Raw genomic sequence first — 127,057 nt, 5'->3', positions numbered from 1 at the left:
ACACGTGTAAATCTGAGTTTGGGTTAAACCACACTTTTGTGTTTGTGTCTGTAGAGTATGTGCAGTATGTGTACTGTATATGGATATCTGTGTGTGTGCCTGTGTATTTTCCCCAGAGCAAACGAAAATAGAGAAGTTCTTGTTTCCCATCACAAGACCAGCTCTTTTATTGAAGGGGAAAAGAAAGACCCACAGAAGGGAAGTTCTCCCAAGCAAAAAAACTCTGAGGTTTCAGCTGGAGAGAAAGGAATGAGGAAAGGGAAGGACGGAACAGAGACAGATACATGAAGATAAAGAAAAGAAACAAAGACAAAGATGTGGAGAAAGAGAAAACTGGAAGGATGTAGGGACAGCAGAAAAAAGATCAACAGAGAGAGCGAGAGAGATAGAGAGGGACTGTTGTGTCACTGTGTCTGAATGTGCTTATTGAAAGGGATGAGTCAGTGGAAAGAGTAACAATGAAAATGCAGAGTCACTGCACCCCTTTCATTCAAATCTCTTATTCTGCTGCTCTGACTTTCTCTTCCTCTGTTTTTTTTCTGTCTTTTCTGTTGGTTAAAGGCTTCATTCATATTTCAGCTGAATGTTTCCTTATTTGGATTATTTATCTTTTTTCTATTATATATTTCTGAGGTCTGGTTTATTAGTCTGTGTGAAAAAACAATGCAGAGTCATCCGTTCCTATTTCTGGATCTGACTCAGTTAGATATGTTAAACAAAAAAATCTACGGACGCGTGGTCAAGACCCCTTGGCGTAGCTTTTTAAGCCCTGGGTACCTCTAACCCTTTAGTGTCGTTTTTGGACATGTAAGGCTCCGCTGTCAAGTTAGCAATAAATATGCAATGTCCTGTTAGACTTTCAGAATAAAACTGCTTGTTACGTTGTGATACAGAACTTTGTCTACGTTCTAAAACATTGTGAAACGTAGCAATTTGGTTAGGTTTAGGCACCAAAATGTACTTGGTTAGGCTTAGGAGAAGATTATGGTATGGCTTAAAATAACAGCTTTACTAATGTGATTTCACTTATGTAAGTTAAGTAACGTACATAACTTTCATAACAACAAATTAAAACACTCACTGTTGACTTTTTCTTTACAAGGTTGAAAGTCCAGTTTCTGACAACCCATCTACCCCAACCACCTCCTTACTCAGACTTTACTGTTACATATAATATACCTACCTTAAGCTATTCAGGCCACTGAGATCATGTCCCAAGGATGTTCAGTTTTTAGCAATTTCTTACCATCGTCTGCCAACATAATCTGATGCAACCATTGACATACATCCAATTAAATCAGACATGAGCAGCAATAGTAGGCATGAAGGTCTGCAGAGCTTTTGACCATTTTACACTTTCTTCATCAGTGGACGGAGAAAGTGAAACGGAGCAGATGCTCTCTGTGACTGGTTTACTATCTCAAGCAAGTTTCAAGTTGATTTTCATCTGCCTGTAAAGTGGGACATCAACCTAAAACAAATACCATGCTGAATCCATTGATTTAGCAATGCACTCCTAGAACATTGTCAGACTCACGTTTTAGTTTAGGATCAAAATCAGAACAAGAGATATTTCATGCATCCATTTTGTTAAAATCTGGTAGCCACATTACCCACAATGCAACTAAATCACAGACGGTTTGCTCGGATATTTGGGTTATGCTATAGCTGCTATGTAGTATAGCCTCAAACCGAGATGAGGAGCGTCTATAGATGTCTGGTTAGCTCACTTCTTTTTAACTCCACAACCCCAGATTTTCAGCTCAAGAAGACTGGTGGTGGAGTTCCCTGTTAGGGAAATGCAGTGATATAAATAAAATAGTGATATAAAGTAGTGTTAATAATGGCTTAAAACATGCAACACCATCAGTTGGCACTCATTTTGTCAGACAGTGTACTGCATCCTTCTCTTAGCCTGCTTCTTCTTCTTTGTCTTCTAGGGGGTGACTTTTGTCATTTCTCATTCTGCCATCTCACCTGCCTGCAGTCATCACTCACTGCCTGTCTGTGCCTTTTAATCCTCCCACGTTTTTCCCCTTACATGCTCAAACTTGGAAGGTGTCCGCCAGTATTTTCATCTATTTTCTTCGTCATCTTTCCTGTTCTCATCTTTCACTTTCCTTCCACATGATGACGCTGACTCTGCAGCTAAAATAAAAGGCCGAGCTCTAATCACCAACAGCACTAAGTGCAGGCCAGCAGCTCAGGGCATCAGACGCCATTATAAACACAGAGGTAATTATAATCCGCACAAAGCAGACGGTTGATAACAGAGAGACAACCCTGCCCTCCCTTGTTAAACCATGACACCAGTTAATGCTTTTTGTGTAGCTTGCTTCTGCGATTAAATATTAAAAGTAAAAGCACTATTATGCCTTTGAACAATATGAAAAATTATAGTGATTATTATGCCCTTTTAAATTACATTACTGTGCCTGTTCCCAATTACCAGTCAACAGGTGTGAACTTGATGCTTTGAGCTCAGGGCTTTTCATGTGAATAGAGTGTTGCTCGCTCGATTTAAAGCTGCAGTAGAGAATTCTTTTTGTCACATTTGCAAAAACTGTCGCTATATCCTGACAGTAGTGTAGATGAGCCAGATAATCTGCGAAAAAAGTCAGGTTCCTCCTGCAGCTCTTAATGCGATTTGAAAGAACCCACCTCTCCCTAAACAAAACTGCCTATCAGAGCCAGGAGGAGTCTCTAACGCAGTGTCAATCACGCTGGCTGCGCAGCCCCCCTCCTCGCTCTCACATAAGATCAATATCTTTAGCTCAAATTAGAAGTTTTGCAAACGCAATGCTTGAGAAACAACCACCATGAAAGAAATGCCCATCCCTTCTTTGCCAACAACAGCGTATAGTATAAGATAACATGATATGATAACAAACAATGGGGAATCACTTGGGGACAGTGATGTACTAGCCTCTCGTCCTCCTGTTAGATGTTGTTGCAGCTGATTCTGAAGCCCAGAGAAGACAAGTTCTGGCGAGAGGGGCAGGGGAGCAAGCTCTACACGGGCAGAGGTTTTACAGGGCAACCGGCTCCTGCTTGTGGGTTTGGTGGGAGGGGCTTAGTGGAGTGATACTAGCAGCAGAGAGAGACACAGAAGGTTTTACATTGTATGTTCAATTGTTACCAAGTGCCGCTTTAAGGATAATTTGGCCCTTTGGCCATTTTGATAACATAGAGCATTTCAGTGATAACTAACTGCTATCCTACTTTTTAATAAAGCCTGATAAGATGAGTGAATTTGGAGAAAAAAATAATAGTCACGAGTCAAAATCCCAATCTTCTCGGGGTGACTTGAGTCATTCAGGCCTTTGTTTGCCCTCTCCTAAAATACTAAAGCCTCCTTTAAATGTGTCAGCCGGTCGTGACTCCTCACCATGGTTTGTTAATTGCGTCCCAGTGACGTTGCCTGGTGCTGTGATGAGTAATGACTGAATAAATGAAAGGATTTTTATTTTTGTACCATGTCATAACATGGGCTCATCAGGCATGACTTACACTATGTGACACATTTTGTTAACATGAAAATAAGAATTGTTCTGGGGTTTCTCTTTCATTGTCATCAGGCAAATCACTGGCCAATCATCCCCAGCTGGAAGACACACTCCTAGAGTCTATATCCATCTTCCATCTTTGTGTTATTTTATTTCTGAATTGCGCTCCATCTGTTGGATATGTCAAATACGTCATAAAGAGCCTACGAATTTGCAAAGACAAACTCATTTAGACAAAGAGAAAGACAATGGATGTCAGATTTGATGAATTCTCCTGCTGTGCAGATTCACATTACTTGTCGCAACACTTCTCCTTTAGTAATTTTCGTATTTATGATTTATGTCTCTGCTCCCACTTTTTCCTTGCTGTCAGACTGCATTAGGCCAGTTCTGGGTTAGACATCCATACAATGATAACCGGTCTCCATTACCAGCAGTTACCTAATTACACCATCCTCACAAGGCCTGTTAGCCAGGGCACAATTACAATTTGCAATTACGGCCTAAAAGGGATGTCACATTAGGTGTTACTCAGAAACCTGCAGAGGTATTGATTACAGCTCATTAATCACAACACAAAACTACTGCTGCATTTTGTAGCTGTGTGCAGAAAAAGAGTTGCAGTTGGAAAAATGATGTGCACTTATAATTTGTTCTTAAAAAGATGAAAGGCTTGAAAGTGGGGTTGGCTCGTCAGGATGTGTATGGTTTGAGGGTATTTCTACAGGGAAAAGAGTCTCAATGTGAATATGAGAGATAATGAGAAAAGATTATTGTAAATCTAGGACACTAAGCAAGGGCAGGCTTCACCAGAGATCCTACAATCTAAAAATTATCCAGGCAAACTTAGTAAAATTAAAGAATCTTGCAAAAACAAGTTACAAAAAAGTTTCATATGTAAAAGCACGTTAATTCGTTAACATGTTAATTCTCAAACATGTCTAACACTGATCGCTCTTCTGGGTCTTAAGGATGATGAAAACCAAAACACAGAAGAAAGAGCTAAAGTGAAATTCAATTTTCTAAATTAGCGCCCACAGTACAGGGATTAGAGGCACAAAACAAGAGTTTACCCCAAATTACATATGTATACGTTAACAAACAAAGCCTCCTGGAGGCTGTAGGAATTATGATGGGAGCAAAGGAGGGAGGGAGTTACCAGTGTTATTAAGTGATTAAGTCCTTGTACTCTAGCAAAGTAGTTATTTGAACCCAAACATGATGTTTTCCTAAACCTAATCAAGTGGGTTTTGTGCCTAAACCCAACCAAACATTAACCATGTCACATCATGATACTGATTTGTTTTTAACAGTAATTTTCATGGGAGACTCTTTCCTGTATTTCTCTTTATGTGTTTTTCATTGCCTTTATTACTATTTCTGGCACTGTAGATCGTGTTTAAGCTCTACAACTCTACCCGGAAAACTAGCATGCATGTGACACAGAAAAGAGCTTAGCAGGCATGGTGATATGCAACATTTTTTATTTGGAGTACTTGTTGCACAAACATGTTTTGGAATGGCAGTTACGCAACAGGTTTCCAGCTTGGTGCTATTCCTCGGACTAGAACACATCCCGGCATGCAATTGGTGAAATATATCTGGGCAGGTCGCTAATTTTATGTGTTTTTATGAACCATAACAATCCAATCTTAAAAGACACAAGGAGGTGGGTTAGTGGTTGTTGCTTCAGGTACCAATTTAAGGTTCTTTAGGGTACAGTTCATGCACCAGACAAAGAGGTGATATTGGAAAATTCTGCAAATCCCATGTACAATGTTGCTTTTCTTTTCTTTTTTCATTCAGACATTATCAATGTGTATGTGCTTCCCTGACTTTCCCATGCCATCATTTTTGTCATACTATGTTCTGATTAGGGGTGTGCCAAAAAATCAATACAGATATCGATATTCAATATTCCAGCCCATCATATCGATACATTAAAAAATTACGGTTAGCTCAATGCTAACATATAATAATAACATTAACACATTTTTATGTGTCTTTTATAAAGAAATTTATTGTAATAATTTTTAATAGTTGCTCTATAGTTGTATATAGTATAATTTTAATTTACAGACTGAAAAACGTGTGCTGCAGAATTGAGCTGTTTTCTAACAGTTTGGATTTGCAGTGAATAAAGGCATTTCGTATCCATAGTTACACAGCTATCGTGATGGATCATTTTAGGAGTGTCTAGCAATACACTGGTTATCACAGGATTGCTGTATCGTGATATTATTGGTATCGTGAGCCATGTATCATGCATTGTATTGTATCGTGCGGTGATTCCCACCCCTAGTTCTGATGTGACACCAACATCTTTTCTAAAAAGAGAGTTAAAAGACAGGCTCTGGCTTCCTGATTGAACGACCATCTGCTTCAGTCTCTTGATTGTAGGCATCCTGATAGTAAACAGATTAAACCCCTGACCCTGACCTTGCCTTTTCCCTCAATGTCTCTTGTCACATTCACATTCACAGATTTACACAGCTCCACATACACATATGAACACTTACTACCACACATATACCCATCCTACACACACCAACTGTTTGGTCTGAAGCTTGATCAGTCAGTCTGTCAGGTTTTGGGTTACTAAGCAACATCTCATCCTCCAGTCACCAGCCAACTGTCAAATAGTCTCTGTATATTGACATCTCTTGACAGAGACAAAATGGTCTCACAATGCTGGCAGGAGAATAGATGCTCGTCAGAATTAACTTCTGCTCCAGGCACAGTCAAATGTTCATAAAATGAGCAGTAAAGGCCTCAAAGTGTCTCTGATTAAGGGTGTGCTTTATTTGCATTTTACTGTGGTCACAATGTATTCACTGACTCCAAATTTTCATGGAGGATGCAAATGCCATCCCCTGAGGGCCAACGTGGGTGATGTGTGACTGGGGGGATCCTGTCCACTGCATTCTGCGTGAGAAAAATAAAGTGGTAGAAAACCAAGTGTGCAGCCTGAAGCAGTTGGCAATGTTGGCAGCACACACCCAGCAGTACTGAGCAAAAACCACTGCGTCAACAAAAATACAAGGCAACTGTAAACATGATGCTTTTGGCCCATATCTCAGCAATAAAGTCAATTTCTTTCATTTATTCTTTTTCTCTTTTATATTTTTTAAAGTATCTTATAAACTAATAATCCAGCACAAAACTACAAAGTGAAAGAGAAAAAAGATTAGGCTAAAAGCTTAAAAGTTATACCCTCTGTTAAAAGTGAGATAAATGGGGGAAAATGTGTCAGCCATTTCTGGTTTTAATGGATCCTTTCCACAAAAAATTCAGTTAACCTATTCTGAAATATTGGGACTGCCTATTTATTTCAGAACTTTAGATGTATAGGCCTTATTTTAAGACTTATTTTAATGAATGTTTTTTTGTTAGTAATGAATATGCTATCTTCATAATTTTGCAAATAATCAATTGAATTCTACATAAATATTAGTTGGAGTGTAGAATGAGTGCAGCTTCATTACAGCAACAGTTTATTCAAAATTACCTTAGTTTGCAAGCTAATGTTAGCTAGTTTTGAAGTAGCTATATGTATAAAGTGGCTAAAGTAGCAGTAAAATAGCGTTTACTCTCTTACATAACAGTCAATGTGTAAATGTTAAGTAAATGTGTAAATAGCTTGGAGGCAGAGGATATAAGTTGGAACACAGTATTGCCATATCACTATATTATCATTCATTTGGAGACGTGTTTCTGGCCACCTGATGAATATATGTCCAACATTCACTTTCTTTTGGTTCTTGTTTTGGTAACTACTAACTCCTGAGGGAATATCTGGCTCTTTAGCTGCTAACTGCTGCACTATGTTCACTAGCTAGTCGCTAGCTTTGTCTTTTCCATTGATTAAAAAAATAAATAAATTGAAAATAACATTTACATTTTAAATAATTGTAAAATTGAAGTTACTTCTTACCCTGCAGCATGTTATATTTCATTGTGTCTGCTACTCTGTTTTTGTGTGCACTGAGGCAAATTTAGACCTTGAGTCTTACTTGACATTGCAGCGAGGTATTGAATCTTGAATAAAGTGCAACTGCACTGCCCTTTTGTTCACAGCTGAGTGCTATCCTGGAAGACAGTTGAAGTCTGACAGCTATTCAAAGTGTCTCACCTGAAAGACTGGGACTCTTGAACATATGGCTCACTCACAGCCACTGAACAAGCCCTTTCCTTTATTCTTCTGGAAATGTCAAGGCCTTAACTGCTAATAATATAAAATTGTAAGTCAAAGAATCTCTTTGTATATCTGTTCTGCTGTTGTGTGTGTGCATTTGTTTGTGTGAGCCAGAGAAGAGTACACTCTTTTTGCCCTATAGTTGCTTGGACACCAGTATTGAGAGGACAACCGGTGTTCACACTGAGTGCCAACCCACCAAGAGAGATATACATGAGAGTTTCGAGGTGTTTATTTATGTAAGTTTTTATGTTTATCTGTGCAAAATGTGTTTTTTCTAACCTTCTTTTGCGACAGCCTGCTTTTTACATGCATCTTATTCTATAATATTTCTAAACTTTTGGGCACGTTAGTGTGTGTCTGTGTCAGAGTAGGAGATAGTGTTGTTTGCATGTGGAGACGCTTAGCAACATTTATGCCAGCATACGGGACCGTGGGTGTGGGACAGGGAGGGAGCGGGCACCAGGAGCAGACTGGTCCTGGTGGGAGGTAAAAATGTGTGTGTGTGGGGTTGTGACTTCTGTCTGATTTGGCAGATTACTCAGATTTTCTAAACTACTAGTCAAACAAATCATTATTGAACATGTTAAATCTCAAATCTGGTCAGCTGCAGTATGCTGATATTATTCAGAAGAGGGGAAATGTTGTACGCCCACTGCTGTGCTCTGATTGCCTGCAGGATACTTGTGTCAGCATGGATATACCAGCCAGCATGGATGCTAAAGCAAGTGTAGAAGTGCCTCAAGGCTGAAATACATTATGCTTTCTTATAAATGAAGATTTTATTCTTGTGTGTGTATCATATTTAGCCAACACATTTTTCTGCCTGCAATCCTTTGAGCAGTTTGCTGTTCTTTAAATATTCTGACCTATTATTGCTCAACACACCACCTCCCCATCACCACCGTGATCTCCAGGATGTCCAGGAAGATTCAACTGAAAGTTTCCATCAACCATCAGCTGCTGGTTTTACTCTACCTCCAACACTGTAAACTCTGGGGGATGCTGTCCCTACTACCTTTACATGGGCTTAATGATAATGCTTCATACTGTTGCCAACCTCAATATACTATATTATTCACTTCAAATTAATCTCTCCGTCTTTAACTGATGTTCAGTTTTATAGATCTTGTTTTGTTTTATTCCTCATAGTTTGTTTATTTTTTATTGTATTTTCTTTTGCTTGACTGATGGGTATCTCAGTTGCACATTTGCTGCAATGCTTATGCTTGTATCGTTTCACTTCGATTATGTGCCACAACTAAAAACTGTTTAAAATCACATATCATAAAGAAAGAAGAAATTCTTTGGTCCCATCATCTCCACAGAGTGATTATGCTGCACTTATTATGCACATTAATCACTGTATAGTTATTAGTCAGACAAGCATATTTTCTTTTTTTCTACTGCCTTATTTAATTTCTCCCCTCATCTTCATCGTGTTGATTGTTGTTCCTTCATTTCCTCTTCTTCTAATGACTTTCCCTCTCTTCTCGATCTTTCATCTCTCACCTAATTTTCTCTTTTCCCATTACATATTGCACCTCCCTCCTCTCCCCGACTCTGTCTCCCTGCGATAGAGCCTTTAGATCTCATTAACACCTCAACTCAGACATGTCACATTCTCACCCTCTGCCATGGGTGGTGGAGGAGGTGACGCACAACATGCAGGCCTTTTGTCACCCTGCGGAGACACACTGCAGGTCGCCAGTCTCCAACCAAAACCAATTCAATCATTGCTGTAAGAGGACAGCTTTTTTTAAACTCGATGCATTTGCATTTATTTTACATCTGTGTGATACAGTTCAAGGGCTCTTTTACTAAACAAAACTTAAAAATGTTTTAGCATTGACTGGGACTGATGGATGGACTATTCATTTAATTTCACCTCATGAAATCGTCTATATGAGACATCTTTTTTGATGAAGCGAGCTGTCGACCTTCAAGTCGCTGTAGCAACTGCACACACATCCCCCCCACACACACGCACAGTTTAATAACTCGACACAAACCATACAGATGCTTGTTATTACTCATCTTGCTTGAGTCGATTTGAAAAGAGGGTAAAGGGGGGATGAGGGGGAGAACATGGACTTGAGTAATAATGTACAAGTGGTGAGGTTTATTAGTGCAACTGCCAGAGGAGGGTGCTGTTTACATAGGAGGTACAACAGTTAGGGGGTCACTCGGCCACATACATGCACCACACTGACACAGACATAGATATGTGTATTTATATGGAGACAGTATCAGCTTTTGCTTTGGGAAATGTCAGCTCTCAGTGGCAGTGAAAGTTTTAAAGCTTATTCTCCATGATGATAGATTTTAGACTTGGTGTGTGACATCTGCATGTATCTCTGTGTCAAGTCTTTTCCACTCTCTGTCAGCATGAACTCTGGTGAGTCTTTGAAAAAATGTCTAATCCTGCAGTGGTCTGCCATTGTTTCAGCACTTCTCATAATATTTGATACAGAGTTGATAAGTAAGTAACCCAAAGCCTTTCAGTCAGCTTGTCACAAGACTATTCTTGCACTTTCTGACATCTGAAAAAGGAAAGGAATTCTTTGTTTAAGGCATACAAGCATGCAGCACCAATGAAACAAGCATGATGTATTATGTGATATTATGTGAGGTGTCTATTTTCCTTTAATTAGCTTAAATGTTGGTACTTATTCTACACTGTCTGGTGGTACTTATTTCACACTGACACTCAGTTTGTTCCAGCTGTTTATTGAGGCCATGATGTATAAGCAAAGGCAAAGCAAAGCAAGTGCAAGTATTTAAGTTCAAGTTTAATTGTATTGTTAATTAAACGAGCTGAGATTGTTCTTGTTTCTTTAGGATGAAGGCACAAAGAACACACACCAATTCACTCAATGCAAATTAACACTGAGTGAAATATTCAAACCCAAGACTATATTTTTCCATGTCTTGTGAATCATCTTATACACATTTCCCCAAGATTCACCCAGACATATGTGGTGTCTTTGAAAAGTCTGGGATATCCTCTAAATATAAATATATTCCCTGTGAAAATATGAATATGTGGGCTCAGTTTTTTCATTTGACAGGCTGAGCAGTATGCTGGATCTGGAGAGGCTCTGCCAGGTCTCGGCTTGGAGACACAACAAAAAAAGACAAAAAATTAAAAACAAACAAAAAATTAAAAACTGAAGAAAAAAAATTAAATTGTTGAAAATGTGAAAAAATTTGTTGTAGAGTAATAAAATAAAGAAACATTTAGATTCAGATTCTTGTTACCTTATTGTCATTGCACGGAAATTGAATGCAATCCTGACGGCGCATTAAATCCACAATATAATAAAACAACATGAACAGAATTAGAGTTTTAAACTAAGAAAAGAAACTATATAAATAAATATGAAAATGTGATATTTTTGCATGTTATTTAATGTGACTAAATAGGAGCATTAATTTATACAACTAAATCAGTCACACTACACCATTACCTCTAGTTAAGTAAGGCAGTTCAACAATATCAACACATCAATGCTCAATTCTACAAACCACACACTAGGAGAGAAATATTTTAAAATCTGAAAGCTCACACTATAATGATGCCCCGTCTGTGTAGTAGAGACCCTCGACCAGTGCCCAACACCCCCCACACACCCTCACTGGCATCTAAATAGGCACACACACTGTATGACCCACCATGCTGGCAGGAGAAGGCTGATTATATTACACACTGTTATTAATAGCCACCCTCTCCCCTTTCTCATTGTAACTAATAGCTGAAATGATCTCAGACTGTCTCTGAGTCGCTTTGCTTACATCTCTCTTACCCTCTCATTCCATGTTTCCACCTCTTTTCTCCACTGAGATCAGGTCTTCCAAAACACACTCCACATGCACGCCTGACATGTGCAGAAATTTGACTTACTGTTGTTCCACATGACAGTCACCATCTACGAAAAACACACCTCTTTCTTCAACCAAACACAGCAAACTGGCATGAATGTTGTCAAGTTATTTATGACAGACCAGAAATTACTGTGTCCAAACAACAATAATCTTATGACAGTATTGCTCATGACAATCTGTTTTTGTAATGAGACAGTAGTTTTCTGATGCGTGATTTAGGTTAAAAAATGTTTGTGATTGACAGTTGTGTCAGGTTGATACACTGTGTATTTTTAAGCTAATAGCAGTCAATTAGAGTACAGTAAACATGAGGTAACGTTGTCATTTTAACAACAGAAAATGGCAAATATTTCCAGTATTCTTTCAAATCCTGATATCAATTTGTATGAAGGCATATTAGGGCCCCTGCAGGTAAAACAAAATGGGATTATATTCGGAATTGAAGGCTTTATTCCATGTTTTTTTCTCCCATTCATATGTTGAGAAGTAAACCATCTCCATGAAAACTGAGTAAACTGTATGGGTTTCTATAAAGAATGTTTTTACAAGTGGGTCCCCATTTTGTTTGTACCGTGCTTTTGTTTGTTTTCAGTTAACTCCAAACGGCACCTTTAACCTTCAAGCTCATCAATGATTTTATTATATAGATACACCGACTGGTATAGCAAAGTGTTTTTTTGGAGTGTGTGGATAATAATACAAAAAGTAGACATATGGTAAAGTAATTTCTTTTTTAACTTCATTCAAATATGCACCACAATACTCAATTGTCTTTGATTATGGCTTGTAAAAAAGTGAAAAGTTTGTAGTGAAAGTCATTTTTCATTGAACTGTGACTTTACCAAGACAAACATGATGCTTGTATTTTCTTTAGATGTTCAAACAAGTGAGTGCAAGACTTTTCATTTCTCTCTGTCCATACGTGCCTGCAGAGCACATCGACACTCTGCGTGGATGCCATGTTGTTCACAGTGTTGTTCCACAGAGGCCTTATTTTTAGCAAGAGTCCGACTCCTCTGCAAAACTTAATATGGAAATGGCATCTTGGAGCTCTTCTTTCCTCAAGCTCTCATCGTACATCCACCCATACCTTATGTCCTCCAAGACACTGAGCTGGTATCTGTAGCTCTCTAAACACCCAACACAACCGCTGTCCCTTTTCATAGCCACAGCTTCAGACAGGTGGTCGTATGTCCTAAGCATGGCCCCTCCCATGTTACCCCCACTACTTTTTTGGCAACCCCTCTGGCTTGTGCATGGCTCTTGGACAAGTGGGATCAGCGTCTGGCCTACTCACATAGTGATTTGCGTCCCCAAAAGGGCCCCACCCCCTTGCCTTGGCCAGTGGCGTCAGCAAAACCACGTGTATCTCTTTTTTAAAGGGAGGGTTTCACTCTCAGACCCGCTCTTCTCTAGCCGGTGGGGAAAGGAAGCTGACTTTGTTCCTAACTCTCCCTGCTTGACACCAACTTGCATTGGGGACAAACCTCTCAAGTGTATTTTCCCCCCTTCAACCATACATCAACAATTAAGTTTCTGAGAAGAGGTGTTCTTGCGACCACCAGGTGACAATAGCCATGAAGTGGGGCTGGGTGTTTTTGGCGGTCTTCCTATCCTTGGGGACCCTGTCCTGGGGAGAGAAAGGCCTGGAAGTCCCCGAGTATGATGGCAGAGACCGCGTCCATGAACTCAACGCCAAGAACTACAAGTCTGTCATGAAGAAGTACGATGTGATGGTGATCTACTACCACAAAAATGTGGATGGGAACCGCAGTGCCATGAAGCAGTTTCAGATAGAGGAGCTGGCTTTGGAGGTGGGTCTCCGCCAAAGCATGACAGTGGATGGATATGTGGCCCATGTGGGGGAAGGGTCACAGTGTGAAGAGGGAAGGGAAGGGTTTCACATGGGGCATTTGGCTACAGTTGGGGATTCCGAGATACAGTCTTTGCTTTCACACTTAGGGTTTCAGATGAGTGGGATGGCGGCTGTTGACAGGTGAGGAGGAAGGCAAACAGAACAAATGGAAATCATGGGGTGAGATCAAATTGAGGGATCATGGACCCTTCAAATATGGCATCCTGCCCAATGTGACTAGAAAGATACTGACCTGAAGGAGGCAGGTTGGTGAATGTGGGGACAGGAGGAACAGGATGTACTGATAGGAAACTATACACAAGAAAGTTGTATATGGCAATTCATGGAAGAACACATATTGTTCCTGCTGCCTGATTATCAATCAAGTTGTGATTGGGTCAGCTTGTCTTGACCCAATGGATCTAAAGAATACAACAGCATCTGAAAAAAAGAAAAATGAAGGGATTTTTAGTAGAATTAATAATAATTGGACCATGCTTGCTCCTCCAACACCTTTACCATGTCATGCCAGGATTGGGGCGACAATTTTTGCAACTCTGAAACAGACAATGAACGCATTTGTGGAGATAGTGTCTGAAATAACGTCTCGCCTGTCTTTAGGATGGTAATCTTTTCATCCTTTTCACAATCCTACATTTGTCACATCATATCTTGTTAACAACAAAATAACATAATATTCTGTCATGTGGACATAACAGAATATTTTCAAATGGTCCATTGATGTGCTGTGACACTGGGGCAAGCAAACAAGTCTTTTGTCCTTAAACAGCTATTGCTGGGGTGCCTTTGAGCCAGGCACTTACACTTCAATCGCCCCAGTGGTGCTGCTAATCAGTTGGCCGTAGAAAAAGAGTACCGTAGAACTTTGATTAATATCTCGGGCTTTTATTTGCTAAAATCACTGAATTGACCATGCCTATATTTTGGACAGGCGTCCATATGCGACAGGCCTTTATTTCCTCTTGCACAAAGCTGAAATAGGCTACTATGAAACAGTTTATTTATTTCAAGCAGTACAAATATTACTTGTATAAAAATGATAAAATAATATCAAATACACATCATTCATTTGATCTAGCTCCGACAGATATTGTAGGCAGCAACTTAACAAAAACAAACACACCTGACGACACAGTGCAGGAGGAGAAAAGTGTTGCAGAAGTTAGAAGACAGAGAGCGATGGACTTCACATGACAGGATTCATAAGTTGGATGAATTTTTATGAAAAGCTGTTTTGATTCTTTTGATCGGTGGACCCTTCCAGACTAAAGGAACTTAATAGGCTAATCAAAGAACTTCCATAAAAACCAGACCAGGTGTTTAATGGAGACTGCGTTTATTTGTCAAAATGTGTTCCCACACACCAGGCCAGTAAATGGGGTAGGCATACAGTATGCATGTTCTGGGAATTCTTACCGGATAAATAAATCTAGAAGACCTTTTGCCAGCCCGGCTCACAGCTGATGCACCTGGGCTCCACTGTCAGGCAGTGTATTCACCTCACCAAGCCCCTGCATGTCAGAGCAGCAGTGTCTTCTTACAGAGACACAGTGTACCTTACACTAGCCTCCATAAGTCACCTCTGTAAATAGCCCAGGAGAGCCCTGCATGCTTAGCAAGAGGCTAAACAGATATAGACAGAGAGTTTAGGGCCATATCTCACCTCAGCTACTGCTCGTTCAGCTCTCTCAGGCAACACTGTTTTGTTTTGTATTACTACACACCCCTCTGGGTGTAGGTTGAAGTCCTAAACCATCATTTACACACGTAAGTCATTGGATCTGATCAATTTCCTATCGGTGCTGCCAAGTTGTTCTTCTTGGCTTTAGAAAGCGATGCCTACTGGAGCAGGTCCCTGCTGGACTGTTACTCTGTTACTGACTTCCTGCCAGTTGTAACCATTCAGCCAATTGGGAAAGAGCACAAGAGGTGTTCAGAGGGGATGCTTAAAATAGCTGGCCATTACCACCTATGAATCAGGAAGTATGAATTATTAAAGTGCAGAGCTTCGGGAAACAAAGCTTAACTGCCCTTGATTAATGTTTGGACCATAGAATGTGTCATTTATCTATGCTTCTAGTGGAGACACCATACTGTACATTTAAGTTATTTATAAAAACACAATGTCAGAACGTTTATTAAATTTATTTGGCCGTATCTTAATTTGAGCAAAATCAGTTTTAGTTTTCAGTCGACTATACTAAATTTATATTTTGCTATGACATGCTTGAGGTGACAATTTTAAGATTTTCACCCATAGTGGTTTCTTTGTATTTTTACTTCACTTCACATAGGAAAATAAATGGTCTTTCTTCATTTTCAAACCACAGCTTCCTCTTTGATACACTGCATATGAATAGAAACAAAATTAGTTAAATTTAGCAAATTAGTCTAGAGAAAAATCCTGTAGGCGTTACCACAAATAGAACATGAGATAGAGATATAATAGAGAAGTGTTTGATTTATGTGTACAGCCTGAAAATAGGTATTATAAAGTATCACAGGATCATTACATGTATTATATCCTGTAAAATACTCACACATGACCAAGCATAATATATTTAGTAGTACAGCTCCAATTTGTATTGGCGGCCTGTCCAGGGTGTACCCCGCCTTTCGCCCGACGGCAGCTGGGATGGGCTCCAGCCCCCTGTGACCCTGTACGCAGGATAAGCGGTTGACGATGGATGGATAGAAAACTTCTTAAATCTATTATATATTCAAAACTATACTGCTGTCAATTTAGTTTTATTTGTTTCTGAGAAGTTGACCTTATGGTGATATGATGATAGCAGCAACATGCTAGGTTATGTTGGCATTGTGTAAATTCTGGTACTGTCTCCAGCGTGCTGCAAAGCTGCACAAAAGCTTATGTTAACATGTAACCACGTCATGACAGTGAGCTTATGTTAAAAGTAACACTGTTCATCCCCTGAAAATTAGGTGGGTATCCTTTAGCGTTGTTTTGGACTTGCAGTCGTTTAGGTTAAAATAAGTTACAAAGATGTAAGTTACATAAGTTAACTTAGTTATGTTATGCAAGATATGTAGCTCAAGTTAAAAAGAAGTCAACACTGACTGTTGGATTCACAAGGTCTCCTGGGTGTAAGTCCAGTGTTTGACCAATCCAACCACCCCGCCCAACCCCACCCCCTTTCCTGCCTGGAAAAAGTGATGTCAAGGGATCTTGACCAAGTGTCCATATGTGACGGCTTGGAAGTGAGGCCGGGTTGACATGACCACATTAGTGACACATCAGCGAAATAGTCACCCTGTCAGCCCTAAAATATATCCAACATCTCACCTTTGACTCTGGCTGGAGTTATATTTCTGTGAAAAAGAATCCAGTGTATCCTCACTGCTGTAATATTTTAACTCCCCTGTGGTGACCGTGAGTTGTGACTGGGCAATACGTTAACGTTAAAATGGTGTTGCTTGTTTGTAATAGTCAATGAAAGAGGTACATGTAGTGTCACAAAACCTGCAATTGCTGAAGGTGAATGGTGACACTGGTTTGCATGCAGGCCAGAACAGATAATAGTTCAGGTATTTTGGCTTTGTATGGGAATGTCTTGTACAAAAATATGGATAGGTGAAGAGCTTCTCTGGAAGAATGAATAAAAACATTTCAGTCAGAAACACAAAGTGAATGAATAAATAAATCTTAGTTAAATCTACAAAACAAAAAATTCAGCACACAAGGAGGTGGTTTGAATGATCGAGGGAGCAAACAGCGAATGTGTCAGAAGAGTAAAGATAGTGGTAGGTTATAATGGCCAATCTGAACATCTGAATAAATAGGATTGGATGTTACTAGTCAGCTGACAGCCACACAGCTGGTGATTGTGAAGCTGGTGAACACTATGCTTCATTTCATGAGACAAACTTGAATTGGGGGAGCAAACACATAAAGGTTGTTATCATTATTATTTTCTTCATTTACAACTTAACCTCTAGGGCTGCTAATGAAATCCCCCCAAATTTTTTTAAAACAGTGAGAAATGCCTAATTGTTTTTTAGAATAGTTGCTGATTAATGTTCTGTCAGTAAATCGACTGATTGTTGCAGCTCTAAACCATATTACATCCCTTTTACTACCAAGTAATTTCCATGATGTCATCAAACCTGTGTTGTTATTTTTTTTGGCTTCACCAACTTAAGTGTATTTTCATTCAAAAACATAATTTCTCCCTCCAGAGCAACTGTGTAATCAGGAAAGTTGCTACAGTAATCCAGTATGTGTGCTTGAACTTTACCTGAAAAATAAGGCTTTTTTTCCCTTCAACATTTGTTGATATGGAGGTGGCATAGTGATAATTTCATGTATAGCAACAGGGTTTAATACAGCTCTCACCATGCAATTCCATTTATTATCCAGGAGAGTAATAACAGGTGTCTCACATTCAATCAGCGCAAAGTGACAATCTGTTTAATGAACTGGAAGCACATTCAGGAGGCATGAAATAGATTTGACAGTCCTGATGCGTTGGTCTTGAAATAAGTCCACCTCACCTGCAGCACTTTAGCCAAAAATATCTCTCATTATTATGACTCACACCAAATATTATGAAGCAGAAGTCGTCCGAAGATATGACTAAAGACTAACAGGCAGGGTCCAAAATTAGCAACCATACACCAAAGGCTGTGACGGAATGAATAAGGGGTACATGTTGCACTAGTTAAATGGATTAAAATCATTAAATTTGAAATATGAAAAGTGTATATCCACATCTAATTTTAGAATACATTATACACACCCCTGCGATGGATTGGCGACCTGTCTAGGGTGTACCCTGCCTTTCGCCCGATGTCAGCTGGGATTAGCTCCAGCCCCCCCCCCGACCCTGTACGTAGGATAAGCGGTTGACGATGGACGGATTACACACACCTGGATGGCCGAGTGGTTAATTAAGGTGTTGGATTTAATATGTCCTTGTGGGTTTGAATCCCAAAATATCTCTCTCTCTCTCTCTCTCGGCTTGTCTGCTGTCTGCATGTTCATTCTCTCTCTCTGGATGCTGACCTTTGGCATACTACATACTGTAAATGCCCATACTGTATCACTGCACAGAGCTCAGATTGCAGTGATCTTTCACTTGCCACTGTCGTTACCAGCACACCACCTAGCACCCCTCTCCCCTCTCCCCTCTACACACACACACACACGCACACACACACACACACACACACACACACTTCCCATAGACTATTCAGTAAAGTGTATGAACAGATAGCAGTAGCCACGCCTTACACCCTTTCCTTAATGCCATACTACACTATCTGCAACAGCCAGAGGGACAAGAAATACAATTTCTAGAAAATAATTTTGGGTTGCAGCTTTATTTTACCATTATTATTATTATTATTATTGAAATCATTATCAGATAATGCACATTTAATGCCGTTATTATGATGTACAAAGGGCAAATTTAGTTGTAATTTTTAAATGCACTCTTTTGGCAAGTTATGTACAAGTTCAATTTAATTATACAAGATAAAAAATTAACTAGAATCTCCCTGCTGTTGCATGCCTCTACCAACCACTCAAGTTACATTTGTGGTGCTTTTGTTTTTTATCCTGGCATATTTAGATGTGAATCATCTCCATGGACTGTAGGCATAACTCACTCAGTCACAGGATGACGATTAGCACTAATTTATAGGAGTTACGGTTTTCAGTAATGGCCAAAAGTGTTTTTTCAAGACATTATGATGTTACAGGGAATAGGACAGACATAGGGTTGTCTGGACATAGGACAGAAAACCCAAAAACATAATGCCTCCAGACATGGCTTAGCAAAAATGGCAGAGAACATAAAAGCACATAACCTACAGAATGATACAGCTAAATAAAATATATACCACTGCATAACTGTTCAGTGATGACAGAACTTGGCAAAGCCATGATCATTACATACTGTAATTGTCAAGACTGCATCTGACATACATAGAAATAGAAAACCCATTTACCTACACTGCAGGGTTTCACCTTTATGTAAATGCCACCAGAGAACTTACTTTGGCAGTTTGGAGATAGTTTCTGTATGAGCAGCCATAAATATAGTGGAGAATAGGAATTTTTGTGATCCCTTGACTTTTCCTCTTGCACCACCATGAGGTTGGCAGTCTTGCTTTTTAAGCAAAATAGGTAACTCAACAACTATTGGATAGATTTGCCATGGAATTTGATAAACACAGTCATCTCATCCTCAGGATTAATTGTTATCACTTTGGTAAATAAAAGCTTTTAGACACCATCAAACCTGTCCAATCAAAATATACAGTAGGCTATCAGATATTGGCCAAGCTAATGATCCCATCAGTCCCAGCTGTACTTTGTGTTTAGCGCTGATTAACAAATGTCAGCACAATTACAAGCTGATGGAAAAAATGGTAAACATTATACCAGCTCAACATCAACATGTTAGCATTGTTGTGTACAAGCTAGCCATATTAGAATTTAGCTCGAAGCACTGCTGTTCCTCTCTACAGGCAGCAAAATAAGCCTTAATACTTTGATTATTATATTGCTACAAAAGACCCCATAGTACAGAAAGAAACAGTTAGTTACAGGGCCTTAAAGTATTCCTATAAGAGAAGAGCTAAAGGATTAGACTGCTCGAGGCAAGCCCCCAGGAAGTAATGCTTTGAAACCAATTTACCATCACACGGTACACACTGGCCCAAAATAAATTTTTCCCATAAACTTACATTGTGAAAGCAGTGGCTGTAAGACAGTGGATTCCCAGTACCAGCGGAGCTGGGAACCCTATTGTAATCGTTCTTGTTTTTATTTTTATTTTTTTCTTCTGTATGCAAAACTCATACTGCAGCCTAGACGGTAAGGGCTACGGACACAAAACTCATAGTAGGTCCAACTCTTGTCAATGACCTCAGGCACAAAAATCCGCACACTTCTACCTCTAGGGGCGCTATAAGCAAGGTCAACGCGTTTGGGCTTGGAACTCCTACCTACGAAGGCGTATATTATAAACCTTATATCCACATGTTTGGGGGATCGACCTGAATCTCGTGGTATATGGGCCACGCCCATTTCCGCCTACACTTTTTTCACGCTACATCATGAAAACTGAAAAATCTGCGGCGGAGGTCTCTAGTGTGCTTTGTCTATGGACTACAACATGTAGAAGCTATGCAAAAGATCAAGTTAATTTTCTACAACAGAAGTCAAACTGTTTTTGCTTCATGCCCCACTGGGCAGCTTTCATATGTGATCCCTCCTGATACCTTGTCTCCAGCTCTCTTTACACATCCATGGCTCAAGGGCTGGTTTTTGTCCTCTTTTATCCCCCCACATTGCAAAAATGATGCTAATAAATGAGAAAGGTGACAGGTGCACACAAGGCAAATCCACAATAGCCTTATACAGTAATGTGCAGAGGTTTGAAAGAGGCTTCTGCTTTGTCTTTTCTTATCTCCTTATATCTATTGAGAGATCTGGGAAAAGGTCAGACTGTCGCTGTGGAAACCATTATCCAAACGAACGGTTGGAGCCCTCCTCCTTTCACCGTCACAATACATTTCGTTCTTACATTTTTAATGGTAGTGGATAATATTGATGGTGAGAGAGAAAGAGTGGGGCTAATATTATATGTGCTATCTTAGCCAACATGCCTTTATCCTGCTGAACCACCTCAATTACTCAATGCTATGGCCACAGCTTGACGTTCCACTAGCATTTAAATAAAACGTAAAAACTTTTTAATTTAACTTGATTAAATGTAAAGTCCAAAGTCTAATTTGGGATTATAAACATTTTGTCTGTTTAATATTTAGAAATCACAGATAACTCCATATGAAATATTGGTTTAAAATATCACTATAGGTAAAGTGAAGGACTCCAGCAACCAGCTCCTTAAGTCATTACAAATTTTATAAAATTTATAATGGTATAATTTGCTACTTGACATTTCCCTCTATTAAGTGACACTTCTGTCAGGTTGTGTGCAAGCAACATCGCATTTTGATAGATCTCCTCTTACCCTCCTTGCACTACATCTCGATCCCCCAATTAACAGTATGAAAGAGGCGCTACATTAAGAACTAATTCAGATGTGATGTCATTAAATGTGACAGGATTTATCTCTTTATCTAGATATGTCTTCAGTGTTATTTTCTAGGATTATGGCTGATCCAGTTTATTCTATGTCAAAAGCCACCTGTTGTTTGTTTCTCATTGAAATTATATAGTTTGTTGCTTGATGCGCGTCACAATATGGATCACCTAAGAAGTATTAAAAGTTTTTATTCAATAGTGCTAAACTATCCCCAATATCTCCATTTTTTCAAAATATTTAATTTTATTATATATTTATATAATTTTTCAATCAAAATAGAAAGAGATCCATCTAATCAATCACAGGCATGACTGTGCCTATGTGTGTCAAGTAATGTATATGACCTGAGCATATACAGTAAAATATGATACTTTGATATTGCTTTTTCTTTTTGTCCATTTAGGAAGGTTTTTGTACAAACTGAATATGATGAACTGCAGTTTTAATTTTGATTTATTGTGCCCAAACTCTACCAGGCATGGAATGATCTCTTCATCCTTTCTGAGATATATGAATTGAGATATTTTGTAAGATTTAGAATAATGTTTTTTAGAATACAATCATGGAATAAAACCATAGACTGTATATAAAAAAAAACCATCTCTGCATATGAATAGTGTTTTGAAATTTCATAAGCAGCCTCTGCACATCTCATCTAGTAAAGACTTAATGGCTTTATCGTTACTAGTGCTCCATGAAGCAGCTATTGTACTGCACCTGGATCTGACATGTGGCAGCAATAATCAACTAACTCCCAAAAAATATGCTTCTCATCAGTATAGATAGATAGATAGATTTTTGTAGTGTCCTCGGAGAGTGAAAGACTTTTAAAATCCTATCAACGTTTAGACATCATGGTCAACAAGAACATAGTTTGTACAGCTCACTGAAGTCATCTGGACATATTTATAGGGAACTATTATTTAATGTCATCTGTCATCATTTGTCATCTATTGCTGCCAAAAACATATATAACCCAAGGGAGGTAGTACACTTTTTGCTACATGGGCAAGGCAAGTGAAAGATTGCCCACTTTACCATAGTTAAACTTAATTGTTTTTGTTTTCATAGCACATGATGTACCTGATGTATTTTTCAGAGCCATGAACTCCTTAAACAACTCGTGACAAAATCTTATAACCCCAAGGAAATTGGCCATTGCAGGAGGAGATATATAAGAGGATATATCTGTGTACAATATAATATAAATGGAATAAATTAATTGGAAGCAAACACAACAAAACAAAATTATCTCAAACAAATTTCAAGATGATAGCAAAATGAAAAAAGGTAAATAATATATAGTATTTAATGTATACCATTTAGTATTGCACTACACAAAGTTGGGGTTCTCTAAAGAGAAGAATGGTAAAATTTGAAGCAGCAGGTGTTACATTCAGGCTCCTGGCTGAACGCTGGTGAACAGAAGTTAGGACCCAAATGCAGACATTGAGACGGAAACTGGAGTGTTGCAAAAAACATAGAAACTTACAGCTGGTTAGGTGCCAGCAGTCCAAAAGCACTAAGCACTCAAATCCAAAGGTCCAACAAAAGTATATATCCACAAGGGCACGAGAAACACTGGAGATACTAGAGACAAACACAAAATCCACAGATACATCCAAAGGAACATCTACAATGAACTGGCAACAAGTGAAAGATAGACAACCACTTAAATACACAGGTGAGGCAGAAACTAATTACAAACAGTTGAGACCACTAAGACAATCAAGGACAAGCACAGGAAGTAACGAACATAGAAACAAATACAAAACACAGCCAACCAACCCAAACCCATGACAAGAGGCTGAGATATCAAGCTACAAGCTATGAACACAGGATCCTACATTTCCCATAATCCAACACATTAGTATTTTTCATTATACACCCTCTGTCCCCGTTAATGCCCACTTGTTTCAAACCTCACTGCTCAAGTTTTTAATGCAGGTTTTCTGTTATGAAAAGGTATCAAGGCCAAGCTGAGATAACCCTGATGATGTCACTATGACATCATCAGGGTTACTTTATTTACTTTGGAAAACTCCCTTCAGCATAATAGCGATATGTACCTGAAATCAAAATTTCATTTATTCTGTATTAGCAGAGGAGTCTCCTGTGTCCATAGACTTCGCAGCTCAATGAGAGACCTGTCAGAAGCTCCCAACAACAGGCCAACATTGTTCCTGTGGTGCATGGCAGAGAGCCTGTGTGCTGTTTCTGTCATGCTAATTTTATCCCAGCGACCTTCCCACTCGCCTCCACCACTCCTACCACAGTGATGACTGACAAACTGTGAAAACTGTATGGCTAAATATAAGTAGGAATAATGGGTTATTTTTTGGTGTAAATTTGGCATTTAAAAATTTATGCCAACAAGTCCTTCTAATTAAAAATGACAAAATACATCATAGAAGCATTTTCTGATCTGATGCCCCAGGACGATATCAATTGTCTTTGCCTTCCAAAACTGTTAAAAATAACCGAAAAAGTAAAGTTTTATAATGAGACAACGCTATGGTTAGGACTTGGTTAGGGACATCTCTGTGGTTTGGGTAATATGAGTACATTGGTAAGGGTAGAGGTCCTTCGTCGTCAATAATAAATCCATGGCAAAGGTAAAGGAACGATCATGGCTATGCTTAAAAAACAACAATCTTGGCCCACGATAGGAAATTAAAAATGAACAGTAATCTACTGTGTGTGCCATGGGGCGGCTGTCAGGAGGTAGAGCGGGTTGGCCGTTAATCGGAAGGTCGGCGGTTCAATCGCGGCTCCCCCAGGTTGCATGTCGAAGTGTCCTTGGGCAAGATACTGAACCCCGATTTGCCCCTGGCGGCTGTTCCGCCAGTGTATGAATGTGTGTGAATGTTAGTTTCTGTTTGAGCACTTAGGCTCAGTGTGTGAATGCAGATGTAATGTAAAAGCGCTTTGAGTGGTCGAAAAGACTAGAAAGGCGCTATACAAGTATGGAGCATTTACGTGTTTTGTTGAATGAATGTACTCTTGTGAAGGTACCATCTTGTGAGAATGCATTGATATAGCCTAAAATTTAGGATTTTAGATGTGAAAAGGTCAGCTGAAAATGGAAAAGATTATTACTAGAAGTTATTGGGAGTCACAAATACAGTCGTAGGAAACACGCAGTGTGTGGACACTTTCTTGCTGTACATAATTTTTTATGAATGACCCTGCTGTGCTCACTATATCCCTAACATAACATACTGGTACTTTTTTCGGTGCTTTTTTCCACTGAATGTTGTTTTGTGCTTTCCCACTCCTCCAATATCTGTATCAGTGGAAGTTTTCACATCACTTATTCATCGCAGAAAAATGTCAAGGAAATGCTGTAGATCAAGGTGCAACATAAAAAATTTAAATGGGAATTTTATGATATTGAAAACTTGTCTTAGATATTATAAAGACAGCACTGAGAGTGACTGAAACATACTAAAACATTACATTATATACTGAACAAGACAACAAGAAAGGTCTCTTTTGTCCCGGATTGAATGTGCCCCTCAAAACAACTGGTCAAAAAAAAAAATGGTCTAAAACCGCCACTGAAATTTCACTTGTTTTTTTTTTCTAGCACCAGTGGCTCACTGAGATAAAAACCATCCTATGAATACCGACGCTCAGTTGACTGTTTTCTCTCATCAAATTTAAATAACGTCAATCAAATAACACATTTGCTTGTCCTGAAAAATGTGTTGCATTGGAACACCTGCAGGCTTTTATGTAACTCACAAAAACAAGCTTTTGAAATGCAGGCGAGATTCTGAGTTTACTAGCTGAGATTGTTATGGGACATGTATTATGGCTTATTGCTGTCAAAGTGAGTCATTCACAGATGGTCCCAGACACTTCTGGCCTCACAATTTGTTATGTTGTATTTGAGTCAGCTTGTGTGCCTGTAAGATTTCTAAAAGCTTTCCATGCATTTCATCACATCTCCCATGAGACCGTGTTGTGCGATGGAAAAGTGAAAATAGAGTTAAAGTTAAAAAAGCTGCTTTTAGATTTATAGTCTCCAAAAACAGTCATTCAGAAATCCAAAACACATCTGCTTTTAGCATCTTATTTCTGATCACTTCCTTCCAAAACAGTGCAGTAGATGGTGGCAAACCAGAGTGTGTTTTATACACTGTTGTATCTGAATTTTTCATGACCACCCCAGCGCAGTGTTACATAACAGCCTGGCGTAGCACGTCCTGATGTGTTACAGCAGTCATTATTAATTTACTATCTTGCTGGGGGGGAAGAGCTGGCTGAACTACTAATTTTGCACAGATCCCAGGACACTTGCTCATACAGGAAGATGGGGAATCTTGCTGCTTAGAAAACCTTTTAATGTTACTTCATTTTACAAATTCAGCAATTTTTCAGGTAGCGGACCAGATGTTTAAGAAGATTTGAGACAGACCATAGTGTGATTTTACTGCTTTTTTGATGGCCGTATTACCAACTGGTTTATGTATGAGCTGAGACAAAATATATTTTTTCTCATACTGCACAGCTCCTCTTTTCACCCTCAGGATCTTGTCTCTAAATGATCTTTGTTGAGAGTTGCATGCAGTTCTTAGTTAAGGACTACTAGCCAATCAGAAGCAGAGAAGGGCGAGTCAGCAAACACATGCCTTTCAGCTGTACATGTTGCCAACCAGCTTGGCTGGAGCAAGAGTTTCAGAGTGGTGAGTTATTCATCCATAAAGTTCTAACTGAGGTCTGTCTCTACATCACAGTAACAACTTTATGTCCACTGACTGCCTGGAGGGTAGCTAGTGTTTGGAATGGAGAGAAGGTGTGTGCTGCAGCTCAGTGTTTTTCCACCAGTGTTTTTAGAGGCCGTGTCCGAGTAGCCGCTTGGCGAGCGTTATTTAAGGTGCATTCAGCTTTCTTCCCTGTGTCATCGCAAGGATGAAAGGGAAGTGGCTTGACTACAAACGAGCTGTTTTCAAGCAGTTCAGAGCAGAGTTTTCTGTGGGAGATGGGAACTCCCTTTGGGCTGGACTTTGGGCTTTTTCACTTTGCAAACCTGTTACATGCACAAAAATGTATATAACTCAATAATGGAGAGGGAAAAAGCCAAAAAGCATAATACCACCTCTTTAAGGCGTTGACAGCCCCCATAGCCCCTAAATCTTACCCTAACCTTCACAGCGGTGAGGAAAGTAGGTACCTGATGGATATAAGGAAACAGGCAAGGAGCCTGGGGAAACAGACGAGGGACAGTGAGGCAGACTGTGACACTGACCCCTGTCCTTTGGGTTCTCACTGAGTGACTTACATCATAAGGTGACGCACACATACAAATGTGTGACTCATCAACTGTTCAGCTGTTCACATAATAAACACACATGGAAACAACCAAACAAAAAGATCAATGATAGAAAAGGGTACTGGATAGTAAGTTCTCTTACATTAATGGTTTAATCAGTCCTTTTCAAAGTACCAGGAAGGGTGAATGACACTGTAGAGGGAGAGAAGAAGGACAGTGCTGGGTAAAAGGATAAATAAAGATGAGGCTAAAGTTGTATATGGTTTACACAGACAGGATACACCCAAATCTTTCCAGATCTGCAAGCATTGTTATATATGACATAATATAATTTCAAAGCATGAGTATTGAAGCCAGAAGGTGGTTCTGCATAACTCAGCCCATACTAAACACATGATATCTCTCTTGAATTACAAAACCAAATATATTTGACAGTGTCAGGGGGTATGATTTAAAGTTTTAGTTTTTAGTAAACATTTAGTGTTGAAGACAAATTCTGTATCTTTTGCACATGTTTTTCTTTGTCCACTTGAGTCAATTACAATACTGCAATAGTCTATTCACAGGGCTTTGAAAAAAGGCTATTCAGCAAATCCACTCCATTCAGAATGCAGCTGCCAGGGTCCTGATGAAAACTAGGAAATATGACCACATTACACCAGTTCTAAAATCCTTTTAGTGGCTACCTGTCACTCAGAGAATTTACCTCAAAATATTACTGCTTGTCTACAAATCTGTGGCTCTAGGCCCAAATGTATCCCTGAAATGCCTACTGGCTGTTCCAAGAGTCAGAACAAAACGCGGTGAAGCAGCATTCTGTTATCATGCCACACAGACCTGGAATAATCACCCCGTTGATGTAAGACAAGCTCAGACTCTGACCACTTATAAGGCAAAGTTTTACTATTTAGCACTGCTCTACCAAGTGACAGCTAAAGCTATGTTTTTAAATAGCCTTATTTTTTAATTATTTTAAAAACGTTATTAATTTCATTAAATTGTGCATTTCAGTGTGTGTGTGTGTGTGTGTGTGTGTGTGTTTGTGTGTGTGTGTGTGTGTGTGTGTGTGTGTGTGGGGGGGGGGGGGGGGGGGGGGTTAAACAGTATAAATGTTAGTGGTACAGACATCAATGAAAATAATGTTACTAATTATGATAACAATACTAATGACAATAAATGGCTAATAATAATAACTGTGGCAGCAGGTGTGAGGCAGGAACATGAGGGCAGTAAACCCATGTCCTTGCCTTGCCTTCATTGACTGGCAGCAAGTCTTTCAAGCCACGTTTACTCTTCCTAACTCAGCACAGCCTAAGATTCTTCCAATATCTATAACTAGTTACATGTAATTTTGTTGGAAATTAATTACAAAATAAATGTAACTGTAATCTATTCCAGTTTCAGGGAAAAAATGTTATTTATGAAAATGTTCATGTTTACATTGGGGGTTATATCGGAACATTTTCTGTAATAAGCTTGGCTATATGTTGAATAATAATAATTTTGTTGCTTTGCATGTTTTTAATGTGCGCAATGTCTTCCAATGCTATTTCCAGTCATAGCCATTCAGTAAAGTTTGATGCTATTCTGATGCTTTTGATTGGTTCTCATGTTTGAATTTGCAGCACCATATTATAACAGTTACACTAATATTAAATTTTAAATAGGGTAACTTGTAATCGGTCACCTATTACATTTCCAACCTTCCCAACACTGTTCATATCAGACTTTGTCCATTGTTGGTCTTTGTTGAAAGGAAAAATAATAACATGGCTTTGCATCCACCTCTGTCAGCAATGAGCTGAAAGTCCAACAGCAGTTATTTCCTCTCATTAGTTGTGTGAACAGTTTACAATAAGATTTCTAAGTGTAGAAATCCAACAGATTCATAAAGTCAAGAGGTACGCTGTTAAATGAATGGGTCCAGTATGCCTTACTTTCCAAAACTAAGCTAATCTCCAACTTTTGCGGATAATGACAAATAAGCAGGTACAGAAATTACCCGGGTTGATAGTTGCAAGTTGGAAAGCTGTTATGCATGTAGGGATGAATGACATGTAAATGACTGTGATTTATCATTTTCTTTGTTTGAGAGGTTTTTGTTATCTGAAATGTCCTGGAAAGCCTGCTGATTTTTTTTAGGCACAGTTACTTCACAGTAGAAAAAGCCATTTGTATGTCATGAGAATGGAAATATCTTGAAATATATCCATGTGCTAAAGGGTGACTTCTGAAATCTTGGCACCTGGGGAAGGAATCATTCATCCAACTCAATCAAACATCAACACAATACTGCCATCTTGCAGAATAGACACGCACAGATCAGGCAATTACATTTGTTGATCCTGGCCACAATCATCAGACAATAACACCACACTATGTTACTGAAAAATGGGAGCTATAATTCTGTATATTTTTGCAAAATTATGAGGTTTTGGAACATACTAAGGATATAAATGGACAGAGGGGATGTGGATTATGTTGCAGGAGTGATTCAAATGTTTATGCAAACCTGTTGCTATGAAATAGGTCACTGATGAAATCCTTTGTAACTTTTTACACTTGTGTCAGGTTGAATTTGTCACTTAGAATTTGTAACTTTTAGGTAGATGTTTGCCATTCCTTACATTCACGTCAAGTTACTTTTTACACTTGTATCAGGTAGAATATCCAGGAATGGTTCAAATTGTTTATGCAGACTTTCATCACCATGAAACTGGGTTACTGGTGGAATCCTTTGCACCATTTTACACCTGTGTCAAGTGGAATTTGAAACTTGATCTACTGGGGTTTCAATTGTTCTGTACCTCATGTGTATGTTGTTTTGGACTAAAGCATCTGCCAAATGAACAAGCAAAGGTGAAGTAACTTTTTTAAAATACAAGCTGACCACAGCTACTGTCCTCTGCAATTAAAAAAGATACAATCTTTTCAGAGACACTGTTCAAGCCAAACAGGGGTTGAGAGTTTGATAATCCACAAATAGATATTCAGTGGAGTATTGCTTTTAAGTCCAACAGATGCAGCAAAGAGAGAACAAATCAGAGACTGGTAAGTTTAGGAGGGTGATCCCCATTGAAAATGAAAACACTCTGAAGACATTTCAGACAAATATGTCTTACTGGGTGGCAGTAACACCTGCCACTCAATTCCAATTAAACCAAAGTAACCAATATATCGGCTAACCTGCAGCAAGCAATGTAGAATAAGCATGTGGGCAGCTATGTTATGATGAAATGTGACCCCTCTGCTGCAGTGCAAACCTCGTCATCTTCTCCTAACTCATCATTTGGTGTCACAGCAAAGTGCAGCAGGGACCCAGAGCACGTTTTTGACAACTCACCATGGCACTCTGCCCTCATCTTGTGTCACCTGACAAACTGACACTGACTGGGCAGTGGGAGATGGAGCCAAGCGATTACACTGCTGACCTTTCGCTTACACTCAGATTTCTAGATGGGTTAGGTGATAGCAAGGGAACAGATGAGGAAGGGTGAAGGGTTGTTAGTTAGGACAAATTATACAGATGGACATGGAGAGTGCGAAAGAAAAGAGGTAATCATGAGAAAGAGTGAGAAAAACACCAGTAAGCAGAAGCCAGAGATGTTGGAGTGAGGAAAAAAAACGATAGGAGGAGATGATGGCTGTGGAGTGTAAACTTATGTTTCAAGTGCCTTCTTCCATTCATCAACCCCACCTGCCTTCTCTCCTCCCCTTTCCAAACCCATTTCTATATGTTACAGATATTAGCTTTCTTCCTCAAAATGCTTTCTTACATGCCTTATTTAGCTGTGGGACCTCTTGCTTTGCTTTCCGCCCCACTGCATGCACCCATAGCTTCAGCTCTTTTATAAATACCCCAGTGTTACTAATATGGCCAAACCATGTGGTGACAGTTAGGGGAACACAGGATGAGCTTTGGGGAATAGTTTCTAAACTGGAGAATGTAATCTGGCAAGTCACTTATGTTATAGTGTTGGTGGTGTTGTCAGAAGACCGCTGACATGCTTCCACTACTCTGCAATAGTACAGTGGGTTTTTGAATGTGTTTGTAAGAAAACCTTTGACTTGTGTATGGGGTACACAAGAACATGTACAAATATGAAAAATTACATTCTGATTTTGTCATCCCCAATTCTGTGCAGCACAATCAGAAGTTAAAAAAGTAATTTGTGTTTTGTGTGTTGTTATTTAATCTCTGGCGTACGCTGCACTCAAAATGATTCAATAATTGTTTCATTTCTTGTGTTAAGTCCTATTCACACATAGCTAGCATTACCTCAGGACTTCATGTGAAGTAGGAATTGACGTCTGTTACTTTCTACAGTAAAAACAAAATCTGTTTAATTAAAATTTACTGACTAAATTGCTCTTTTGAATATGATGGAAATGAAACATTCCCAAGACATTTGTATTATTTCTGTTAAAAGAAAAAGAAAAGCAGAGGGTGGGTAGCAAGCAGCAATCAGAAATTTTGACAGATGACTTTTGTGCTTGTTAAAATATTGAGGGAATTTTGAGGTGGAATTTTCCGTTTTGGATTACAGACATGGCACATATGTGCAAGATTAAGCAAAACAGCTGCATTTAGTACAAATAACATGAGGTCCTCAGATAATGATAATTCCTTAACACTTTAGTCCCCCTATTTAACATTATATAAAACCTTAATAAATGGTTAATAATCCATTATAATGTAATTAGAAGCAGAAATAAGTTTATTGTTGTATGTGTTAACAACTTTAACTCCTTCTGTGGGAAGCTAAGAAAGCAGACTGCTGTATAAGCAAGACCAGTTCAAAGTGTTTTACAAAACATAAAAGCAACATGGGGCAATATAAAAACATAATACATAAATACAATATAAAAAAGAGTCAAATAGAAAATAAAAGCACAATAAAATAGGACAGACATGCCTCAAATTTGATTTAATAAGAGCTGCAATTTAATAAGAACTAAGAGTTGCAGCAGACCTGCAGTTTTCTGTTCCAGATATGTCTTCATATTTTATGATATCATCACCCTAAAAAATTTAAGTATAGGCAGAATGTGTAGCATTTGTCGTTCGCTCTTTGTAAACAAAGTTACAAAAGTTGCACAGATAGAGAGAGAGCGCAGCAGTGGCTGAGCCGGCTTGAGAGTGACAGCGAACGAATCCTGCAGGAAGAAACCATCCTGCAGGATTTTGGATTTTGTGTGAATGCATGAAGCTGAAGCCAGGCGTTATACTGTCTGCTGTGTGTGCTTAGCCCCACACACTGTAAAATACTAGATACATACTTGACAGAGAGCAAAAGAGAGAGACAGCGATGTAACATGGTCGCAATGTTTTATAGTGTCCCAACTTCACAGACTGCAGAATGAACAGACATGAAAAAAAGCTGTTCAGCATCAAATGTTTATTTAGAATATATATTACTAATATATTATTATTAGTAATATAATTAATATATTATGAATGAAACTTAATGTGAACTATTCGGTACAGTCCTAAAATATAGAAAAATACAGGTTAAATAAAACAGAGTCTATGCATATGTCTTCAAAAATAAGTTTTTGCTGATAAATAATTCAATAAAAACTACATTAATAAACACTTGACAGTGTCCATATAGCTATGTATAATGACGTTATAGTGTGTTATAAACTATTTATTAAATGTATGTACAGGCTAAATAGGGGAACTTAAAGTAAAGTTAGCCGTAGTCCTGTGTGAATGGGGGCTATAATCACCTGAGTACAATCTCAGTATTTAAGTTTGGGCCTGTTTTTTTCTCCTGTGAAGGCCACTCCGATTTGTTGTAAACCTGGAGGCTGTGACTATTGTGCTTTGCCCTAAAGCATTACCTCTTCTTGCAGCTGATCACAAGTCAAGCAGCAATTATCTTTCAGGTATGTTAAGGTCTGCCTTTTGTGTCTGTAAAGCTGGGCTGCGAAACAGAGATTCTTCTGCTGCTGCAGTATCTGCTGATTGTTCTCTTCTGCTCATTGACTGCAGTATGGTTTAAAACAGATGAAATTACAGGAAGCAACAGACATTACAGACCAGCGGAGACTGAACTGCTTTCAAAGTCAAGCAGCAGAAGCTTGGGCTGTGCCAGTTTGAGTTTATGTTTTGACTGTACCTTTGTGTACCATAGCAAGTGGATTTACTTGAGAGAAGAGACAGGTAAAATTGTTCGAAAAAGGCTCCCATCTAACCTATTAATTACGCTTTAACATGTCCATCCATCCATCCATCCTCCACCCATTTTTCCTTCCAACCATCAATGATCATAGAGGGTCACCCAAATCACAAACTTACTTACTTGAGATGTCATACCTTGCAGGTAGTTTTGGTTTATGTGCCAAGATATTAGTCAAAATTTTTGCCATCACCCTAGTCCAACAGAAGTGAATTGTATTTCAATTGTGCTGCTCAAAGCATTGAAAAATTACACTTGAGAAACTCAAAACCAAGAAATAGTCCCAGGGAAAATGCTTCCCAGCAATGTCTGTGGAACAAAGCTTTGAAGCTTTGAGCAGCACACGGGAGTTTCCATTGTTTTATGGTGGGACATAAGTTACAGAAACTGATATCTTAAATGTATTATTGTCTGACATGGGTAAATACACATATTTGATTTCTTGCAAAGAGCTAGGTGAGAAGATTTTTACCATTTTCATATCTGTCCTTATAATGTTATAGCCAGCAGGCAGTTATCCTAGCGTATAGTGTCTTAGTTTCGGTAAGCATATTCTAGAAAGAGTGTCTGTTTAATCCATACATTGGAAATGTAAAAGAAAACAGAGAGACAGATATGACAATGGTAATGATCCTCTCATCTAACGTTCTGCAATAAAGCATATTTCTTAAAAGACTGAACTCTTTCTTAAAAGATTGAACCTACCAAGACAAGAGTAGGGTAGTAGTAGTAAGAAAATATGTTGTTTTTTCTGATTTGAGAGATCATTTGCTATTAGCTGATTATTTGGCTTTAGTGTTTCATGGCAAGTAGGCCAAATTAGAGAGAAACTGGCCATGTGTCCAATCATGAGCTAAAGTGTCTGGAGACCAAAATAATGGATGACATAAAATATTGCTTGTGAAGAACAATAGAGCAAATACTATACCATACTATATTCGCTATTTGTGCTGGGGCTGTGAGGCATTTGGCTGCTTATGAATGTTATCCATTTCGTTGTGCAGCTTTGCAATCCACTACATAACGCTTTTGACTCACTTCATGCGAAGTGTAACCTCACATTTAAAGGGGCAATCATACTTTAATACTGTGCAAGAGCTGAATGTAGTGACAAAGCAATACAATAGAGAATTAATACAAAACGGTTGTATGTATTTGTATACAACTGTGACCGATATATATGGAGAAATATCAATGTGAAAAGGAAGAAAGAGAGTTAACAACACAAGTGTATGCTTAAGTTTGTTTGTTTACAGTGTAAATATGTATGCGCATGTATGCAGTGGCTTTACTTTTGCTATTTGTGAGCTCCTTTCCTTTCCACCACACCTGTTACAGAATCTCTTCTCCTCGACATAGTTGGCTCAAGTTCTGCCCCTCTTGTTCTTCTGGAAACTCCGCTGTCCATGCTCCTCTCACAGCGGCTATAAGGGCTGTCAATTGTTGGCGTCAGTTTCACTCAGATTTAGAAAGTGCAGGACAGCAAGCTAAAGCTTTTGCTTTTAAGGCCTTGAAATTAATATGAAATGCATCTCTGTGTCTCTCTGTCCAGCTTGCAGCCCAAGTTCTTGATGATCTTGATGATGAGGACATTGGATTTGGCCTGGTGGATCAAAAGAAGGACTCTGCTGTTGCTAAGAAGCTAGGTAAGCTTGCTAGTCACTGACAGAAACCTTGCATGGCAAAAACAATCTGTATAAATAACTAGTGTAGCATATGTGTGGGTTTATTGTACACTTGGACTTAAATTGACACCTATCCAGTGGTATTCCATGGTCACTGATTAATAAAATAATACACAATTGTCAAAAGAACTAAAATAGAGAGTAAAAATATGTTAGTTAATAATACATGTAATTGTTGATGTCTGAGGCCTAGTGCAATATTGGCAATAAATGAAACAACCCTGCCCTCAAGTGTTGACCAGAGGTGTTACAACTTTTTTGTAACAAGAGGTGCTGGGGCAGTATTCTGATTCATGGTGCTGAACAAAGAGTTCTTCTTACATGGTGTAAGTGTGATAAATGCTGAATGCAGAGCCAGGAAAATAGAGCTGTGGACTCAAATGCAGACATTGGCAAGGAGGATGCAGTTCAAAAAGGTTTATTGAAATAAACAAAACAGGCTTACGTTGGAGCACTAGACAAGAGTCCAAACAAAGGGGTAAATCTAAAATGCATGGTAATCCAAAAGGGAACAAGCCAAGGAAACAGAGCATGAACAGAACATTCACATGCGACGAGGACACAACAAAGATATAACAGAACTGAGGACTTAAATACCAGGGTAAACGAGCAGGGTGGGATCACAACAACAGGTGTGAGACATCAAGGTAATGAAATAAGACGGGAAGCAAAATTAGACACTGACAGCAAACGCAGAAAACATTGAAACATAGACCGAATACACATAGCACTCAGACAAAAAAGTAACTTGACACAGACACCGAACATACAGTACCACTGTCAAAACACAGAAACAGACGACAAGGACAAGACAGACTGACAAACGACAACGGACCAGGATGTATAAAACAGAACACAGAATACGTGTACAGTCTAAATGGAAAAAGAACTGTCAGAGCTACGAACTAAGACACAGAAGCAGGACTACACACTAAGACATGAACTAGGACATGACAGGGGACGGTAAAAATAGTACTAGACCAAACATGTATTCATCACAAGAATGAACAAGGCAGAACAGTAGAAACGCAAGACATGGAACCAAAAAAACCCAAAATACGATATGAAAACCCCAAACCATGACAGTATGAGCAGTAGTGCAACAAGCACAACATAAATTATACTTATTAAGGGGCTTTTAGGACCTGTTATCAACCACAACATATCATCGCAGTTGCAATTGTGGAATCAAACTTTGAAGTTTATTGAAAAACTATTTTTCGACTACTGAAACTTATTACCATAATGTAGGAACATGCATAACAATCATCCTGGCATAAATCTTGGTCTTTTAACTCTCTTACAAGGTCTAGACGAAGTGGAAAGCATCTACATCTTTTGTGACAATGAGATCATCGAGTACGATGGAGAGCTCGCTGCAGACACCCTGGTTGAGTTCCTCTATGACGTAAGTAATGTATGGTCAATGATAAGAGACTGTTCCAACACTTGGGCTAAATCTATGTGGAAGATAGATATATTGTGCACCCTTGTTTTACCAATAGAAGTGTCAGCCTCATCCTGCTTTCAGGATACTGACATGTGGAATTATGTCATGCACATAAATTATAACATTTTGTCAACTCTAAGCTTCAATCTATTAAAGATCAATCACATATTTGCATTGTCATTGTCTCTTATCAGGTAATTGAAGACCCCGTGGAGATCATTGACAACGAGCGTGAGCTGAAGGGTTTCCACAACATTGATGAGGTCATCAAGCTGGTTGGCTATTTCAAGAGCGAGAAATCTCCTCGTACGTTGAAGATTATGATCTTAAGATTGAGCTTCAAGCAGATCATATGCAATCGTTCTTTAAATCAAATGCTTAATAAAGTGTTTTTATTTTCTCCATCCAGACTTTATAGAGTATGATGATGCAGCTGAGGAGTTCCATCCCTTTGTCAAATTCTTTGCCACATTTGACCCCAAGGTTTAAATTGTTTGCTTGAGTTTTTGTGTGCCTTTTTATTTTCGTATGTGTACACAAAAGTGTGAAAATTTTTAGGATTTTCAAATTTTCTTTTAACTTTGTATTTCCTGTTTGATTGCCTTTCTCTTAACATTATTTAAGATTGCCAAGAAGCTGAAGCTGAAGCTGAATGAAGTTGATTTCTATGAGCCATTCATGGAAGAACCCGTCACCATTCCAGGAAAGCCCTATGTTGAGTCTGAACTTGTTGAATACATTGAACAGCATGACAGGTGAGACCCTGTGTCATACTAAAATAAAATTTTAGTTGAGATTTTTTGGAACGGTCATAAGGGTTGTTTTGGAAGAACTGATAAGTGACATTTAAGTTCATTTAGGTATTAAAACTGAAGTTTATTTAAAATCTAGTTTAAGCCATCTAATCACAAAGTACTTACCTGGATCCAGACCACTGAATCCGCCAACTACACCAGGTTCACTGATTCTAGTCTGGCATCATGACATGAAACAGTGATCAGTTAAAAAGTGATCATTCCAGTGAACACTGTTGAGGAACTAACACCCTTGTCAAACTGTTGTCAAACTAAGTAAGAATAATATCAACAATGTCAAATGCTACAGACAAGAAATCAATCATTTTAAATCAATTACAAGTACTGTATATAGTTTAATTTTACTTTGCTCCGCTCCTAAAACGGCAAAACCAGTATATTTTCATGGCTACTCTTTAGAGTCGACTTGAAATTAAATTACATTGAGGCAGATAGAGTGGAGGCAATGTCGGACTGGAGGTGAAATTGGAGTGTAACGAGTTGACAAATCTGTCTGTTATCAAGCATATAAAGTACCACTAGTGTACAATCAAAACAGCATTATACAGCGCAACAACTTTTTGATGGGAATATGAAAATTTGACTTTTGATACCTTTATTGTTCCAGGCCTACTCTGAGGAAGCTTGAGCCGCACAGCATGTATGAGATCTGGGTAAGGGTGATTTTTGAAATTTCTCCATCTGCCTCCATCTGTCTCTATTAAAACTTGTATTTTTTGTCGGTCAATCTAGAGTGGGAATATTTTGTGTTCACAGGAGGATGACATTGATGGAGAGCACATTGTTGCATTTGCTGAGGAAGATGACCCAGGTATATTTCTACCTTTGTGTCTCTTTATTTACAATTATAGAACTGATATGTTTGAAAATCAAGCTAATACTTTATGGCACCTGGTACACCACTGTACCTGACCTCTGAATTTCTCCTTAGATGGTTTTGAATTCCTGGAAATCCTGAAGGAGGTGGCACGCGAGAACACCAACAACCCCAACCTCAGCATCATCTGGATTGACCCTGACAATTTCCCCCTGGTATGAATACGCCACACTGAAACTACATATCAGCTATTGTACATCTTTCATTTACAATGTTGCAATTTTTTTCTTCTAAAGGATGTGTCAAACCCAAAAAGATAATCAGTCAGAGATGGCAAACAAAGCATGCAAGAAACAGGAATGAAGGCTAAACCGCTAGGACTGGGTAGTATACTAGCTGATCTGGCAAATGACTAGGGAAAGAGAGCTGGTATGTACTGTATGCAATGTAGCTAAATCCAACTGTGAATAGTGGGAAAACACTGAGGGCAGCAACAGGGCAGGTGGGAAAACAGCAGGAATCTGAAATGACAGGAGATGTTAATAACTGGAAAAACAGGAAAATTAGCAAAAATTACAGGTATTGTGTTAAAAACAACTTCAAATGTCATCTGAGTCATCGTGAGATATAAGCCTAACCATTTTCACTCTGTCTCTCTTTCAGCTGGTGCCATACTGGGAGAAGACCTTCCTCATTGACCTCTCTTCTCCACATATTGGTGTGGTTGATGTTGAGGATGTAAGTAAACGTTCTCATCCTTTGCAAAAACCTAAAATGAAATACAGATTTCAAGTTGTTTGGAGTGTTGCCCGGTACAGAAAAAAACTATTGAAATGAAATTATTTAGTTATGTATTAATGTAGTATGTTTTAAACATGTTTTCATTTGAAAAAGAGGGGAATCATTCCTATGGTATCTTTCTGATATGATGGGGTGTTCTCTCACCACCATGATATCAAAGTGTTACAGTTTCTGTGCTTCCTTTTGAAACTTGAAGCAAAATGCTGCTTTAAGCTACCTGTAACAGTAACTTATAATCAATAAAAAGATAGCAAAGGTAAAACACTGGGCATACTGTAAATATTTGTGTGCCTATCCTTGACAGGCCGACAGCGTGTGGATGGAAATGGATGACGATGATGACATGCCCACAGCTGATGTGCTCGAGCAGTGGATTGAGGACGTTCTTTCTGGAAAGATCGACCCAGATGATGATGATGAAGAAGAAGATGATGATGATGATGACGAAGATGACGACGAAGATGATGATGACGATGATGATGATGATGATGATGATGATGATGATGATGATGACGACGATGACGACGAAGATGATGAAGATGATGACGAAGATGATGATGATGAAGATGATGATGACGAAGATGATGATGACGAAGATGACGATGATGAATAAATGTTTACTACCATCTTTCATTTCATTATGATTTAGCCACTAATGGCAAAATCAAAAGTAGCACCAGTTTTTTTTCTAACATTTTGCAGCAAACACACTTTGCTTCCTGTATGGTTTCCTGTAAGGGACAAATATAATGACCTTATGGGAAACTTTTGCTGTCAGGGAGAGAGATTTTCGAAGAAGCAGATGATATGCATCTCTGTTGATAAACGGGGTTGCAACTTAAATCTGGCGTTATATGTCCTTTGTTACTGGATTACAATATGCTAATCTCTCACCTCTGAGGTTAACTATCCACATGAGCAAAGAGGCTAACAGAGGCTGGCTTCCCTTTCTACCTAATGTCACAGACCGGGGTTCTCCCCTTTATCATTTTCTGTTTACTGTAATCCTGTTTCAATGACATGTTTTCTACTTGATGAAGAGAAGAAACAAACACTTTCTTGCACTATTTTTAAAGAGAATAAACAAACTTACTGGAAAACTATTAAGGTACCGGGTATTAAAAATTGACAAAATCATTTGTTTCTGCTCTCATATTAAAATTAAAAGACAAAAATATTTGAAATTAATGTTTGTTGTTGTCATTAATTACTATTTTTATGCCAGTGTGTGTGACTGTGATTTTCTGGTGGTTTGTAGGCAAGTGCTTTGTTTAAGCATAATACTTAAATGTGTGCACCTCCCCCTGCTGATTTTGAAAAAACATCGCTCATAATGTAGTGGGACAACAGTGTGGATTTGTGCATTTTACATTAAATAAATTTGGAGCTACTCCAAATTCCTCTTTTCCTCTCCCAGACACACATGTAACCGTGGCAACTGAATCAAGGGCAACTGGACTTGGTTGAAGATACTGGAAGACGTTTTGTCCCTCATCCAAAGGACTTCTTCAGTTCTGACTGACTGGCAGGGAAACTCAGCTATTTAACCTCAGTGGGGTCGTTGGCCCGGGTCATCGATACTGCTGGTTCGTTAGTGTTCCTTGTTGCTGTGACGACAGTCGTTACAGTCATTAGGACTACCTGTGGCCAAGACTGAACAGAAGAAAGAAACACAAGCAGTAAGACCAAACAAACGTTCTGTGGTCAGGGATGTCCATAATGTTAATATAGTCTTTTGACTCCTTAAACTCATAGCTTATTTTCATTAGTTCTCCTCTGCCGTATGAGTCAAATGCTTCCTACAATCGAACCTCCATTTCTCATTGTTCAGTCATTTTTTATTTTCCCTGTATTTAACCACCCTTTTATATCGCTTTAGTTAGTTAACAAATTCACTGTAATCAAGGAACTGTGTGTGTTGCCTATTTCCACGTCCCTGCCAAGAGAATTGACCCTTTAGATAGGAGACTGACTGATTGATTTAAGATAATTTAGCGATTATTAACTAACAGATCTCTGGTGAATAATTGTATGATTATTAAAAGCTACCAAGAGGTCCGGAGGTAAATCAGGTTAATAACAACTCTGGTGGTGAGATTAGACGAGAGATTTTTGATATTTTCTGAATATTAAAATTCATAATTGGGTATTAATTCTCATAAATTTATTAACATTCATAGCTAATTTAGCCATGCTACAATAAATTCTGAAAATATTTTGCACTCTGCTAGTGCTACAGTCTTATGTGACTCCTCTACTTATAAATGTATTCTTTGTAGGGCTGGGCACGCATTAATTAACACCTACAATTATTTTATTGCACGTTAACACAGTTTTTAAAAAATTATTATTCTTTTGAAAGTCCGTTGCTCACTGGCTCTGAATACACATACACCTACAGTCAAACCATGGGTCATGGAGGGCTGGCATGTTGATCAGGCTGCAAATCACCCACCCAAACAAGCAGTGAAGGCTCGGCAGACTACTTGCATGCAGCGTGTGGCAGTAAATGGCATGTGCTCTATTAAGAGTAACCATGGGCACGAGCACCGCCGCAACAGTTTCACGGAACACAACCATTTGTCGCTACACTTTGAGCTCGATGGAAAATAGCTTTGGTTTAATATTTGATTTGATTACATTAATGTTTAAGTTGAGATTTACAAGAAATGTTTTATCGCTACTGTGTAAAGGGAATACTGCTGGTAAAAAGCACCTTATTTGCTCAAAGTGTTTCCAAACCACATGTTATTGCACTTTTGTGTATATAGCAGTACATTAAAATTAAAAGTGCATGAAATGTGTACATTTTATGTAACTGTCATAATAAATACGTATGTTATGTTATGTTGTTTGTTTGTTTGTTGTCGAGATCTGAACAAATAGTTCTTACATTTGAAAACTAGATGGCCAGATGGAGTAGCCACACAGATGGAAATAGTATACAATATTATTGATAAATTAAAGTATGTAGGTATTAGTGTAAATGAAATATATATTGTTATGAAATATATATTATATGTATATTTTGAGAAATGCACCTGCTTGCAATGGATCATATCCTGACATGATCCTTTACTATGACTTACTAGCAATTCCAGGGCAAAGTTGACAATTTCATAAACAACATTTAAAATGATGCACACGTTTTCAGATTTTCACAGCTGTTTACTTAGTGGTTTATAATTTGAATTGTATTTAAATGATTCCTTCCAAGTAACTTTATTTCTTCATTGCCAAAATACCCTCTGAAACATGGGAATCTTTGTAAAGTTACTGATCACTGAAAAGTTGAGAAACATTTCTGTTTACATTTATCTAGGATATCAAAGGTTAGCTGATTGCAACTAAATGTAGTTAACACTATTTCCTCACTGCACATCTGAAATAAGATAATAAAGTCACTTGTCAAATAGGATGTTAAAAATTAACAGGTGTGCTTTAAACAACATAATAGCAGCCAGAGGGATCATATCAAGTTATCATATCGAGTTAAGGTGTCTGAGCAACATTTAATCAACTTAGAAGATGAATTTTACTATTTTATTGTTTGTATCACTGTTCTGTGGCCTGATTTGGGCCCAGGATGATGTAATTCCTCCAGAAACAGAAGAAAACACTGAAATACAGTCATGCTTTCCTGACATGTGTAATCTCCTGAAAGAGTTTGGTGCCATGAGAGAAAAACTGGGAGTTATGGAAAACAGGCTGAAGGACAGTGAAACCAAACTGAAGGACAGTGAAAACCAGATTATTGAACTGAAGAACAAAGGTAAAGTGGAACTTTTTGATTTAAAAACTTCAGTGAAGAATGCTTTTGTATGGTTGAATAAACAAAATGTAACAGTGTGGAAATACATTTATAAAAATAATGTGATTACAATGTTTTGCTTTATAGAAAGAACCATGGTAGTATTCAGTGCAGGAACAGGTGGGAATGGAGCCATTGGACCCTTCAACACAGAAACAACTGTAATCTACAGAACAGTGAAAACAAACATCGGTAATGCCTACAGTCCATTCACTGGTAAGTACATTAGTACTGACATTTTCTATAATCTCTATCTTTAAAAATACATAAGTAAAATGGTATGCAGGAATGCAGATGTGACAACATGTTAAATAAATTAGAGGTTAAAAAAGCGGTGGAGTAGATTAGATTTTTTGCCATACAGTAAAGTACATCTTAACGTTGCATCAGTTTTTACAAGATGTTTTGGTGACTGATGTTTCTTTTTTAGTGAGGGACCATCACAAAAGTGCATGTAAAATATCATAATAAACCACACAATAGATAAAGTTTGTACAAACATTGACAAGGGAAACACATTCATTCTGTGATTGTGGTGCATTGCCAAAACTTACCAGAAATAGAACAAGAAGAATGTAGTGACGAAACACGCTCTGTAGCGCTGTTTGTCCGTTTTCGGCTACTGTAGAAACATGACGATGCAATATGACGTCCATAGAAGGGGGGACCCACGGTTATGTAGAAATAAATGGCTCATTCTAAGGTAATAAAAACATAATGATTTAAGGTCTTTATACACCATTGAAAACATAGTTATGGATCTTATATTGCATTTCTGTCAATAAATCCACACTGGACCTGCAGTTATGAAGTTTTTATATAGTACTTATTCACAAAGGTGGAGATCAAATGTGAAGATTTGCTGCATGGTTGAAATATGTTAGTGTGTACTTATGAGGAGTATCAAATGCAGTAGAAGATAATTTATTCTAAGTAGGTCTGTCCACCATGTTGGTCCAGAATGATGTACTGTATCTCGACAACTATAAGATTAATTGGTATGAAGATTTATCATTGTATACAGACATCCATGGTTCCCAGTGGGTAAATATTGTTGTCCCCTGACTCTCCTCTAGTGCCACCATGATGTTGACATTTTATTTCAGAGAGAAATATCTTCCTCAATTAAACAATCAATCAATCAATCCTGCAATTAAACACATGTGAGACACATGAGCTATCAAGGCAGACAGGAAACAAATCTAGACAAAAACACCAAGCACCAAAATTACAAAATAAAACAGGAAGTAAAGCTACAGACAATACTCAAGGATATTGGTAACTAAATACAACAGAAAACAAGGAAGCAATGATCCAGTATCAAAACCTAAACAAGAACACAACACTGGAGTCAATGGGTCAAACCAAAAGGACAATAAACAAAATAACAGAAAAACACCACACTGAAGTCCAGCGTCGTAACCCTAATATATACTAATACTAGTATTACTGCACTGTAAAAAAAATCTGTTACAAGTAAAGCCCCTTTTCCAATGCACGGTACCAGCTTGACTCACCTTGACTTGCCTTGATTCTACTCGTCTTTTTTTGTTTTTTGGACTTTTTGAAATTCTGAAAATATTGGGAAATGCCGTCACAATTAAGGCCCAAAGTGACACCTTCACAACGCTGCAAAGCTCAATATCATCACAGATAAATTTAAATAATGAAGGTGGAACCAGGCATGAAGTGTTGTTACATGAAAATGTCAAAGTAATTTCAGTGTAAATCTAATAATTGTGTCATAGATAAAGCTGATTGATATTTATGGATTGAATTTCTACAGTGTGTGCAAGAAATAGAGAGAGCACTTTAAATGTGAAAGATTCAAGGACTTGGATCTTCAAGGACTGTCAGATGTTGGAATAAAATATTGTTTCCACAGGTATCTTTGCTGCACCTGTTCCAGGCGTTTACTACTTCACATTCTTTTATCATGCTGGAGGAGCCAACCCAGTGAGTCTAGCCCTCGTGAAGAATGGCCAAGCTGTTGCGACAGCCTATGACCACCGTACATCGCATGACGGGGCTGATAACGGAGGCAATGCAGTGTTCTTGCAGCTGCAGCAAGGGGACCAGGTTTTTGTACGCTTAGGTGCAAATACAAATATTTGGGGAAACGATGCCATTACCACCTTCAGCGGTTTTCTAATCAGTGAGGTTTGAGAAACATTGAATAATGATTCATTTGTCATTACAATTTTAATTTTAATTTAAAGGAGACCCATTATGCTTTTCCATATTTTATGACTTATCTACGATGTTACAATGTTGGATGTTCATGTGAAACATGGCCAAAGCTTCAAATAACAAGGTAAAAGTATTTAAAATAAATCTCTGTTGGCCAAAACCTCAGATTTCCTCCTGTTCTGGGAGGGCCAGTTTAAGATAAAAAATTATTTTTTTGAACTTTGAATCATGAAAAGCTGCCATATAGGAGTCACAGAACAACAATTTAGGACTGGAAATCCAGTATAATAGGTCTCCTTTAAGATCTGAAATTATGTGAAAGTATTCAAAATCATATGTTAATTTAATTGATTCCTATTATTACAGCTGTTCTAGAGACTATAGTTTAAAAATTGCACTCACTGACATTACAATTTGTCTGTTTAAGTTTTATACATACTTTTTTCATATATTAAAGACTTTTGTTTTGCAATGCTAATGAAAGGCTGGAAAGTTAGATCAGAATTAATAATGTCTCAAATTATGTGAGCTTCATTTATCATGTATTTCTCCACAAAAACAATAACTTGAACTTCTGTTTTGTCTTATCATAAATGTATTTTTAGTACAAACGCTTTATCTTTTGTTTCTTGTGTAGACTTTTGACGTTTTTAACCGTTTGTCTGTTTCTTCTAAAATTAAAAAGTGAAAATGCAAAAGTGGTGTGGCTGTGTATGTTAAAGTTAAATTCCTCCATCCATTCATTTGCATCATTCACAATATACAGAATTGCAAAATATGAATTATTAAGTTAAAGGAGAACTGAATCAATGTAAATGTATATGTGTATTTCCACTGATGACTGAGAACTCTGCATGCCAGATTGCCCAATTGCCAACTGTCCTCAAAGGACAGATTTGGATCACATTATGTGTTACTTGTGTGACAGAAAACAGCTCCCTCTGTTGTCCCAGGCCAGTGCATTGAAGCAGTGCAGGTCAAGTGCAAGTCATATTCAAACACAAAGACAATTCAGAGTGCTTTACATATTTTTATGGTGGTTTGATGGTAGAATGCAGACTTTATAACCTATTTTATGTGGCTGTTAAAGAGTCCATGATTAAACCAATATTTCCGACTTAGCTGTTGGTTATCTTGAGGACACTTCTACCTTCCTTGTTTTGTGCCAAAGAGATTTTTCAGTTGTTTATTTTGCTGAAGAATGATCAGGCTCATCCAATCCAAAAGCAAGACTACACTATGAAGCTTTTGTTGAGGGTGGTGATCAGCTGATAATTTTGGCAGTGAAAAAACGTTTTACAGAAATTTGGATGTGGCAATACTCAGACTGGCAATCAAAGTCTGTAGACTTTCGCGGACTGTGTAAATCATATTGTCATGTTTTAACTGTTTTATGTTTTTATGTTTATGTTTATATTATATGAATATTATGTGCAAGGAGGATGACTACAAGTGTTTGCATATCAAGACTAAATAGTTGTTGGACCAAATTTGAGCAAGATGCGGAGACAGAAATGTCTCAATCTTGTTCTTACTTCATGGCCAAACTAATTTATAGCTGTGCCTGAAAGGCCTACATACTTTCCATCACCATCAAGAACGTTTATGATCATCTGTGTAAAGTCTGTGTTTAATTCTTTAATTAAAATTAAAATTAATAGCAGAAGGCCAGACATTGAACGTTGTCTCCATTATAATGAATAGAAAAGGGACTGTAAAAACACCCAGAACAATGATGACTATAAGTCCAGGACCTTGTTGTTCTATCACTAACAAAGTCTGATTTTATTTTGGAACTATTTCACAAAGAAAAGGTTGACTCTTTAATTATTATGCTTTTATGTCTGACTAAGAAAGATGAGTTTTTATTTTCAACACTGACACCTGCATTTTCTTAACAATGTACAGAACAATAAATTGATGAAGAAACATTTTCCATCATTGCTTATTGCTTTGTGTCATTGGTAGTCTGTAGCCTGTGTTCTTTGTATGTGCCAACCCATAATCTATTGGTGTCAGATATTGTGGTACTGATATCCAAAGCAATTTCATGGTAATACAGATTACAGTACCATGCTCAAAAACAAGCCATAAAATGAGGCAATGGTTCATTGAGTTGATAGAGCTCTTAAAATATTGTCTGAGTATGTTGAAACAAGTGGATTGATTATTATACAGAACTGAAGCCTCAAAGTCACTGTCACATTTATGTAGCCAGACATTGGTTTATTTTGTTGATATAATAGGAAATGATTTGTGTATCATGCTTTCACAGCCAATTTAGTTGAAAATTAAAGTGAAAAGAAATATTTGACAGTTATAGGCAGTGGTGGAAATGGTTACATTTTACTGAGGGAACCATACTCAGGTGGGGTTGTGGATAGATTTTTTATTTATTTTACTTCTTGATGGCAGACTTAGGGTGTACTCACACTAGGTGATCCATACCCTGCCCGAGCACGTTTAACTACCAAAGTCTGGTTCGTTTGACCGGTGTGATCGCTCCGGGCTCACTTGAAGAGGTGGGCTTGGGCACGATAGGCATGTATGGAACCCCAACACAAACACACTGTGCCGTGCGAGAGAGAGTTTTTTTTTTCAAAAAAGAGTGCGGTGTTTCCCCGCAGAATGACAGTCAATACTGACTTCCAGCTACGTACAGCATGCTTACCTCGACAACCCAGCATCGTTAACATAGCTCTCCTTATTAGCTAGGCTTCTTACATTACAACTTTTTTTTTATTTCCAACATTGACAGTTGTGTTGGACAGATTTGTGCAGTGGTGTTTATGAGTGAGAGAGGGACAAGAGAGAGAAAGAGAAAGAGAGAGAGAGAGAGAGGAGATACTGCGCGAATATACCTATGTGCAGCACTCTACAATCAACTCCGATTTTAAATAGGCCTAGTAAAAAACATCACATATCATTATGTGACGGTCGGCATTGATACTGTGGCGGGCTGCCACAAACGAGTCAATGTATGGGAAACACTGACAGTGATGGCGTAAACGCGTGCTCTGGCGCAGGCCAGCGGGGGGAGGGAGGAGGGGGGACTATCGTGCTCGGGCACAGTACAAGGCAATCAGGCCTAGTGTGAGTACGCCCTTAATGATGCTGCTTATTCAGCTTTCAAAACATGTTGCCCCCGATGGCTTTTCCATAGGGGTTTGAATGTGTGTGAATGTGACTAAGGCTCAGTGTGTGAACTTTTACATGTTTGAGCTTTGTGACATGGTGCATTCTCCTGCTGGAAGTATGACCCCAGGTACACTGTGGGATGGACAGCAACAATACTTAGGTAGGCAGTCTCGTTTAAATGATGCTTAGTTGGTACTAAGGTGCGCCAAGTTTGCCACCATTACACCTCCATCAGCCTGAACCGTGGATACAAAGCAGGATGGATCCATGCTTTCATGTTGTTTACGCCAAACCTACGCCTACCATCTGAATGTCGCAGCTGAAAACGTTTTTCCAATCTTTTGTTGTCCAATTTTGGGGAGCCTGTGCGAACTGTAGCCTCAGTTTCCCATGCTTAGCTGACAGGACTGCACCTGGTGTGTTCTTCTGCTGCTGAAGCCCATCTACTTCAAGGTTTGACGTGTTGTGCGTTCAGAGTTGGTATTCTGCATACCTTAATTGTAACGAGTGGTTAATTGAGTGTTGCCTTTCTGTCATCTCGAAACAGCCCATTCTCCTCTGACCTCTGACATCAACAAGGCATTTTCATCTACATAACTGCCACTCAATGGATATTTTCTCTTTTTTGGACCATTCTCTGTAAACCCTAGAGATGCTTGTGGGTGAAAATCCCAGTAGATCAGCAGTTTCTGAAATACTGAGACCAGCCCGTCTGGCAAGTTCAAAGTTACTTAAATCCTCTTTCTTCTCTGTTGTGATGCTCAGCTTGTACTTCAGCAAGTTCAGGGATGTGATTTTTCCAGATTAATCCGGAATTCCGGATTTTACGACCTGAATATCGGACCCACGTGAATCATGCAGATCTGTGGGTACAGGAGCGGGCCGAGTGAAATGGAAAGGGTGAGATGGAAAGGATTTGAGGACATCTACAGGCTGACGTGTGTAAAGGTTTCTTCCTTTCCAAGTATCAACAAGGATGTTCGTTTGCGTTCAGCTGCCCATTCCACACCTGCACAGTGTGTAACACAGTTGCTCTTGCGCATCAGTGGAACGTAAGGTGTTGGGCAGTAATACTGTAATATTAATTTTCCCAGTAAAGTGTGTAGTGTGACGGATTGCTATTTCCAAAACAGTAATGTTATTACAGTTACTAATCACATTAAGGCTGCCCTACTGAACGCACCATCCCTGACGTCAATGAGCGACCGCGCTGCAGATCACCGGCACCGGACCTGATGGGGTCTATGTATTGTACAGTATATTTCCTCTTCAACCCAACAGTGTTTTGTTTATTATTTGATTGTGTTGAGTATTTCCAGGCAATTCCACAACATTTCAGAAGTCCCACTGAGATTCACAAACCTGCTGACCTGCTGTGAGTAAAGTCAGACGAGATTCCTGGAGGTTTCCTTTCCGGATAGGAACAGCACTAAGTGCGTCACCTCAACAAACAATAGGATTAATCACTTGGAAATCATCTTTGAATACTTTTTCTAAACTCTAAAATTTGTGGGTTTAACTTTAAACACGTAGTGAGAAGTGGTTGAAGTCTCTGTGTTATTGTCTGAAGCTACAAAAAGAAATTCTACAAAATTAATGAAAAGTGCACAAAAAACAGGCAGAATCGGCAAAACTGCTCAGTGAGGCCTAGAAAAAGCGTTGATTGAGCTTGTGACTCACCTGAGGTTTGAGTCCTCGGGCGTAATTACAATTGGGCAATTTCCTAATTTGGAGGGTGCTCTCCTCCTGAATTGTGGGTCTCTCTGGTTGTGCATCTGTGAGAGAGTTGGACCTCTGGCCCTCCCCTTCTCTTTCTTATATATTTTTTTCTTTTTTTCTTTACCTTTATTTTACCAGGCAATTTCAGGCAAGTTAATTAAGAATTGTTTGTCATTTATAGAGACTGTGAGTGTGTGTGAAGAAGAGAGAGAGAGCTGACAGCTGACAGCTTATGTTTCAAGTCTGTGTGTGAGACAAGGCCCCCGCCTTCTGCATTGTCACTATCTGAATAGCAATGGTGAGTGTGTCTTAGAAGATGAAATGAAAAAGTGTCATTTGAGTTGAGGAATTATTTTCTATTGAGAGAGAGAAATTAGTTTTATCTGGTTTCATCATACCTTTCTTAGAACTTTGAGTGAAGGAATGACAAAGAGGATTGAGCATAGCAGCTTGGAAAAAGCATGATCTTCAACCCATCCAGTTAGTGAAATTATTTGAATATAACAACTTCTTAACTACTACTACTACTGCTACTACTACTACTCAACCTGCCTACGGCCAGACAGTCAGGACTGCAGAAAAAATAATCGGTGCCAACCTGCCCTCCATTCTGTACTTATACATTTCCAGAGTCAGGAAACGGGCAGGAAACATCACTGCAGATCCATCTCACCCCGGACACAATCTGTTCCAGCTCCTCCCCTCTGGTAGGCGCTACAGAGCACTGTACTCCAAAACCAACAGACACAGAAGCAGTTTCTTCCCACAAGCCATCACTCTGATGAACAGCTGATTTCTGACTCACAGTGTCAGGAACAATTCCTGTGCAATAACCCAGTAACTCTGTCTCTAATCAGTCACCTGTTTACTGGTTTCCACTTATTATCTATTTATTCACCATTCTCTATTTCAGTACTGTTCATACTATGTCATATTGTATATACTGTATACCAATACACCTACCTCAGGTCATAAGGTCATAGGTCTTTGCACTATGCTCCATCACACTGTGTACATGTATGTGTATGTGTACCTGTATATCATATCCACCTTCAACATGTACATAATGAGAATAATAGTTTACTCTTGCATCCTTTGCACTGTGATCACCTCACTATTTGATTATTTCAATATGTCTATATTGTTTTGTTCATAGTGTGTATATTAGTGTTGTCTATACTGTAGTTTGTGTCTGATTTTATTTTATTATTGTGTTATGGTATTTTTGTACGAGTAAGCACATCATGAGAAATGTACAATCCTGAGTCAAATTCCTCGTATGCGTACACATACCTGGCAATAAAGCTGATTCTGATTCTGATACTTCATGCATGGAGCATTCAGTGATGTGTGATGTTGATCTTCAGTTACCAAAACCAATGTAATGTCAAACATTGTTTTATTTTAATCATGAAAGGGAAAATAACATAGACATGCGTACTATACTACTATACATTTAATTTGCTTGGTATAACATGATGCATTATCAATAACTTGTGAATCACAACACATGTTTACATTAAATGGTACGTTTACGACCCTATAGGGTCATATATTTGTGTGTTATATTTGTGTGTTCTGTGTTGCTCCTCACTCTCTGCTGCCTCTCTAGTTGTCCTTCCCCCCTTGCCTCTGCTGCCTGAGTGAGCAGCAGCAGATGTGCCTGATTGCTGCTTAGTCACTGGAGTTTCTGCACTTTCTTCTTGTGAGAAAGTAGTTTTTGGTTGGAGGTTTGCACTTTATTTCTCTTTATATTTGTGCGTACCTCACTCTGGTTTCCTGTCCTCTTTTGCCCTGGTTTTATTTTAAACAGTGTTCCTCTCCTCCTCCCCCGGGACTTACTGTCCGAAGGAACATAACAGGTACCAAATAGGAGCATAAACATTTTCTCATCACACATATAATAATCGGAACAGCATTCTGCTAAATAATATCAACGAAAGAAGTGAGAGTGGTGTATTGAGAAAGCAGCTACTGTGTAAGCAGAAGTGAATGAATGTGTGCAAATATTATACTACTAGTTACTAGTAGTTATTACAGTAATCAAAGTCATCATTTTAAATAATAAAAACAATCATTGACAGGGAAAGATTATTTATTAAATCCACTTTAGGCATAAATTTGGAAGTTCATGATCAAGAAGGCAGGTCAAAATGTCTTTATATTATAAGAGGCAAAATCATCTAGCTCAGCCTGAGAGTGTCAATGCCACAGAATAATAAGCCCGACAGCTGATTAAATCCACTTTAGGCATAAATTTGGAAGTTCATGATATTTGTTTCAGTGTGAAATGCCAAACAGAATCTCTTAAAGGAAAAAAATGCAGTTAAAAGGAACAATTTAGGAAAGCACTTGATGAAAAACTTACTATAATAAACAACAATGTCCTATTGAAAATAAACTGCAAATGTCGTGGACTTATTTGAGGTATTTAAATGACTATGCGTGTGGGAAAGTGGTAATTTCTAATGTAAGTTTCAAATATTGGTTAAAAAAGTCACAGAATAATAAGCCCGACAGCTGGAATGAATTACATATTAATGCTCCCAAAAATCTGCCAGTAAACTAATTTCTCTTAGTTTACTTGCAGACAACATTGCCTGGCTGTTGATTGCTGTATCTCTGATAATGGACAGGGCGACAGATGTTTTCAACTTTGTCACATGCAACAACCACCTTGTGTTGGCGACGTTTTGCAGATGAAACTTTGCAAACACTTCCACTCATATTGGAGCAAACATCATATACAGTCAGGACTGAGTTGCTGATGCACAAGTTACCATTCGGTCCAGTAGCACCTCGTACTTGCCGTCCACCACCTCTACAGATCTGATCAACTTGGCTTGCAGCAGCTTTGATGAAAGACTGCACTGGAGTTCTGCCACAGAGTCTCTTCTTCACTAGGTACCTGTGTAATGAGATCAATGTTTTACTGCATAGTTTTGAGTCCAACTTTTAGCTGTCACATTGCCACATGTTCCTGCTGTTGACTGTGGACATTTTCAACCTAGTTTGTTCCCTGTGGTACGAATCAACGGATGACTTGTTAAACTTGTTACATTTTCTACCTTGTTTGGTGTCTTTTCACACAGAAAGATATTAATGTGAAGTATAATGCATCACTAAACACCACGTGAGAACTTTGGCTTCACTCACTGGTTAGAAGAGTCTGGGACGAGAGCAAGAAAGTAAACACTGGAAGAAGATCCTGAAAATTTTAAGAAGGCAGCATACTTTAACTGGACTGAACGACGCAGGTTTGAAAACCTAACCTAAACCTTAACTCTAACATGCACAAAATATATTATAATATATATATGAGTTATTAAAGAGTATTAAAGTAGATTGTCCAACATCATTGCATGTGGATAGTACAACACAGTGAAAATTAACCTGCTGAGAACACAGATTTCAAAATGAGAAAATGAATGTGATAAAACAAGCTGCAGCTCATGCAATCAGAGTCAGAATCAGATTACTCAGATGGCAGTGGATGTTAACTATTTAGAAAACCATACTTATGTTGCATCCAGAGTCAAATATAGCACTGATATATTGTAGAATTAGGAGGAATCACATTTTACCGCAAAAAAGCAACATTTACTTATTCTTTCAAAATGAAATAATTGAATTAAACTTGTAATTCACCTTTGCCAATCCTGTGGAGAACTATAGTCGAAGTAGTCATCAAGGATGTGTCTCTGGAGAAATTCATTGTATCTTTGGTTGTTTGTCGTCATCTGACAGGGCAGTACAAAGGGTGCCAAGTTGCTGGTCCTGCGGTTGCCTTTAGAAAACGCTCCTTGCCCATTGTAAGCAAGGGCTACAGTGAAGATCATGGCAGTCAGGAGGATGACGTTCATTTTGTCTAGAATGAGTTATGAAAATAATCATAATCACACTGGCCTGAAACTTTTTGAGATAGTGTTTTGATATTTTATATACAGTCTTTTGTCTTTGGCTACTCTTGTGTGTCTGATGTAGTCCCACCATAAGTCTTGTGTTAGTTCTCTATATATTGGGCCTCACATCTAGTATCTTTGATACTACTGTCATATATAGATTTACAGGACTGATGATGAGTGAACTTTTCTAAATTAAAAATGAGTCCACAATTATTCCATCTTTTCACAAACTCAGTACTGAACTGTAGCAGTGAACATGTTCTTGGTTGTTACTGGAATATTAGGTATTGTAATGTTAGTTAGTATATGTATCTACTATCATCTTCATCTGAACCTGGCATACTGTATACTGTTTTTTTTGTTTGTTTTTTTTAATGTCATTGTTGTTTGAATATGATGAGTGAAAGTGTGTCTATATATTTAACTGTAAGTGTCTCTGTATCTATTTGTAACTGCACTGCTGCCACTTGCCAGGACACTCTTGTAGAAGAGATTTTTAATCTCAAGGAGTTTTTTTATCCTGGATAAATAAAGGTTTGAATGAATGAACTTTTTAGGTTTCCACAGCATTTTCAGTGGACAAGACACTACAGAAAAATACTCCATATGATTTGTACAGGTTCAAAATGCATTAAATTGATTTGACAGATAGAGAGAGATGTTTTCTTACCTTTCTTTGTTACTGTGTTAGTCTGGAGGGGATCAACATCAGCTGATGTTGAAGTTTTGAAAGAATGCTTCCTATTTAAACCCCCCCCCCATGTCTTGTGAACATTCGATCACAACCAATCATTTTAGGCCCAAACAAAAACCAAAACAATGTCAGAGCAATGCTTACTCTTGACCCCACATTAGGTTGCATAATGTCTACACGTTGTGCGCAATTCAACAAAAGAGTGATGTTTCCTTCACAGATTATTTTATTATAATATTTCCAGGAGTGTACTTTGTCTTTCTTAATTTTATTATCTTCTTGTGACCACTCAGACTTATTTTAGAAATCCAGACTCCTAGGTTAGGAAGCAGAGCAGATCTTCTTCAAATTTCTCAAACTGTACACATTCACCTAGAAACTTTGAATTTTTGGCTCTTGACGCAACAGTGGAGAAAGTTTTAAAAGTAATTTTTGAATTTCGAAAACAAAACAAAAAAAACACCCAAAACAAAAACACAACATAAAAGCTATGGCTGGCCAAGAGAAAGCGATGTGAGAAAAGACAGAGTAGGTGTAACTGTGGCTTTCAGTTACATCAACACATACAGTTTCAAACATGTTTTATTATTTTATTTTTACCAAAATCATTAAAAACACTGAAAAAGAATATGGAATATTTCCCAAGGAACAGTTATATTCACAATGTCTATTCACAAATTGTTGAACAGGTATAAAGGTGTCTGTAAAACTGAGTTAAAACCAGAAAGTGGAAAGAGTGTCCGCCTAATGCCGATATGAGCTATAGATGAATAACAGTAAAGAACAAACTATAGATATAATTATATATTGTTTAAAACGGTGAGGAATTACACGCATACATACATTTTGATGTAGATACATTTTGAAAAATGCCAGCAATCTCTTACACATATATAGCGCACAAAAATTAACATTAAACAAAACCCAAACTCATAAAGTCTTCATCTACGGATGATTAAGAATGTCTTGTTTAAGAAAAAAGAAAAGAATGTCTAAACTTGAAAAACAATCTCCAATGTTGACCAGGCCAGAAAACCCTTCAGTGGTCATGAAATCATTTAACAGTATAATGTTACTGTACACCTCAAACTCACATTGATTGTTGCATTATAACTTTCAGTGCACCAGTAACACTTCATATAACTCCTACGGCTTTTTCACATCAGAGATAATGACTTGTGTTGCAACCTTTCAAAAACATGCAAAGTGCACTCATGTTGCTTCATGAGTTTCTTCTTCTTTTTGTTTACTGATAACTTTTTATGGGAAGTAATAATAATAATAATAATCCTTATTTGTAGAGCACTTTTTAAAAAAACAAGTTACAAAGTACTTTAACAAGTGTAAAGACAATAATACAAAAAACACTACAAGATAAAAGCATGAAAACATAGTAGTAGAGTGTTACTGATAAATTAAGGAACCTAGCAAGGTTTATTGTGGCTTCTGCATGCATCACAGAGAGATGTTGCTGCTCTTTTCATTTGCCACATTTTGTTTTAGAAAACTGGAAATCTGTAGACTCTGTAATAATAAATATTGAGGTCAATTTCAATTGTCTAGAAATTTAGTTTTTTAAACAATTTTGTAACAGCTCCTGGACAACTTCTCAGCATCTGGCAATATGTACTCCAAATATTTTTTATAAAATGTTACAAAATACTAGGCTCTATCTGAAAAACACTCGTAACAGACTAAACATTTCCACATCTAACTGTGGATCAGACAATAATATCAGAACTCAGACATGATTTAAAAAAAAAAACAGTCATCTTATGTTTATTTCAAAGGGTCTTGAGCTTTGCCTTCAGGCAGGTGAATTGCCTTCCTTTGTAATGTCTTTAGTCTAGAACATCTACATAGCATACAGTCTGATATCTAGAGTCAAAATGTGGAAAAATCACCATTTTATCCTGTTTAAAGATTCAAGTTTTGAGTCACACACCTGCAAATGTGGGGATCCTCTTGAGTTCTGTGAAAAAGTAAATCATATTAAAACAAGTGACTATAAATTAAATACTGACCTTTATAAATTTCAGGTGTACTCACCAACGGAAGAGAGATTTTCTAATTTCTGGTGAATTTGCTCCATCATGTTTGATGTTGTAGTTCTTAGTGTACCAAAGGAGAATGAAGTGTCAACAGCTACATTATTCCAATCCCGAGATTCATCCAGGCCTGTTAGAAGAGAAACCTGTGTGTGTGTGTGAGAGAGAGTGTGTAAGGGAGAAATGTGACATTGTCAGTATATAAAATGATTTGAATTAATCTGAAATATACAGACTTGTTGATGATATATTTAACTTGCAATGAACGTGAACGTAAATGTTGAGGCTTTATTTCAGCAATGTAGATGTCTTCTTGGAGCACAAAAAAGTAATTATACTGGTTTAGCTTCCCCTAGATCTGATATTGCCTGACCTGCAGCAGAGTAGAAGCATTATGACTTACATAAATGATAAAAAGGCCAGAGGTCTGGATGTCAGAGTCCCGGGCTCACCCGCAAATCTGGATTTTTGTCCAACACATCAATGGTCTTTTTGAGTTCGTCAATTTCCTTTTGTAGTTTCTGGACCAGATCTCGTGCTTCTCTCTTTAGGGTCTGTCTCCTAAAAATAATGTACAGTACATTAGGCAGTTTAATAAAATGTAAAGTACCATGACTGCATACAGTACATTCTTATCACTGATGACTCACTAACTGTGGAGTTGTTGTTACAGTGGTGTGAAAATGTGTTTGCCCCCTTCCTGATTTCTTAGTGTTTTGCATCTATGTCACACTGAAATGTTTCAGATCATCAAAACATTTTAGTTTTAGACAAATATAACCGGAGTAAATACAAAAAGCCGTTTTTACAAGAGGATTTTATTTATTATGGGAAAAAAGCTATCCAAACCTACCTGGCCCTATGTGAAAAAGTAATTGCACCCTAAACCTAATAACTGGTTGTGCCACTCTTGGCAGGAACAACTGCCATCAAGAGTTTTCCGTCATTCGCAATGAGTCTTTCACATCTCTGGAAAGGAATTTATGACAACTCTTCTTTTCAGAAAAAGGAGTCTCAGACTATTTCAACACACACAATCATGCAGAAGGTAAAGAGAACTGTTGCAGCATGTATCAGATCACTCACCATCACTAAATTATGTTTATGTGTGAGTGAGGAGTGTAAATGAGTGTTTGTGAAGACACTACTTGCTCATGGACCTGGCATACTGTATACTGTAAAGGCTAGAAACTTTAAAAGTTAAGGGTGGATGGTCTGGAAACTTCAGAGAAAATGCCAGGCCAAGAGAAAGCAAGAACTTCTGAAACTGATGTGATAAAAGACAGAGTTGGTGTAACTGTGGCTTTCAATTACATCAACACATACAGTTTCAAACATATTTTATTATTTTATTTTGACCAAAATCATTAAAAACACTGAAAAAGAATTTTGAAAAAAATATAGAAAATATTTCCCAAGTAACAGTTATATTCACGTTGTCTATTCACAAAGTGTTAAACAGGTATAAAAGTGTCTGAGTTAAAACCAGAAAGTGGAAAGAGTGTCCGCCTAATGCCGATATGAGCTATAGATGAATAACAGTAAAGAGCAAACTATAGATATAAACACATTGTTTGAAACGGTGAGGAATTACACACATACATTTTGACGTAGATACATTTTGAAAAATGCCAGCAATCTCTTACACATATATAGCACACAAAATTAACATTAAACAAAACCCAAACTCATAAAGTCTTCATCTACGGATGATTAAGAATGTCTTGTTTAAGAAAAAAGAAAAGAATGTCTAAACTTGAAAAACAATCTCCGATGTTGACCAGGCCAGAAAACCCTTCAGTGGTCATGAAATCATTTAACAGTAAAATGTTACTGTACACCTCAAACTCACATTGATTGTTGCATTATAACTTTCAGTGCACCAGTAACACTTCATATGACTCCTACGGCTTTTTCACATCAGAGATAATCAGGGGATCAGAGTTTAACTCATTTTGAATAAGATGTGGACTGAAATATGGGAAAACTTCACCACTGAACGAACACTCAGTAAACGAGTAGAAGTGAGATTGAGCCGTCACATCGTAGAAGGACACAAGACCTTCCTCGTAATCCACAAACACTCCCACCTTGATTTCATGCATGAAAAAGCATGAATTAATTCAGGCCAAACAACTGACCAGTGGTGTAGTAATGTTTGCAATTATCATTACAACACTTGGAATTCAACAGAATGCCATGTGTTGCAACCTTTCAAAAACATGCAAAGTGCACTCATGTTGCTTCATGAGTTTCTTCTTCTTTTTGTTTACTGATAACTTTTTATGGGAAGTAATAATAATAATAATAATCCTTATTTGTAGAGCACTTTTTAAAAAAACAAGTTACAAAGTACTTTAACAAGTGTAAAGACAATAATACAAAAAACACTACAAGATAAAAGCATGAAAACATAGTAGTAGAGTGTTACTGATAAATTAAGGAACCTAGCAAGGTTTATTGTGGCTTCTGCATGCATCACAGAGAGATGTTGCTGCTCTTTTCATTTGCCACATTTTGTTTTAGAAAACTGGAAATCTGTAGACTCTGTAATAATAAATATTGAGGTCAATTTCAATTGTCTAGAAATTTAGTTTTTTAAACAATTTTGTAACAGCTCCTGGACAACTTCTCAGCATCTGGCAATATGTACTCCAAATATTTTTTATAAAATGTTACAAAATACTAGGCTCTATCTGAAAAACACTCGTAACAGACTAAACATTTCCACATCTAACTGTGGATCAGACAATAATATCAGAACTCAGACATGATTTAAAAAAAAAACAGTCATCTTATGTTTATTTCAAAGGGTCTTGAGCTTTGCCTTCAGGCAGGTGAATTGCCTTCCTTTGTAATGTCTTTAGTCTAGAACATCTACATAGCATACAGTCTGATATCTAGAGTCAAAATGTGGAAAAATCACCATTTTATCCTGTTTAAAGATTCAAGTTTTGAGTCACACACCTGCAAATGTGGGGATCCTCTTGAGTTCTGTGAAAAAGTAAATCATATTAAAACAAGTGACTATAAATTAAATACTGACCTTTATAAATTTCAGGTGTACTCACCAACGGAAGAGAGATTTTCTAATTTCTGGTGAATTTGCTCCATCATGTTTGATGTTGTAGTTCTTAGTGTACCAAAGGTGAATGAAGTGTCAACAGCTACATTATTCCAATCCCGAGATTCATCCAGGCCTGTTAGAAGAGAAACCTGTGTGTGTGTGAGAGAGAGTGTGTGTAAGGGAGAAATGTGACATTGTCAGTATATAAAATGATTTGAATTAATCTGAAATATACAGACTTGTTGATGATATATTTAACTTGCAATGAACGTGAACGTAAATGTTGAGGCTTTATTTCAGCAATGTAGATGTCTTCTTGGAGCACAAAAAAGTAATTATACTGGTTTAGCTTCCCCTAGATCTGATATTGCCTGACCTGCAGCAGAGTAGAAGCATTATGACTTACATAAATGATAAAAAGGCCAGAGGTCTGGATGTCAGAGTCCCGGGCTCACCTGCAAATCTGGATTTTTGTCCAACACATCAATGGTCTTTTTGAGTTCGTCAATTTCCTTTTGTAGTTTCTGGACCAGATCTCGTGCTTCTCTCTTTAGGGTCTGTCTCCTAAAAATAATGTACAGTACATTAGGCAGTTTAATAAAATGTAAAGTACCATGACTGCATACAGTACATTCTTATCACTGATGACTCACTAACTGTGGAGTTGTTGTTACAGTGGTGTGAAAATGTGTTTGCCCCCTTACTGATTTCTTAGTGTTTTGCATCTTTGTCACACTGAAATGTTTCAGATCATCAAAACATTTTAGTTTTAGACAAATATAACCGGAGTAAATACAAAAAGCCGTTTTTACAAGAGGATTTTATTTATTATGGGAAAAAAGCTATCCAAACCTACCTGGCCCTATGTGAAAAAGTAATTGCACCCTAAACCTAATAACTGGTTGTGCCACTCTTGGCAGGAACAACTGCCATCAAGAGTTTTCCGTCATTCGCAATGAGTCTTTCACATCTCTGGAAAGGAATTTATGACAACTCTTCTTTTCAGAAAAAGGAGTCTCAGACTATTTCAACACACACAATCATGCAGAAGGTAAAGAGAACTGTTGCAGCATGTATCAGATCACTCACCATCACTAAATTATGTTTATGTGTGAGTGAGGAGTGTAAATGAGTGTTTGTGAAGACGCTACTTGCTCATGGACCTGGCATACTGTATACTGTAAAGGCTAGAAACTTTAAAAGTTAAGGGTGGATGGTCTGGAAACTTCAGAGAAAATGCCAGGCCAAGAGAAAGCAAGAACTTCTGAAACTGATGTGATAAAAGACAGAGTTGTGTAACTGTGGCTTTCAATTACATCAACACATACAGTTTCAAACATATTTTATTATTTTATTTTGACCAAAATCATTAAAAACACTGAAAAAGAATTTTGAAAAAAATATAGAAAATATTTCCCAAGTAACAGTTATATTCACGTTGTCTATTCACAAAGTGTTAAACAGGTATAAAAGTGTCTGAGTTAAAACCAGAAAGTGGAAAGAGTGTCCGCCTAATCCGATATGAGCTATAGATGAATAACAGTAAAGAGCAAACTATAGATATAAACACATTGTTTGAAACGGTGAGGAATTACACACATACATTTTGACGTAGATACATTTTGAAAAATGCCAGCAATCTCTTACACATATATAGCACACAAAAATTAACATTAAACAAAACCCAAACTCATAAAGTCTTCATCTACGGATGATTAAGAATGTCTTGTTTAAGAAAAAAGAAAAGAATGTCTAAACTTGAAAAACAATCTCCGATGTTGACCAGGCCAGAAAACCCTTCAGTGGTCATGAAATCATTTAACAGTATAATGTTACTGTACACCTCAAACTCACATTGATTGTTGCATTATAACTTTCAGTGCACCAGTAACACTTCATATAACTCCTACGGCTTTTTCACATCAGAGATAATCAGGGGATCAGAGTTTAACTCATTTTGAATAAGATGTGGACTGAAATATGGGAAAACTTCACCACTGAACGAACACTCAGTAAACGAGTAGAAGTGAGATTGAGCCGTCACATCGTAGAAGGACACAAGACCTTCCTCGTAATCCACAAACACTCCCACCTTCTGAGGTTTCACTGTCAGGGACAGGCTGACGGTGGTGCTGTCAGGGCTGCGTACTTTTCATCTTCATAATGTACAGTAACCCAGTAACCATTATCTGGGGTCAGCGAGAGTTTCCCTTTGCGGTTTGCATCACGTCTTGCCACACCCAGATCCCATCCTGTCTTTTTACTGACATCCACCTCCCAGTATGACTTTCCAGAGGACAACCTGTTGAGCCCAAGGACGCTGCCAAACATGTCAAACCTCTCTGGAGCATCAGGAACTTTCTGGTTCTTTGCTCCATCCCTCACTTTCTTCCCATCGGCAGAAAGAACAAGGCATCGATGTGCAGTGGTTGGGTCCAGCTTTACATCCACTGCAGTTGAACAGAAAACAATAGAATAATGGAAATAGAATCATGTTGCACTACATAGAGAGACCTTTCGGTGTCGATGAAAAACGCCTAAATATATAAAAACTTAGTCATTTTAACTACCATGATTTCAAACCATGTTTCTGGAAACCTAAAAAAAACTTAAGGATAGCATTGATTAGAAACAGTTACAACTGAAAGGCACAGACAAATGTCACTGCATATATCCTTGACGTCTAACAAACACGAAGAATTCATTTCTTCCTGGTAAAACATTTTCAAATTGTTCTTAAAAGTTTGAAACCGGCATTGATTGGGCTCATTTATGAAGGCTTTGCTATTATAATGGCGGATGAACGGCCGTTAGTAAAACCATCAATTGACTGATTGAATGGGAGACTCACAGCAGAGAGGGGAATATGGACGTGATATAAAAACTGTCTCTGATCATGAAGCCTAATGTTTAAGATTTTTCCCCCGCTGTCTCTTCTGACTGACTACTTTCTGTGACACTTTGTGGCAGGGTTACATAAATTATCTTGATTTCATGCATGAAAAAGCATGAATTAATTCAGGCCAAACAACTGACCAGTGGTGTAGTAATGTTTGCAATTATCATTACAACACTTGGAATTCAACAGACTGCCATGTGTTGCAACCTTTCAAAAACATGCAAAGTGCACTCATGTTGCTTCATTGACCTGTCCCTAACCTGAGTTTCTTCTTCTTTTTGTTTACTGATAACTTTTTATGGGAAGTGGTAGAGTGTTACTGATAAATTAAGGAACCTAGCAAGGTTTATTGTGGCTTCTGCATGCATCACAGAGAGATTTTGCAATTATCTAGAAATTTAGTTTTTTGTCTGAGTATCCTGAGTCCTAATGCCGATATGAGCTATAGATGAATAACAGTAAAGAGCAAACTATAGATATAAACACATTGTTTAAAATGGTGAGGAATTACACGCATACATACATTTTGAAGTAGATACATTTTGAAAAATGCCAGCAATCTCTTACACATATATAGCACACAAAAATTAACATTAAACAAAACCCAAACTCATAAAGTCGTCTACGGATGATTAAGAATGTCTTGTTTAAGAAAAAAGAAAAGAATGTCTAAACTTGAAAAACAATCTCCGATGTTGACCAGGCCAGAAAACCCTTCAGTGGTCATGAAATCATTTAACAGTATAATGTTACTGTACACCTCAAACTCACATTGATTGTTGCATTATAACTTTCAGTGCACCAGTAACACTTCATATAACTCCTACGGCTTTTTCACATCAGAGATAATCAGGGGATCAGAGTTTAACTCATTTTGAATAAGATGTGGACTGAAATATGGGAAAACTTCACCACTGAACGAACACTCAGTAAACGAGTAGAAGTGAGATTGAGCCGTCACATCGTAGAAGGACACAAGACCTTCCTCGTAATCCACAAACACTCCCACCTTGATTTCATGCATGAAAAAGCATGAATTAATTCAGGCCAAACAACTGACCAGTGGTGTAGTAATGTTTGCAATTATCATTACAACACTTGGAATTCAACAGAATGCCATGTGTTGCAACCTTTCAAAAACATGCAAAGTGCACTCATGTTGCTTCATGAGTTTCTTCTTCTTTTTGTTTACTGATAACTTTTTATGGGAAGTAATAATAATAATAATAATAATCCTTATTTGTAGAGCACTTTTTAAAAAAACAAGTTACAAAGTACTTTAACAAGTGTAAAGACAATAATACAAAAAACACTACAAGATAAAAGCATGAAAACATAGTAGTAGAGTGTTACTGATAAATTAAGGAACCTAGCAAGGTTTATTGTGGCTTCTGCATGCATCACAGAGAGATGTTGCTGCTCTTTTCATTTGCCACATTTTGTTTTAGAAAACTGGAAATCTGTAGACTCTGTAATAATAAATATTGAGGTCAATTTCAATTGTCTAGAAATTTAGTTTTTTAAACAATTTTGTAACAGCTCCTGGACAACTTCTCAGCATCTGGCAATATGTACTCCAAATATTTTTTATAAAATGTTACAAAATACTAGGCTCTATCTGAAAAACACTCGTAACAGACTAAACATTTCCACATCTAACTGTGGATCAGACAATAATATCAGAACTCAGACATGATTTAAAAAAAAAAACAGTCATCTTATGTTTATTTCAAAGGGTCTTGAGCTTTGCCTTCAGGCAGGTGAATTGCCTTCCTTTGTAATGTCTTTAGTCTAGAACATCTACATAGCATACAGTCTGATATCTAGAGTCAAAATGTGGAAAAATCACCATTTTATCCTGTTTAAGATTCAAGTTTTGAGTCACACACCTGCAAATGTGGGGATCCTCTTGAGTTCTGTGAAAAAGTAAATCATATTAAAACAAGTGACTATAAATTAAATACTGACCTTTATAAATTTCAGGTGTACTCACCAACGGAAGAGAGATTTTCTAATTTCTGGTGAATTTGCTCCATCATGTTTGATGTTGTAGTTCTTAGTGTACCAAAGGAGAATGAAGTGTCAACAGCTACATTATTCCAATCCCGAGATTCATCCAGGCCTGTTAGAAGAGAAACCTGTGTGTGTGTGAGAGAGAGTGTGTGTAAGGGAGAAATGTGACATTGTCAGTATATAAAATGATTTGAATTAATCTGAAATATACAGACTTGTTGATGATATATTTAACTTGCAATGAACGTGAACGTAAATGTTGAGGCTTTATTTCAGCAATGTAGATGTCTTCTTGGAGCACAAAACAGTAATTATACTGGTTTAGCTTCCCCTAGATCTGATATTGTCTGACCTGCAGCAGAGTAGAAGCATTATGACTTACATAAATGATAAAAAGGCCAGAGGTTTGGATGTCAGAGTCTCGGGCTCACCTGCAAATCTGGATTTTTGTCCAACACATCAATGGTCTTTTTGAGTTTGTCAATTTCCTTTTGCAGTTTCTGGACCAGATCTCGTGCTTCTCTCTTTAGGATCTGTCTCCTAAAAATAATGTACAGTACATTAGGCAGTTTAATAAGCATGAACTGCCTGTTTAAGGTCATGCCACACTATCCCAATTGGATTTAAATCTGGACTTTGACTAGGCCACTCCAAAAGCTTCATTTTGTTTTGTTTTTTGAGCCATTCAGAGGTGGACTTGCTGATGTGTTTCAGAAAATTGTGAGTGCACTTGTACTTGAGGTAGAGAGCAGAATTCATGGTTCCATCAATTATAGCAAGTCGTCCAGGTCATGAAGCAGCAAAGCAGCCCCAGAACATCACACTACCACGGCCATGTTTGACTGCTGTTATGATGTTCTTTTTATTAAATGCTGTGTTGATTTTACGCTAGATTTAACAGGACGCACACCTTTCAAAAAGTTAAACATTTGTCTCGTCATTTCACAAAATATTTTCCTTAAAGTCTTGGGGATCATTAAGATGTATTTCAGCAGTGGTTTCCGCCTTGAAACTCTCCCACAGATGCCATTTTTGCCCAGTCTCTTTCTTATTGTTGAATCATGGACACTGATCTTAACTGTTGTTGATGCGCTCTTGGAGTAATTTTGGTAGGCTGGCCACTCGTGGGAAGGCTCACCACTGTTCCAAGTTTTCTCTATTTGTGGATCATGGCTCTCACCGTGGTTTGCTGGAGTCCCAAAGCCTTAGAAATGGCAATTGTAACTCTTCCTAGACTGATAGGTGTAAACAACTTTGTTTCTCATCTGTTTCTTTATATCATGGGATGTGATGTGTTGCTTTTTCAGATCTTTTAGCCTACTTCACTTTGTCAGAAATGTTATATTTTGATGATTCAACAGGTCTGGCAGTAAGCAGGCCTGGGTGTGGCAAATTAAATTGAACCCAGCTTTCCAAAAAAAGGTTGTTTATATTAAAAATTGTTTGATGATCTGAAATATTTTGGTGTGACAAAGGAAAGGAGCAAAGACTTTTTCACAGCACTGTATATCACAGTTACTGGTTTATACCGACCTCTCCTCGAGAGGTTGAAGGGCTTTCTGCCGAGCGTCCTCCACCACTCTCGACACCTCTGAGAACACATTGTTGATCTCCAGCCATTCAGTATCCAAGCTGCCCTGAAAGGAGCAATAGACAGTGACGATGTTAAAAAAATATTTATCAAAACCAAAATTAAAAAGTTTAAAAAACCTGCTGCAGGTTACCTTGCTGGCCTTTACAGAGGATCTGACTTCAGCAATCTTTTGTTGTCTCATCTGGATTTTCTGTTGTAAATCAGCACTTATCCTGTCTTGCCTTGCCTGGATGAAGACAAAAAGCACTTACATTAGTATGCACATGTAAGTACTGACAGCATTGCTGAATGAAAAGTGGACTGATGAAGCCTGTATCCAATAAACACTGAGTGGATAAATTTGAGGTGTTTAAAAGATTACAAAGTTTAAAATACCCAATACAGTCTAACAAGACTAAGAGTTTTCAGCCATGCTAGCATTTAGATTTTTTTGTTCCTTCATTCCTTCTGATTATTAAAAGTTTTGTTAACATTTGTGGTAAAAGCGGATGAATTATCTTGATTTCATGAATGAAAAAGCGTGTATGCTGTTGTACATACATGTATATCATCTAACACACGGTATACATTGCCGTTTAAGAATGAAAGGCTTTAGAATGCTTGTGGGCAACCTATGTGCTGCTTCTTCTGTTGAAGTTATCCAGCCACTCAGGGCCAGCCAACCCATTCTTTAACTATATTTTAAGTTGTTTTTTCAGGTGGGTAAAATCACAAAGCACTTCACATCTTATTAGTAGTGTACTGTTGAGACAATGAGATAAATGTGAAGAAAAGGACACTGGAAGCAATTGGTTCTGGTTCTTGGGGGGCCTTCATAGATACTGTTTGACTGCCTGAGACATATACAAGCCATATAGTAAAATCACCCGTGCTTTAACTCTTTAACTGTGTTTTAAGACTGATAATTGTTGACTTCTTAGCTCAGATTGCAGAAGTACAAAATTAAAGTAAGAAAGATGTTTTCCTTGATATACTGTTTTATATTTTAATAATATTTATTTTAATGTGTCGTCGCAGTCTTTTGTGTTCTGACTCTTGCTTGGCCTCCAGAGACCCATGGTTGTACATGATCACATTTCAGATTAGATGTTGATCCAGTAAAGACGAAGTGAAAGTCCGCTCTTGCTGGCAATTCGACCCTTCTGATTAAAAACGAATATCTCACACACATGAGTAAAGGCGTGAAATGAGGTGTGAAAATAAGAAGAGTGTCAAGAGTTTTCATTTTTTAAATCCATATTGTTTGAATTTATAATATTCATTAATACATTTTAAAACTTGTTTTTTGAGATAACATATTTATCCATATTATGTATCCCCTGATGATGAATAATTGGTTTGATCATCAAAGAAGGCACTTTTTACTAATGTGACATCAACAGTTGTGAAGAGACAAGCATCTTCATTTTGTGACTATAGGAGCAGGGGAGGCTTTTGAAGTCAGAAAGAGATGAGGAGAATAGAATGAGTGTTGACATGAATTAATTTAAAGTATTCTGCATTTGGAGTGATACATTTAAAACAGACTTTCATTTGTGCATGCTTTTAAGATTATGTAAGAGAAGAGATGTTCATTTATTTTGTTTGAGAAGTGTGGCCTACTATGTTTGGCCTTTATGCGTTAAACATTTAAAGGATTATACTAACATGAGTTAGAGAGACCTGCATGATATGTTTTATTACCTTATTTGGAGAATTGTTTCTGAACTGAGGCAAAGGTGTGTTACAATTACTGGACAGAAGGACCATCTACCCATAAAAGGAAAAGTAATGTAAAAACCAATCAATGTGATGATCAAGTGCTAATAGCCAATGATTGTTTGATAAAAGGGTGGGGTCCTCCCTGTCTATTTCTTCATGTAAGTTGCTGACCTTAGAGCTCTGCGCGAACTTTTTGGGGCTTGTTAAAATTACATAAGTTTCTCTTTGGGCGGATGCCTTAAGAAAACTAGAAATTATCATCTAATTAATGTCTTCATTTTCTTCCCCCTCTTCTGGTCTGGTAAGTTAGTATTTACTTACTTTAACATCAACACTGCCTACATTAACACACCTCATTACAGATAACCAGCAAACTGTTCATTTCAGGTTATGTGTTCAGTGCCCTACTCTCTGAAATCTTAAGCGAGAGAGGAGGAGGGTTTGACTAGGGAACTTGAAATTCAATACAGACGGTCAGGCCAGTATCTAGTTTGTTATCAGAGGTTGCCCTTTTTCCTAAGTAGTATCTGAATTCATAATGCACTAAGGGCGCCTGGAGATGGTGACCCGAGGGAGCGGGGTTCCTTGTTTTGGGCCACTTGTTGCTACAGTACCCTTACTGACGTAGTTGTCATGCCTGTGTAGAACTGCACTGTATTTAGTTAGGTTACATTGTTTCAGTTAGCTACCAGCTAAGATTAGCTTAGCTTAATTTACACATTAACCGTGAAGACCTAAAGACCTTAACCAAACACTTGTCAGATCTTTCAGCCAGTTAACGTGGACTTACTGAAAGAATAACCTTATTAAATATGGTGCATAGCCCACAAGCTGAGGGCACATGCTCACACGGACAAAGCGAACATGCAAATATCCGCTATTACTCTAATACTAAATAACTGCCACATTGTTTATTTTCTTTAAACATAGTTCTATTATTCTTCTACAATTTGCATCTGTTTATTCCATATTTGTATATTTTTACATAGATTTATTTCAACTGCAGGTTTGTCTATGTCTAGCAATCACCATAGCAAATTCCTCGTATTTGTAAAATACTACTTTGCAATGAAGATCTTTCTTATTCTGAGATATTTCAGTCTAGGCCAAAGTGGTGGAGTGACTGATCGACAAATTTAAATTTCAATTGCCGGTTGAATATTGACAATAAATACAACTTCACTTAGTACCTGTAGAAGTTTTTGAGCCTCCCTCTCTTTCTTAATCTCTTTCTCTGTTGGTCTGACAGCTGTTTCCTGAGCCGTGGTTGTTGGAACATCCCAGATCAGTTGTCCCACCTAAAGGATGAAAGCACCAAACGGTAATATAATGAGAAACCTACAGTGCAACTTCAGAGGACTGTCAGAAATTGAACTATTAATGAAGATACATTTGAAAGTGGTGCAGGGTTACAAAAAAAGAAGTCTGTCCACTAGGTAAAAACAGATGCATCTGGACAGTTGTTAAGAAGTCATTCACAGGATGAAACTGGATTTTTAAACCAGTCAAGACTCTGCTGTACCTGCTGTGCACCAGCTGAGAAATCAAGTGCTCGACGTGTTTTGGTGGCGGTTTGATGAGAGGGCTGTTGAGTTTCAGACACTGTAGAGAAAGAAGATGGTCACTGTTAAACAAAGCTGCATTGTTTTTCTAAGTAGTATTACCTGTTATGAATAAACTATAATTAAAATGCATACATGATGTGGTCGTCTCTATAGCTGCTTCTGTGGCTGCGGGCATCATTTGGGTGGTGGAGTATGGAGGCAAAGCCACATTCTGTCAGAGAGAGGTGGAAGAGGTGGAAGATATGTATAGTTTCTGACACTGCAGTTTATATTAATCAAACTAAATTTGTTTTAAAAATCCTAAACATTTACTATTAGATTAGATAGAGTCCAACAAGACTACAGTCATGCTAGCAGCTCTGTGCCACTGCACATTGGCACAACAAGCGTGGAGGACTAAGTGATCAACTAATAGACTGAAAGCTAGTTTTGCTTAAGAAAATAAAATAATTTGCACTATTAAAAGTTCAGTACCTTTAATAGCTTTTGAGCCTCCCTCTCTTCCTCCTTTTTTGGGACTGTTGTTTCCTGAGCTGTGGTTGTTGGAAGATCCCAGACCAGTGGCTCCACCTAAAGGATGAAAACACTTAGTGCAAGCTGGACAAGATCATAATATAATGATGCATCTGATCCACATACAGTATAACTTCACTGTCATCTTATTGATTTATTAATGAAGAAACAATTGAAAGTGGTGCAAGGTTACTAAAAATAATTATATTAAACAGGTAAAAATGCGTATATATGCATCTGGATGGTTGTACTTAAGAGTCCATTCACAGGATGAAACTGGATTTACTCTGCAGCAACACATTTAAACCCGTCGAGAATCTGCTGTACCTGCTGTGCAGCAGCAGAGAAATCAAGCCCTCGACAAGCTTTGGTGGTACTTTGATGAGAGTGCTGTGGAGTTTCAAATACTGAAGAGAAAGAAGATGGTCACTGTCAAATAAATCTGCTTTGAATCATTTCTACATGTTATTTCTTTTCTTGTCCTGTTATGAGTTAACACTTTATAGAGCATACATGATTTGTTTGTCTCCTTCACTGCAGGATTATTTTGGTTGCTGGGGGTCTGTGACACTGGCATCTTGAAAGGCTGTCAGAGGAAAGTGGAAGATTTTATAAATTTTACTCAACTTATTTTGCTAATTTTTTCTGTGCACTCAGTATTTCCATTACATTTTAACTTGTTTTTACAAATATATTGGTATCCTGTATTATCTCTTAATCGGTTTTGTATAATGGACAGCAACATGTCAGCTAAAATAATCATCTCTATTTGGCCTGAACTGATCATGCAAAAAAGTGATGCTTGCTACAAGACAGGGTTTCAGAAAAAGCAAACATTAATGTCCACATGCTTAAAAAAGTTGAGAATCTGCCGTACCTGCTGTGCACCCGTGGAGAAATCATGCGCTTGATCAACTTTGTCAAAGTTGGTGGCTGTTTGATGAGAGCGCTGTGGAGTTTCAAAAACTGAAGGCAAAGAACATGGACACTGTGAAACAAAGCTCCTTTGAACAGTTTCCACATGTTATTCCTGTTATGTTCCTGTTATATACAGTTATAGAGCATACATGATTTGCTTGTCTGCTTCATCATGACCTCTGAGGCGTCAGGATTCGCTTGGGTGCTGAGGGTCTGTGACACCGGCATCACAAATGGCTGTCAGAGAAAAGTGGAAGATAAGACATCATGGGTGTTATTCATGAAAGCTTTGCTTACTCCTCCTGATCACTCAATTTTTTCATGACACTTTAATCAGTTTTTACAAACACATTAACATATCCTATAATGTTGATTGTCCATCAACCAGTTTTGTGTAACATACAAGAAGTCAGGAATTGATTTTGCAATAAAAATAGGATTACAAAAATGAAAGGCAAACATAACAATTCTTTAGAGCAGAATGCATGATTGTTTAAACATGTCAGAAATCTGTTGTACCTGTTCACTACTGGAGAAATCAAGTGCTCGATGAGTTTGGTTTGAGTCTGTGGACAAGTGCTGTTGGGTTTCAAACACTGTAGAGAAAGAAGATGGTCTCTGGTAAACAAAGCTGCTTTGCTTTTCCAAGTGTTATTTCCTGTTAAAAATCTATAATGCATACATGATGTGAACATCTGCATTAGTGCGGCATCTGTTGTAATCATTTGGGTGGTGAGGTTTGGAGACACAGGCACATTCTGTGTGAGAGAGAGATGGGAGTTAAATTACAGTGTGTTTCTAGCTTAAATAAATATTACTTCTTTATTTAAAAAAAATAAAAAAAATAACCTATTCTTTAAAGTTTAGAAACACTGCTGTCTTGCATTAACTTAAACTATAACTTTATTATCCATAACAATGTTTGTATAACAGATGAATTTTTTTTTACTGAATTTATGCATTTTTTTAAGTCAGTCACATGTTGGGCCAATATAATCTCATTTTGCTTGAATACCTCCTTCCTGACTTGAGAGCTGTTAATTGGTCCGCTGTCCTGAGGTTCGTCCCATAGATTTCTCCAGACGTTCTGTTCAACCACTAAAACAAGACATTTTTCCGTTTTGTAAATGGTCTCTTTGAAGGTGTAAAACAAATGTGTGGTTCATTGTGCTGTGCAGTGAAATGGAGTTAACACTCATATGGGGGTGAAAATAATGACAGAATTGCCTTTCAGGCTTTCTTAAATGCACTTGATCCTTTCTGTGAAACAAGTATTGCCATTGCAGAGTAAACATTTATTTTAATGAGGCAAATTTTATTGTTATTTCCTACATTTAAACATATGCAGCAGGTGAATTAGAGGCTCCAGTGATACACACAGTAGCCTTTGTAATTATGGACTATGTATGGACACAATCAGCTGTGTGCTACTCACCAGACTTGATAGAAGGGGTGAAAATATTGGTAAAAGGCTCTTCTACTTTGATTGAAGGTCCCAGGTATGTATATTTCGGTAGGTAACTCCTTCTGAACTGTTCACTTTCAGGGATCCTCATCCCCTTTTGTGTGCACCCCATCTTCCCCTGGTGAGTCCTCAGGCCCTGGTAGGTCGTAACTTTGGACCATCCGCAGCAGTTGCAAACCTGGAGGCTCATGTTAGATATTGTACCAAACCTGGACACAAATGTGACATGATGTTTATTTTTACAGTGACCAATAACAGTGTTGTTTTTGTTTATTGTTGAAAGCATTCAATTTTATTTTTTGGGGCTGAAAGAAATTATTTTCAATCATTGTCCACAACAGGCTTTGTGGTCAGTCCAATGCAGCACTGTACTAATTCACATTTTAAGTTGCAAAGGTTTTGTACTAGGAAAGTACACATTTTTAGTACAAATATACTTTGTTTTGACATTGTTTTACCTATTTCTCTGCTTCACTTTAAAATCAGCACATCTGGCCCAAAGCTTTATCAGGGACAATTTGATAAGAAATGACACACCCAATTCAAAGATAAGATCAATTTATTACTTTAATTTCAATGTTGATTTATTTGATAACTGTGCTGTTTGCAACATGGGTGTAGGACTGAGATTAGACAGTGATTAGTCTCCCTCTAGTGGTAATGTACAGTACATAGTAGCAGGCTATCAACTCCTTCCTGCTATAAACTACACAAACACAACCAGAGCAAACCATGTCAGTGTCGTAAAGAGGTATTCCTGAAATGGGATTGAACTTTTAAGTGAGTAGGTATAGATAGATCAAACTTCATTGTCTCTGGAGGGAAATTTAGCAATGGTAACATTGCTTAAACGTTATTTCTTTTCGTCAAACTAACTGGATGTTGGACTAGAATGACTGAACATTAACTCAAGTAAGCAGTAGAACAACGTCTGAAACTTTCATTAGAGGAAACTTATTTCATGGAGAAAAAAAACAGCCTGTACACACTCCCCTCTGTTCCGTGTACACACCTTGAAACCTGTGGTTTACCACAAATATTTGCATTGCTGCCCAGCCCAGCACGTTTTCAGTCTTTTACTGTCACGCACTATCGTTTAATTAGTTTGCCCTGCTAATCATAGTGTTGTACAACCTGGGTAACTGCAGACCTTTATGTAGCCTATTGGTCACACTGAAATCGTTTATTGACACATTTGGTTAAATAAAGTAGCTATACTGACCTCAAATAACAATAATAATAATGTGATAGTTTTTGCTCCTCCCTGTCATTCTCCTTTATTGTTTCCTGTGTTGTGGTAGCTGAAAGCTTCTGGGCTTAAATAAAAATCTAAATAATTTATTTCACAGGTTTAACGGTTTTAATATTATCTTCTTCTTCAACAGAACATTATGATTTTATACAAACAGGTAAATAAGTCACTGAACCTCTAACCCGTTATGTGTTGTGTTGCATCATAACTCTAGAAGACATCTCACAGCACTTTCAACATCAAAATCAGATTAGATCTCCAGCTGCTTACCTTGCGCTCTCTAACGTCGATGCTCCTCTGTGTGACATGCATTTCATTGCAGTCTCGCCTTAAATGTGTTCATCGGGCTGTTTCACTTTCGCTTCAGCCAAAAGCATTCTGATGTTTTCCTGTAATCCTCTCTTATCCCAAATACCAGAACTGCTTAAAAATGTAGGCCTACATGATGTCTGACATGTTGATCTGAAGGAATTTAATCAACCAAGAGAAGAGAGTACCGGTCCGGAGTCAGTAATAGTGTTAATAATGAGTCTCATGCACAGAAAGGACACTGCTGACTTTGCCCTTTTTTTAATCACTATCCACCCATTTGTACATCAAAACATGTAATAAAAACACTTTGAGACACATTGTTAGGTCTATGTAACGTTTGTGTAACAGCAGCTACTGCTCAGAGCAAACAAAGATGAAAACCTCTGAATGTATTGAGCAACAGTGTGTATTACTGCTTGCGTATTCAACGTTTTTTATATATAAGAGGAACACAATGCTCCTCTACAGTCTCACTTTGAATAATCTGCTTCTGTTTTTTTGTTTTTAAGAAAAAAAAGAAAATGCAAGCAAGTTATGTATTATCTATCTTCTGTAACCCCACACTGCTACACACAAGTTTTAGTCACTCTCCTGTGGACTCTAGGGAGACTAGCTATAATAAATCTGGTACACATTGAAATACATTGCTGATAAAACTTATGTTTGTATATTATTACATCAGTCAAAACCATAAAAAAAATACATTAAGTTCAGTTTGCTCACTGAAAGGAATATTCACCCTGTTAATGTATAATATCTTCTATCGCTCTTGGGGGCTGCTTTGTCAGGTGCATTATGGGAAATGTAGGATCCAATGTTAACTTAAAGACATAAGAAATAAAAAAGACCTCCCATGTGTCCCCTTTAACAAACAAAGCTTTAACAAAAACCATTAACCATTAAACACCAACATTAAGGTGGCTGCACACACACACACACACACACCCATATAAAAATGATTAAACATAATTACTGGTGTTTCACAGTTGAGAGAATCAGAGGATCAGCTCTTTCACCATCTACAAGGTGCAAACTGAAATAAGGGTAGATCTCTCCAGTGAATGAACAATCAGTAAACGAGTAGATGTGAGATTGAGCCGTCACATCGTAGAAGGACACAAGACCTTCCTCGTAGTCCACAAACACTCCCACCTTCGCAGGTTTCTCTTTCAGGGAAAGACGAACTGGTGGTGCTGTCAGGGCTGCGTACTTTTCATCTTCATAATGTGCAATAACCCAGTAACCATTGCCTGGGTTCAGCAAGAGTTTCTCCTTGCGGTTGGCATCACGCTTTGCCACACCCAGATCCCATCTGGTATTCTTGCTGACAACAGCCTCCCAGTATGACTTCCCAGAGGTCAACCTGTTGAGCCCCAGGACGCTTCCAGACCTCCCTGGAGCATCTGGAGCTTCCTGTTTTTCTCCTCCACTACTCACTTTTTTCCCATCAGCAGCAACAAGGCATCGGTTTGCGGTGGTTGGATCCAGCTTGACATCCACTAGAGTTAAGGTCAAACAACAAGACAAAACTGAGTCACTTGGTGCTAGTCTTTGTAAATTTTTCACAGCCTTTCTTTTTGTCCATATTCACACATACATCAAAATAGTCTCCTGAAGAATACATTGGATTTGCCTTATTTTACTGTTTAGACATTTTTTTGAAATACACACCTGCAAACTTGGAAATCCATTTCAGTTCTGTGGGGAAAATATACTAATGTGTTAGTCAATTAGTGATTGTAAATTACAATTATATAAATGCAATACAGAACAAGTAAAATCTAAGGATTGGTAAAGTGGAGTCACCAATAGATGCAAGTTCTTCCAGTTTCTGGCGAATTTGTTCCATCATGCTTGATGTTGCTCTGAAAGTACGGATGGAAAATGAAAGGTCTGCAGACTTCTGCTTAGCATCCTCTACAACTCTCACCACCTCTGAGAGCACACCGTTGATCTCCAGCCACTCAGCGTTCAAGCTGCCCTGAAAAGGGTGACAGACAGTGCTTACAGCAGTGTAAGTATCAAAAGATATCGGAACAAAAGAATAATATACCAAACTAAACAGTTCAAAATCTCTGCAGGAACCTACATTTACCGATTATCTACCTTGAGCCACCTTTTGTTCTCTCATCTGAGTTTTGTGTTTTACGTCAGCTGTGATTCTGTCCTGTCTTACCTTGATCAATTTTACACAACAGCGCATTTAAGTAAGTATGTGCAGGCACCACTTCAATCAAACGTATCTATATGTACAAGTAGAATGGCAGCACTGACACTCACAAAACCAAATGTGAAGAAGGAGAGGGATTAGTTTAAACCTACACAATGTTAATAACTGAATTTGAAAGATTTAAGTTAGTTAGATCCAGACTTTAGAAACAGGTAAATGGCAGGTAAACAGCAATGTCATGTGACTCCTTAAGCAAATGAGTACAGAAAGGAAACTGATCCTCTGAGTGATACCAATAGTTGTCACAGTTTGCTCCTCAGCAACACACTATCATCCCCAGCCTTCTGTATCTGTTCTGTCTCTTGGGCCATAACAGTAATAAAGCGGAGCCAGGACCGACATTTCCGACACTAGAGCAACACCAGCGTAGCTAAAAACAGTACAATCTAGGCACTGGTGCTGTACCTGTGATAGGTTTTTATCCTCCCACTCTTGCTCCTTTGGGTGGACTGCTCCTTCCTGGGCTGTGGTAGCTGAAAGTGTTTGGGTTAAACGCTTCACCTGAAAGATAACAAGCACTTAAGTATTTAACTAACTTATTAATGATTATATCCTAGCAACCACCTCAAACCCTAACCACCTGTAAACACGCTAGCTATCATTTTGATATTTTTTATTTTTATGCAATCATATAACAAACTATAGAATTAAGATGGCCTGCATCTGATTAACTTTTATTAGTGAATTACACAAGTAATACTAAATCTATAGTCTCTAAAGTGTATTATGTTTTTTTTTTTAACTTTCTGGTTCCTTAGTGATATGAAAAAATTGATTTATAGAGAGTCCACTACCTTTTGTTCCTCTTGGTGTTTCCCCTTGGGTCGGACTGCTGTATTCTGGGTTGTGTTAGTTGAAAACATCCAGGCCAATTCCTTCACCTGAAACATTCAATGCAAGTTGGACACAGATCAGTAATGAAAACATACTGTAATAACAATTTATGATTGTTCGGAAAAGTGCAATGGAGAAACATTAAACCAAAGTGTGCATGTAACAACGCACTGTTTAAAAATAGTCTATCAGGCTGAATGTGTTATAAGTAGTTGATGACCTTCCAGAATTTCAAAATTCAGCTGTACCTTCACACGAGTGGAGAAATTTGAGAGCTGTGCAGTTTCAGACGCTGTTGAAAGAGAGAATGGTCACTGTCCCACACATTTCCTTTATTCTCCTTATTATCTATTAATTAACCATTATACATACATGATGTGGGATCCTCCTCAGCTATGGCTTCTGCTGATGCGGGATTCACTTGGATGGCAGCACTTTCTCGCACATTCTTTCAGAGAGTGGTGAAAGGTTTTTAATATCTGAAGCATTTGCTAGAATACCTTTTCCTGCTTTGCAAAAATGTATTTGTGTATTTTGTTATTTAACCTGCACTGATATTTCTAATACAACATTCGTGATTTTCTTGGGATATCACTTTGTTATTTTGTCGTTACAGTATATATTCTAAGCCTGCAACTAATGATTATTTTTATCAGTGATTAATCTGCTTATTATTTTTTAGATAAAGCAATTCATCAATAAACTGGGAATAATGCCCATGGTCCAATGGGTCGTCATCAGATGTCTTGTTTGGTCTGAACAACAGTCTAAAACCAAAAGAGATTCAGTTTGTAATGATGGAAATCAGAGAAAATCAGCAAATCTTTACACTGGAGAAGCTGAAAACTGAAAGAAGGTTTGAGGTTTTTGCTTGAAAACAGACTCAAATGATAAATACTGTCTAATATTGGGGTTCATCTTCTGGGAACCATTACTGTCAGTACAAAATGTCATTGCAACCCATCTAACATTTGTTGATGGTGGACCAACTGATGGACATTGCCATTGATTCAATGCAATACAGGTACGAACCTGTGATGGTTTTTGCTCCTTTATTGTTTCCTGTGTTGTGGTAGCTGAAAGCTTCTGGGCTAAATGCGTCACCTGAAACATAGTAAGCACTCAAGTATCCAACAAATAAATTCCAAAAACAGAAAGGTCACAAAGAATGAAATAACAAACTATTAAAATACAGGACTGACCACTTTCTGTATTCTACCAAAGCTTCTCCCATCTGGCACCTCAGGTAGTTGAAAAGTACCATTTACAGAGGGTCTTACCTCTGACAGTTGTTTTACCTCTCTGCATTTCCTCTTCTGTCGAACTGCTGTTTCCTGTGTTGTGGTAGCTGAAAACGTCATGACCAGTTCCCTCACCTGAACATGTTAAACATGCAGTGTAACATTATAAACTTTACTGCACTATTAGCAGGGAAACCAACTACAACAGTGTGCACATAACATCAAAAACCCAAAAGGGAAATATAAGAACTAAAGAGGCAAAAGTGAAAGTTGAATGTGTTTCCAGTTGTTGTAAAATTAGTTTTTCACCACAAAACATTCTAATGAATCAAGATTCAGCACAATAGGTACCTTCATGCCTGTGGAGAAATCAGGATGTGTAGTTTTACACACTGAAAAGAAAGAAGACAGTAACTGCTTTGCTTTTTTGATTATTTAGCAATCCCATGTGTTATAAATAAAACCATACTACTACTTACATGATTTCTGATCCTCCTTTGTTGTGGCCTCTGCTGCTGCAGAATTTGTTTGGGTGTTGGTACTAGCTGAATCTGGGACACTCTGTCAGAAAGAGGTGGAAAGTAAATCATATCTGAGTCATTCCACATGGATAAAATGTATATTTGATGAAGGCTTTTTTCAATATAGTTTCACACTGTTGTGTTTATTTGTATGACAAATTCCTTTACACTAATATCTTTTTCTTTTTAGGGCATTGTCTGATCTCATACATTCAATATCCACCATCAGTTTGCTTAAAGTTTCATTAAACAGAATGAAAACAGAATAATTTTAAGTGGCAGCAATAATTGCACGTTACAGTACTTTTTTAATGGTTGATTTGATATCTGATCAATCAAACTGCAAATCCACGGTGAAAAGTAACAAAATGTTTCTGTTTACCTCGCGGGCTCTCTCTGCCGGTCTGATTTCACTCATGTTTTCCCCTCTCTCCTTAATTGTCTGCTGTAATTCAGATTTAAGTCTCTCTTGCCTTGCCTTGAATGAAAACACAAACACACACACACACACACACGAATAACGAATGTCTTGTCAATTCACAGTTGAATACAAAGTGCCTGTTGACAAAGTTGACAGTTGACACAATTCCCAATGCTGAAGTTGAAGCCAAAGGTGACGGATGTGTCTGTGTCACAGCAAATAAAAAATGCTCATTAGCAGTTTTTAATATGCTTTATGTTCTATATGCTATATTTGGGGTTTTAGTCAGGACAACATAAAAGTGATAACAATCACAGAAAGCCCTGCGGAGCAAAATACGGTAGTAATCTTTACTCCCACACAGTGCTCGTGAATCATTTCACCAGTTCGCAGGTATCTATTTTTAGGAGCATATGCAACTAAATTGGTCCTATTGTAGAGCCCAATAGCATAGCATTTTGAAAGCTGACACACAAAAACACACACACACACAGTTTTTAACTTTAAACACTTATTGTAAAAGAATATTTTAATGTAGGGCTGGGGCGATTCGTAAATACGTCAACTCGCATTACATGGATTGAAGCTTCGCTGTATCCGGCAGGGATTCCCCCCACTCCGTCTTTGACCGTCTAAAGTTTGGGAGTATTTTAGACAGACATTCAACAACGTACTGCTCCGTGACCTCTGTAAATTGGAAATAGCTTCACTGCAACACAACTGCTATCCATGAATATGTAAAGGGAAATGAACACGTAAAGTGAGCACTTTGACGTCAACGACAGCATCGTAAATTACTTATTGCTTCATCGCCTTCATGTTAAAAGTAATTTCTGCCCTTCTGCTGTCATTATAACGTAACGTTACACCGTGTGTCAACTAACGTTTGGCCATTTCATATTTTCCACGTATGAGCGAGAAAACAGCTGAAGTAACATTACAGACAATCTGTGACTGTCTGCAGAGTCTGTGAATTGTTTCAGTTGTTTTCTTTGCCCCACACTGATGCAGAAATACATTTGATTATCATACTGCATATTACTCAATATTGAAATAAATCCATGTCAGAAACATTTAAAGTTTTAAGTAAAGTAGCCTAATTAATGTCTTTTATTATTATTATCACAGCAAATCAGTGACGTGGAATTTGGATTAATTTTAAGATATGATGCTATTGTCATTATGCTAATGTAATTGATTGAATAAAATATTGATTGGACATTTTTGTATTTATTTGGGATAAATTGGTATGTTAATCGAGTAATATGCAACATTTTTTTTATTTAGAATTCACATTAGTAGTTAGATAAATCGACAAATCGAAAAATTTATCGTTAGATTAACTGACTTGAAAAATAATCATTATGTACAGCCCTATTTTAATGTAAAATGAATTACAACAGTTTCTGGTACATTAAACACTTACTTAAATTTACTTTAATTTAATTTATGGCATTTGCTTTTTCAAGAAAATTTTCATTCTGGTTAAAGATTAATTGTTTGACTTTTGTCATTTGATGGCAGTTTTCGGTTTTGTATTTTGGTGGTTGTCAGGGAACAGATAGAAGAAAAATTGCTAAACTGTGAGCCGCAGTTGCTCTGTTCCGTGTTGGCATGCTGACAGAGGTAAAATCTCAGAACATAATTGGCACTAAATGTTGAGTAAACCTTCAAAACGCTGAAAGTGCAGTTAAGCGTGTCCGATGTATGTGTCACAACAAGGTCTAAAAATACTCATAAGCAGTTGTAACTCAACTAAGTTCACTCATGGTATTAAACTGACTCAAGCAACGTTTCCCATCCTGCGAAAATCTAAATTTCAATGTAGGTTTTTGAACACTGAAGAGTTTAGTACCTGTGATAATGTTTGATCCTCCCTGTATATTTTCTTCGGTTTGACTACGGCTGCTGGAGATGTGGTTGCTGGACACTCCCTGACCAACTTCTTCACCTGAAAGATGTTAAGCACTCAGTAATGCAATACTGATAATTTACCTATTAAAACAGTGGTATATTTAACAATCACCAAAATGATAAGTAAAGCAAGTAGATAAAAAAGGATAAGGATAAAGTACCTATAAAAAACATAACATAAAAACATGTCTAAAACAAACAGTTAAGTACCTGTGATGGTGTTTGTTGCTTCCTGTCTTTCTCCTTAGGTCGAACTACAGTTACTGGGTATGTTGGTGTGGGATGCTCCCTGACCGATCTATTCATCTGAAAGATGAAATGAAACTAATAATGAATGTGCTGCCTGCACACTGACGGCTTTGCTATATTTGGAGGTTTTAGTCAGGACAACATAGAGGTGTTAACAAATACAGAAAGCCCTGCTGAGCAACTGAAAATTGTAATATAGGGTTTTAAACAGTAAATGGTGTAATTATCACAGTGTAATACCTCTGATAATGTGTGATCCTGTCTGTCCTGCTCCTTAAGATGACCTACTGGTGCACGAGGGGGAGCTGTTGGACGCTCCCTGCTAGATTGATTCACCTGAAAAATGTTAAATTGAAATAAATTTACTTTTCAAAACAATCACAGAAACAATAAAGGCAACAGGCGCATGCCACAAGAGGCTTGGGTTTAGAAAAGAATTCCAACAAATCTTCTTACCTGCACACCAGCAGAGAAATCCTGCAGCTGATGGCTTGCTCTTGAGTTTGTGTCTTTCCGGAAAGGCTGCTGCGGAATTGCTAAAGCTGTAATATAAGGAGATAGTCTCAGACTTAGCTGCTTCATTTTTCAGTCTGTACCCAAAATCTTGTGTTGACTGAATTATAACCCTGTACACACGTGATTTGGGCTCCTCCTTGATTGTGGCTACAGAGTTGCAGCTTGGTGACACTAGCACATCCTGACAGTTAAAGGTAAAGAGTCAAAGGGTGTTAAGACACAGTTGTTAACTTTAAACACTTACTTTTAAAAGCACATTTTAATGTCAAATGAATTCCATCATTTTCTGTTTCATTAATTGCTTATTTAATTTTATTGTAATGTAATTTATGGCATTTGCAATTGAAAGACATTTACATCCTGGTTAAAGATTAATTGTTTGGTTTTGTATTTTGTTTGTTCTTGATGGAACAGTTATATGCTGTACCTGCATACCAGCGGAGAAATCATACAGCTGACGGCGTGACTTTGATTTTGTGGCTATTTGAAAAGAGTGCTGTGAATTAGTAAAATCTATGGTAAAAGTAGAAGGTCAGTATCATGCTTAGCTGCTTTATTTTTCGGATTGTTGTGCAAACTCTTGTATTGACTGAACTATAATCCTGTACATACGTTCTTTGCATTCCACCTTAATTGCAGCTGCTATTGCCGCAGAGCTGCTGCAGACTTTGATGCTTGAGGACGTCGCCACATTCTGTCAGGTTAAGGTGAAAGTTGTAAAGTAAGTTGATATTACTTATACCAATGTCACAATAATGATGGCAACTGCTGAATATATACCTGAAATAATGAATGAGTTATAGTCAAATGGATTATCCACATAATGAAGACTCAGTGACAACAGTGAACTGTTGTGGTGGCGTAAAAAAAAAAGCTGGACTTTTACACTAAACGCTAACACCAGAATGCTAACAGGCTCACAATTACAATACTAATATCCAGATGGACCAACCAACAGAGAGTCATCACTGCGACTGGCTACTACTTTTTTAAACTGAATTTGGCTGCCTTAAATATCCCTCTTGTAACTACTAGATCGTGTACCTCCTTCTTGACAGTCATTCTCTTAGCAGGCTGATGTTTCCTTTCATCCACTTCTTCCCACTCATTTGTCCACACGTACTGCTCTTTCTTTGGGGTACTTGCTGCCTTCGGTGTGCATCCCATCTTCCCCTGGTGAGTTCTCAGGCCATGGTAAGTCGTCACTTTGGACCAGCCACAGTGACAAACCTGGAGGCTCAAGTCGGAACAGATGTAGTCTGTTGTATCTGTTGAGACATAATTGAGGGTTGGATTTCGACCACATCTATTCTTGCAAGATTTTAAACCATTTTTGCTAACTAAGTAATGTTCATTTTTGGCATTTTTTATTTACCAATTTGTTGTTTTTTTACCGCTCATCCCACTGATCTGGTCTTGTTATTTAGTATGTGTTGTTTGTGGCAATGTGAGGAATGAACACAACGTGTAATCAGGAATCTTTGTGCATCACCCACCAGTCTTGATAGAGGCGTAGACATCCAGACGCAGGTCCTTTTGATTGTTTGTAAACCCCACATTTCCCCACATGTACTGCTGTTCACTCTTCTCAACCTTCACACCCCTCTTTGTGCATCCCATCTTCCCCTGGTGAGTTCTCAGGCCATGGTAAGTCGTCACTTTGGACCAGCCACAGTGACAAACCTGGAGGCTCATGTCGGAACAGATGTAGTCTGTTGTATCTGTTGAGACATAATTGAGGGTTGGATTTCGACCACATCTATTCTTGCAAGATTTTAAACCATTTTTGCTAACTAAGTAATGTTCATTTTTGGCATTTTTTATTTACCAATTTGTTGTTTTTTTACCGCTCATCCCACTGATCTGGTCTTGTTATTTAGTATGTGTTGTTTGTGGCAATGTGAGGAATGAACACAACGTGTAATCAGGAATCTTTGTGCATCACCCACCAGTCTTGATAGAGGCGTAGACATCCAGACGCAGGTCCTTTTGATTGTTTGTAAACCCCACATTTCCCCACATGTACTGCTGTTCACTCTTCTCAACCTTCACACCCCTCTTTGTGCATCCCATCTTCCCCTGGTGAGTTCTCAGGCCATGGTAAGTCGTCACTTTGGACCAGCCACAGTGACAAACCTGGAGGCTCAAGTCGGAACAGATGTAGTCTGTTGTATCTGTTGAGACATAATTGAGGGTTGGATTTCGACCACATCTATTCTTGCAAGATTTTAAACCATTTTGGCTAACTAAGTAATGTTCATTTTTGGCATTTTTTATTTACCAATTTTTGTTTTTTTACCGCTCATCCCACTGATCTGGTCTTGTTATTTAGTATGTGTTGTTTGTGGCAATGTGAGGAATGAACACAACGTGTAATCAGGAATCTTTGTGCATCACCCACCAGTCTTGATAGAGGCGTAGACATCCAGACGCAGGTCCTTTTGATTGTTTGTAAACCCCACATTTCCCCACATGTACTGCTGTTCACTCTCAACCTTCACACCCCTCTTTGTGCATCCCATCTTCCCCTGGTGAGTTCTCAGGCCATGGTAAGTCGTCACTTTGGACCAGCCACAGTGACAAACCTGGAGGCTCATGTCGGAACAGATGTAGTCTGTTGTATCTGTTGAGACATAATTGAGGGTTGGATTTCGACCACATCTATTCTTGCAAGATTTTAAACCATTTTTGCTAACTAAGTAATGTTCATTTTTGGCATTTTTTATTTACCAATTTGTTGTTTTTTTACCGCTCATCCCACTGATCTGGTCTTGTTATTTAGTATGTGTTGTTTGTGGCAATGTGAGGAATGAACACAACGTGTAATCAGGAATCTTTGTGCATCACCCACCAGTCTTGATAGAGGCGTAGACATCCAGACGCAGGTCCTTTTGATTGTTTGTAAACCCCACATTTCCCCACATGTACTGCTGTTCACTCTTCTCAACCTTCACACCCCTCTTTGTGCATCCCATCTTCCCCTGGTGAGTTCTCAGGCCATGGTAAGTCGTCACTTTGGACCAGCCACAGTGACAAACCTGGAGGCTCAAGTCGGAACAGATGTAGTCTGTTGTATCTGTTGAGACATAATTGAGGGTTGGATTTCGACCACATCTATTCTTGCAAGATTTTAAACCATTTTGGCTAACTAAGTAATGTTCATTTTTGGCATTTTTTATTTACCAATTTGTTGTTTTTTTACCGCTCATCCCACTGATCTGGTCTTGTTATTTAGTATGTGTTGTTTGTGGCAATGTGAGGAATGAACACAACGTGTAATCAGGAATCTTTGTGCATCACCCACCAGTCTTGATAGAGGCGTAGACATCCAGACGCAGGTCCTTTTGATTGTTTGTAAACCCCACATTTCCCCACATGTACTGCTGTTCACTCTCAACCTTCACACCCCTCTTTGTGCATCCCATCTTCCCCTGGTGAGTTCTCAGGCCATGGTAAGTCGTCACTTTGGACCAGCCACAGTGACACACCTGGAGGCTCATGTCTGGCTTGTGTCTATATAAATCACATGACACAGAATGTGTTAATGTATTAATAATAATTATTCCGTATTACAATTTATAACAATTGGACCCTGGCAGAGCATAGTGCATTTATTTTTACTATAATGTACTATAAAGAGTTTTGTGATACTATTTACACAAAATGTACATAACAGTTTTGAACGTTTACTGGTAATGGAGTATTTTTACAGAGTGGTATTTCTACTTTAATTTACTTACTACTTCAATAAATTAAGGATCTGAATACTTCATCCACCACTGACAATACAAACATTTTAAGGTAACCGAGCAAGACTGGGAACACATATTTGTGATTCCAATTCCATTAATCGAATGTTTCATTATTAAAAGTGGCTTAATTTGCCATTTATTATTCTTATATACATATGTAAATGAAAACAAATATGTACTGCTTCCTGCTTTCTGTGTTTTATGTCATAGTAAATTTATTTTTGGACTGCTATTCAGACATCACAAGCACACCAACCATTCTAATTAATTGTCAGCATTTATAATTATAACTTATTTAAAATGTATCACTCTTCATAGATGTTTGCAGCTATATTCAGTAGGTTAATGGAGTTGTGAAGGCTGCTAATTATAGCATGAGTTAGGCCACTTACCAAAAAAACGAATTTTAGTCCTGTCCAGGTCAGCTTAATCTGGTCGTGAGAATTAAACTGATTTAATATCGCCACAAACATCGTGGAGACCAAAAGTCTCTAAGATGACCGTTATTTTGACCTACTTGTCATGCCGGTAACAATCAAAATCAAGCTGGCTCAAAAACTTGCGCCCTGCACGAACTCAGCTAATTAATTAGCATTATAACGACCCAGAGATTAGAAAATGTATTAATATCTTCCCTACCTTGTCGTCTTCTTTTGTGCTCTGTTGCCTCCCTGCTTCTACAAATATTTCCTTTCTCTTTGTGCTTTAAGTTTCGTTTCTGAAGAAGAGAGGCGCCAACCGCCTCTTTTTTGTCAGACTAAAGCACATGATTTTTACCACACTGTAAGAGTGTTGCATGTGCAATAAAGATCTGTTCAAATGGTGGATTTAAAAAAAGAACCAGAACCAGATGCAAATTGAACATTTTCATTTCATCTTTTTATTTTGAGATTTAAAAATTAATAATTACAGCACATTTTGTAAATAATCAAACGATATTGTAGTCCACAAACACACTTGACATTTCAATCTAAGTTGATTTTCCCACCATCACCTTAAACTGCAACCCAGAGCCTGTGTAAAATGTACTAACATGCTTGAAGGCAACTGGTAGATCAATAGATTCTTTATCCATCATTGTGATTAAGTCATGTATTTATAAACTTCTAAGAGGGTATGTTTGGTCATGGATTATAGTGAACAGGTAATGGATAAACACATGAATGCATTTAACTTTGGCTGTGATGGTGGGTCATATGACAGCATGAGCTCAAGTCTTCAGGTTTGTTTATGAAAGTTCACCCTGGTTTTACAGCATGTTCCATTTTGAACAAGGCCATGGAAAATATAAATGGTCAGTTATATATGCATTAAATTTGTATAAAAGAAAACCAAATTTTTTTATTTAAAAACTCGTGTTTTGCTTGTTTCTTCGCATTTCACCCTCACCTGTAGTGTAGTGTAAAGTCATTGGCAGGACTGAGTAGCTATCACCCCACCAAAGCACTCATGCACTAATGTGCGTCCTTATGCATGTGCTTAATAAAGTATTTCTCTGTAACACTACTAGCAGTCACTCTACAATGTACCAAAAATACGTAATAATTAAGTATTATTAAGTATTATAATTAATTTTTAAAAAGTGGATTTAATTACACCACCACCTTTGGTTGAACAGCCCCCTTTTCCCCCTCTCCCAGACAACTCACACATTCTTAGGACATTTCTACGTCCTGCAAACAATGTGACACAGCAGAAATTATCAAAGGATCAGTGTTTCTCTCATCTTGTTTTGCATGTGGACTAAAATATGGGAAGAGCTTGTCATTGAACAAACACTCAGTAAACGAGTAGATGTGAGATTGAGCCGTCACATCATAGAAGGACACAAGACCTTCCTCGTAATCCACAAACACTCCCACCTTCGCAGGTTTCTCTTTCAGGGAGAGGCGAACAGGTGGTGCTGTCAGGGCCGCGTACTTTTCATCTTCATAATGTACAGTAACCCAGTAACCATTATCTGGGGTCAGCGAGAGTTTCCCCTTGCGGTTCGCATCGCCTCTTGCCACACCCAGATCCCACCCCGTCTTGTTGCTGACCTCCACCTCCCAGTATGACTTCCCAGAGGTCAGCCTGTTGAGCCCCAGGACGCTGGCAAACAGATCAAACCTCTCCGAAGCATCAGCTACTTCTTGGTCTTCTCCTCCATCTTTCACTTCCTTCCCATCAGCGGAAAGAACAAGACGTTGGTGCGCGGTGGATGGATCCAGCTTGACATCCACTGTTAATTACACGTTGAAAATAATTATAAGATCTTAACTATTTTTTTAAGATGACTGTCAGAAGAAACAGATTATATGACGCACCTGTAAACTTTGGAAGTCTCTGAAGTTCTGTGAAGTAAAGAAATAGTTTTAGATGAAATAAGCAGACAAACGTTTATAACATTTACCACCATGATCTGACACTCACCAGTGGAGGTAAGCTTCTCCAGTTCCTGTTGAATGTTTTCCAACATGGTAGTTGTGGTTTTTCTCATGGTACCAAAAGATAGTGATGTGTCAAGCTCTACCTCTGTCCATTCTTTGATGTTGTCCAGGTCTTGAAGAGATGGGTAACTCTGACACAGGGAAAAAGTCAAACAAAGAGGAAGTTAACACGTGAATAAGATCTAATTATACAACCCACAATGATTGAGGGATGTGAAACTGGCTGTACAGTTGTGTTGAAACTGTCAGCCAAACATTAACCTTCACCTGCAGAAAAAGGATGTGATCCTCAAGCGCAGATATATTGTCCAGCTCAGAAATGGTCTTCTCAAGTACGCTGATTTCGGCTTCCAACTCCTCTATGAGGCTTTTTGCCTCTTTCTCTACAACCTGCCTCCTGTCCTTCAGTGGCTGAAGAGCTCTCGCCTGGGCAACCTCAACAATAGCAATCACAGCTGCGAACACATTCTCAATATCCCACCACTCATTATCCACCTGGTCCTGAAAATAGGAGAAAAGCATGTGTTGTCCATTAGACATTTTACCTTTTTTCTGTCTCATACTTTGCACTCAGGGTTTGACTTTAACAAAACTGGGAGAAATGCTACTTATACCACAACACTGATGGTCGTTGATTAGTCCAAAATCTGTGAGAAGAAACATTTGCCTCAAGTGTCAAGTGTCTGTTTCTACAACAACACTAGTGAGAATTTGACTAAATCTGTATCAAGTATTTTCTGGAATAGGTTTGGTGTTTAAGAGCTAAACAAACTGTCCTGATGGGAATGCTGTAAATACGTGGGGTCAAGAATTACATTCAGCTACCACTGTCAGTTTTGTGGTTAGGGCTTTTCAATCCAGGACAATCCATGGTGAGTAATGTTTGTGTCCCTTGCAGCTTACCTTGCAACTCTGTAGAGATGTATTAATTTCATCCACCCGTGTTTTTCTCTTCCTTATTTTCTGTTGCAACTCTGTCTTTGTGTTTTCGAGCTTAGCCTGTAATAAACAAAAAGGCAAGTCAAAGATCCCAACCTCAAGCATTTTTCTTTTCATTTTACACGCTGGGATTTAACATGATGTATAAAACCACTTTATACGCAGAGATCTCATTTGTTTTTGTTGGCTTGTTTGCAGTTCTATCAATGTATCCAACATACCACACTGGATTAAAGTAAATATGCATCAAGACTAGAATTTATAAACATACACGACTGGGCCTTTCTTAAGTTAATTCACCTTCTTCTTGTTCCATTCATCTTCACTAGAAACAACCTCCTCCTGACCTTCTTCCATACAGCGTACACAAATGCATCTCTCCTTCTTCCTGCTGTACAGCTCTAAGGGGCGTCCATGCTGCAGACAGGCCCTCTCGTCCAAGTTGTCAACAGGTTCCACCAACTTGTGGCCCTTCAGTCTTTCAGTTGAAGAATGATTCTCCAGGTGGGCTGTACAATACGAGGCAAGACACACAAGGCAGGACTTTATAGCCTTCAGCTTTCTCTCTGTGCAAATGTCACAGGCCACTTCGCCAGGCGCCCCAGTGTACTCATCATCGTCTTTCTCCACGGTCTTTTTCATCTGTTCGACAATGTTTCTCAGGATGATGTTAACGTTTGGCATTCTGTTCTGATGCTGCTTGCATAGGGGGCACACTGTGTCGTTGTACATAAAGTTGCGGTTTAGACATTCCTTACAAAAGGAGTGGCCACACGCTGTAGTGACAGGATCCACAAATGGATCCATGCAGATTGAGCAAATTAGATGTTTTTCCAGTAAGCGGGGCTCGCTGGGTGATGCTTGAGCGGAGGCCATATCTGCTTAAAGAGAGCATTATGAGGTTACTCAATTAGAAATGTTATGCATCATATTAAAATGTTGGTCACGTCTGGCATTTCAAAGATGGTAACTGCAGATGTTTTTGCTTTGTACTCAAATATGTGTCTAAATGTACCATGAATAATTGATTACTGAAAGTGAAAAGAGCATGTAACTTGTTGGACAGCATCGACTGTTGCCATAAAGGGGCAATTACAGGATAATAGTAAAACATTATATAACATAACATTACATAACAATATAAGAGTAAATGTCAGTGAATTTACTCTATTTTCTAGTGTAAGCTACACAGTAATATCTAGTTCAAATTTGCTAACACTTTGAGCTATTGGTCATACCAGAGCAGCAAAACCCTTGAGTGTGCTGAATTGAGTAAAGTTGTCATTATTGCTTAATTCAACTTTTCATTTAAGAGGAAGAGCGAGATTGTGTTATTTCCTCTTTCAAAAGTTAAGAAAGTATTGCTTTTCAGTTGTTGATCGATCAGTGTATTGGTGTTTGACATATCTGTGCTTTAATTATGCAGTAAGTACTTGCAATCTGACAATTAAACTCAACAGATTTAACATACGGGGTATCAACCTACTCTAATGGCCAATATGTACACTATGTACAGGTAATAAAAAGATTATTTTGTATGTCATAATTTATTTGGCTTTTTATTGGACGATTTCAAAAGTGAAGATGACAAAGGATAATTCATTCTGCACAACAAGGAAACATAGATACCGGTGCAGCTCTAAGGTATTACTGGTGACACACCCACTGGATAATTCAGCCATTCAGTGTGTGTTAAATCCCAATAGCAGAAAGCTACAAAAGCGTTGAGACTAAATGAACAAACACTTTCCCCACACCATTACCGAGGTAAAAGCCCCTGTCTAAACCACCACAGTGAACCCACTGGAGTTTAATTTAACATAAGTTTAAGTTCTTCACACTGTAAAGTAATCTCTATTAAAACAAGTAATTGGTATTAACCAGTAGTCAGCTGAGGTTAGAAGAGTTAAAGCAATGATCTGTTGATTTAAGAAGCATATCTAAAAGAATGTTATGTGATTTAAAAAAAAACCTTAGATGTGTATAATGTGTATGTGTATAGTATTACCTTTCAGCAATTGAGATGATCCTTATGTCAGGCTTCTTTCTCGTTCTCTCTTTACTCCCACCTAGTGTGTGCGTGTCCTTCACTTTAGACTTCCTCTCTCTGTTAAGTTTCATTTCTTTTTAAAAGCTCTCTCACTGACTTCCTCTCCACAGAAAGAGGCACGTCATCATGCAAATAAGCAACCAAATCAATCTTTTCTGTCTGCTGCAGGGTGTGCTGCTTGTTGAGCAAGTTCACACACATCAAATGTTGGACCCAAAGGTTTCTCTGGGAACTCTGAGGTTTTATGTTTACAACTATTGCACAATGTTAATGTTGCAATGATAAAGTGAAAGTGATTTCTGTCCATAAGTTTCATTTACAGTATTTAAGGCAAATACTCAAAAAAAACAAAAAAGTATTGATATCTGTTATTTTTACTCAAAAGTTCACTTTATTGTTTTGCATAAGTATCCTACAGTGTTTTGGGTTTGACATTTCCATTTGTCTTAAAGGGGGGGGACATAAACATTGAAATACTTTACGTGAGCTCACATAATCTGTAAAATAAATTATATCATCCATCCAGGCATAAATTACATTCATACAATATATTCTCAGTGAGCTATTGGCCAAACCCTGGATCAAGTTGAGTTTTTTTTTTTTTTTCCCGTTTGACAATTATTGTAGTTTTTAAGGTTTACTGTTTGCTTTAAATCTCTACAGATCACCAGTCATATTTCATTTGCGCATAATTTTTTTTTAATAAAAAAAAAAGGCTAAATAGTCACAGTAAAAAGTAATCTGTTAAAACAGTTTGTCTATTGGGAAATACACTTATTCACTTATTCACATATTTTATATTTATATATTTTCACTATTTCCTATTGATTTTGTAGTGTCTTTGAGTGTCCTGAAGAACACTATAGAAATAAAATGTATTGTTATTATTATTATTAATAACACAACCCCCATAACATGGTGAATTGTCATTTTTACACTTCTGTTTTTGTATGGATTAAACAAATGAAATATAACATGTTAGCTATGTTCTTTAGAGGTGCTATAAGATAGATGGTCTTACAGTTTCCAGTCTTTATGCTAAAAGATGGCTGTAGCCTTATATTTAATGTGGGAGTGGTATTGAACTCCCCCTCAAACTCTCCACCAGAAGGCGTATTTCCCTAAACTATTCCTTTGAAGTAAACACACCGTCCAACAAAGTATTCTGCTTTTGATTATTTAACTATTTTATAAAAAAAACAAAAACATTTTTTCTAGTGCTCTTGAAGGTGAAACATCAACATCTTCATCCAATCATTAAGAAGTCGCAGTGTGCTGGTGATCTGTTGACTGTCGAACACTGCAGACCTGTAGGAAGTAAAGGCTGTCTTCAGTCTGCAAGAGCTGCTCCAGTTCAGTGTTTCTCTTCTGCAGCTCAGAGATTTCTTCTTCCAGTTGTCTGATGAGCTCTTTATTTTGTGCCCAGGCCTCTTTTGGGTTTTCTCCACTGAGGTCTACAGACAGCTTGATTTTCTCAACTTTACTCAGTCTCTCTTGAATGGCTTGCTGAAGCTTCATCCTTGCCCGTCTTAGTTTAACCTGTGAAAAAAAACATTGCGTTAAGAGACGAGAACTGCTGTGGCATGTGACAAGCTACAGACACAGTGTACCAGAAACCAATCTGCAATGTCACTGTTGCACCATTCTCTAAACATTAAAACTCTAAAGCATGTTGCAATCTCGTTCCCACCCCCATCACAGATAATGTCAATAAGTTCTTATATTCCTTTGACAGTTGATGTAAAACAGACCCATTTTTACACTATGGAGATTTTGAAACCTTCAACTCACATCCAGTGTGATTTCTTGAGTATTTTCAAAGACGCTATGTGTAAATTGTGGTATTTTTATATAAATATGCGATGAACAGTGTGATTTCTTGAGTATTTTCAAAGACGCTATGTGTAAATTGTGGTATTTTTGTATAAATATGTGATGAAATGAAAAAAAAAATGTCATGCCATTTTACATATTTTGCGCTTGTTTCTCACCACTGAGACCAAATAGTAGCTCATTGTCATAGAAAATATGTTTATTCTTCCCTCTCCACATTGTTTTCTCTTTCATTCTACTGAAGTGGTCAGACACAATATGCCATTACGAGACAATAGCTGAAAACCTTAGCTTACCATGAAACCATGAATAAGTATGGAAGCAGATTTCACACCAATTTTGTGAAAAATAAACAGATGTGTCCAGTATTTTGTATTGGTTTGATTTATTTCCTGTTGGTTAAACCTATGTTGGAGTGAATTAAAGAGATACAGTGTAACTTTTGCTGAACAGTTACGGGATCATGCTTTACTGTTTAGCTGTTTTTAAAGAACATAATTAAATTCTAAAGAATAATAATTCAAACATTTCACTTTATTGGCATGAATATCAATAGTATTGCCAAAGCTTACACATCAGCCATCATAAGCTACTAGTCATACCACCTTAATGTTTCAGCAGCAAAACCCCTTGGTATATTACAATGACAAGCAGTGTGTTTAATTGCTTGGGAATTCAACTTATCATTTGTGAGAGGAACAGGGATATTTCTTCTCTCAAACATTACTCCCACCCTGCAACTTTAAATAAGTTAAAAAGTCCAACGTTTGGGCTGACAAAATCTGTAAAGAATTCACTAGTGTTGGTAGTGCAACACAAAAAAAAACATAACTCTTTAATGATTCTCAGTGTGGTGCTTTTATTACCTTTTTCTTTGTGGCTTCCTTGTTAATAGAAATAATGTGATGGCCCCTGTGGTCTGTCTGGGCACACATGGCACAAATGCATGTTTGATCACTCCTACAGAACCTGTTTAACTGCTTTCCATGCAGTCTACATACAGAGTCGTCCAGGTTCTTCACCACACTGATCAAAAGATGGCGCCCAAGATCTTCATTCCGGTAATGCGGCTCCAGATGAGCAGCACAGTATGAGGCCAGGCACTCCAGGCAAGACTTGACAGCTCGATGCTTTGCTGCGCAGACATCACAGGCAACCTCTCCAGCTTTTAAAGGCACAGTTTCTTCCTCAGTTGGAGCACCAGCATGTGGTGTTTGGTCTGTTTTAAGATGTGGCCTGGTGGGGAAAATGGCCTTGCAGAGGGGGCACTGACAGGCCCTCTGGATCCTCCAGTATTCACCTATACAGCCCAGGCAGAAACAGTGTCCACAGGGGAGGAAAGCAGGGCTGGTGAACTCATCCAGGCAGATGCAGCACTTAGAAGGCTCTGACATTAGGTCAAAATTGCACACACATGCATGCAACCTGTGGTCGGATTTGGTGTGGTATCAGCATGCACAGATGATGTTCAGGTGTATTCCATTTGTTGTTAATTACAGTACTGTATCTGTACAGAAAACAAAGACTTGTATTAGCACACATATTTGGCTTTGGTGGCAGGAACCCAACCCAGATGGACAAGTGTGAGTACATTTTGTCTTAGTCTTTGTGGGGCTTGACACGCCATGCTGCTGTTACTGAATGCTGAATAATGCAGAGCCAAGCCACTTAAATTAGAATCTCAGCCTCAAAGGAAGGAGGCGATGTTAAAACTACAGCAAAACATTGAGAAAACTTTTTAATATGTACTGTATTAGACTATGACTATTTTAAAGAAGATTTATGTAGTCTGGGATAGCTATTGAAAAAACAAATTACAAAGCAATTCAGTTAAACTCAGAAGTCAGTAGGGCATTCACACGTATAGGTAATAATAATAATAATAATTGTATAGAGTACTTTTCAAAATTCATGTTACAAGCTGCTTCACAAAGGCAGCAACATAAAACACATGTCTCGAAATCAATAAAAACAGACCACATTACATGACAACAAGAAAAAACATTTGGAAGTAAAAGACAACTTAGATAACTAAAATCAGGAAATTCTCTCTAAAAGTATGTTTTAAAATGGGACTTAAAGGAGATCAGATCATACTGCATGTGGCAATGAGCGAGCTTCGTAAATGGTATGATTAAGAGCAAAGTTGATTGTGATTGTTATAAGGAGCTGTTACTTTTAGTTATAAGTGTTTTTCTTCTTCTTCTTTGTGTGTGTGTGTGTGTGTGTGTGTGTGTGTGTGTGTGTGTGTGTGTGTGTGTGTGTGTGTGTGTGTGTGTGTGTGTGTGTGTGTGTGTGTGTGTCACATTGTGAATCTAAGTCACATCAGCAGCACAGACTTTCCCACATTCAGGATCAGCTCTCACACCAGAAACTACTGGAGAGAAATGGAAGAACCACAAACAAGTGCCGAATCTGAAGAAGATATATCAGAGACAATCCCAGAGAAGGAAAACACCCCTGAGGTCACCATGGACCAACCTCAAACACCTACGGAGTCTGCTGATCCTCCTGCCTCTGGCAGTGAGTCTACGACCGAGGCAGAAAGTGAGAACCGGCTCCGGTTGTTTGTTACCCTGCTGACAGCGAGAGTGTTGATCAAGTGTCACGCACTGCAGAACCGCAGCCAGGAGGAATGGGTCGCCCACACAAAGAGACTGCTAAACCAGACAGTGGAGGGACTAGCTGGACGACCACCAAGAAGTTCTGCGGTAAGCGCCCGCTGGAGTCTGTTAGATTATTACAGGATCCAGTTGTGGATGCAGCCATTGTCCAGTCTTTGCAGGCCCACATCAAAGACTTATCTGCTCGGGTCACAGAGGAGGCTGCCCCTTCCGGTCCCTGGAGGGATGTGCTCCAGGTCGGGGTTTTTGTTGCAGGTTCACTGGCCGCCTTCTTTTTAATTGCACCCATTCACTGGCAAGGACAACGCCACAACAGTGTGTGATTTAGAGGTACATGCGAATATGGAATGCATGGATTATGGAGGATGGATTAATGCATGTAGAGGGGAAGGGTGATGGTGGAAGAAGGATGTCGTCTGATAGGCTGGTCTGAGAGGGTGTACAGGAGACTGGGCATGGAGACTCAGTGTGGGGGTTCCGTCTCGGAAGTGTTTTCGCCCGAGCTTATTTCAAGCCCCCCAGACGTTACCTAGATGAGACATGAGAGAGCTGTGCCCTGATTGAACAGGAAGAAATGAGGGGATGAAGGGAGCAGGGATGAGGGATGAAGGGATGGGGGGGTAAAAGGATGAGGGGAGCGGGGAAGAGAGGATGGAGGGAACAGAAGATGAGCGGATGTGTGTAGAGATGAATAGATGAAGGGAAAGGGAGGGTGGGTTGAGCGATCTGAAACAGATTGCTGTTGAAGGTGGATCGTTGTCTGTCTTGCATCGAGCGATCTGAAACCGTGTGCTGTTGAGCGTGGATTGTTGCCTGTCTTGCGTCGAGCAATCAGAATAAAGTGGGGCACGCTGAGAGGTATATGTAGCCTGACAGTTGATTGGAGGTGTGGTTGAGGCGTGGCCCCGCTCCCGAACCTAAGTTAACAAGTTAACTTAATTTCATAAAGCAGCACACCAGCAGCTGCAGGTGGAGGTTTGCAGCAATTTCTCCTGTCAGACATGTGTTGGGCTGCACAGTGTCTCAGTGGTTAACACTGTGACCCAACAGAATCAAGGTCAGGGTCACAGGGGTCCGACTCTTGTTTCTGTGTGGAGTTTCTCATTGCCTTGGCGTGGGTTTACTACGGGTACTCCTGTTTCCTCCCACACTCAATTTGGACAATAAACATGTCTAACTGTATTTCTGATGTCGGAGAAACTTCTTTTTACATTAAAGACAATGTGGATTGGCTGACACACACACACACACACACACACACACAGGAGGGAGGGAGGGTAGATTATATGGCTTATTGAGAACCAACACTGTCATTCTTTGTATTCACTTTTAACATGACCGTAGGCATATGTCCACTCACGTTGTTTAACTGTATATGCTTTTTACTACAATGTAGTATGTTTTTAACTTCTGTACATATTATTTTTTATTATTCTAGGGTTTATAACAACGTCAGGCAAAGGGACTGCAGATGAAAACTAGGCTTTCAGCTAACTCGTGTGTATTTTTTATGTATTGGATTGTTTAGACAATGTACATTGTCCCTTTTCAAATAAAAAACATTACATTTAAATAATTAAAATTATACAGAAGTCAATAAACAAAAAACGCAATATTCTTAAGTATTGAAGTATCGTTTGTCCATTGCTGGTAGGAAGATAATCTTTCATTGGAGACTCTCTGTTAGTACTGAACATTATTTTCCTGCTTCAGCAAGTAGAAGCCATATAAGACTGACATATGAAATGAATAACCTTCCTGCTATGAGTGTTACTCATAGACTGGAATCTGTTCAGAAGAGTGGTGAGGAAACTACGTCAGAGCCGTGTGTTATTTCCAAAATATTACACAGCCGCTGGCCCATCAGATTGAAGTATTTTCTGTTATCCTGGTAAAAGTTCCATTTAAGATGTTACATTAATTGCTACATTTGTCAGAATTACATACAGTAAAAACACATTTATGTTAGATTTATGTTTTGACATGTCAGTCTAAATATCCTGACTGGCTAAAAGTGAAACTGTCTCACTCATCTACTTTAATGACAAGCACACAGCATGTCCATTTGACATAAATCTACTTCTAAACCTTACTAATAAACACAAGAAAATTAAAATTGAAATATAAAACTCACATACCATTCTTGTGCTACTGCCAGCTTGTCTTTCCTGAGGCTCTAACAGTGTTGTGTTACTCCTTCTTCTGTTAAGGTAAAGACACACCTATCACTGCCCAGAAAGCAGTGGGTGGCTCTTTGGACTCTTTGTCATTTCCTGGATGCTCATAAACCCACAAACATTTGATAAAGCAGGTGGTGAATAACAACTGAACTGCAGCGCCAAAAAAGGGCAACAAACATTAATCTTTATTTTAATAATGCAAACACACATAATAATACCTTATTCCATCTTTATTCTAAAGAAGAAAATATGTTCATAGAAGGATAATAAAGAAAGAAAAGAAAAACAACTTCATGACTGCATTGCAAAATAATTTCTAAAACATTACAGTTGATTGTACTTTCACCTAATAAGTAATCATTTGTAGTCATTGTAATGAAAGTGTAAGCTGCGAGGATGCCAATTATTGATAATAATTCAGTAACCATAACTGTAACTATGTGCGACAGGTCTGTGCCTTGGCATTCTCCACACACTGAAGCGTGTGAATGGGGCAGTAGTAAGTACTCGACAAGAGTTAGCCTTTCCAAAACCAGTTGTGTTTTTCTGTTTTCAATAGCTAAGCTTCCACTGTCAACCAGCTTACAAGCTTGCTACCTACACTAGTATACATTAGTATTAGTGTTACTTCCAGGCTGAGGAGTACATCATTAACTAATTACATTAGTTTGCAGGGTCACAGGTGGCATTTCAATTAAATAAAAAATGCAAACCGTCATGTAATATTAGAGGTGGAAATCACAAATCGCTTTGCTCATTTGAATTACTTTGTTCAGTTCAATTCAAAGATTCATAGCCACTGACTACGTAGTTCATTAACTTTTTTCCCTTAGCTAAGCAGTAGGATCACCATTCAAACGCACTTCCGTACATACAACAGTAAGTGAAGTGAACACATTGCTGTTCATACCTCCACAACATTCTGACTGTCAATATTATACAAAAAGAAAGTAAAAAGAATGAAATCAACCTAAACTTAACTGACTATAACTAGCTTTATCAATTAATTTTCAAGCAGCAATCAAAATGCATCTAAATCCAACTCATTTAAATCACACATTTAAATTTAAAACTTAAAAATCTATATCTGAAAAAACATTTTATGTAAGCAGTTGTATAGTGGAACTTTAATATCATGAATAGAGAGACACTGGAAAAACGCACTCTTGTAAACGCTCATAAACTCTGTATACTTAAATGAATTTTAGAAAATTGTCAAATCTAGCCAGACAATCACTAAGTTGGCAAAATAGCATGCAACAATGGAAAAACTGACAGGCCTAGTAACAGTAATTAAAGCTGGGGTAGGTAACACTGGAGAACTAGCAAGAGATGGCTACATTTTGAGAGTATCCAACTGAAAAAATCCAACACCGCCTCCCTCCAAAGCCACTCCCCCAGAAAATATTTATTGCACAGTGAGTGCACAAAGGTAGAACAGGCAGGTGGGGCGGACAATCATTCATTCAGTGGATTTTACAGGGTTTAATCTTAGAGGACCTTCTTGGATGTTTGACCTTGCAACAAATTTATACTGTTGAGTTATTTTTAGCTTGTTGGAGGGAGGACCAGAGAGAAAAAACAGATACCTGATGTTCCATAGAGGTAATTATCAAAGGCTCCGATTTCTTGTATCTGCCGTACAGATAGAAGTACGGGAACAGTTTCTCTTTGAAAGACTCTCGTGTGAAAGAGTGAATGTGCAACTTCCTATCCACATCATAGAAAGAGACTCTGCCTTCCATATAGTCCACGTACACTCCTACTTTTCTTGGCCTGGGACAAAGGTGAAGGGCCGTGTCGCGTGTGCAATGAACTTGATAATCTAAACCCCTCTTTCCTATGGCGAAGAAGCCATTTTCTCTTTTCAGAGGGATCTTCCCTGTTCTGGGTACTGTTTCCTTGGCAACACCAACATCCCAGTCAGTTCTCAGGCCTACTTGAACTTCCCAGTAGTGACGCCCAGAGATAAAGCCCGTCGTCCCCAAGATCATGGGACAGTCAAACCTCTCCAAGTCATCAGACAATGAGGGGCTTGCAGTTCTGCAGTACTTCAACCGTTTCCCAAATTCGGACACCACAAGGCAGCAGCCAGCAGTAGCTGCGTTAAAGGTGACTGATGCTGAGGAAATAAAGTTTAGTTAAAGCTCTCATCTTTGGTAATATTGTGTGAATTTAATCAACAAGAAATGTAAACGTATTTATGATCTCACCTTTGTATTGTCTCATCCTAGTCAGTTCTGTCAAACACAACAGCACAGATATGGGAAACTCATAAAAATACAGACTTCTTCACTGATGAACCAAATGCAACAAATATTTACCCGTTTCTGTCAGAGTTTTCAGTTCGGATTGAAAAGTGTCCACAAGATGAGTCATGGCTCTCCTCACCGTCTGCAAACACAGGTCTGAGTAAACCCTGATCTTAGACCAGTTCTTGGTGGCTGATACATTACCCAGGGCCTGCAACGTCTGAAATGATTCACAAACACACGATCATGAGTGGTACTGGGCTATATTTAATCTTTTTTTTTTAAGTCAACCATCTGCAGCCAAGCAGACATTTCCCCTGTAGTCATGTGTCTAAAACACTGTCTCACTCAAATGAATAATTCAACATTTTGTGAAGAAAGCTTTCTTCATAACAGTTAAGTCACTGCACCCGGCCAAGAAATAGTCCAGCACATAACCAAAGTGTTGTTCTTTTCAGTTTGGTTTCTGGACAGACAAGATATAACGTGAGCTTTAGATGTACTGGTAGGCCGATTCTGTTACCATTGGACAGAGCCTGGCTGGCTGTTATCCCTTTGTTTGTCAGTCTTAAATATAAATAAATATAATAAAGCAAATAAGCGTATTTCCCAAAAATATCATTCTGCATCAAATCAGGTTTTTGTTTGAATATTAGATGGACATTTTCAACCCCTAAAATAAAGTGTTAGGTGGGAAGCCATTTTTAGGGTTTAAAGAGAAACATTATTCCCCTCCAAAATCAACAGGCTACTACTTCCAGAAGGAAGAAAACAATTTTAATAGTGTAAAACTGGATTCAGACATTCAGTGCTACTTATATGAGCCAGAATTACACTTTCTGGCTCATATAAGTAGTGCCGAAGGTTTGATTAGTTTTTGTCAACAAAACTACTTGGAAAATTAACTGCATTTTTCTTATTTTATATATCTTCTGCCCTCATATTCCTCAAATTGATTGGGCCCCCCATCACTTACTACTTCAAATTTAAAAATACAGCGTGATTCGCTTTGATCTATCCTTGTATCTCACTTCCTTACATCTCATCTTTGAGGTGAGTGAGGTTAGGAGCAGGGAAAAGATACTACAGGAGGGAGGGAAATAAAGGGGACATATAATTTGAGTGTTGCCTGACCAGCAGAAGGTGAAGGTAATCGTCACTTTGTGAAAGCTCCTCCAGCTCAGAGTACTTGCTCTGCAGTTGTGTGATCTCCTCCTGCAGCTCTTCAATCATCGCTTCGTCTTTGTCTTGTGATTTTCGGAGCTTCTCCTCGATGTTTGATTTCAGTTTAGTGTGAGTCACTTGTACATGATTCATCAGAGTATTGAAGAGCTTATCACTCTCATCAATCTCTTTTTTTGTTTTTTCCTAACAAAAATAAATAAAAGCATGGTATATTAGCACAGGATTATATTAAAGTGTAAAACAATGCAGGTGCAATTTTTTCCCCCAGTACTCACTTGACTTATTTCAGAAGACTCTGTAAATTCCTTTATCTTTTCCATTCTCTGCTCAATCATAATTTTGATCTCTGCTTTCTTGGAATCAATATTTTCCTAAGATGTGGAATTTGGAGACAGAAAGGTCATTTACAAATCAATTTACTCTCGGAGGCATTTAACAAAATAAAACTATTCTTACTTTCTGTTGAGCCCCTTCTTCTTCAACAGGCACCGTCTCGTGGCACATGTGGTCTGTCTCGCTGCACAGCAGACAGATGCACACCTGCTCATCCCTGCAGAAAAGCTCCAGGATCCTCTCGTGCTTCTCACACATCCTCTCCTCCAGGTTCTCCACCGGGTCCATTAGCTTGTGTCTCATCAGGGAGGGAACTCTTTGGTGAGGCTCCAGGTGGGCTTCACAGTACGACGTCAGACACACTAGGCAGGACTTCAGGGCCTTGCACTTTGCATCTGTGCACACATCGCACGTTACCTGCCACGGTGCATCAGCACTTTCAGGTTTATCAAGTTTCCTCTTCTTTATTTGGACTGAAATCTCCTCAATGACCATGTTTGTGGAGATCTCTGGCCTCACGTGGAATCTTTTATTACACATCGGGCAGTGGCATAAATCACTCCTGTCCCAGTGCCCACTGAGGCAGGTCTTGCAGAAGTTGTGACCACAGGGTGTCGTAACCGGGTCATTGAAGATGTTCAGACAGATCGAACACTGGAAATGATCCTCCGGCAATGAAGCAAGGATACTGAATGATGACATTATGGAATCTCTGTGGGAGAAAATGTGTCATGATTTAGTCTTGTCTGCTCTGTTTTGTTCCTGTCTGCCTGATTTGTGTCACCTTTTATCACCCTGCCTGCCTGTGTGTGTCTTACCTGTTTGCTGATTACCTGATGTGTATCATCTGTTTGTGCTCCCTCTCTGCTTGTTGGCCCATGTATAAATGATTGTCAGTTCTGTTCAGTCTCAGTCTGGTTATTGTTGTTTGTCAAATGTCCTGCACACCTGTGAGTTGTACTGTTGCTTTTTCACTGCATGGACTCAGCCTTTTCTGGACTTCGTCTACACTACATAGTGTTTGCCCTGAGTTGCTGTGCGTTAACTAAATATTGAAAACTGTACCCTGCTCTCTGGTGTCTTGCATTTGGGTCCTAAACCAGCCTGTCACTCAGCCATTCCTGACAAAATACGATTCGTATGCTTTATATATCTCTTCTTTCAGGCTTTTTACTTCATGGTTAACAGGATGAGCACCACGTTTTTGCCTCATACTGAATATGGATACAAAAATTAGGAAAACAGCCAAACATTCTCCAAGCCTTTGAAATCAAGTCCATTTTCAAGATGTTTACCATGTGAATCCTGACCCGCCCCGATGAGTCATTTTCATGTGAATCATCTTGCACATCTCAGCCTGGCTTAACATTCTTACAGATCTGTATTTTTAATTTAATTCAATTTAGAATAAGTTGGAAGTACGGACCGCTCACCTGACTCTTTGAAGCTCTTCTGTAAACTCCAGACACCTAAATCGTGTATCACGTGCAAGACCACACACAGTAATTATGTTACAGCAAACAATCCTGTACACATCAGCTCTTACATGGAAACGCAGACAGAGAGTCCTGAGAAGCTAGTGCGCTAGTGTCAGTGGGTGTGGTCAAATGACATCATTTTACTGAAATGAAACTTACAGTATTTTCCAAAAGTCCATGAAGCCAGAAATAGTGACATTTGGGAATAATTGAGGGAACATTTATTGTTAGAATTCATAAACACACCTCTCTTCACCATAAAACCTTCGCTGCATCAATCACACTTAATCAAAAATCAACGTGCAAACAGAGATCTAAAAACTACACTTTCTTTAGATTCTTTAAAATGTCATGCATTTAAAGGCATAGTTAAATTTAGGAAATATATTATGCTTGTTTAATGAATTTTCTTATCTAACCCTTGGCAAGCAACTGGTTAAGCGTATATCTCAATAGGGAATGTGAAGGTGACATCACTCTGTGTGTCATTATGGGTCCACCGCCATATTTACAGGATCGCACCCGCTCTACCCCACTGTATTTGAATTTGTGTGTTGGAGGCTGTGTTTGGATTTTACGTTTTGATAAACGTCGATGGTTGGTCAGTGCAGCTCAATCAAGAACTGCCATAGCAACGGCCACCGAAAAGGTAAACAGAGATCGTGGCTGTAAACATGGCACCCACGTCCCACAATGTAACACTGCGTGTCGTATCTTCACATTCCCAAAAGAAAGTACAATGGTTTATTTATCAAAATGTGAAACTATTCCTATAATTAGGGAGCTTTAGGGGTGCTGGTAAAAAGGTATATATACATATATATATCTTTTTGCTTCTGGAAAGAGCCAGGCTAGCTCTGTTCCCCCTGCTCACAGTCTTTATGTTCAGCCAAGCTAACCGCCAACTAGCTCTAGCTTTTATATTTAGTATACAGACATCAGGGTGGTGTACAAAACACGTGTACAATTAATATGTTTGTTGAGCAACACTATACATGTAATAAATATACATAAATCATAAAATACAGGATTTCAGTTTTCATAGGGGCTTTTCAGTGTTGTTGTTACAGTCAAACTTGTCCTTAGCTTTGCTTGATCAGGCTTTTCTCATTCACAGGACAAATCACGATGGTATCAGAGGCTTTGTCGCAGCAGTACAGGTAGAAAAAGGGCAAGATCTTTTCCATGAACGTATCTTTGAATGTGTAAATATGGGTCCGAGCCCTAACGTCATAAAAGGACACTTGCCCCTCCTCGTAGTCCACGTACACACCCACTTGTTTGGGCTTGGGGTTAAGGGGGAGCAGTATTGGCGGGGATGTTGACACTCGGTACCCCTGGCCTTTCTTCATGGCCAGAGCCCAGTAGCCCTGGGATGTGCTTACAGAGATCCTGCCCTTTCTGTTGACAGAAGACCTGGCCACGCCCAGATACCAGTCGTCTTTGTCCCCCACCTGAACCTCCCAGTAATGTCTCCCTGAAGTGAAGCCCTCACGGCCCAGGACGATGACCACTGTGTCAAAGCGGTCTGGGTTGTCTGGGAGGTCCTGCCATGCACCCAGGTGTCTCACCTGACGTCTGTCCTGAGAAAGCTGCAACCATGGGTTGGCTGAGTCAGGGTCCAGAGTGACGTCCACTGCAGAAACGCAAGACATAATGAAGAATTTATTTGTTGGAGGGTTTCAAGAGGATGAAAAATTCAAACCAAATTAAAAAAAAAAAAGTTTACCTGCATATTTCAGAACCTTTTTGATCTCTGTAATAAACAAAAGACAAAAGTGTCTGTCCAGCATGTTGAGGTGATACTCTCAGTTTAAGATAAAAATGAACAGGAAGATATAAAACATATCTATATAAGGAAATCTTACCACTTTCAGCCAGTTTGCCAATCATTTCATTTAATGAGGCCTCCAGTTTGGATATGGATCGCCTGATCATGCCAACACACGTGTCAGTGGGAACACTGGTTCCAGACCAGTCTTTGACAGAAGGTGGAGTGCTAAGGGCTGGGAAGTTCTACAGAGAGATAGAGCATAAGAAATGACTCAGAAACAAGTTAGTTAATACAATAGCATACCCACAGTTTTAATACAAAATACATCCCCAGTGTACAGTGTATTTTGAATTATGTGCAATCGGTTTGCATCACAGTTCAGAGCAGGAAGAGGGCACTGTTGTTACCAATGATGTAAAAGATCTGATTTTCCTGCCAAACCAGATGGTGGTTAATGGAAAAGTTATTTTACCATGATAATAACCTTTAGTAGAACAGTGGAGAAAAAACAACAACAACAAAAACAGATTTCTTCTTTGCAATGAAAGCAAGAGGGTGATTGGGAACTGTGGGCACAAGCTCAAATAGCAAATTTGTGATCCCCGTCTTGCTCTTTCACCTTTAAGAAGTGAATGTGGTCAGTCCGAGCCATGTTCTCCAAGTCTGTGTTCCTCCTCTTCAGCTCAGCAATTTCCCTATCCAGCTCAGCGATGAAGCCTTCAGCCCACCTCTCCGTCTGCCTCTGCTTCTCCTCAATGGACAAAACCAGTTCAGCCTGAGTCCTCTGGATGGAGCGCACCAGCTCTGAGAAGACCTGCACACTCTCCTCAATCTCTCTCTGAGCACTGGCCTGAAAATACAGACAAAATATACAAATCTATGTTGAATAATAATCTTGCTGTAAATGCATTTACTGATGGTATTAGAATTTTTTTGTGTACCAGCACAATCTGTGACAGTGGTCTATATTTAATCTCAGGAGGACTCACTTTGTTTAGTTCCACACACTGTTTGATCTCCTCCACCTTTTTCACTCTGTCCTGTATCATCTGTTGGACGTCTATTTCTGTCCTCTTCAGCTGCGCCTGCACAACATGATTTCACACAAACAAGAATGATGACAGGCACGCACACGATAACTTGATATTCATTTTTAAAGTTGTAATTGTTTTTGAGGTTTTAGAGACAATTACACAACCATTGCCCATGCACTATATGAGGAAATTATTTTGTGATGACAGATGTAAGTCTTATACAAACATTACCGAGTGGTGAAGCTGCTGTCTGTAAGAGGCATAAATAATAAACCTAAAACATGTCATATGGAACCATCAAACCAAAGGTTTACAGGGTGCAATTAGATTAAATTTAAAGGTTAAATCTTGTAATTGACAACACTCATTGGTGCTGCACCTTATTATGATCCATTTTGGTTGTGACCTTTAGAGGCCGTACAATGGTAGCACAGAAGGAAGTCGGGTGACACATAGCAAATAGTGAGAAAGTCTGCATAAAGAGGTGTATGGATGGGTCAAAACCAGGACTTTTACAGAGAAGAACGCTTTAATTTTAAGTTAGATTATGTATACTGACTTACCAAATGTGTCATCTGGGTCAAATGTGTGTTTAGGTATAAGTTAATTGCCCTTTTGTTTTGTCTTTTTAGCTTGAAAATGTGTTATTACACTGACTGTGAAATTTGTATTTCACTCTAGAAATTTTCACTTTTCTTTGGCTTTCTCATTTGAGAGCTCAATTTAAAACTGCTCTACCTATGACAAATCACTAAAATATCTGATCTTTGCTTTGGTCCACCTCACCTTTTTGTCTGTCCATTCTCTCTCCACAGGGACAGTGTAGTGCGCCCTGTGGTCTGTCTCAGTACAGAGCACACACACACAAGTCTGATCCTTCTTACAGAACAGCTCCAGGAGCCTTTCGTGCTTCGGACACATCCTGTCCTCCATGTTGGCTACGGGCTCTATCAGCTTGTGCTTGGTGAACCTGGCGGAATGAGATTTCAGATGCTCCTCGCAGTAGGAAGTCAGACACACAAGGCAGGATTTGACCGCTTTTGGCCTGCCGTTCCCCAGGCAGACATCACAGAGGACCTCCTCCCAGGAAGGAGGCGGGGTGGAAGAGGAGGGAGATAAAGGGGAGATTTGAGGAGCTGGAGAAGCAGTGATTTGAGGTGAGGGTGGGGGTGATGTTTGGGGCAGCTGAGGTGGAGTCAGTGGCGGCCCCTGAGCTGTGGCTTGAGGTGATGGTGGAGGAGAGGTTTTGGGTGCTGACACAGGTGGGATCAGCGGTGGTAACTCGTCTTGTAGTGGCCTTTTCTCTCCAGGTTTCTCTTTCTTTCTCCTCTCCTCCTCTTGTTTCTGCTTCAGCTCCTCCAGAAGCAGCTGCTTCTGATCTTTCTCCAAAAGCCTCTCCTCATCCTCCTTTTTCCTTCTTTCCATTGTCCACTTCTTTTCTTTTATGTCTTCCTCCTCCTCCCTCACCGTCCCTTCTGCACTTCTAACTCTGATCTCCTTGAACTGCTCCGCAATTTCCCTGAGGACCGTGTTAATGCTAATATCAGGCCTTTTGTGGAAAGACTTCTTACACATAGGACACTGGTACAAAGGGCTGGTTTTCCAGTATCCAAGGATGCAGCTCTGGCAGAAGTTGTGTCCGCAAGGGATGGACACCGGGTTGGTGAAGACGTCGAGACAGATGGAGCAGTGCACCTGCTCTTCAGAAAGGTTCCCAGTGGTGGCCATTCCTGCACGGCGGAGAGGCAGGGTCATTTTCAGAGAAAGCAACCGGCCTCTGAATGGGGCATCAAACCTGCTGTGATATTGAGGTCGCTAGGGTTAGATGGCGTGACTTATGGGGTGATTTTCATGCAACTCTACAAAGAAAAGCATGACAGGACTCATTTATATTTACAAGCCAAATATTTGAAAATATAGGTTCTGTCAATTCAAGGTTTTATACCATAAGATTAAGTCAAACTGTTTCTTTTTTTCATAATAAATGAGCCCCTGTGAGTCTTGGGGAGTATTGCCAGACTCTGTATTGATTTTGGTTTGTTTTATTCTTTTTTTAAGTTTGTTGGGTCTGACCCTAAGGCTGATCCATATCAATATCTGAATCTTAATGTAACAACTGATATTCTGTTTGAATATAAATAAAATATATCTGCAAAGAACCCCTTAAATTTAGATGAAGATACTGGGGGTGAGGGAAATAAACTTCTCAGTGCTCTCTGATGGACAAACTATGTAATAGCAACACTGTTTTAAAGATTTCTCAAACATCTTGTTGGCATTTACTGCAAATTATTCATTATTATTAGCCATCCACACTACCAATATATTTGTGATAAGCTAATATCTGCTGCTAACATTGGGTATCACAAATGATTTTCTCCAGACCATGACCATCCTAACTTTTAAAAAAAGACATTTGCGCTTTTCCTTGTACTTCTAAATATATCATGCTTGTTAAATTAGCCAGTACATTAGCAGAGTGTCTGTGAAGTTGTAAGTAAGTGTGTTTGACTTTTAACACAAGCTGCTCTCTGGTTGAGGCCTAGATATTCAGAGCAGATTAACATTGGTTTAGCCAGTGATCTGTCTTGCAGTGCGCTAAACAATATGGATACACGCCTCATGTGCAAACTGACTGCAACAGAAAAAAAAAGTCTGTAGCTCAGGTCACAGTTCTTAAGCAGCCAAACAGCAATACAAACAATCCAAAATGCAAACAACACTCCCCTCAGAGACCTACTGGTGCACAGAGCAGATGTAACAGTATAGATATAAAAATGCAGGAGTGGACGAAGAGCGACAGAAAAAGCAGTGATATGGGGACACTCACCAAAGAGCAGCTGCCTCAAAGCTCCACTGTACACTGACATATGAGACTGGCTGTTACCACTGCCACCTCACACACACACACACACACACACACACACCTCAGCCCTAAAATATACCCCCCTCCCTCTCGTTTTACCCCAGATACAAATTTATACTCCCCCTGCTGTGACGATCAGAGCTCCAGGAGGAATGGCTTTAACTCTTGAGAGAATACAAGGAGTCAAGCATGGATTAAACACAGAAAACAACAAAAAAACAAACAGTGCAGCAGCCTTTAGCTTCCAGTTTGGTAAAGCTCATTAAGTTTGGTTTCGTTAAAGGCACAGTTGTGATGTTTGTCATTTGAAATGTCAATAAAAACATCATGAGCTTCACTAATTTGGTTTTGCAGGGCTATTTCCAAAATTAATCTTCTCACAAGAACTTGCAAATGGCAAAGTATTATTTATTTTCTCTTAAAACTGATTGTTTGATTGATTTGGTTGGTTTTTGATGCGATATGTAACGCTAGTACCCACCAAGGTAACCAATTGAGAAAACAAATGTGCATTATAAAGTATTTAAGCAGTAAGCTTAGCTTAGCATAAAGAAAGAATACAACTGGCGATTTTCAAGGGTAAAAATTACAAGCCTGCTAAAACACCACTCGAGCGGCCATGCAACCTCACAACACAATGCTCCAGGACATCACTGTGCTAGGCCAAGAAATATTGTGGCACATAACCACCTGAACAAAATCACAAATAGATGTTTATTGATTGATAAGCTGATAAGACAAACTAACAGTAGCTTATACATATCCAGCAGACATGAAGCATTATTAGTATTGTTTTAAGTCCAATATTAACTCCTTTTAGCTGTATTTTGTTCTCCACCAACTCCTGAGAAGAGAAGAAGTATCTAGCTGTTAATGTTCCGCAATGTTTACCAGTGTCCGTAAGGCAGCTAGTATACAATAGCTTTATCAGACCTTTTTGCTAAAAACACCGGCTATCTGTGGCTGCAAATAAAGTTGATGAGAGTGGTGTAAGTGAACCAAAACTGCAAAGTTGCGGGACGTAAAGCCAAAACAATGAGCTGAAAGAACTGAAAATGCTCCATAGAGCTGAGGGGAACTACAGAGTTGAGTGAATAATTCTCTGTGGGTTTGTCACTTTCACATTACATACTTATTTTATCCACTGTGAATGCAAAAACGATGATTAGTGCAGCTTTAAGGACATTTTGCCCGCTGCGGAGCTAAACACTTTGGATAGGAACAAAGTTAAAGACAAATCCCTTCCTCGCCAGTTGAAAAAAATATATATTAAACTTTGTATTCGTTTGTGACTTATGATCTTTAATGAACAAGTTCAGAAAGAAAGTACAAAAGCGAATGTTTAATATAAAAATACAGAACATAGTATCATGATTCATGAAATAACTCTGCGTCTATATTAAAGCTGGGGAAGGCAAAGTATTTTTGTTGTTGTTATATTTATTGAAACTCTTTACATACCAACAGTAATCAATAAATCAAATGCTCTGACACAAAAATGAAAAAAACAACTCTGGTATCTGTGGCTGTAATAAGCATAGCCAATCATTTAATTTGCACTCACTGAGCATGAAAATGTGTTTTGGGGTAGTGGCTTTGGAGGAAGACAGATTTTTTTAATTTGGATACTTCTTAAATCTAAATCTAGCTGCAATGTTGCCTAACCCAGCTTTTGTTTTAAAAAAAAAAAAAAAGTCCATTACAAAAATTACAAACAATGTCACATTCCTACAGAACAGACAGAAATATTTTTTATTTCTTTAGTACTTTAGAAATTACATTTACATCTATTCAACTTCATTGTTTTAATCTGTAAAGTCAGCACAGACTTATAGTTAGAGGTAAACAAAGATAAGTAGGGAAAGTACAGCATTACTCAAACTCAATCTTCTTAACATGTGCTGCCAAAATTAAAAACCTCAGGACAAATTTGGCCTTTGGAATAATCTTCTCTACTCCTTCACATGTTTTTACAGAAAAATATCTGTGTTGTTTATTATGTATACACAAAATTTGAGATAAGTTGTATAAAGTTTAAAATAACTATTGGCTACTATTAAAGAAGCAAATTGTAAATACATTTCTCTGTAATATGAAGTCAGTCAAAACAAAATACCATCCATGTTACATTTTGGTTTCTTCTGACATAAAACTGATGACACGATGCTTGCTTCCATTTTATTACTTCGAGACAGTCACTTGGTAGGTCTACAGCCTTTATAGGATCTGTGTTGAGCCTGATTTTAATTGACAAATGCAAGAACACGTCCATATGATGAGGAAGCGTTGCAGCGGGTACTTTTGATATGCAAAGTCACTTGTTTTGTTTTTATTTCATTAGAATGAAAGTTGTTTGAGGTAAAGTCCTTTGCAAACAACTGTAACTGCCATTGCTCACTGAAAAGAGATTCATATTTTAAGATCAAATAAAGGAGGAAATCACATGTTCAAAATGAAAAAAATAAGTATCTGCACTTTTTGTCCTAAAGATGTTATCAAGGTTTAACCCATACTGACTGATTCACCAGGCTTTTGACTGGCTGTTGGTCTCAGGTGTGTTTAACAGTGGTTATGATGAGAGGAGAAGAGTTTTTCCCCTCCTGGTCGAGACAGGGGCTAAAGACTGGGTACAGACTCTCATTAAAGGTATCGAGGAAGCTGTAGAGATGCAGACGAGCCTTCACATCATAGAAAGAAATCTGGCCTCCGTCATAATCCAGGAAGATTCCCACTTTAGTGATTGGGGACGGCAGCGTTAGAGGCAGGCGGTACGACGCTAAAGCCTTCACCTCCCCGTTCTTCAGCCACAGGCACCAGTATCCCCCCTCAGGACTCAGCTTGATCTCACCCTTGCGGCGTGCAGAGGCGGTAGCCACGCCAAGCGTCCAGGCAGTCTTGCGCCCCACTTCCACCTCCCAGTAGTGTCGCCCAGAGGTGAGACCCTCTCGGCCCAGGACAAAGAGAGCGGGGTTGAAGCGCTTCGGACCGTCAGTGTGAGAGATCTTATGCTCATCATATCTCACTTGGCGACCGTCTTCGGACACAACCAGGTTCTTCTGGGCCGTGGCAGAGTCCAAAATCACCTCACCTGGACAGGACAGAGCAGAGTAGAGCAGAGCAGAGCAGAATATGAGGCTGGGAGAAGAGTCCATAAACAAAGGCCCTGTTCAGTGTGTGAAATTATGGGGCCCCAAAGTCCCAAAGGATGATTATTTTTTAATTTGGTGCAAAAAATTTTATCTTTAGCAACAAGATACAAAATTATTATTATTTTTTTTTTTGTAGGAAGTGTGGGGCTCTGTATTAAATATAATCATTTGGTGTTGATTATTATCATGGGTGTGTTAAAATGTATGCGGCATTTTAATACAGCTGGTTGAGGTGAAGCTAATTTGAAGTATTTTATAATCTGCTGGGTTGCTCAAAGACCCTGCACACCCAACGCACTTACTTGCCTGATAATGCCTTTCTCAGTACTGCGTGTGTGTGTACAGACTGAGCATGACTGACACCTGTGTCATTCACCAGTTAGTTTTGTTGGTGACCTCCTGTGAGTTCTCAAACTCAAACTTGGCAGCTACAATAACTGCAAACATCCCAACTAACTGTAGCTGCAAAATAACACTATTTTCATCTGAAATGCTATAATGGAGTATAACTATAAAGTAACATACATTGAAAGTACTCAAGTACAAGAACCTCAAAGTTATGACAGTGAACTTTACACTCTTAAACTGGCTGCATGTCTGGTCTGGGTTTGTCTCTGCAGAAGAAGTGGCGCCATCTTATGGAACATTTTGAGAACTGAACATGATATTACACTTTGGCTGCACTGCTCAATATTGTCCAAAACACCTGCAGACTTCAAAAATCTCCAATGAGAAAAGTCATAACTCCCTGTCCCAAACGAGTGTTAAGTACTGATCCCCACGCTGATAATTTAAAGTCTTACTCACTTGAATAGTTCTGCACCTTCCGGAGCTCTGAGAGAGACACAGACAGCAAGACATGGACAGAAAGAAAAAGAGACAGACCAAGTCAGCAAGTCATTCAGCTAAAGAGTCAAAGTCAAAGCAGATGGCACGTGTGGCTGGTAAACATGTAGATCTAAACCAGAGCTGTAAATACACAAAACATGTGCTGCTGTCAGTCAGTGCTCTGCTGCTGCCTCTGCATTGATTCCAAGTGGGTGAACTGTGGCGTCAACACTATCTCCATCTGTCCGACCATCTTGTATGTGTGAACATGAGAGAGTGGTGGGGGTTGCAATGATGAGTCACTTTTCTATTTCAAAGTGCTCTTACAGTGACCTACATTTCCCTGATTTGGAGTTTGCACAGGAAGTGTGGTTGGTGTTAGACAAGGAAGGATGGATTTTACTGTAACTTGGTGTAGATACTCCACACAGACACCCAGCAGTGCAGGTTGGCTGTGACTGATTTTCAAAATGATAGAGACACCAAAATGCCACCAAAATTTCTTGCAGTTTACATACTTTTATTTTGAAAGTATACTGTACATGTCGAATGCAAAATACATGTACATGTGTTAATATGTTAGATTATGTAATTTCCAAATAATGTATTAAAAAATTCTAGTTATCATATTTAGTAAAAATATTGAGTAAATGCAGTATCAGTATGAAATTTACATTTTGACATGTTGTTATATAGGAGATGAAATAATAGGAACACCTAACAATGCAATTCAGTACAACAGCCCATCAATGAAGCTTATGATGTTTAACTATTGTTGTTTTAAGAAAATAAAAAGTTTAATTTAATGTTTTACAGCTATAGTTTTGTAGTATTGTTGAATGTGACTACATTACTATAAGGTGTTTCTTTTATTTTGTCTGTCAGTCAATTAACTTCGGCTAGCTGCCCTCACCTTTTCCGTACTGCCTTTTGAGCTCCTCCTGGAACTTGTCAATGAGGCTGCTGACAGATGAGCGGATGGTTCCCAGGTAGAGGTCAGTGTTGATGCTGACCGCAGACCAATCAACGGGTTCTGGTGGGGACTGCAGCGTCGCCAGGTTCTACAGGAAATGGAAGAGCAAGGTTATACAAGGTATGATGAAATTAAAATATAAGGATGCCTCAGGGGAAATAAAGTCTTTGTGGTAGAAACAACAAACTAAATATGACACTCCAAATAAGTTGGAAAAATCACTATCAGTACTGTCTTATTGGTTTAAAAATCATTACAGTGTGCAGATTTATCTCTATAAGTCTGAGTCTAGTAATGCAAATAACCATCCCAGTCTACACAGTATCACTTGTGTAGGATATTATAAGCTAATTTATATCAGAAGAGTTACAGATATAGAATAGTGTTTGATTGCATAATCTTAACTTTGCTCTTACAAACACTGTGTCTGGGTATGTGTGGCTTTGTGAAAAAAAAAATCTAAACTGGTAACTTCAAAGACATCTTTCATGAGATAAAATCAACATTTTATCTACATAAACAATCCAGGATAAATGCACAAGGGGAACATCCGTAACAGCTGGCTCTGTTCATAGAGGCTTTTGATGTTGTGTCACTAATATTCCAGCAACTACAGCTGGTGCAACCATGGGGGTCCGCTGGATAATTAGCTGGGTGGAAATTATTTGGATAAATAATGAAGATAGAAAAGGAGAGGTAATTTAACAAATATATATTTTCCATCCCGGTCTGCAACATTATTAATAACAGTATAGTCTGTTAAGATAGACATCTTTCAGATTTCCATTACTGTGAGTATAGCAGCTTACCCTGCTATGTCTTAAGGCCTTAGCCCTTTATCTAATTAGCTCTCTTGCTGCGTCCTAAATGCATATTAAATGTGTTTTGTGTATGTAGGCTGCACTCTGGGAAAATTACTAATGAAGTAATCTTTGAAAGGCCAGCATGCATTTTTAAAATTATAGTTGGTAGGTGTGGTCGTGATTTTAAATATTGATCATCAATAATGATGAAAGAACTGGAAGAACTACACCAAAGCTGCAGAAAAGTGGGACATTATGGAGGGTCATGCAAATGTGGCAAACAACAAAAATGTATTATTTTGAAATTCTGAAAATCATCTTGAATCTCGTCATGTTCTTACTAAATGACAGCTCTGGGAACAACTACAGTCACTCCATATTTGTTTGTGTTCATATTTGAAATGTGTTCTTTAATCACAGCTGAATATGCCGTCTGACAAAAAAAAAAAACACATTTGATCCTCCAAACTTTAGTTTCTCACGAGCCTGACCTCCAACATGGCTGCCACGGGATGTGTTGTGTCACTTGAGAGCCTGTACTATACCTGTAGGAAGACCACTTTGTCCTGGGTCTGTGTGTAGGATTCCAGCTCATTGTTCCTCCTCCTCAGTTGGCTGAGTTCGTTCTCCAATCCTCGGGCCAGTTCCTGAGCGTGGCGCTCAGCATCACGCTGCCTCATGGTGATCAGCTCCACCAACTCCGCCTGACTCTGCTCCACCATACGCTGCAGCTCCGCATAAACCTGCCAGCTTTCCTCCAACTCCTTCTGAGCGCTGGCCTGCAAAGAAGGGGGCATGGGATAAAGGTTAATGTGAATATTGTCAAAATCACCATTAGTCAAGTTCAGATTAAAGCTCAACTCAAAAGGGTCCAGATAAATCAAATCCTCCTGAAAACCAAATTCTATATATATTTATTTCTTAAAACTTAGAACTCTGCTATCTTTACACACACATGTCAGGTTCAGAGTACTACAAAGTCTGTGTATAATGTTGTATAAAGTTTAAGAAAATAACCCTGATGATGTTACGGCAATGTCATCAGAGTTATCTCAGCTTGGACTGGGAGTCTATAATTGAAAGCCTGCATTACAAACTTTAAGTGCAGAGTTTAAAAAAAAAAAGTTGTTGTTTTTCAAAGGGGCTATATGTAGTAAATCTACTAAAATTAATCCTTTTTTTATTGCCTGTGTGTAAAAGGGTTGTAATCTGACATTAAAATGATCAGCTTGCCGGGTTTGGCTATTAACTCTGAAGGCAAGTATTCCTTTTTGAAGGCTCCGGGTCGGACTTTCCGCGAAATCCAGTGACTGACACCTGCATGCGCGCTCCCGAGACTCTCGCTTTGTCTACTGACTTTGCACTCAGCAGCGACGACACTGCAACTTATGACATGGAGTCTGCTAACACTAAGAAACGACCTGCTCCCAGCACAACACAGACTCCAACACAAACTCCACATAAGGATAAAAAACAAAAATAAGTTTTATCTGCTGAAGCTCCTCAGGCCAAATGTGTTAGTTAGATAGCGTTAACTCGCCAGCTAACGCCAAGTAGTTGCAAATGTTGTCTGGTGAAAAGTTATATCGCTTTCACATTACTTCACCAACTAATGCAACCCATGTTACTTTCCTCTGTAGCACTGTTATGTCAAAGTGTCAAAGCCTGCAAGAAATGATGTAATGGTAAAAAGCTAATGTGGAGCGATTTGTTTACTATCCCATAGTGATGCAGCCACAAGCAGCCAGCTAACGCTACAGTAGCTCGGACCTGCCGCTGTTTGTTTCGTAACGTTCAATTTAGATTTATTGCCTTTTACTGATACTCAGGTACACAGCTTCTCCACCTCTCAGTCGCTGTAACTAACATGACCCACATAATATACAACCCAGAGGAAGAGACATCCACTAACACTACAGTAAATTTACTTACTGTTATAAAGTGTGACACAATCTCGTCCAGCTCACTAACGTTAACAGTTTCATTATTGTCCAAAACATGTAGCGGTGCTAAAATTGCCGAGCCTGACAGATACACAGATAGTAAAGACAGTTACTGAAAGCAGCAGGCGAGCTAACGATGTAGCACGTCGGCTAAATGCAGTCACTGTAACTTTATCATGTAACGAGCATGGATTAGTTCAACATCAAGCTGATAAAAATATTACTGTAACGTTGTAGTGGGAGTTTACCTGAGTTTCCAGCATGTTGTGTGAAGCTGGCTCCCTACCTGTCTATAGCCGCTTTCACTTTTTTCGGGAGTACTGTGCCAATGTGCCCTGTGAAAAGCCACGGCCTGCATGCTGGTTTTCCTGCGTTTATTGCAGGATTTCTGTATGAAAGCGGTTGTGTTTCGGATCCTGCTCGCTCATGAGTTCAAGCGAGCACGCGTACGAGCACACGCCTGGTTGCAATCTTAAAACCGCACCGCTAGTGGCCGCTGGAAACTACATAATGCCCCTTTAAATCTGTGAAACCCCAACTTAATGTATGTGTAATAATAAATTACTGTAGTATTACTTTAAATTTAAACTGTTTCAAATCTGGAACAAACTCACAGAAATCCTGAGGTCTGTTCACTGTCTTTTATGAAAATTTACATTTGGAACCATTTGCTCATAGGTGCTGTGCCACAACTGGACTGTAATTTTTATTCTCCCAATTAATTTAAATTTAATTTTGTATAATCTGATTTTTATCTGCTATTTTACTCGTTTTAAATCTTTGTGTCTTTTTATAGCACCTCATTTTCCCTTTATTTCTTCTCTTAATGCCATTTTATGTCTTATGTAGAAAATCTCTTTGAATTGCTATGTTGAGGGTGTGATACAAATAAACTTGCCTCTCCTTTAAGTGTCTGTTGCCTACAATGTTCCCACATCTGTCTCTCCCAAACCCTTCCTCTTCATCTAGTGATTGAAAGGGTTAGGCCTAAAATAGAACAAGTAAGAGTCCAATAAATTTAGCTGTGATGCACTGTAGTTTCTGTAATCACGCCCCTGAGTGGCTCAGAAAGTGTCTGTCTGCTGCTTGTACAACTGGACTAACAGGCCTTCCCCCACCCAAGCATGGGAAACTACCACGCTTCTTATCTTAAACTTAACTTAACAAAAACATTTCAGTAAGTTTACAACTACATTTATGCTTTAATTTAAATAAACAAAAGCGGGTAATCCTTCGCGCTCTCTTTTCTAATCCTCGAGGTAGGATATAAGTAAGTAAATGTTTACGCTAGTCAAACTGGTTGGACGGTTTCAGACAACTATCTGACTTTCTCTCTAAGAGAAAAACAAACTGCATTAGCAGGCCGTCCTCTCCATGATCACAGAGCACAAGCGGTACAAGAAAGATGCGGGCAAAGTCCTCACCAAATGTGGTGCAGATTTTCTAACAAAGTAAATCTACAGTACGATGTGTGATTTGTAAAAGTGAAATGTTATCACAGCAACAGCTATGTTTCCTGTCAAAGTATCCTTAAGCAACCGTCTGCTCCCGATTGTGTAAGCTTTCCTAGATCTGAGTGCTGCTTGAAGTGCAAATAAAGCTTTAGAGCTTCAGCACATGAGGCTACATTAGAGTAGACTGGGTAAATATTTAATATGCAGTACAGGAGGGAAGAGTACAACAGCGTTAAGACAGACTGCCTGATCAACACAGACTTTAAAACACATGACAGACATGTTAGAAATCACCTACATGGCAACTCACTCTAAATTAGAAGACTGATAATACAAATTTGGATATTGGTCAGTCGGTGTCAAACACTTTTTAAATAACACATGGATTATAAGTGACAAAACAGCGAAATGAAGATGTATAGCTTAAGTTCCTGAATAGATCAATTCTACAGGTTCATCCTGTAAATAATAAGTGTGTTCAATTTTAAATTCAAAATGATTACTTAAATCCATATAATTATCTATGTGGATTTGATCAAATAGAGGCTGTAGGCATTGTTAAAAAAAAACTGCCACTGGTCTTAAACTTTGAAGAGCTGAAACTTGACTTAACTTTTAAACCTCTCGAGTATTTTCACCCAGGTTACCCTGGCTCAAATAACACACAATAACTCAAAGGCAATATCTTGATTCCTAAATAGTTTTCTACTAGCCGACTCACCTTGATGACTTTTATGGATTGTTTAATCTCGTCCAGTTTCTTGGATCTCTCCTTGATCAAATGTTTAAGCTCCGACCTCTTCTTCCCCACAATACTCTGTAAAAAGAAAATCAGGTTTGTGGCGACTAAAATTAGTATTGACACAGCTTTATACCACTGAAACCACATGAAAATCCTTGCAACTGTCAGTGAGGCAGTGCAAAACCAGCTAAATGTCAAAACGATCACTGGTTTTAAGGCTTCTACAAAGTCCACCAATCAATCCAAAAATTAGTTGTGAAAACATTTTTGCATACGAACTGGTTAAAATCTAATTTCATATAAAAGTTTGTATATGCCACCATTAAACTATGGTTAATTCAAAATGAAATAATTATTATAGGACTGTTTTATAGTTTGTTGTCTTTTTACAGGAGTTTCTTAAAATAATACTGATAATTAGAAGGTGTGGTAGCAGCATTTGTTTTTTCTAATTTTTTTTATTCTACCATTATTTAACAAACAGCTCACCATCTTCTTCTTCCACTCGTGGTCAGACGAGACAATGTCGTGGGATTTGTGCGTGGTCTCAGCGCAGACTGTGCAGATGCAGGTGTGGTCTGTGCGGCAGAAGACCTCCAGAAGACGTTTGTGTCTCTTACAGATCTTCTCCTCCAGGTGAAAAGTGGGTTCGATCAGGCGATGCGATATCAGAGACTTCACCTGGGAATTCGATCATACAGGGAGAAACTCAGGACTGTGGTTCGACCCAGTTGGAAGTTGACCCTAACCATGGGTACATTCAGTGAATCTGCAAAGTGGCTTGTGGTAGCAGGCTATTTGAACTGTGAAGCTCAGAGCATATTATTATGGAATGCATATATCCTAAAATCCTATTTATCGGTTGTACCAGAACAGGTTTACATGGTTTAATTAAAAAAAAACCCACCATATTTTTTTTCAAACTGCACATTGCTGCATCTGCTCTTTTTACCCTGTGTGTTGAAGGCAACACACCCTGTGTGTTGAAGGCAACACACAGTGATACATCTTGTCTCTAAATGATCTTTGTTGGGAGTTGCACATGCGCAGTTCCTAGTTAAGGACTACTAGCTAATCAGAAGCAGAGAAGGGCGGGTCAGTGAGAAGCAAACACAGCTTCAGTTCAGCTGTACATGTTGCTGACCAGCTTGGCTGGAGCAAGAATTTCAGAGTGGTGAGTTATTAATCTGTAACAAATGTATCTTTCATCCATAAAGTTTTAACTGAGCTCTGTCTCTACATCACTGTAACAACTTCATGTCCATTGACTGTCTGGAGGGTAGCTAGTGTTTGGAAGGGAGAGGAGGTGTGTGCTGCAGCTCAGTGTTTTTCCACCAGTGTTTTTGAGGGTGTGTCAGAGTAGCTGCTTGGAGCGTTATGAGGCGCATTTAGCTTTCATCCCCGTGAGGTCACAGGGATGAAAGGGAAGCGGCTGAACTACAAATGAGCTGTTTTCAAGCAGCTCAGAGCAGAGTTTTCTGTGGGAGATGGGAACTCCCTTTGGGCTGGTCTTTGGGCTATTTCACTTTGCGAACCTGTTACATGCACAAAAAAGGTAAATAACTCAATAAAGGAGAGGGAAAAAGCATAATACCACTTCTTTAAAAACTAAAAATGTCTGTTATACACCTTAAATGTAACATTATATATAACTGTGCACCATTGAAAATGCATCCTTGTTTTTAAAAGTCATTAACATATATGATATAGTATAAAATGGAATACAATGGAAAAAAAGTGTGTTTAATTTTACTTTCAAGTTCAACTGTTACAACATAAGAAATAATAAAATGATAACGAACAAAGAGAGGCATTGCCAAGGAGAAAGAAAACTGATTTTTATTATCTTGCAATAACCCGAAAAAAGAAAACACAACTGACCTTCTTATGATTTTTCAGGTGGGCCTCACAGAATGACCCAGGACAATTCACACAAGACTTGAGCGCCTTTAACTTCCTCCCGATACAGGCATCACAGGGAACCTCCCCAGCCTGGGCAAACTCCCCGGTGTCGGGCCCTGAAGAGCCCCCAAAGCCTGTATCTGAGCTCAGATTCAGTGTGGATCCCCTGGTAGCAGCCCCGGCTCCCACAGCTCCTCCAGCTCCTCCAGCTCCTCCAGCTCCTCCGGCCAGCATCAGCCCCTGGAACTGTGAGGAGATCTCAGCCAGGACCCTGTTGACACTCATCTCAGGTTTTCTGGAGTACCTCTTCTTGCACATGGGGCAGATGAACTTCTTACTGTGGTTCCAGTAGCCCTGTAGGCAGGCCTTGCAGAAGCTGTGGCCGCAGGGTGTGGAGACGGGCTCCACAAACACCTCTAGACAAATGGAGCAGCTAAACTGCTCTTCAGAGAGGGCCCGGCCTCTCGGAGAGCTTCCGTCTGGCAGAAAGATGCAGGAAATGAGAGAGACATAGAGACATGATATAGATTAGAGTCTTACGGTATGTTTCCAGATTGGCAAATACTGAAATGGAGAAATACTAAAACTTGACTACTGAATTTGTTCGGCTTCTGACTTGTTTCGCTGCCTTCTCAGGTCGTTTACAACTTTATGTCACAAATGAGTTTCTAAGATCACAGTTATGTCAGAGACGTGAACTGAAGCGTGAATCACTGTGAAACTGCCTGAGAAGGGATTTCAGGACAGAAGTCTAGCAGTTGCACTAGCAGATTTAGGAAAACATGATTTAATACTTGACTAAAGAAATGTTGTTTTCTGCATGCTTCATCTGACAGTAAGTCATGCTGTATGTGCTGATATTGAGCGAAATTATGGACGATTATGTACCTGTGTTGCCCTCTGTCTAACTACAGGGTCAAAGGTCCGTGTGTGTGCAGCTATAATCTGGTATTGTTCCTTTGGCACTTGAGTTAGATCATACAGTGTCACAGAGGAGAAGTGTAATGAGGTCATTTTGTATCATGACCTGTAAAATCTTCAAAATCCAGATGTGGTTTGGTTCAATTTTTAAAGTGAGAATATAATTTACATTCAGATGCTTTAATTTAATGGAACAAAGGAATGCACTGTAACATAATGCCTCGTTTGTCTTTTTGTATATCTTCTCCCTGATCTTGTTATAGCACCCTCAAACCCCACAAAAGAAAAAGAAAAATAGTTTAACTAGAAAAGCTAAAACAGCTACTTTTTCATCCCAAATTCGTAAGTGTTATCAGATATTCTGTACAAGATAACAACAAGCCTTTTCACACAAGCAGGAAGTGTATTTAAGAGCGTCATTCTGTCCTGAGTGCAACTATCTGAGGAATGCAGAAACTCAGGACCTTCTACCTAACAGCACCTTCTGCCTGTTTAGCTACAGGTTTTAAAGTAAACACAGCTCCCGCTGGAAATTTACACTGAACCAGTGACAACACGCAACCACAGTTTTTTGTGATTTTTAGGCCTAAATGTTGTTTTTATTGCAGATAAACTACATGTCACAGAATCAGTATTTATAATGTAAAAAAACAGTAATATAGATTATTCTTTTTTCAATTATGCAACAGCCACTAAAAACAACAAGTATACATATCTTCCACTATAGGATTATTTCAGGACATTAAGTCAGCTACAATAACACAAGCAATTGTTTTAAATAATATCAGCTTTTTCGCATTCATCATAGCTAAAAACAAGATATGCTCTCAGCTGAAAGTCTCCATTTATATATGGCACTGAAATAGGTTTTCTCTAATGCTTTATTGTGAAGTACGTTCAACTTCATTTCACTGTCTGACTGTACATATGGCACAAGCTACACAGAAAACCATATAACCTTATAAACAAAAGATTCCCAAAACATAACACGTCCCATAGTCAAAAACAAGATTTATTAGGTAAAGTAGAACTTACCCTGCATGTTTCTGTCTGACGTGGAGCAGTGCAGTCCTGCTATGAATCACACACCAAAAGGAGCAGGACTCCTTCCTGAAACTTGAAGTGGCCCTCCCACTCTCAGTGTGACACACCTTACCTTCCATGCAGGCCGTCCTTTTGTTAACACGCTCTGATTTCTATGGCCCTGCCATGTAGTTATGCAAAACCTTTACCCCAGAGGACGTGCTGTGCTTTCTCCATTTACATAGGTCTTTCCTGATCAGTAGGACACCTAAACAACTAAATGCAGATTGTGGAAATAAGCTAGCAGTTGTTGGTGAGCTAACAAATTTAGTTGTTTGTCACATTTTTCTGTAGTTTCTGCCATTGTCTCATTCTAAAAGATTACAAATGCTACAAAATAGTTGCACTCCAGAAAGAAGTGTACGGTATCATAAACTCTGTGACAAAAGATCCTGCACACTGTAATCACTTGTATTCAGCCTACATTCTTCCATTCTAACAAGTGACACACTGATATCAAGGTTAAAGAAAATGTAGCTACTTCTCATTGGATAATGTGGGATTATCTGAAAGTACCTTTTTCTTTTACAATGATGAAAGAACAAAACAAAAACACAGCACCCTGTTATTTGTAAAGCTTGGCTTTAAAAGATAACATTACAGACAGAAATCATTTGTTGTTATCAACAACTCACGTGTGGGTTCTATCAATACTACTGCGTTATTTGTGTGTCACATTTTCTTCAAATTGTTAGAGTTAGGGTTGGATCTACAAAAAATGTCCAAAAACTGAAGGTTAAACTCTGCTCAACAAGCCACGCACAAACACCAGAAATACAAGTAACCATGTACAAACATACATAAAGAACATGCGAAACTACTGTAGAAGGGAAGGTAAACATCATCACTTCCCAGGAAACTCAACAAACGTAACCTATTGGCCTCAGGTGAAGATACCAACGATGGTCGTTCAGTCTTGGCCACAGGTAGTCTTAACGACTGTAACGACTGTCGCCACAGCAACAAGGAGCACTAACGAACCAACGGTATCGATGACCCGGGATAACGACCCCACTGAGGTTAAATAGCTGAGTTTCCCTGCCAGTCAGTCAGAACTGAAGAAGTCCTTTGGATGAGGGACGAAATGTCTTCCAGTATCTTCAACCAAGTCCAGTTGCCCTTGATTTTAACCTTCGTTGGATAACTATGACCTGGATGACTGAGAATCTTCATAGACAAGGTAAACGTGCGAGTCTTGGCCTCTACCATGATGAACAACAACTGGCTCTCCTCTTAATCCACAAACATCCTCACCCTGCACACTTGCATGCACACAAAATATTGCCCTCCATCCCTGTGACCTACAGTCCACAAGCCGCTCTCCGGAGAGGGATTGATCTGCTCTCTCCTCAGCTAAGTGCCGGAAGCGACTCCCTGTACCCTGTTGGATTTCTCCTTTTCCCCGACCTCCCAGTAGTGTCTTTCTTTTGAAGACTTTACCGTCTTCAGAGACAATAAGGCCCTGCAGGGCCAAGGTCAATGGTGATGTCCTCTGTTAGAATATGTCATTCTTACTGTATAATGGCATGTAACATTCAGGTCGAAGAGGAAAGTGACTTCATTTTAAGTTAAATTTGAATAAAAATCTGACAGAAATATCCAACTTTGAAGTCAGTGAAAAATGCAGATTGCTGCACTTCCTTTAGCTCTGTGGGGGGGATAGACTATAATTAGCAATGTGATAAATGATGCTCTTGATGTGATCATTGATAAATGACAGAGTAGTTAAATAATGAAGCTCGATTTATCAAATCACCTGTAGTGTTCAGATCATCTTTAGTGATCAGACCGTCAATTCATGAGTTTATTTTTAGTGATTCCAGCATGCACTAGGCAAAAGGCAGGATACATAATACATAACAGGGCACACACAGACACTCCCTTTCACATTTGTATGGACAATTTCACATCTCTAATTCATCTGACATCCATGTGTTTACAGTGTAGGGCAATTATTTTCTGTAGTTCTGTCACTACAACCCTCTATCATAACATAACCCTTTATCATCCTTGCAGCCTGTTGCTCAGATTTAGCCCTCAGAGACATATTTTATGATTTTGGACTAGTATAAATAAAACTGACTTCACTTGTTTTCTAGTGCATTACAGGTGCACAGGGCTGCTACCATGGCTATAGACTTTTAGACTTTGTTGCGTCATTTGTAGAGATATCGTCACTTGTTTCCTTGTGAGTGGTGAAAGTACTGCAGTTGTGTCTCAACTTGCCTAATTAACTGTGGATACATTTCATTTCTCCACATTTTGAAGAGCTCTTCTTGATGTCATCCAGAAAAACAAACATGCATAAGCATACAAAAAAATACTATAATGTATAGATTCATTTTAAGGTAAATGCCTGCTACCTTATTGTAGCTTCACTGGAAATAGAAATTCACCAAAGTTTAAGCTGCTGTCAAACAGCAAGTCATTTTTAACACTTTCAGCTGCTGAATGTTGAGTCAGAAAGAATGGTGTGGATCGTAAATGGTTATTTGGGAGCATTTCTTTGTGTAAATGAGACTTTCAGGATTAGAGAGCGAGGAATTAATTAAGGTAGATTACTTTCAGGTGTGCACGGGTTGAGGCAGGTGTGCACAGCTGGTAATTAGGAGTTGTTCTGTGCTGTCTGTAGCAGTCTGAATTTACTTTCTCCAGAATTCAGACACTCATTTTGTCAGTGTTGATAAGTGAGGGGTTGGTGTCTTGTAAACCCTTAAAATTGTTTTTCACGTCGTCTTAATGGTATGATGCACTTTTTTTTTTCTATCAAAATAAATTCATAGTGAAATAAACACCCGGCTTGTCAAACAGTGTTGCAAGCAGGCTATAGCAGAGGCGAAGGCTGCACATCTGACCGAGGGACAATGGGGTCTTTATAGATTTTAACATAATGTTGCTAACACCTGCACTCAGGACTGATAAAGTAAAAGACTAGACTCATGAATGCAATGGGCCTTTTAAGTCATTATTTTCATATAGAATTATTGTGAGGTAATTAAACTATTGTTTTTAATATTGATGATGTACAAGTGTGGAGGCAGGTCTTGCCATAATAGCCCACCGGAGGAGGAGCAAGAGCGAATATATCAATCATAATACAAAGTTTGAGAGTACATCTATTTGTATTATTGCTTGCATTCTTATCATCAGTGTAAGTTGATAAGTTCATTAAATTTAATGAATCTGTATTCAATGGACTGCATTACAACACAGAATAATTCATTTGTATTCCCCATTAAATATTTTATATAGTTTATGTATAATGTAGCATTATATGTGTTAAAAGCTGCATTCATTTATCTTCACCACTAGTGGGCGGCCTCGAGCTGGCACTGAGGAAGCACCAGCTTCTGCCGACAGACACTTTACATTCATGTTGCATTTTTACCCTATACAGTAGCTGATGCTGTCGCCAGTGGCAACGTATGAGCACAACAGAGAAAATTCTCATGTTATTCACATATACATCCAAAATAAATCAGTGGTGCCACACTGGCCAAACACTGTGGAATCAATATTGACCAAATACTTAAGAATTACAAAACAAAATTAAATTGCACAATTCAGTTAATGTAATTTTACAGAATATTCTTCTATTTCTGCTTTCCAACTTTTCATCATGACCCTCAAATCAACCACCCACAGAGCTTTCAAAAAGATTGATTTCTTTGCACTGCAGCATATTGACAGCATGGATGTCAATGAGACATTCAAGAGGGTGTCCTGTTCTAAAAATGGCCACATGTCTAGGTTTCTAAATGTTATTGTTCCTTTTTAACTTCCTGCAAATGTCTCCTCATCTCTATTTATCTGTTGCGTATTATTTATTGTTGTATGTCCTCGTATTCCTCACTTTGTACTGAGAAACTGTCTGTGCTTGTTTTGCGAAGCCTTATTACACCAGATAGTTGAAAAAATACAGTTGAAAGCAGAATTTTCCTTCACTTAAAATGTTGTTTTAGTATATTTTAAAACTTGTCCCAAAAGACAGAACTTTACATCACTATTTTTGCACAATTATAACCATATCCTTGCGTTATCCTGTGATTATTGCAGACTGTGTGCATGTGGGCATGCATTTGTGTGTGCATGCTATAATATTCAGTGCAGCCCTACAGCAAACCCACTGCAGAGATTGTGTCGCATGATGTTATGGAGCTACAATTTCTTGGAGTGGGGGATTCTGCTTTCTCTCCCTGTCGCAGTGTCAGTCAAGGTAAATGTATTCCTCCTCCCCCCTTTTTTCTCCCCCTTTCTTTTCCTCTCGTCTCTCTCTGTCCACTGGTAGCTCCATCTCTTCTTTGTATCCATCCATCTTTTTTCGTCTTTCTTTTCTTTTTTATTCCCCTTTGTTCTTTCTCTCTCTGTTTTATTTTCCATAACCCAATCCAAAGGTTCAGGTTTATAAATAGAAGCTATACCCTTCCCCGTTGCTGTCTTTGTCTCTTATTCTCTCCATTGCTTCCTGTGTTCTCTCTCATTCCCTGCAACCTGAATCACTGCTGGAAGCTACACTGCACTGTGTTTTTCCTGCCCCCCCTTTCTTTCCCACACACCTCTTACTCTAAACTCCCTCATGCTGCACCTTTCATCTCTCTCTTTCATGTTATAATTTTAAGAACTCCGAAAGAGCCCTGCCTGCAAATAAACACAGGTCTTAAAATGCAGCTTTAGGTTGCCCTGGTCTTTCTCTTCTGCATCTCTTGAATGTACAAGAAAAACCAGTAAGCTTGGCGTCCAAATAGTTTTCTCACATCTCAGCATGTTGCTTCTTACGTCCTCTCCCCTCTGCAGCTCACCTCTTCTGTGTCATCTTCTGCCTTCCTTCTGTTACTCTCTGGTTTCTCAGACAGAGTATCAGTTCTCTCACCTCCTTCGGGGGATACAGTAGCCCTAGTGAGCACTGATAGTCAATGCGGATAGTGTCTCTCTCTCTATGTTACTGATAACCTCGCTGTGCCCCGGTAACCGGAGGACAAAACCACAGCTGAAATGATGCCTCCTGGATCTGATCATGTGGCATTTCTCAATGGGGGTAATTGTGTTGCGTTAGCACTTCTAATAACACTGAGATTATATATTAATCCCAGTTGTGATATTCTCTTTGGACTATTTAGGGGAAGTGAGATCAGTAGCTCAGGAGCAGATACTGCGCGTATTACTCAAGGGCACTAAAGCAGAGCAGGTGCCCATGTTTGCAACTTGAAAGGTGTTTTTCTGAATGCCTAA

The 127,057-nt window shown here is 38.6% G+C and overlaps 8 protein-coding genes and 2 long non-coding RNA genes across 17 annotated transcripts; 2 read left to right on the top strand and 8 right to left on the bottom strand.

The window, feature by feature from the left end:
• Positions 1 to 12,978: 12,978 nt before the first annotated feature.
• Positions 12,979 to 39,961, top strand: casq1b (calsequestrin 1b). Of its 2 annotated transcripts, XM_038732887.1 has the most exons (12): positions 12,979 to 13,400; positions 32,678 to 32,710; positions 34,556 to 34,649; positions 35,996 to 36,096; positions 36,333 to 36,444; positions 36,548 to 36,621; positions 36,763 to 36,893; positions 37,561 to 37,606; positions 37,710 to 37,764; positions 37,885 to 37,985; positions 38,434 to 38,508; positions 38,876 to 39,961. In XM_038732887.1, the coding sequence occupies exons 1-12, from the start codon at positions 13,164 to 13,166 to the stop codon at positions 39,182 to 39,184; spliced, it is 1,368 nt and encodes a 455-aa protein (XP_038588815.1). In that variant the 5' UTR covers positions 12,979 to 13,163; the 3' UTR covers positions 39,185 to 39,961. The 2 variants fall into 2 exon arrangements, with proteins under 2 accessions (XP_038588815.1, XP_038588816.1); XM_038732888.1 differs by lacking the exon at positions 32,678 to 32,710 and having other exon boundaries at positions 12,981 to 13,400.
• Positions 38,015 to 38,983, bottom strand: LOC119913459. The gene is made up of 3 exons (XR_005446454.1): positions 38,846 to 38,983; positions 38,409 to 38,539; positions 38,015 to 38,291 (listed from the first exon to the last, which is right to left on the bottom strand). It is a non-coding gene; the product is annotated as an uncharacterized LOC119913459 (long non-coding RNA).
• A 2,041-nt stretch (positions 39,962 to 42,002) lies between the features above and the next one.
• On the top strand, positions 42,003 to 45,270 carry LOC119913285 (complement C1q tumor necrosis factor-related protein 3-like). The gene is made up of 3 exons (XM_038732686.1): positions 42,003 to 42,343; positions 42,470 to 42,598; positions 44,268 to 45,270. The coding sequence occupies exons 1-3, from the start codon at positions 42,100 to 42,102 to the stop codon at positions 44,546 to 44,548; spliced, it is 654 nt and encodes a 217-aa protein (XP_038588614.1). The 5' UTR covers positions 42,003 to 42,099; the 3' UTR covers positions 44,549 to 45,270.
• Positions 45,271 to 55,312: 10,042 nt separating this feature from the next.
• LOC119913284 lies at positions 55,313 to 56,242 on the bottom strand. Its single transcript, XR_005446428.1, has 3 exons — positions 56,078 to 56,242; positions 55,974 to 56,000; positions 55,313 to 55,552 (listed from the first exon to the last, which is right to left on the bottom strand). It is a non-coding gene; the product is annotated as an uncharacterized LOC119913284 (long non-coding RNA).
• Positions 56,243 to 58,172: 1,930 nt separating this feature from the next.
• On the bottom strand, positions 58,173 to 73,525 carry LOC119911923. Its single transcript, XM_038730901.1, has 23 exons — positions 73,334 to 73,525; positions 71,782 to 72,020; positions 71,362 to 71,444; positions 71,029 to 71,104; positions 70,866 to 70,942; positions 70,496 to 70,583; positions 70,306 to 70,394; positions 69,942 to 70,014; positions 69,756 to 69,835; positions 69,390 to 69,485; positions 69,048 to 69,126; positions 68,873 to 68,952; positions 68,541 to 68,648; positions 65,780 to 65,875; positions 65,589 to 65,692; positions 64,487 to 64,595; positions 64,036 to 64,180; positions 63,932 to 63,958; positions 61,269 to 61,593; positions 59,599 to 59,707; positions 59,148 to 59,292; positions 59,044 to 59,070; positions 58,173 to 58,623 (listed from the first exon to the last, which is right to left on the bottom strand). The coding sequence occupies exons 1-23, from the start codon at positions 73,378 to 73,380 to the stop codon at positions 58,580 to 58,582; spliced, it is 2,346 nt and encodes a 781-aa protein (XP_038586829.1). The 5' UTR covers positions 73,381 to 73,525; the 3' UTR covers positions 58,173 to 58,579.
• A 92-nt stretch (positions 73,526 to 73,617) lies between these two features.
• On the bottom strand, positions 73,618 to 85,816 carry LOC119913282. 5 transcript variants are annotated; one of them, XM_038732682.1, is made up of 27 exons: positions 85,693 to 85,782; positions 85,446 to 85,484; positions 84,606 to 84,814; positions 84,153 to 84,377; positions 83,703 to 83,924; positions 83,251 to 83,475; positions 82,798 to 83,022; positions 82,346 to 82,569; positions 81,914 to 81,995; positions 81,729 to 81,781; positions 81,422 to 81,482; positions 81,242 to 81,327; positions 81,026 to 81,121; positions 80,747 to 80,842; positions 80,478 to 80,573; positions 78,584 to 78,679; positions 78,160 to 78,241; positions 78,032 to 78,072; positions 77,738 to 77,815; positions 77,472 to 77,543; positions 76,812 to 76,887; positions 76,688 to 76,731; positions 76,400 to 76,486; positions 76,011 to 76,106; positions 75,182 to 75,356; positions 75,047 to 75,073; positions 73,618 to 74,874 (listed from the first exon to the last, which is right to left on the bottom strand). In XM_038732682.1, the coding sequence occupies exons 3-27, from the start codon at positions 84,799 to 84,801 to the stop codon at positions 74,345 to 74,347; spliced, it is 3,291 nt and encodes a 1,096-aa protein (XP_038588610.1). In that variant the 5' UTR covers positions 84,802 to 84,814; positions 85,446 to 85,484; positions 85,693 to 85,782; the 3' UTR covers positions 73,618 to 74,344. The 5 variants fall into 5 exon arrangements, with proteins under 5 accessions (XP_038588610.1, XP_038588611.1, XP_038588609.1 ...); XM_038732683.1 differs by lacking the exon at positions 85,693 to 85,782 and adding an exon at positions 85,571 to 85,586; XM_038732681.1 differs by lacking the exon at positions 85,446 to 85,484 and having other exon boundaries at positions 85,693 to 85,816.
• A 94-nt stretch (positions 85,817 to 85,910) lies between these two features.
• Positions 85,911 to 90,667, bottom strand: LOC119913281 (E3 ubiquitin-protein ligase TRIM39-like). 2 transcript variants are annotated; one of them, XM_038732679.1, is made up of 7 exons: positions 90,430 to 90,667; positions 88,722 to 89,302; positions 88,386 to 88,481; positions 87,750 to 87,983; positions 87,466 to 87,613; positions 87,360 to 87,386; positions 85,911 to 87,274 (listed from the first exon to the last, which is right to left on the bottom strand). In XM_038732679.1, exons 2-7 carry the CDS (start codon positions 89,295 to 89,297, stop codon positions 86,709 to 86,711), a joined length of 1,647 nt encoding a protein of 548 aa, XP_038588607.1. In that variant the 5' UTR covers positions 89,298 to 89,302; positions 90,430 to 90,667; the 3' UTR covers positions 85,911 to 86,708. The 2 variants fall into 2 exon arrangements, with proteins under 2 accessions (XP_038588607.1, XP_038588606.1); XM_038732678.1 differs by having other exon boundaries at positions 88,722 to 89,299.
• Positions 90,668 to 97,323: 6,656 nt separating this feature from the next.
• On the bottom strand, positions 97,324 to 102,476 carry LOC119912470 (E3 ubiquitin-protein ligase TRIM39-like). The gene is made up of 7 exons (XM_038731679.1): positions 102,312 to 102,476; positions 101,002 to 101,590; positions 100,821 to 100,916; positions 100,495 to 100,728; positions 99,433 to 99,580; positions 99,322 to 99,348; positions 97,324 to 99,230 (listed from the first exon to the last, which is right to left on the bottom strand). Exons 2-7 carry the CDS (start codon positions 101,578 to 101,580, stop codon positions 98,638 to 98,640), a joined length of 1,677 nt encoding a protein of 558 aa, XP_038587607.1. The 5' UTR covers positions 101,581 to 101,590; positions 102,312 to 102,476; the 3' UTR covers positions 97,324 to 98,637.
• An 84-nt stretch (positions 102,477 to 102,560) lies between these two features.
• On the bottom strand, positions 102,561 to 108,105 carry si:dkey-46i9.6 (E3 ubiquitin-protein ligase TRIM39). Of its 2 annotated transcripts, none has more exons than XM_038731677.1 (7): positions 107,995 to 108,105; positions 105,951 to 106,962; positions 105,120 to 105,215; positions 104,750 to 104,980; positions 104,225 to 104,372; positions 104,086 to 104,112; positions 102,561 to 103,992 (listed from the first exon to the last, which is right to left on the bottom strand). In XM_038731677.1, exons 2-7 carry the CDS (start codon positions 106,917 to 106,919, stop codon positions 103,439 to 103,441), a joined length of 2,025 nt encoding a protein of 674 aa, XP_038587605.1. In that variant the 5' UTR covers positions 106,920 to 106,962; positions 107,995 to 108,105; the 3' UTR covers positions 102,561 to 103,438. The 2 variants fall into 2 exon arrangements, with proteins under 2 accessions (XP_038587605.1, XP_038587604.1); XM_038731676.1 differs by having other exon boundaries at positions 105,951 to 106,894; positions 107,995 to 108,052.
• Positions 108,106 to 109,311: 1,206 nt separating this feature from the next.
• btr12 (bloodthirsty-related gene family, member 12) lies at positions 109,312 to 121,860 on the bottom strand. The gene is made up of 8 exons (XM_038731678.1): positions 121,781 to 121,860; positions 119,804 to 120,303; positions 118,412 to 118,603; positions 117,902 to 117,997; positions 114,329 to 114,562; positions 112,921 to 113,068; positions 111,987 to 112,013; positions 109,312 to 111,118 (listed from the first exon to the last, which is right to left on the bottom strand). The coding sequence occupies exons 1-8, from the start codon at positions 121,785 to 121,787 to the stop codon at positions 110,580 to 110,582; spliced, it is 1,743 nt and encodes a 580-aa protein (XP_038587606.1). The 5' UTR covers positions 121,788 to 121,860; the 3' UTR covers positions 109,312 to 110,579.
• Positions 121,861 to 127,057: the final 5,197 nt, after the last annotated feature.

The sequence above is a fragment of the Micropterus salmoides genome, unplaced genomic scaffold (genome assembly GCF_014851395.1).
Source record: "Micropterus salmoides isolate LMB-PRFRI ecotype aquatic unplaced genomic scaffold, ASM1485139v1 Ms_hic_scaffold_2, whole genome shotgun sequence".
NCBI lineage: Eukaryota > Metazoa > Chordata > Actinopteri > Centrarchiformes > Centrarchidae > Micropterus > Micropterus salmoides.
Note: the sequence above shows the minus strand (reverse complement) of the source record. Positions and strands in the feature narration are given on the sequence as shown.

What these genes read in the sequence shown, in the direction of transcription:
- btr12 (XM_038731678.1), bottom strand. An exon ending in AATCCATAAAAGTCATCAAG is followed by an intron (nt 114,563 to 117,901) that starts GTGAGTCGGCTA and finishes CCTTCTTTGCAG; the next exon opens with GCCAGCGCTCAGAAGGAGTT. An exon ending in CAAAAGGCAGTACGGAAAAG is followed by an intron (nt 112,014 to 112,920) that starts GTGAGGGCAGCT and finishes TGTCTCTCTCAG; the next exon opens with AGCTCCGGAAGGTGCAGAAC.
- si:dkey-46i9.6 (XM_038731676.1), bottom strand. Translation starts at nt 108,034, where the DNA reads ATGTCAGTGTACAGTGGAGCTTTGAGGCAGCTGCTCTTTG. An exon ending in GAGAATGGACAGACAAAAAG is followed by an intron (nt 105,216 to 105,950) that starts GTGAGGTGGACC and finishes CATGTTGTGCAG; the next exon opens with GCGCAGCTGAAGAGGACAGA. An exon ending in AGTGTGTGGAACTAAACAAA is followed by an intron (nt 104,981 to 105,119) that starts GTGAGTCCTCCT and finishes CTGTATTTTCAG; the next exon opens with GCCAGTGCTCAGAGAGAGAT.
- LOC119913282 (XM_038732681.1), bottom strand. Translation starts at nt 84,801, where the DNA reads ATGAGCCTCCAGGTGTGTCACTGTGGCTGGTCCAAAGTGACGACTTAC. An exon ending in CTACGCCTCTATCAAGACTG is followed by an intron (nt 83,925 to 84,152) that starts GTGGGTGATGCA and finishes ATGTCTCAACAG; the next exon opens with ATACAACAGACTACATCTGT. An exon ending in CAAGGAGGAGCCCAAATCAC is followed by an intron (nt 81,328 to 81,421) that starts GTGTGTACAGGG and finishes CTTATATTACAG; the next exon opens with CTTTAGCAATTCCGCAGCAG.
- LOC119911923 (XM_038730901.1), bottom strand. Translation starts at nt 73,380, where the DNA reads ATGAAATGCATGTCACACAGAGGAGCATCGACGTTAGAGAGCGCAAG. An exon ending in TCTCTGCTGCTGCACAGCAG is followed by an intron (nt 69,486 to 69,755) that starts GTACAGCAGATT and finishes TTCATCCTTTAG; the next exon opens with GTGGAGCCACTGGTCTGGGA. An exon ending in AGGCTCAAAAGCTATTAAAG is followed by an intron (nt 69,127 to 69,389) that starts GTACTGAACTTT and finishes TCTCTCTGACAG; the next exon opens with AATGTGGCTTTGCCTCCATA.
- LOC119912470 (XM_038731679.1), bottom strand. Translation starts at nt 101,580, where the DNA reads ATGTCATCATTCAGTATCCTTGCTTCATTGCCGGAGGATCATTTCCAG. An exon ending in AAGAAGGGGCTCAACAGAAA is followed by an intron (nt 100,917 to 101,001) that starts GTAAGAATAGTT and finishes TCCACATCTTAG; the next exon opens with GAAAATATTGATTCCAAGAA. An exon ending in ATTACCTTCACCTTCTGCTG is followed by an intron (nt 99,581 to 100,494) that starts GTCAGGCAACAC and finishes GAATCATTTCAG; the next exon opens with ACGTTGCAGGCCCTGGGTAA.
- LOC119913285 (XM_038732686.1), top strand. Translation starts at nt 42,100, where the DNA reads ATGAATTTTACTATTTTATTGTTTGTATCACTGTTCTGTGGCCTGATT. An exon ending in TATTGAACTGAAGAACAAAG is followed by an intron (nt 42,344 to 42,469) that starts GTAAAGTGGAAC and finishes TTTGCTTTATAG; the next exon opens with AAAGAACCATGGTAGTATTC. An exon ending in TGCCTACAGTCCATTCACTG is followed by an intron (nt 42,599 to 44,267) that starts GTAAGTACATTA and finishes TTGTTTCCACAG; the next exon opens with GTATCTTTGCTGCACCTGTT.
- casq1b (XM_038732887.1), top strand. Translation starts at nt 13,164, where the DNA reads ATGAAGTGGGGCTGGGTGTTTTTGGCGGTCTTCCTATCCTTGGGGACC. An exon ending in ACAGCATGTATGAGATCTGG is followed by an intron (nt 37,607 to 37,709) that starts GTAAGGGTGATT and finishes TTGTGTTCACAG; the next exon opens with GAGGATGACATTGATGGAGA. An exon ending in ACCCTGACAATTTCCCCCTG is followed by an intron (nt 37,986 to 38,433) that starts GTATGAATACGC and finishes TCTCTCTTTCAG; the next exon opens with CTGGTGCCATACTGGGAGAA.
- LOC119913281 (XM_038732679.1), bottom strand. Translation starts at nt 89,297, where the DNA reads ATGGCCTCCGCTCAAGCATCACCCAGCGAGCCCCGCTTACTGGAAAAA. An exon ending in ATCACATCCTTTTTCTGCAG is followed by an intron (nt 87,614 to 87,749) that starts GTGAAGGTTAAT and finishes TCCCTGTGTCAG; the next exon opens with AGTTACCCATCTCTTCAAGA. An exon ending in GAGACTTCCAAAGTTTACAG is followed by an intron (nt 87,275 to 87,359) that starts GTGCGTCATATA and finishes TGTAATTAACAG; the next exon opens with TGGATGTCAAGCTGGATCCA.